At 43.1% G+C, this 144,179-nt stretch overlaps 2 protein-coding genes and 2 long non-coding RNA genes across 11 annotated transcripts in view; 2 read left to right on the top strand and 2 right to left on the bottom strand.

Moving 5' to 3' along the window:
- The window catches only part of LOC309333671, an 86,820-nt gene extending 84,907 nt beyond the window's left edge, over positions 1–1,913 (bottom strand). The window contains exon 1 of the long non-coding RNA XR_014152661.1: positions 1,830–1,913. This is a non-coding gene — a long non-coding RNA (uncharacterized lncRNA). The remainder of the gene's footprint in view (positions 1–1,829) is intronic.
- The window catches only part of CAPN6 (calpain 6), a 76,837-nt gene extending 65,435 nt beyond the window's left edge, over positions 1–11,402 (top strand). Inside the window, exons 13-14 of the mRNA XM_081846975.1 lie at positions 6,181–6,317; positions 8,891–11,402. Coding sequence (XP_081703101.1) covers positions 6,181–6,317; positions 8,891–9,073 — 320 coding nt within the window. The 3' untranslated portion in view covers positions 9,074–11,402. The remainder of the gene's footprint in view (positions 1–6,180; positions 6,318–8,890) is intronic.
- Positions 11,403–26,478: 15,076 nt separating this feature from the next.
- LOC309333661 lies at positions 26,479–28,566 on the top strand. The gene is made up of 2 exons (XR_014152652.1): positions 26,479–27,050; positions 27,110–28,566. It is a non-coding gene; the product is annotated as an uncharacterized lncRNA (long non-coding RNA).
- An 817-nt stretch (positions 28,567–29,383) lies between these two features.
- On the bottom strand, positions 29,384–112,450 carry PAK3 (p21 (RAC1) activated kinase 3). Of its 8 annotated transcripts, XM_081847109.1 has the most exons (20): positions 112,377–112,450; positions 112,190–112,264; positions 107,577–107,634; positions 105,167–105,298; positions 62,550–62,743; positions 56,609–56,709; positions 51,782–51,826; positions 50,484–50,637; positions 48,615–48,652; positions 46,887–47,018; positions 45,934–46,096; positions 43,396–43,518; positions 42,871–42,934; positions 41,499–41,547; positions 38,799–38,911; positions 37,950–38,067; positions 36,513–36,612; positions 34,331–34,527; positions 33,494–33,631; positions 29,384–31,468 (listed from the first exon to the last, which is right to left on the bottom strand). In XM_081847109.1, the coding sequence occupies exons 5-20, from the start codon at positions 62,719–62,721 to the stop codon at positions 31,379–31,381; spliced, it is 1,797 nt and encodes a 598-aa protein (XP_081703235.1). In that variant the 5' UTR covers positions 62,722–62,743; positions 105,167–105,298; positions 107,577–107,634; positions 112,190–112,264; positions 112,377–112,450; the 3' UTR covers positions 29,384–31,378. The 8 variants fall into 8 exon arrangements, with proteins under 8 accessions (XP_081703235.1, XP_081703234.1, XP_081703233.1 ...); XM_081847108.1 differs by lacking the exons at positions 105,167–105,298; positions 107,577–107,634; XM_081847107.1 differs by lacking the exon at positions 105,167–105,298 and having other exon boundaries at positions 112,190–112,430.
- Between the last annotated feature and the right edge of the window lie 31,729 nt (positions 112,451–144,179).

The raw sequence follows: 144,179 nt of genomic DNA, 5'->3' as shown, positions 1-144,179 counted from the left end.
TAACATGCCACAACTCCAGGCCCCCGGGTCACCCAATGTGTGTCATGGCTGAGTGGGGATTTGAACCCTGGTCTCTCCCAGGTCCTAGTCCAACACTTAAACTGCTGCACCACACTGGCTCTTAATGATAGGCAGGTGTAGGTTTGAGGCCCTGCATTCTCTCTCTCTCTCTCTCTCTCTCTCTCTCTCTCTCACACACACACACACCAGGAACCCAAATTAGTTTTGCTGAAAAGGCCAACCCTTCTCCTTTTTCCACATGATGCCACCAGAAGCTCATTCCCATCAAGTCCATGTGCTCGGAAAGAGTGTGATTTCACGCAGCATTTTAAATTTTAAATGTCAAAGGACAGCAGTGTTTGGCCAGAGCGCTTATAAATCCCCCTTAACAAGAGTTCTACCTACTCCTTGATGCTTTCAGGTTGTAAAATTTTAAAAAAAAATCCACTTCAGACCCAATGAGCCATAACATCCTCTAATCTAATCAATACTGAGCAATAAGACAAGACACTCCAGTGGCCAACTCGGTCAGGGTTTTATTTTCCCCTCTTCTTGTGCGAGGCCTGTTCAAAGTGTTTGTTCAAGAGGAAAATGATCAAGACAAGGAGATGCTTATGTCTGGCTGTCATTGAAAAGCCCTGTTGTGGAGACTTCCGGGTTGGCACCTCCGGCAATGGAGGAGTTCCTCCGATCGGGAGGAATTTGCTCCATGGAAATCAGGGTCTGACCGCCACGGCAAAGGCGGAGACCCACTAAAATCACAGGCGGGAGAAGCTTGTGAACGTGGGATTCTGCTGGCACCCTTTGCGTCTCCCCTGCTCGCGGGGAAACCTAGTTTTGGGGATCCGGAGCGACGTGGGGTGAGTGGCGCAGTGCTTCGAATTGACTGCTTTTTTCACGGAGGGAAGCCGCATTGCTGTTGCCGGAGAGCGCTGACTTTTTCCTGTGGACAATTTGACTCTAAACAACTACCTGTGAGTAGAACGGAAAATTGGATTTACAAACGTCTTAATTTGGTACCGAAATGGGAAGGTTTCAAACAGGAAGTACGCCTTCCCCTTTTATAAATAGATTGAAGCAAAGAAGCTGCAAGCTAAGGTCTTGGAAAGCCTTATGTAAAGGATTAAACTTCCATCGATTAAAATCATTAAACCCTGTCTGGACAAAATACAAAGACTTATTAGAAAATAAGACCCCAAGGTGGCTGTCACCCATGGAAGCTAAGGCTCTGAAAAGACCCAATATGGAGGTCAAATGGCTGAAATATTGGGAAATACTAGAAAAAAGATGGAGATAATTGGAGGCTACAGAGTTTGGAGAAACTAAAAGATAAAGTGCGAGATTGGTTACATTATGCTCAGATTAAAGAGGTTTTTAAATTGGATAAAAAGTTAGGTTTCCAGGTGGAAAAATCGAAGTTGGAAACAGAATTGTTAGAACCTAAGACTAAGGTACTCTCAAGAATGTATAACTTGCTGTTAAAATGGAACACACAGGATGAAACGGTTAAATCAGCTATGATAAAATGGGCACAGGACATTGGGTATAATATTATGTTTGCTGATTGGGAAAAGTTGTGGACCACCGGTATGAAATTTACGGCATGTAATGCCTTGAAAGAAAATATTATGAAAATGATATATAGGTGGTACATGACCCCAGTCAAGCTTGCAAAAATATACCATTTGCCTGATAATAAGTGCTGGAAATGTAAGGAAACCGAAGGAACGTTCTTTCACCTCTGGTGGACTTGCCCTAGGGTTAAGGCTTTCTTGGAAATGATATATAATGAGCTGAAAAGGTATTTAAGTATAACTTCCCTAAGAAACCAGAGACCTTCCTTTTGGGCATTGTTGGCCAGAGGGTGTTAAAGAAGGACAGAACTTTTTTCATGTATGCTACAACAGCAGCAAGGATACTTGTCGCCAAATATTGGAAAACTCAAGATTTGCCCACGCTGGAAGAATGGCAGATGCAACTGACGGACTATATGGAACTGGCAGAAATGACCGGCAGATTCCGAGACCTGGGAGAGGAAGCAGTGGAAGAGGATTGGAAGAAATTTAAGGACTATCTACAAAAACATTGTAAATTATATGAGTGCTAAGAAGGATGCGAGATTGAAAATAACACGGCTCCATTAAGCTAGTTGAAAAGAATATGAGAATAAGTGAATTCAAGAGAAAAATAAACTTTGAATAACTATCATGTTTAAATTGGGTATTCAAGATTTAGATAAAAGTATTCAAAGTTAGGGACATAATATTAGCAATCTATAGAATAAGTATGGAAACAAGGTGATAATTTGCTGGTTAAAATTGTATAATTTTGGAACGCAGGAGCGAGAGACGTGAGGAAGCCCAAAAAGCGAAGAAAATATGGTTACTATAAGATGTTAACTGTATTTCTGTTTTTTTTCTCCTTTTTGTTCTGTTTTCTGTTTATTCTGGTTTTTATTTTATTGTATTAAGAAAATCTTCAATAATTTTTTTTTAAAAAAATAAAATCATTAAACCCCCCTTGGAAGCAGGAGAAGAGGGGGGAAATTTTGGATCGGGTAAGCCTGCAGGAGAGAGTGATAAAAATTAAATTACCACTGCTCTGAACCTGGAAACGGGCTGCCAGTAGATTGACATTTTGGGAGAGTTCATTGACTGTGAATAAAACGTATGCTGACAGTTAGTTAAATAAGAGAAATATATTCTTTCCATTGCCCTCTTCTGCATTTAAAAAGGAGGAAAAGTAACTGAAAATTGAAACTAACTTTACTTTTGGAACTATGCTTGAAAGGATTGATACAAGTGGAGACTGTTTCCCTCTAGAGGGAGCTTTTGAAACTGTTACAAGAGTGGAGCTGGGGAATCTCCAGCTGCATGATAAGAACTGTGAGAATCAAGGATTGACCTTGGACCATTTAAGAATGTCGACAGGAGAAGCCTTAGTGACTGCATTATGCAAGATAAGCTATTCGTTGGAACAGCTTCACAAGAAGACGGATGTTATGGCTACTAAAATTGATAACTTGGGACAAAAAGTGATTAATTTGGGACAAAAAGTGAGCACCAATACAGAAATTATTCAGGATTTGCTACAGGAATCTACTTTAGCAGAACAAAATGTGGAGAAGGAGAAGGAGAAAGTTGCTGTTGTCGAACCTAAAGTAATACAAGTGGGAGCCTCAGCCTTACAGAGGCAAATTGAGGACTATAAGTTGAGGCCTTTTATGATTGAATCTAGAAAAAGTCAGATTTTGAGGATCGGAGCCCGGCCTGGACTGGAGAAGGAAAGCTGGAAAGATCCCTCCATGCAGGGATTAACTGACTTTTGGGACATGGACTTGGGTCAGGAGGAGACTGGAGTTTTGGGGGCCTTTGGATTTGGAGGAATCTTGAAACATGTCCTGAAATACTTCATGGATTTTAGCTTTAATTATGGAAATTTGGCTGACCTGTCAAGAAGGAACAAAAGTATCGTTAGGTCGGAGTTTCCCCGAGATCTGCTCTACAGCATCAAAGAATATGAAGAAGACCTGCAGAAGGGACTTGGAAAAGAGTTAAGAGCCTCGGAAATAAGATCTCCAGGTTGATGGACTGTATGGAGTTGACGGAAGTGACTGGCAGAGTCCGAGACTGGGGAGAGGAGATGGTGGAAGAAGATTGGAAAATTTAAAGTCTATATATAGAAATATTGTAAAATTAATGAGTGATAGAAAAATGTTGGAATGAAATTTTATGGCCTTAGTAGAAATGTTATAAGGAGTTAAGCTTAAATAAGTATACTAGTTTTAATGGAAATAAGATTAAAAATATGTTAAGACATTTATATGATAGAAAATAGAGAAAGATGGAAAGGAATTGCTGAAACAATTAATGGAAGTGGAATACAAAGAGGGAGGTGAGAGGAGGTCGATGAAACAAGGGAATGAAAGATAGAGTATGGAAAAGGTATGATGTATGCTTTTAAATTGTTTTTGTTTTGTTTTGTTTTGTTTATTGTGTTTAGTTTAATGTGTTAAGGTTGTGCTTTGTATTGTTTATATATTGTATTGTATTGTTTTTTCTCTTTTTTGTTTTCTTTCTCTTCTTTCTTTTTTGTAAGCTTTAAAAGTAATAAATATTATTTAAAAAAAAATAATGAAAAGCCCTGTTGTGGTGGTAGCATTCAAAGACACTGTCCAAGGTTAGTTTATGCATCTGCAATAACTGCCTTCTCGTGGGCTGAAGGTCGCATGGCTCCTGACTTAACAAAATGAACCTCTGCTTTTTAATGGTGTATGAGGCTCCTTTCATCTTGTTCCTGAAGACTAGGAATGGTAAGCTTCCTATAATTTCTGTTGAGCACCTTGTTATTTATTCATATCATTCATGAATTGCTCCCTATGAGGCACCTCAGAGCGATTTATGCATATGTAAAACACACACACACCAGTTAAAATAATTGCACATATAAAAATAACTTAAAAACAAAAAATAAATACAATACAATTAAAAACCGCAAAAACAATTATGTGTATTCAATCAAAGTCCAGTGCAATACGGATAGACAACAAATTCCACCTACAAGTCTTGTTGAAAGAGGAAAGTCTTCAACAAGCGCCTGTCAAATATTTAGCAGGAGTGTGAGTGTCACCACATTAAAGACCTAATTCCAATATTGTGATAAGATGGTATCTACTGGGTACCCTTGAGATGATCAGTTGACAAAGTGAGATGATCATTTGACAATGTATGGAATAGGGTGACTTTTTGGTGTCCTGTTCTCAAGTTGTATAAGGCTTTGTATTCCAGCACCTTGAACTTAGTCTAGTAGCTAATTGGCAACCCATGCAGTTATTTCAGCAGTGGAGTAATATGGTTGTGATATTCCTGTAAAGCCCTACATTGCTTCAGTCCAAACCATCTGAAAGACCGTATTCCCTCATTTGAACCTGCCCTAGTTTTGACATAATCAGAATATTGTAGGCGGAAGGAGTGTCTGGGTGAAAATTGGAAGGGAAAGGTCCGGGGAAATCTGGACATATGACAAGCGACGTTGGCCGTGTAGTTTTTGCTGCTTTTCCTTAAAAAATAGCTCAATGATGGGGACATAGGAGAGGGCCTCAGTACTGGCTGCTCCCAGACATTGCAGCTCTTTTCCTAGAGAAGTTAAACTGGCTCCCTCAATGTTGCCCTTCTGCCAGCAAGTGAAGACTTTCTTACTCCAACAGGATTTTGGGAACTGGCTGCTTTTAATGAAAGGGCTGGTGCCATGCTGTTCTTATTTGCATGGTTTTAATAGACTTTATATGTGTATATTAGTTTTACTTCTATAAATGTTTACCGTATTTTTCGCTCTATAAGACACACTTTTCCCCTCCTAAAAAGTAAGAGGAAATGTTTGTGCGTCTTATGGAGCGAATGCAGGCTGCGCAGCTATCCCTGAAGCCAGGAGAGCGAGAGGGATCGGTGCGCAGTTTCAATTCTGAAGAGGCGCTGCGCAGAGAGGGAAAGCTGCGCAGCGCCCCTTCAGCAAAGCAGGAGGAGAAATGGAGCCCCTTCTGTTTCTCCTCCTGCTTTGCTGGAGAGGCGCTGAGCAGAGAGGGAGAGAATATTTTTTTTCTTGTTCTCCTCCTCTAAAACTAGGTGCGTCTTATGGTCAGGTGCGTCTTATAGAGCAAAAAATACGGTAATTGCTTTTAAATTATTGGGTCCCCCCCCCCAATGCTTTTAGCCGCTCTCATTTTTATATGAAAGCTGCCTTAAGTCCTGTCAGGGGAAAACAGCAGGATATATAAATAAATATATAATGATATTAATAATGATATACCCACCCCAGTGAGCTGTCTAGCTGGCCTATTATTTCACCAGTTGCATCTTCTTGTACCGTGCATCTCAGGGCATTGTCTGAGGCCATGTGATGCAGCCACGTTGCTGAAACTAAGTCCATGCTTGGCTGGGAAAGTATGCTACCTTGAGTGTCATGATGGAAGGAAAGTGAATCTGAAACTGATTTAGGAGTTGCAGGGTGGTGCACAGGGAAAGAAGAGGGTGGGAAAGTTCCATTGTGCTAGCAAAAATGTTTAGGTGGCTAGTCCCTATGTTTCTTTGGTATATGGCTGAATTTGTATAGTGGCAAAGTGTCCATATTGCATTAAATGAATGATGGTGGTGATGAAAGTGGAACAACACTGTCTTTTCCCAGGAGCAAATCCCTACATTGTCATCAAGTGTGAGAATCAGAAAGTTCGTTCTCCTGTGCAGAAGAGCACCCTCAGTGCTATTTTCAATACACAAGCCATTTTCTACCAGAGGAACATTGCGAGCCCGATTGTTGTCCAGGTAAGAGAAATTATTACATTCCTACTTGTACCTGCTTTCTACTATTTTCTTTCCTTCTCCTTTTGTTTTCTTAAATTTCTATGGAACCCACAGCAGGGTAGCAGACATTAGATATTTTATTTTAAAGTATTTCTAAACTGCTTAAAAGTTTAAGCATTTCTGAACAGCGTACAATAGTACAAACCAACCTAAAACAATATAATAAAAACAGAACTCCTACAATACAGGTTCCAGTTTAATGGATCATGGAAAGCACAATAATACATCATTAGAGGTGATTCCCAAACAGCCTCCCACCCAGACACTAACCTGACCTAGACCTGTTTAGTTTCAGCAAGGTGATGATTGTATGAGCCTTCATACCAAATCTTGAGGCATGTGACCATAGCCTTAGATGTGTGGGACATTGTGCATGCATTTAATAGGGATTTTTCATTTAATTTTATTGATTTTTACATGTTATGTTCTTTTAACCTATCTTCCTCCAAGGGGTACGCTTTCCCCTACCATTGTTTTTCTCGTGTCAACAGTTTAAGCAAGACTGTTATGTACAGTACTAAGCTTGAATCTTAGAACAATAGGCAGGTAGGAGCCTAGAATACAACAACCTGATTGGCCTGCGGGAGCAGCCCAATCAGACCCCAGGAGGAAGTTTATCAACCTATTAGGCCGGTAGAATCCTAGAATGCAACAACTGATTGGCCTTCAGCAGGAGCCCAATAAGGCTCCAGGAGGGAAACATAATCAACCAATCAGACAGTACTCATTGTGTAAATAATGTATATAAAGCCTGAGTTCGGGGGGAAATTCAATCACTGTTCCTATGAGCTGAAATAAAGAGCATGAAATTACTACTCAACTTTGAGTATATTTCAAAGACTAAATTAAAACTGGTTCAATGTCACTTAGGCTATGTACACACTATAACTTAAAGCACATTTGAAGCAATCGCCCTCTGGGTAGTGCAGTTTATTAAGGGTTGCTGAGAACTGTAACTCTGTGAGAGGTGAACCACAGTGCCCAGAATTCTCTGAATGTGCTTTAAAAGCATAGTGTGTACACAGCCCAAGTGTGTTTTATGGGTATCCCCAGTCCAACAGAAGGCCAACATAGTTGATTTACTTACTTGTTACATTCACAGCCTAGTGTATATTACAAAAAATATGCTTTTGTAAAAGTGTGCTTAAACAGACCATTTTTTTAGTTGGGGGGGGGGATGAAAAAGCAGTTGCAAAACTTCATTCTAGAATGCCCTCCGTCCAAATGGTTTTCTGCTGTAAAGCTTGCCATAAACACTACCAGAGGCATTTAGTAACAACTCGGGGCAATTTTTCAATAGGAAACTGGAGTGTGGCTCTAATCTGGACTGGGACTCCCTAACTGCTTTTTCTTCAAATTACAAGTGGCCACCGTAGTACATTTTAACATAATAAAAAAGCAGGTATATTGTGATGGGTAAATTCTGGTTGTTATTTATTAATTTTTAGACCACTCAATGGCAAACAGCCTTCTAAACTGGTTACAAGTATAAAAGGCAATTATTAGAATATATATAACAAAATATTAATATAACACATACATATATAGTATATAACTTAAGCTATAAACATCCATAATTAAAATATGCAGTAAAGCAATCCCACTAAAACAACACAGCAAAGATACTACAGTTGTACTTTTGCGAACTATTTTTGGAAGCCGAACGTCCGACAGAGCTTCTACAGCTTCTGATTGGCTGCAGGAGCTTCCTGCACCCAATCAGAAGCCACGGAAGCCCTGTCGGACGTTCGGCTTCCAAAAATAGTTCGCAAATTGGAACAGTCACTTCTGGGTTTGCGGCGTTCGGGAGCCAAAATGTTTGAGAACAAAGCTGTTTGAAAACCAAGGTATGACTGAAGTAGATTTATATGTGATAGGAATGGCTGTATGAAACACATGCATTTTAAAAAGCCAGCGGAACTCCAGTGCAGATGGGGCCTTGTATACTCTGTATGTGTATATATGAAGAGAAGGTAAGTGAGAGGAAATCAGGATAACAAAGGATGCATGTGGTTAGATATACTAAACCTGCATTTTTACTTGGGCAAATCTGTCAGTAACAGTCTGCCAGTAGCAGCAATGGTGCTAGCGTGGAACGGAGAACAGGGGTGTGAAAATGTTTCCCCTTAAAGCATCTTTTCTGTGATTTTGGGGATGGCTTTCAGGGAGGTGAAAAACACACCACACATAGTTCCACGATCTGTATGTCTTTGTTAATTGGATCCTCTGCGGCTGTCATATAAGAGGGAAGACCACTTTGCTGCGGGAGGGAACCTCTGAACAGTTTCAAGCGCTTGCAGCCTGTAGCAGCACGTAGCTGTGTTGGGGACACATCTTTGCCATCTGTGCAACAGTGATACACAGAACCCACAGAGGTCAAGGCGAGGTTGAAAGAGGAGAGCTCTTCCAATTGAGGGCTTGTACAGATGACCTTTTGACCCTTTCCAATTGTGGGAAGGGGGAGGGGTGCATGGGGAGGAAAATGCCAGCCCATCTAGCAGCAATTATTTCTCATTTCCTTCCTATCTCTGTAGGTTTGGCACAGCGGGCTCCTTTGCGACAAGTTCATGGGACAAGTGCGCATCTCAGTATCACCCAATTACCCCAGAAGTCTTCAGAAGTTCCAGCTCCAGGACAGAGGGAGTCGCGAAGATTATGACATGCCAGGTCACATCACCATCAAGGTTGTTACTAGCGATGACCTCGTGGAGTTCTGAATTCTAAGGGCTGACAGGCAAGAGTTTCCAGTGAGCATCCGCAATGGGGATGGAGCGAGAGCCACTGATTTGCATCTTGGTGTGAAATGCTTTAAAATGCTTGGGGTGTTGTGTCTGGGTCCTACTTGGGCAACAACAAATGGCCAACAAAAGAGAAAGAAGCAGAGAGCAAATGTGCAGCCAAATATATCATTTGTCTTTCTCTTTCAACACACATACACACACATACAGTATATATCTCCAAACATATTTTCTATCACAGATAGCAGCTGCTTCCAGGCACTGGCTTCACTAGTGCAATTCACATGAAACCATTATAGCCTTGCAATGCATTTTAGCTGTTCTGCTAGAAAATAGCATTTCATCAGAACTTTGGGAGCTGCCTTATGCCAAGTATAGCTCAATATGGTCGACACTGACTAGCAGCAGCTCTCTGGGGTTTCAGACAGTGAGCTTCTTCCAGATGCTGGGGATTGGACCTGGGGCCTTCTGCATGCAGAGCAGATGCTCCACCACTGAGCTATGGTCCTTCCTAAACAGCACGGTTGAATATTGCTTCTAATAGTAAGAGTCCTTTTAGTTGCATTAAGTAAATGCCAAAGTATTTGCTAAATTTGACACAAGCAATGACAAATCCCAGCATGGGAAAATCAGAGTTCTGGGATGCGAAACACAAGCTTTGCCATTCCTAATACTCAGCTGTGGGGAATGTAGTTTAAAGGCTTGCATCTGTCCACATTGGGAAGGTATGCCTGCCTTCTATCTGAGCCAGCTGAATTGTATGACAGCTCTTTGGACAGAAAAATGAAAGGAATATGGATAGGATAGCTGTTTATTGTACTGAGCCTTTTTTGCACTGTTGCTTTTGTTTTCGATGCCTATCTGTTATCAGTTCAGAATACCATAACACACACATAACCGGCTGTTAAGAAACATAACATTATATATAATAAAACTGTAATCGTCATATCAAAAAATTGCAAAGCACAGTTCCTGGTGGCAATAACATATCATATTACTGTTAACCTTCTGTATGTTTTTATTGTCGTAAAGTCCAAAGATTGTCAAGTCCAACAATTACAATGTACAGTTCTTGTTGGCAATGCCATTTCATAGTGATGTCTTCCTTCTGCATAGTCCTAAGTCTTAAAAGTGTAACAAACAGAACCACTTAGTAACAATAAGGCAGCTGATGATAGACCAGTTCTCAGGATACACCCTTGTTTCACCCATTGGTTGGGCTTCTTCAGCAACAAGGTTTCCAGGAGATTTTTCAGTAGGTTTTTTCAGACGAAATAGTCCACAGGAACGCAGAAGTTGCCAGTCAGAGATGCTCTGTATGAATGATCATTGAAACTAAACTATATAGGAGCAATCCCTGCAACAGGGAAGGTGCAGGCAATTAGAATTAAATATTCTTAAAGAAACCTAATTGCAATGATACCCAACCGATACAAATCCAAAAAGTTAAGTATTCCACATCTTCATTTATATACTATTAAAACTTTATCAAACTTTTTCAATGAGGCTTAATCATCAATGGATCCCATCTGGCAAATGGTCATTGCGGTCTCCACTCCCTAATACTGATCATAAAAATATAAATTAATCTTAGGAGATTGTAACACCATTAATTACCTAAACACCTGTGTGTTACAAGAAAGGATACCTTCTTTGCAGTAATTCAGACAGCACAGGATATCTATAGAAGAAATAAGTAAAGTCAATCAAAGATATTCTAAGTAATAATCAATAGGTACAGGCAATTAGAATCTATCATTCTTAAAGGAACATAATCACAATAATATCCAACTAGTAGAGATCTAGTACATTAAGTTTTTTCCATCTTCATTAGTATTTCTTCATTTTTAAAAGATTTATCCAGTGTAAATTAATCATAAATAGATTCCACTTGCTAAATAGTCATTGCTGTCTCCACTGTTTATATTGCAATAATCAAACTATTAATATGTAACATCATTAATATCATTAATTACATTAATTACATCATTAATTACATAAATTATATCAATAGAAACAGCCATGGCAAATGACTAGGTCAACACACACCACAATTGTCTTGTTGCGTAAATCATGTTCAGAGTACCACAACACACACGTAACTGGCTGTAAAGAAACAACATATATAATAAAACTGTAATCATCATATCAAAAAGTTGCAAAGCACAGTTCCTGGTGGCAATAACATATCATATTACTGTTAACCTTCTGTACGTTTTTATTGTCATAAAGTCCAAAGATTGTCAAGTCCAACGATTATCTGTTATCAGTGGCAACATCTGAATAAAATGTATGCTTTTATTATTGAGTTGTGTCCAATGGTTGCATGAGTAAAAAATCGTTTGTACAACTCTCTCTTCCCCTCCTCCCACCTGCTCCTTCCAAAAAACACTCTCCAGAGGGTTGACCCTTCAAAGTGGGGGTTATGCAGATGGGCAGGGGGATAATCAGCTAGAGGAATCTTCTTGGCAGAAGTTCCACTTGCAGAAGATCACTCCATTTTATTTCAGGTTACTTTCTTGCTCCCTTCCACTTGTTGGAGCTGGGAATTCCCATTTCCAGCCCCACCCCTAATCCAAGCCACCAAACCTCCTTAGAAAAAAGTATTGCCCCATTCTAGAAGAGCACCATAAGATCAGCACATTTCCAGGCAAAGGTGCCTTTGACCCAGGCCCAGCCCACGAGTGTGGAAGCCTCCAGGGCCGGCCCAATGCCCAAATAAAGATCTACATCAGGATCTGCTGCACCTGGGGATTCTGCCATCCACGAGGCTTCACCTTGTCTCATGGTTGGGCCGGCCCCACCCCCCTCCCATCTCACCCTGCCACCTCCACTAATAGCAGATAAGCACTGCTACCAGCAGCACCAGTTTCCAGAGACATATCACGAGATCTCCCCTAAAACCAGGGTGGGGTCAGGGGAGCTCTCTTCCTCCTTCCCATTTTTCCTACCTCTCTCCTATAGCAGAGATGTTGCCTCCCACTTCTCTGGCTCAGATTAACATTTGAGATGGAGAACGAATTGAAATTGCACAATCAGGATACGGGTGTACTTTATGAACATGCCAAATTTGTATTCCAAACCAGGCAATTCAGAGATTTGCTGACATCGATTGTTAGCAGACCTTGCAGCTTGATGGAATTACCGTAGTTTGGAATAATCACTTGCAGTTCTTGGAGTTCAAATGCTTTATTCATGAAGAAACTACAGGATGAATAGTGAGGAGAGTGAGAAACAGAAGACATATTCTCTCAACAAGCTAGGGATGAATGATAAACAAAATGGCTCAGCTTATAGGGGTGGAGTTAACGTAGACAAAGAGGCTTACGAACAAGTGCGGCTAGATTGCTAGACAAACAGTGCCCTCGTGTGGTTTACAGTAACACATACATTAACTACAAACTCAAGAGAAGGAAATGTATTTGTTTTCCTCCAACGTGGGTATGCACAAGCTAGGGGAAAAGGGAACCCCCTGACCCTAAAGGACTTGCAATATAAATCTCAACAACAGCAGAGACACGAATGGGTGGGTAGTGGCAATGGTAATGATAGATGACTAATAGCAAGTGCATGTTCCTTAGTCTCATTTGTGGATGAGGACTAAACAGGTTAAGGATAACAGCTTCTCCAGAGCAGTCATCCTGATTTGTTTTGCACAAATTGTGCAGAATTTATAATATGCCCTCTGTTTATTGGGCATTTGCTCTGATTTGCTTGCAGGGGAATTATACACCTTTTTGTCAACCACTGGTTTATCACACGCTTTTTGGTGCATATCCTCATCATTTTCATAACTGCAAAAAGTCATTTTTTAAAAAGGGGTGTATCCTGGAGGCTCCTCATAGGTGCTGGCTCTCTGGGGCCCTGGGTGCCCGAGCACCCACAAAATGCCCCATGAAGGGGCTGGGCACCCACAAAATTTGGCACCAGGGTCATGCACGCTGCATGGCACCCACAACCCTAGACACCCACGGTCGCAGGGCCAAGCTGGTACTCCTGAGACTACTTATGGCTTCACAGCAAAGGTGGCCTTCACAGGATGTGAGAGGTGATGCTTGCCCTCTTTGGGAATTCTTTGAACAGTGTTGGAGTGTGGAGCAGGACCATGCTAATTAGCCCCACCCTATTATTGCACACCCCCCCCTTGCTATCTATACACACATCACCAATATCTGCAGCGAGGGAGGGCCTTTGAGCATATAGTTGTATATGTGAAGCAAGACAAGGATCCTTATGAACAGAAGAAAAGCCCTGCTGAATCAGACCAGTTCCCCATCTACTCCAGCATCCTGTTTTTCTCCAGTTTAGACAGAACCCCTTTTTTGAACTTGACCTGTGATGATTCAAAAGGTCAAATCTTCTTGGCTTAGCACCTGACATATAGCTGGTAGTCTGCATTTGGCTAAGCGGGTCTTGATTTTTGCATTTTTGCATTTTTTCAAACTGGGGCCTAACAAGCTGGTGGTGATTTGGGATTTTACTTTACTTTATTGAGCACTCGCCACCTCTGGAAGCACCCCCCCAACTTGACAATGAAAGTAAAATCCAATAAAGTGAGGGCACAGATTTAAATATTTGCATTAATTCTCTTCATATTCCTCAACATGCACTGAGAGCCAAATCACCTCTGATTCACCCTGTTTGGAGGCTCAAACCAGTAGATTAACTCTATTTTTGTCCTGATTGGCTTGTAAGTATTAATCTGAATTGACTTGCAGCTGACCTCCTGGTGCCTCTGCTGCTGGCTGCTCACTGGTGGTTTGCAAGTGCTGAGCTGAAGCTGCTGTTTGCATTCCTAACAACTTTGATCCAAAGGGGCCTCCTGACCCTGCAAAGTCTGCATGGATGGCAGAGTTCTCCCATCGCAGCACGTCAGCACAGCTATGGCGTGGGCTGCTTAAGTTCTGGGGATTTGCAGGATGCACATGTAAAGGTGTGCAAGGCTTCTTCTTCTTTTCCATTTCAGAATCCCATTCATTTTTGGTAGGGAAAAAAAAGAAAGAAGACTCGCTCACACTATGCATTTGAAGCACTCTTATACCACTTTAAGAGACACGGCTTCCCCCAAAGAATCCTGGGAACTGTAGTTTGTTAAAGGTGCTGATAGTTGTTGAGAGACTCTTAACAAAGCATAGTTCCCAAAATTCTTTGCTGATGACCTGCATGTCCTATTATTTGTAGGCTTGAATTTCCCGATTTTAATCCATGTTCTTTTTTCTTTGATTTTTAGGTTAGGCATTTCTTCATGATTCCAACCCCCCCCCCCGCCCCAATTCAAAATCAGAAGCAAACAGGCTGGACAGAGACTTTATTATTACTACTATTCCTTATTTATCAGTATTATATTTTTATCCAATCCACCTTTCCTCCAAGAAGCTCAAGGTGGCATTTGTGGGTCTCCTTTTCCCCCCATATTATCCTCTTGACAACCCTGTGAGGTAGGTTAGGCTGAGAGAGTGTGACTGGCTCAGGGTAACCCAGCGAGTGTCATGGTTGATTTTAACCCTGGTTTCCCAGGTCCTAGTCCATGGGTAGGCAACCTAAGGCCCGTGGGCTGGATGCGGCCCAATCGCCTTCTCAATCTGGCCTGCGGACGGTCCAGGAATCAGCATGTTTTTACAGAGTAGAATGTGTGCTTTTATTTAAAATGTATCTCTGGGCTATTTGTGGGGCATAGGAATTCATTCATTGTTTTTTTTCAAAATATAGTCCCGCCCCCCACAAGGTCTGAGGGACAGTGGACTGGCCCCCTGCTGAAAAAGTTTGCTGACCCCTGTCTAGTCCATTGAATACCCATCCACCTTATTCCATATCCTGGAAAAGAAATGTGGAAATTAATAAGCAGGGTGGGGAAAAATAACCTTTTCTTGTATAAGGAGTCTCTTGCTAGCAGTCCTGCATGGCAGCTTTAAGACCAGATCAGGCTGCAATCCTGTAGGCTACATGCATTGACAAAACGGCAATGTTTCCGTGCTCCCTGCTTGGTTGCAAAGGAGGAGGATGTGGAGAGAACCAGAATAGGTGGGAAAGAATGTAACTTTTCTCCCAGCCGAGAAGCAGAGACCACTTGCAAACCAAAGTTAATATGCTTTTCAGTTTAATTAAGTGCCAACTATTTTTAAAATTGCAATGCTCGTGCATTACAGGGAGAAAATCAGAACAACATGGCCACACCCATGTTCTTTTGCCATGCTCCTTGACATTGCAGCTGCAGCAGGTCTTGTGGGCAGCAGCCACCACTGTCAGAAATGCTCCAAGGCTTGATTTCCCCCTCCTTGGCGACGTGGGAACTACCGATACATCCCATTAAGGAATGCACGGGTGCAGTGACCAGATGTGACCACACTATGGCAATCCTGTTCTATAGTTCACTGTCCACCCAGCTGCCTGAACAACTGTATTTAAGGCCACGTCCAGGCTGCTTTTATTTTCAAATGGGATTCAGTCACATAATGGTAAACTAATAATTGCACTCACTTGATTGGGAAGCACTGTGCAACAAAAAAACCCTTTCCCAACAAAAAAGATAAGACTTTTGCAATAATGCATTGGGAAGCAAGGAAAAGCACCTCTTGCCACTACAAGATCAAGTCTCCTGCAAATGAGTCAGGATGAATGCTCAATAAACCAGTCATCTGGTAGCACTCAGCATTGTAATACTGAGATCCCTTGCGATATTTAGAAGACGCTAAAACTTTCTTTTATTCTCACTGGGCTGAGGGTGAAGGACTTGGAGAATATCGTTCAGGCCTTTATGGTTCAAGAGGAATCTTTGAGACTGAGCATCCCACTTCCAAACCAAACACATTAGCCCCCACACCCAGGGGCAAAGGAAGGCTAACCGACACCCAGTGTGGGGTGTTGGGGGCAGGGTAAACTGACCAGCGGTGTGTGGCCCGTACATAGCAGCGCTGTACAGTACATACGCTGCCAGGCTCTTTTCCGACAGCGCCACTCGAGTGCCGTGCGGACGGTGGTGGGATCTTCTGCTTGCGACAGCAGCGGCGGCAGAGGGATTCTCCACATGTGGCTGTGGCGGCATGATGGCAGTGGCGTGCGCTGCTGCACCCGGGGGTGGTGGGGCAAGCCTCCCGCAGGGTACCTTCTTGTCACCCCCTCAGAGATGGCACCCAAGGCGACTGCTCCCCTGCCCCCTTCCTCTACCACTGCCCACATCATACTAGGACTCAGGTTTGATTTCATGTTTCTCTGCCATAGCAGTTTCTCTCCCATGAAGCATCAAAACCAACGAATAGCAACAAAAAGAAATTATAAATGTATAAGTTAGGGTGTCAGGGGTGTGTTTTAGGCATTACTGGCACCATGACTGGCTAGTCACGCACCATTTTCTTACACACATACTGTTCTAGTAGTCATAGGAGTAGGATAGGAAGACACATGGCACCAACTCAGACCACAGGTCCATCTACTTCAGTATTAACTCCACCAGCCAGGAAGAACATTTTGACGGGAAAAGCTGTTCAACAGGGGAACGGACTCCTTCAGAAGGTGCTGGACACTCCTTCATTGGAGATGTTTAAGCAGAGCTTGAATGGACAACAGTCATGGATGCTTTAGCTGAAAATTCTGTATTGTAGGGGGTTGGAATAGGCAGGGTCCCTTCCAACTCTACAGTTCTAGGATTCTATGAACCTGGAGTTCATATGTTGTTGGACTACAACTTCCATCCTCTTCAACTATTGGCCCTGTTGGATGGGGCTAATGGGAATTGTAGTCCAGAGTTATTATTTTTCCAGCCCTGGCAGAGATGATGGAGATTGAGCATGTAAACATTTACCTGCAATGCATGTGTTCTGCCACTGAGTTATGGAACTCCTGCTCCCCCTCGCAAAAATATGGAAAATAGGAACATGCTGAATACCTTTATAGCTAAAATAGCGTAAATATGTGTACAGCTAGCTACTCCCATTGTCTACCAAAATTTGGCAGCATCTGCAACATCTTTTCATCGGCTTTTATAACTCACCTTTCCTCCAAGGATCTCAATGTAGCATACATGGCTGTTCCCCTCTCCAGTTTATCCTCACAACAACCCTGTGGGGTAGGTTAGGCTGAGATGGTGTCTGGCCCAAGGTCACCCAGTGAACTTCATGACCAAGTGGGGATTTGAACTCTGGTCTTTCAGGTCCTAATTCAGAACCCTAACTGCTACAAGACAGTGGCTCTCCACTACACCACAAGAATCTCAGACAGTAATCAGGATGCTTATAGACCAATTAAATGAGAGTGTTTGAGCTGTTCCACTTGGTACCAATTCACTTTGCTGGAAATCTTTGTGAACCTGATACAGGCCACTGTGCATGTTACATTAATGAAGGGTGGGGGGGACATCTCAGGCCCATGCATGACATTTGACCCTGTCGACGGGGTGAGCTCCCGTTGCTCAGCCCCAGCTCCTGCCAACCTAGCAGTTTGAAAGCACACCAAAGAGTGCAAGTAGATTAATAGGTACTGCTCTGGCGGGAAGGTAATGGTGTTTCCATGTGCTGCTCTGGTTTAGCCAGAAGCGGCTTAGTCATGCTGGCCACATGACCTGGAAAAACTGTCTGCGGAGCGGACAAACGCCAGCTCCCTCGGCCTGTAAAATGAGATGAGCGCCACAACCCCAGAGTTGTTCGCAACTGGACTTAACTGTCAGGGGTCCCTTTACCTTTAGCAAATCTTCAGGACTCTTTCCCAGGCCACACCCTCTCCTCTCAGGCCACACCTCTCACCAGCCCTGCTTCATGCTTAACTCAAGTGCTTTTGGCTAGTGAAAGTGTGCTTTTGAACTGTGAAAAGGCCACTCTTATGAGCTAGTTAGGCTGAGAGAGATTGATCCAGGTCATGCAATGAATTTATGGCGGAAGATGGGTCCAAACTCAGGTCTCTACAGTTCTAGTCCATCTCTCTGACTAATATACACTCCCTTTACCTGTGTGCTCATTTATGAAATGTTGAACAATATGCCACAGTGGCACCTTCAAACCTGGAACCACTCTTGACTCTCCCTCTTCCCCGCCCCTCTCTAACATGCAGCAGCAGACTCATATACGGAGGGGACACAGTCCATTGGTATTTAAATTTTTTATTTGCAATACTTTAGGTCCAAGTTTCAAACTGCAATTTTTATTTTTATTTTATTTTTACACTCAAGACACTGTCATGCACAATCCATAATTTCAATGTTCTATTGCTTCAACCACAATTGAAAATAACTTAAAATATTGGAAACGAGGGGGGAAAATCTTTATTTTCATTTTATTAAAAAATGGATGCTGATGTCAGAAAGCTGAATCCATGCCATCAGCACATTTACAAAGGAAAGAATGCTTTATTCTTTTCTTTTAAAAAAGTATATCTTAATCCAAAGTTACAGAAGAATTTCACTACACAATTTTTCTTTTTTCCTTTAAAGAAATAATATGTTTAAAATAAAATAAAAGAATGTACAGCAAAATGTTAAACAGTGGAAATGTAGGTTATTTTCTGTTCAATTTTTTTTTCTTTTGGAAACCCTGAAAATAAACCCCATAGGCAACACTTGTGTCACACACACACACAAAAGATCAATCCTGTCAAGCTTGCAATTTTCTTTTAACCTCAATTTGCCTAGCACAGATTTTCTTTTCTTTTATTTTTTGCAACCTCAACAGTACAGATCAGTCTGATCTAGCTAGGAATTTTTCATATACAGAAACAGACTTCCAACCTGGTACTTCACCATGGTTGGAGGAACTTAGCAGGTTGGTGCTACAGGCACAACTCCTCAGCCTGAGCCAACGGACAAGGTTATGTTGTGTTACTTTGAAGTCCCACCAATCAAATGTGCTGTCACTGGATTCAATAGCTCGTCCCCCATTCCACACCAAACACTGATTGGTGGGATTTCAGCCCTGCTGTTTGTTTGTTTTTTAAGGCTATACATACCTAGCCCTGGACTTACCACTCATATTGTATTAGATCGGAACCATCATATTTCTAGCATGCTTTGTCTAGGTGATAAACAAACAATCATAAGTGCTTGATTTTTGAGGGGAGGGAGGCTTTAATGAAATCTACAAGCCCCATCCCCTGACCCCCACTTCTTTTACCCATATTATGGCCGCCCTGTAAAATTCTAAAAACAGTAGCTAAGGGAACCATCACAAAAAGCATTTTCATTTACCCTCTTAGAGCCTGACTGAAGAGGTGCTTCACACATTATGGGTTCCCCACACAGAAATAATCCTTGCACATCGGGAAAGTGTGTTTCCTGACCATCTGCAGGCTGTCGTTTTGCTTCCAGACATATACTTATAGCCAAGTGTGCATGTTGCACATCACAAGTTTTAGTTTCCTACGTATTTTCCCCTCTACATCCATGGGGCTTTATCTCAGGAAAAACAGCCCAGATATGTGAAACAACACTGTAAAGTCATGGAGTCACCATTTTAGAATATAGGCACATAACAATCATGCCTGCGCGCGCGCTCTCTCTCTCTCTCTCTCTCTCTCTCTCTCTCTCTCTCACACACACACACACACACACACACCACAGCACAAATGTACTTGAATGGTACCTCACACAAATTACAGAGTCTTGAACCCCAAGTGACCTGTGAAGTATTTCCCCTTCTGAAATCCTCTTTCTTGCCCCTGGAGCTACTATCAGATATTTTAGTTGCTTACCTACCATCAGAATAATAATCTACTCCAGCTCCCAGATATGGGATTTGCAACATATATGGTGGTCACTGTTTGCCATCATTTCTAGTCTCATTTCACAAAAGTATCCATTCCATTCTCTACAGCTAAAATCAACCCTTATTATTCCACAAATGTGTCCTTTTGATTTCACTTTTCATTACTTAATGGTCAAAGCCACCATTGATTTTCACAGTGTTGGTAGAAGTGATGACTCAGATTCCTGTTTTGGCCTCAAACAGTGTGTGCAAGAAAGAGGTGGCCAGCCCTGCCCCTGAGACCTAAAATATATCTATACCACAAGCATAAACCAGTCTTACACCAATACATAACTGCCATTGCTTCCCCCACGGATGCTTGGAATTCACATTTGGTGTGGACATTGAAAATTATTCATTTGAGAGCAGTTCCAGACTCCCTCAGATTTTCCCAGCGTTCTTTGTTGAATTAGGATGCAAATATTAAACTTGGCTTAAACATGTAGCATAGACAATTAAACTTGACCCTGAACTCCTCAAGCAAATGTCCCATATATAAACTATGGTCACATCTACACCATGCATTTAAAGCATGACTTACCCCCCAAAGAATCCTGGGATCTGCACTTGTTAAGGGTGATTGGGATTGTAGCTCTGTGAGGGGTAAACTACAGTTCCCAGGATTCTTTGGGTGAAGCCATGTGCTTTATGTGTGCTTTAAATGTATGGTGTGAACATGACCTACAATATTCTGCTTTGGCCCATTTGCTTGGTCTTCAACTACTGTATCTTGGAATGTAGCATGACTTTGAAGAATTAGGCCTTCCTAACAGTCACTTCCATGCCTTATGCTACCACCTGGTAAAATCACTGCTAAGCTTGCTCAATCACAGCACCAATGGTTTGCCTCTAACTATAATAAATTCAGGCAAACCAAGCAGCAAATATTCTGTCATATAAGTCATGTTTTCATTTAAAAAGATCAGGCCAGTATAATTCTCCTCCGGCTTTCTATACAATGCCAGGATCATTTGCTTGGGAGAGATCTCAGCTCAGGGATTCTCAGAAACTACAAATGATGGTCTACCACAGAATTCTTGTGCACTTGAAAGATGGCAGTGATACCAAGCCACAGCTCAAAGGTGCAACTTTTAAAGCAGACAGTCCAAAGAAAAAGAAAAGAGTAAGCTTGACCATTGTGTTACAACTTGCTAGAAGGTATGACGTTAGCAGCCACTGAGGACTGGGGGAGGAAAGAAGAGAGGCCAAAGGGCAGAAGCAAATCAGCTTAGGAAAGGCAATAAAGGTGAAGAGTTTGTTCTTCACACAACCATCTTTGAAACTGGTCCACTGGCTGATGAAGACCTGAGAGCTACTCGGGGAATGTAAGAGGAGCTTCTCCTCACTCACATACCTTGTTAACAAAAGACCCTGACATCATATTACCTAGATGATTTGAATTAACTTAAAATAGTTTATTCTTTCCCCAAATGCAAAAACAAACAAGAAGTTGAAGACATTGGGTGGCATACAGTGTTGCGCTGAGCTAAAGTCACTAAGCGGTATACTTGTTCTGCCGGCGAAATGTTTTGAGTCTGTGGAGCATTGTTGCACAGCAGAATGCATAAGAAAGTTGCTGATAACTTCGTGGCACTATGGATTGCGCAATCTGTTGGCCAACGAGTTTTCGCAGCTGCTGTGTTGTGCAACATTAAAACTCATCCATCTGCCAGAAGAAGATCCCTTGCACCAGTGGACAGAGAGAGCTGGATGCAGACCATTGCCCCTTGCGGCATCCTTCAATGTTCACGCTCACAAATCTTGGGAAATTAAAAACACATAAGAGGCAAAGAGCTGCCTTGAGCATGGCTGTGGGTGGAATGTTCCCCTTTAATTTATCTGCTTTGAAAAAAGCCAGTTTACAATGCTTGAAAGTCCATTCTCTTTCTCAGCTGATTTCCAATGCCTTATTGCGCTTGGCCAGGTAGGCCTTGAATAAGACACAGAACACAGAACATCAGAAGCTCTAAATGTGGACCTTGCTGAAGAAGCAGAGGCAGTTGCATCTAGCACAAAGAGACACCACCAACAAGCAAGTTTAGTCATCCAGTAGTGTAGGATATTTTCCCCCTTACAAAAAGGCAAGTGCAAAGAAAACAGTCCTCTAGAAGTTGCAAGAGTAATTTTCTGTGAAATCACAGTGACTGTGTACCAATGAGTTTTATGCAGTCCATGTTTTCTTTGATGTCAGATTCTCCACCATGCAAAGGATTGCTGAACAGTAGGAAATGTCACAGACAATGATTAAGTTTAATTGGATTTAAGGAGTATAGAAAGTTGCACTGCACCAGGCCAGACCATTATTGCCCAGCTAGCCTGGTTTTGCTTTCTCTGACTAGCTCTTCCCAAATCCTTTGTGGCTAGAGATTCAACTTCCAGATTGAAATGTACCCACCCCCCTCTCTTACATCAACACCACAGCACAGTTCTTAATAAATTAAAGGTGGTCCTTCATGTCATTCATCAGGAGCAATAAGAAGATTTTGGCTTCAAGACCTCTGAAAATGTCAAGCTGGAGATTGGAAACTTGAGCAAAATACCAGGTTGGATTCTTATTAAGCATACATTGGCTGTTAAGCACAATCTTTTCTCCCACCTCTTGAATGGAATATGAATATCCCTGATCCAAACTCCTAAGAATGTGGTACTGCAAGAGAGGAGTTCTGCTCCTTTTAGTAAGCAACTTGCCCTCAACTGATTCCAGCACTAGTTGAGTACAAATACTAGTTCCATACAATAAGTAGTGGCCCAGACCGGGGTGTGGATCCCCAGCCACATTGGGGATGGATCCCCAGATGCATTTAGCTAGTTATATGGGACCCAGATGAAGATCTCAACACAGCTGGAAACGTGCAGCTACATTGGCTGGGAATGCAGTCCAGTAGCTTTCTACCTTCTGCAAATCTCCCTTGCTGGATTGGGGCAACTGTGCAAATCTATTGAGAATACCCAGCAAATAACAAAAATAGTTCAATGGCTTTAGAAGTTATTCATCAGATTTTTGTTGTTGTTGTTGTTGTTGCAAAAAGCAGTCTTTCTTGTGAACAACGCACTCCGCCCCCCAACCACACACACAGCAGAGTGTAGGCTAGATTCAAGAAGGAAGGATAAGAGCTATCATTTGATCTCTTCAGAATTTGGAATGTGTTGTACTCTGAAGGGAAACAAAAGAAAATGACTAGAGCAGAGGCTCAACCACTTGTCTTGGAGAAACCCAGTTTTATAGACAGGACAAACAAACACTTGAGATCACCTGTATACAATGAGAAGCAGCCAACCGGTAGCCAAAGGTGGAAAATAAACACGTACATATTTACAAGAACAGACCAACACAAACAGGATGATAAGACAACCACAGTCTGACATTACCACCCACTCCTTTGAGCCTGTTGAGGTCCCTCAGGCTTCTGCTCAGACATACGTAGGCGACTCAATAAGTCACAAAGAGGCTTCCCTCCTTTTGCCTTAAACAATCTGTTCTATGTTTGTCAGAGTTTCCCTGATTATACTGCTAGCATTTTCCTGTATCGGGACCCCTTGAGGTCAAGGATAGATAATGTGTCATTTCCCCATCCCCATACTGTATCATCACGGGGGAGACTGGGCTAATTAGCAATTGTACAATATTAGCTATGTCTGAGTGCCACATAAGTGTTTGTTGTTGGGTAATGGTTTGAGGTAATAAGAGCTAATGAGTAGTGGTGTCTCATTCCAGAATGGCTTCTTACAGGCTTGGCCTACACAAAAGAGCAGCTGAAGTGGTATAACTGCTCCTTGACTATGCCCCTTGACCCAAACACAGTGGTGCTGGCCTACCATATTTTGAGTAATACATGCTATCATCTGAACGATGGGGGTGGGGTGGGGTGGGAGAGGATGGTACTTTAAGGTGACAAGGGAGAAGTCCTTCTCTATCATTCCCAAATCTGTGGAACACCCTCCCACTGGACTGAGGCCAAACTTCTATGCTGTGAGTGTTTTTTTGATTTTTTTGAAGGCTATGGAGTCTTATCTGTTTCAGCAGGTCTTCCAGGCCTGATGTTTGTCAGCTGGGTGATGGTCTGATTTGATTACTTCCCCCCGCCCCAATTCTTTATGGTTTAAGTGTTGATTTGTAGCATTCAAAGTTTTAAAGCTGTGTACTGTTTTATACTATGCACTGCTTTTCACCTTTTGTTTTGACGTTAAGCAGTTTTGGATGGACATCAGTCCAGAAAAAGTGACCTGAAAATATTTTAAATTAATCAGATAATAATAATAATGTTTGAAGTCCAGAGTCTAAGTGTGTCACCTGCACATGGCTATGTTGTCACCATTAAAAATGGTAGAAAATTGATAGCAAAAAAATGAAGACACCACAGCCACCTTATGTAAATGAATAAATCACTCAAAGGTTCAGTGCCGCATGCTGTGACAGAGGGAATTTATGTGGAGGTCAGACTACTGTTCCCTATGAGGAGGGGCTAAAGTCTAAGGGCACAACCCACCCTAAAGGTCTCCTAGGCAACTTCCTTTGCAAAAGGGATATTGAACAGATCACATTTGCTTATGCGGGGCTTTCAGAGGTACATTTCACAGGTGCACAAGAAACTGCCTTATGCAGAGTCAGGCCATTGGTCCAGCTACCTCAGCAATGACTGGAAGCAGCTCTCCAGGGCTTCAAGCAATAGTCTTCCCCAGCTCAACATGGGAAATGTCAAGGATTGAACCTGGGACCTTCTGTGAGTATAGCAGATGCTCTACTACTCATCCATGACCCTTCCCTGTGGCTTGTGTCCACAGGACTTAATTTTTTAAAATAGATGCTAGCAAGAATTGTGATGTATCACTTAGGGCCAACCCAATGCAGGGTTTGGAGTGCTGTGGAGTGCTAGGATCAGGGAATGCATGATGATGAGTCAATGGATGAACTTGTGCCAACCAAACCACACAAGAGGCAAGGACCTTGTGCATCAACTAACTATTTGGTGTGGGAAATTTGAGGGGCTAATTTTAACCACTCTTCTCCCTTTTTCCCCCAGGAACAGCTGGATCCCAGTGTATTTTTCTTTTGTTTTTAAAAATGGGGCTACATACTTGTAGCCATGCCTGTTCTGAATGCAGCCTGCTGGATTAGGGAAAGAAGAGAGCTTGATCTGGACAGTTAGGGTAGCCACATGAATATCTCTTAAAAAGTAAAATGAAATTTTAGGCCTATGAATTGAAACAGCTGAAAAGTCTGTGCTAATGCTATTTTGCATGTGCAGGTAATATTGTTTGATTGGACAGTTTTGTTATCATCCACATTTAGGTGCATGAAGGAGAATGTAAAATAAATGGACGGGAAAATGAAACATATGCAAATGTATGCAAAGCATTTTCTTTTCAATATGGATAAGAAGGGGTGAAATGCACTTTGGAAAAAGGGGTATGTATGTCATATTACTCCTGAAGCTTGAATTACTGGATGTTAAGGAAGCCTGAACTGTGCCATGTCACTGAACATGCAACTGATGCCAATTTTAAATGAGCTGCCATCTTCCAAACCTCCTGGTTTGGAAAGCCTGAGCCCACTGTGAGCTAAGCCAGACACATTTGGACATTTAGGCTTGGCCTAATGATAGGTTTAAGGGACGCGGGTGGTGCTGTGGGTTAAACGACAGAGCCTAGGTCTTGCCAATCAGAAGCTCGGTGGTTCGAATCCCTGCGACGGGGTGAGCTCCCGTTGCTCGGTCCCTGCTCCTGCCAACCTAGCAGTTCGAAAGCACGTCAAAGTGCAAGTAGATAAATAGGTACCACTCCAGCGGGAAGGTAAATGGTGTTTCCGTGCGCTGCTCTGGTTCGCCAGAAGCAGCTTAGTCATGCTGGCCACATGACCCGGAAGCTGTACGCCAGCTCCCTCGGCCAATAAAGCGAGATGAGCACTGCAACCCCAGAGTCCGCGACTGGACCTAACATTCAGGAGTCCCTTTACCTTTACCTTTTAATGATAGGTTTGGCCTAGTGCCATTCCTTCCTGATGTAACTTCGGCACTTCCCTTCCCCTTCCAAACTTACAAAGCAGCTGAAATATTGAGGACAACAACCCGCAGTATTGCCTTGGCATCGTCTCAGATAGAAAAATTTATGGGATCTACATTTTGTGTGGATTCTGACATCCTAGTAGGAGTAATCAAGATCAATGGGAACTATTTCTTCAATGGGTTGTTGCACTTGCAATGTTACTGCAAAAGCTCACGGGAGTGCCCTACCTGCAAGGATCTATGGCTAACATGGGTCTTAGCATCTTCCATGGGACACAATGAGACCTTATATTGAAATGGAACTTAATATAGGCCCAAGTCAAATAGAGCCTAATTTATTTGCAATGACCCCATTCCAAATCAAACCTGGAGGTTGGGGGAATTGATCTATCATTGCTTGTAGGGCTTTGTGGGAACTCTAGGTGGCCGGGTCACCACATGAGAACATAAAAAGAGGCCTACTGTATCAGACCCCATTCTCACAGGGGCCAGCCATATGTCTATGGGAAGCCCACGAGCAGGACCCAAGTGCTCCAGTATTCTCCCCACCTATGATTCTTAGCAACTGGTACACTGCCCTCCCGCAACAGTGGAACTGGGTCACAGCCATCATGGCTTGTACTCATTTCTAGTGTGAATTTAACTAAGACCCCTTAAATTTGTTATTATATAATAAGCACATTCTGTAGTTTTAATTGTGAGCTGTGTCAAGTACATCCTCTTTGCTTGTACTGAATCTATCAATATTCAGTGTGCCCCAATGTGATGGCTATGTTATGCTTCCAAGGTTGGAAGCTGTAATGCTTCCCTGGAAACCAAAGGAGGAGTGCTTCTGTGCTTATAGGTATCCCACAGGCACCTGGTTGGCCATTGTGGGAACAGGACACTGGATGAGATGGACCACTGGCCTGATCCAGCAGGAACTCTCCTTATCTTCTTAACACTGAGTGTGACTCAACACTAAGTGTGACCCAATATTAGCTTCTTAAACACTGACCCATGACATTTTGCTGCATGAAGAAGACCAGATGGCAACCACCACCACTCATTCCATGTTCAAAGGCTGGGAGGTGAATTTTTATTCAGGATGGGCAATGGGATAGTGTGCTTGAGGGTAGCGGGCTCACTTAATGGACACAGAAAAGATTGCATGGTAAGCACACAGTTCTGCACTGTGCACTTCCAGCATCAGCTGCATGATGCAGCCGGCCCACTTTGTCTGCAGGTGCTGTAGCATGTGGCCAGCTGCAAAGAAGAGAAAGGCAGGCACCTGGTACTAAGGCCTGCAGGCCAAATTAGGCCAAGAAAGTCTCCCTGTTTTGTCCAGGTGATGCTCACCTGCCCTACACCAGATATCTTATTTGTCAGGTATGGGCTAGCTTAAGAGGTGGCAGGGCTCAAAGGGGATTTACAGGCATTGTCAAACAACTGATCAGCACAGCACTATGGAAAAACAAGCCACCTGGTGTTGTTGTGATGTCAGATGATTGGCAGGGGTTGACCCCACCCACCTGTCAGACTTGGCCCACGGGGTGTGGGGGAGATAAGGATCCGGTCCCTTCCCCCACTCCTGCTCTAAATCCAGTGGTATCAAAATATTTCATATTAGGAGGATTTAGATGTTGGTACACAAATATGAGCATGGAGAGTTTGCTTGTGGATGCACACACACACACACACCCACACACAACTTTTCATCCACAATGCATGGTATCTTCTAGACCCTCACAGTGGTGTGACCAGAATGTCCTCTATAGGTTACAGATTGTGGGAACTGAACTTTCCCTTCCTGGATCAACGATGGATTTGGTATTTCAAAAGTAACGCTGCCCTTTTGTTGGAGGCTCTGGGAACGGACCCAGTTGGAGAACCTGGCAGGTCAGTGGCAAAGGAAGGTTCTGGAAGGTTGTGGGTAGGAACCAGGGAATAATCTAGACCAATCTTCATCAACCTGATACTTCCTACTACCATCCACACTATCCCCCAGCCAACAGAACTATACAGGCTAGGGTGGGTAGGAGATGAAGTCACAGGTGGGAATTCAGTGTAGTGCTGTGTTAAAGTCCCTTAGTGGTGCACTGGTTGCCCTAGTGGAATGGCTGTTGTGATAGAGATGGTGCAGGAAGCCAGTATGGTTCTCGTGGCTGATTGCACAACATATTCCTGTAGCCCTGATCCCACCTTTTGCACAAGAAGCTTCTGCTAGCACAAATGTTGTGCTCGTTTCATATTGTGCAACCATTATTCTTGCCCTTAAGCTATTGCAACAGCCCTAGTGCTGGAGGCCAGAGAATATCGAACCTTTAACATTCTGGAGGATACCAGTTTGGCAGAGCCTGATCTAGAGAGTAATGTCACCACCAGGGAGGAATCTTGAAGATGAGGGATGGAGCCTGACAAAGACTGGAGCTCATGAGGTTATCAGACCTCAGCGCTAATTTGCTGGCAAAACAGTTTTTATTGGATAGATTAGTAAAATAGTGGGTGATTGACACTTTGGCCCATTTCCCAAATTACAGAGTGTCCTTAAGCAGCAATGCATCTTTCTACAGTCAAGTAAAATAAAAAATATATCTAGGTATCTAGGCAGATTTAAAATTAAAATTAAAATCTAGAAAGTTGCCACATTGTTTTCCAGAGGGACCCCCGATCCCCAATAGAGCAACATCTTAGCGTCAGCAGAAAGAGAGTTATCATAAAAAATGCAGCACTTCTTCAGCACAGTCCCCATGAAACAAAGACAGAAGGCGGCAGCCACTGTTGCTGCCACCAATGGGCAACATTAAGAACAGTTACAACACAGAGAGCGGCACTGAACTAGAATGGAGAATGGCTGAGATGGGATGAAATGCACCCAAAGATGGATACAGCATGTCAAATGGGGCACTTCCAAGAGATGATGACTGTCCCTGCCTCTGAAAAGCATAAACATCAAAAATTTAAACCTATTGCCCTCTTCCTCCTCCTTTTGTCTTCCTCCCTGGACTGCAAGCAATCTCCCGTCTGTACACACTCCCAGCAGCAGCAGGCTTAGCACTGCCCACAGCACTGTTATTAAAATAAGGAACAAGTGGAAGTAGCTCGCTGCACAGCCACTCTTGCTAACTTCCCAGCAGGTGGGTCACTGTTGCTGTTGCTCACTAGAAGGGAGAGATGGTGGGGAGGTCAGCATTGGCTCCACCAATGTGTTTGCACCATGCCGACTTCTCCACCGCCTCACTCTTCCCTCTCCTGGAAAACAACAGTGACCCACTTGCCAGTAGGCTAGAAAAGCAGCTTCACCCCCCCCCTCCCAGCAAGTCACTTCTGGCAGCAAGTAAGACTATCCACAGCCTGGGCAATTCCTGTACTTTTAAGAGCAGCTTGATGCACAGGAATCAGGAGGTGAAGCTTCTCAGAGCACAGAGACAAGTATGATTATCCATTGCTAATTTCAGCAGATTGAGCTGCTCTCAGAAATGCAGGGGTGGGGAGGAAAGGCAGTAAAATATCTGGCAACTCTAGAAATAAGGATTCCAAACCAACCTTTCTTTCTTTCTTTCTTTCTTTCTTTCTTTCTTTCTTTCTTTCTTTCTTTTTGAGAAAAGATAACTAGATCTGCCCAACTCAGGTTGGAGGAAACAGAAAAACTAATTGTTTAAACAAAAGCTAATATGCTGCTTTAACAAATATTCACAGTCAAAGCTAGACTGCAGGGAGTCTAGATGTTCAAGATTCAATCTTCTGCAATTCAGGTCACAGATCACAACAGGCTTGTGGGAAGAGAGAAGAAAGAAATCTTCCCACGAAGCTGTATACTGCTGCAGTTCCTGTTCTCTTAACTACTTATTTTCAGTCACATTTCCCATTCTGCATGGGCGGTAATGTTCAAGAAGGCCGAACCTTACAGTAGACACAACAGTCTAGTGGAATTCTTCATTATTATTAGCCCCTTTCCAAAGCCTATTCAATGGGATTGCTAGATATGCAGTCTGGTGGCTTTCAGTTTTCTAGGGGAAATGACAAATTCCATTAACAGCATCATAATGAGAATGGATTTCCCTTAGACTAGAGACAGGGAACCTGCAGTTGAGTTGAGTTGAGCTCCCACTCCCATCAAAAGAAGAGAAGAGGAAAAAGAGTTTGAATTTGATATCCCGCTTTATCACTACCTGAAGGAGTCTCAAAGCGGCTAACATTCTCCTTTCCCTTCCTCCCCCACAACAAACACTCTATGAGGTGAGTGGGGCTGAGAGACTTCAAAGAAGTGTGACTAGCCCAAAGTCACCCAGCAGCTGCATGTGGAGGAGCGGGGAATTGAACCTGGTTCACCAGATTACGAGTCTACCGCTCTTATCCACTACACCACACTTGCTCTCAGCAGCCTCATGCCCATTGTGATGAACATGACTGCTGGTCATGGATGGTGGGAGTTGTAGTCCGACAACATCTGGAGGCCCACAGATTCCCCATCTTCCTCCTAGATTCAATTACACTAACATTGTATGAGATTCTGTCCTTCAAGGCAGCACCATCATGGGTGGAGGTGATGGCCTGCCTTGTTGCTGTCCTGAAATCAAAGGGAATTTCTCCCAAGTTTGTGTGAGTGGTTAGCACTGGGGTGTTATCTTAAACTGGGGACAGCGAGTCCAGTTCCACCAATCTATGGAGCAGCTATGGAATAAGAAGCAGAAAGGTGGCCTTCTGTTTCAGTCCTTTGGAGAGGAGCTGCTCAGCATTATGGAGAAGCGAATGGACACCAGGCAGGAATGGTCCCACTGCCACATACTCACAACAGCAGTGTTACATAAATGTGGTTTATATGATTCTATTTGTCTGTTTTGCTTTGGGAAGGGAAAACTCACCAACACAAAAGCACCAATATTCATGACACCCTCGCCAGGCTGTCCAGGAATGCAATCGCTATCTGTATTCTGTATTTCGAAGCATAAACTCTCAGAGAGGATGCTGAGACTGACCTGCTTCTTGATTTAGTATTAATTTTTCTTTCTTTCTTTCTTGACCCTCAGGGCCCCTTATATTTCTATGGTTCTATTATTCTTTCTTTTTCTTTTGGTTAAATAAAGCAAGCTCCTTCATGATCCTCCTCATCTCATGACAAGCAAACAGACCAGTGGTTTGCAAACAGTTTGGGTCTCTCCCAACAACCAGGGTGAAAGAGGCCACAAATTCAGCCCCCCTTGCCCCACAAAAAAAAAAAATCAAAAACGGGGAGGGCAGGATGTTTGGGCTTATCACTTCTGCCTGGTTGAGTGCTGGTTGGGCTGTGCCATCGGTGCTCTGGAAACGGCCAAAAGAGCACAGAAGCTTCCAGTCCTGCCCCTCTCAATCAGGCTCCCATTCAGAAATAAATTGGGGAATTGTAGAGTGGGAAAAAGATACGTGATAGGTTTCTTTTCCAGGGGAAGGGGCAGAAGGCTGCTGCCTCCCTCCCTCCCCCCGTGGACTGTGAGAGTGTCGGTTTCTGCCTGCCCATCCTCCGGCAGAAGAGTCTGAGGCTCTACTTAGTATTTGTCCAGTCCTGCCGTAGAGGAATTGGGCACACACGGCTCAGCGCTCTAGCGACTACTGTTCTTTATGGCCTCCTTGGCTGCGATGATCAAGGGAGTCAGGCTGGAGAGCGGCTTGGCCAGTTTTAAAAACGGGTGCTGAAAGGAAGAAGAAAACTGTTATTTATCTGACAGGCGGACAGACAGATGGCTGGCTAGAAAAGCAAAATGTTGCAGTGCATCCTCTCTCCTAGGAGGAGTGCTCCTGTTCAGGGTTCTAGTCAGCAACTCCCTGAAAGCAGGACATTCTGCTCCTCTGCCATGCTATTTTCTTTTCTTTTCCAACAGTCACCACATTCCATCGTTACTGAGCATGCTCAGTCCCCACTGGGCTGTTTGGAATGGTTGTTGTGGTTGGGGGTGGTCCCCTTTGGGTTTTTTCTAAAAGTTTTTCTTTGTTTTTTGTCTGCAAACTTAATTATTTGTTTTTGTTTATGTATTGCTTGCTATGAAATATCTCAAAGCGATTTAGCAGTAAAAAGCATAGGCAATAAAAGCATATATAAAACCATTTCATTATACACACACACACACACACACACACATATTAAAAAAAAATTAAAACATTATCCACACCCAGCATACTGGCACTTAGTATAAACCAACTTCCTGTGTTCCTGGGTCAGAGCATTGGTCCATCAAGCTCAGTATTGTCTATTCTGCCTGGCAGCAGCTCTCCAGGGTTTCAGGCAGGCAGTCTCCACCAGGAGATGTCCGGGATTGAATCAGGGACCTTCTGCATGCAATGCAGGTGCTCTAATCATTGAGATACAGCCCTTCCCTTTTGTTTCTGAGTGGGTCAGTTTTGGCTAGAATCCTGATGGCACTGTGTTTGTTTTTCATGTAAGTGATACTTCCTGTTGCGCTTTATCCTGCAACCACTTGTGGACTTCAGTGGTCTGCACTTGTCTGGAAAAATTTCATCCTACCAGGCATCATCTACACATGTGATAACTGCCACTTCAATGCATGTGTGAGTGAGGCACTAGAAATCTAACACCGTAAGCAGAGCTTTCATATCACCCAGTGCATGCAACAGAACCAGCTACCATGTTTAAGATATTGAAGCTAATATACTTCCACATCTGTAATGGAGAGATGACAGTATTTTGCCACTCTGCCCAGCTAATACACCGAGAAGGGGTCTTGTTATCTGGGCAACCCAGGAACTCCATATACACTGTCCAGGCTTTCGCCCCGGAGAGGTCACTATCTGGTTTGAATTCACACCTGGAGGCACACTCCACTCTCTCTTAAGACAGACAGATGCCAACCACAACCACTTCCAAAGCCACTAGATGTTCATGCATGAGTGTAATTTCTGAATAGGGTGAATACACATAACACCCAGATGTTTATGCCCAGATAGCGTGGGTGATTGCCACTGATAAAACTGTATTTTATGCTCTTTCACTCTGTCAAATATAGGGGAGCAACAGGATATGGAGAGCAAGGGGCTCCTGAAAACTAGGATCCAGTAAACGAGTGTAGAATAACCAAACAATATGTGTGAACCAGCACTCAGTGTCATCTAGAACCTAAAACCTTACACACCCCTCCCCAAGGGCATGGCAACTGCTTAAGAACATAAGAGCTGGATCAGGCCAAAGGCCCATTTAGTTTAACATCCTGCTCTCATGGTGACCAGGCAGATGCCAATGCAAAGCCCAGTAGTAAAACCTGAGTGCAGCAGCACTCTCTCCACTTGTGGTTCCTGGCAACTGGTATTCAGACTGAGGCATACTGGCTCTGACAGTGGAGGTAAAACATAGCCATTGTGGTTGGTAGCCATGGATAGCCTGATGTCCCTTGAATTTACTGAATCCTTCTTTAAAGCCATCCAAGTTGGTGACTGTCACACTACATCTTGCGGGAACAAATCCCATAATTTTGGTAGTATCTCCACACTGCTCTCATAATGCATGAAACGTGGGTGTGGCATGTGGGAGGAGCAGAAATCATGCAGGAAGGCCCGTACCTCCAAGTCAGCACAACACCTTCACAGTGAATACAGAGCTGATGTGGGAACCCACATACAATCCAACTATTTTGACATTTCTGTAGGGGACAGAAAAGAAAACAGAATGTGCCCTTTAATGCTCTCTCCGTCCCATAACACATTACCTGCAAGAGCTCTTTCGCAGACCCTCGCCTGTCAACATCCATCTCCAGGCAGCGGTTCAGAAAGTCTCGGAAAACAGCAGAGAGTCTCTCGGGATTCTGGAGTTCTGGAGTCCCATTTGTAGCTATCAAATACAAGGCCTAAAGGGTAAAACGGTAAGTTGCATTGATTTATTTGAGGCTGCTTTTCTTGTTCCTTCCTTTAGGTATTTATTTGAGGATTTTTATCCCATCTTCCAATAAACTTGAAACATTTTTCTTTTGCAAAAAGAAAATGCAATGAATAAAAAGATATGGGCAATAGAAAACTTTCCATTCTTGAATGTGGATCTGAGCGCTACTGTGTAAGCATGATTACACAGTTCTCCAGATGTTGCAATGCAGTCAGTCTCAGTACACAAAAAATGCACACGCACACACACACACAAATTAGCATTTTACATAAAACGGACTTAAAAATGTGTATTTGTGGATGAATGCATAGGGAAATGTGTATTTTACGTAAAAAGTGCATTGAAATTTTGTAGTTCAAGTGCAGACTTTTTGTGCATTATTTCAACAACAATAAAAAAACCACCATGCAAAATGGAATTGAAGGAACCAAAGAATAACTTTCCAAAACCAGAAATGGAATGGAATTAGGCTGCCAACCTCCCTGAGAACAATCCACAATTGAGGTGATACAACTGAGATAGCTCCTTGTCTTTGTTGCCATCCACCTGGGACCTTGGATGCCTCCAGTGTGCAATCAGCCTGTGACGCTAATGTGAGTCCCAATGCAGTCTACAATTTAGGATGGTTTTTTAAAAAACAAAAAGCATACTGGACTTTTGATCTTACCCTGAGAGGATTTTCATTGAGATATGGAGGTTCTCCTTCCACCATTTCTATGGCCATGATCCCTAAAGACCAGATGTCCACTTTGGGCCCATATGCCTTTCTTGTCACCACTTCAGGAGCCATCCAGTAGGGGGTTCCCACCATTGTGCTCCGTTTACTCTGCTCGGGAGTGATCTGAGCACAGAAGCCGAAGTCAGCTGCAGCAAAGGAAAAGCAAAGACGATGGCTTACAGAAACGGTATGAAACCAGCAGAAGAAGCAGACGAAAGAGCAAGTGGGGAAGTTGGCATAAAGAGGAAGAGAGGCTGAAGAACACTGACAGACTGGAGAACAGAGAGGAAAACGATATGATAATTGTCAAACAAAGACAACATCCATACTGGAAAAAGAAGGATAAAGGAGAAACACAGCAAAAATTAAGCAAGGATAGCAAGGTGCATTTCAACAAGCGAAACCAGCAGATGAGAATCTCCAGCTCATAAGTCAAATGAGGCTTGGCAGGCTTCCTCCTTGGACCATGTCCCCCTAGATAGCTCAGTTGGTTAGAGCATGGTGTTGACAATGCCAAAGTTGCAGGTTCAATCGCCGTACGAGACAGCTGCATATCCCTGCATTGCAGGGAGTTGGACTCAATGATCCCCAGAGTCCCTCCCAACAATTCTATGATTCTATGATCAGCGGTTGCTGCAAACCCTTCTTCCTTTGCTTACCTTACACCGTTTGAAAGCACTGTGATTGACCACTGGGCAGCCCCACCCACCTTTCAAATTGGCCCACAGTAGTGGTTGGAGGAGATCTGGAGTTGCTCCAGTCCTTCCTAGAGATGCTGAGGAGTGAACCTGAGACCTTTTGCATGTGCTTTGCCACTGAGCTGTGCCCCCATTTTCACACATGGAACTCAAACTGATATCAATGGAATAGGTAAGCAGTGGTAAGCATTTCCCCCACTCAAATGGATGGGACCTTAAAAATGCTTAATCTCAGCTTCATCGTGCAGCATGCATCTCCACATAAAACTAGGAAAGTAAATGGGTAAGTAATAGCCGTGTACCACTGCTGATACTACAATCTCGGGTGACTACAGGAGATTGCATTATAACCTGGGTACAAATTAGCAAAGTGTCACCATCACAACATGGGAAATATCACTTTGGAGCCTCTTCTCCAGCATCCTTTTCCCCACAGTCTGATCCATCTTCTTATATTCTTAAGCATATCCAAGACACATAGGGTTTTAGTCCTACTTGAAGTAGATTCATTGAAATGAATGCACATTAATTTCAGTGGGTCTACTCTGAATAGGATTCTGCCCTGTTATGTACTGAGATAAGTCTTAAGTGCTTTTCCACCGCAATCTTAAAATGTTTAGGCCTGCGGCCATTTTTGGGGAGCCAAAAACAAAAAAGAAAAACCAAAATCCAAATTCATAAGGATTCAGAGAGCAGCAGCATAGAATACAGATTATTTGAAAATTATGAAAAGGAAGAAAACAACTGAGAAGCAAAAAGTGTTACTGGGAGCACCATACACATACACACACACGTACACATATTTCTCAACATAAGTGGGGTAGGACGAACTCTCTGACTCTTAGAATGTTTTAGAGAAGTTTTTCCCTAACACAATGAGAGAAGCACAGTCAAATATCTGTGCTGACAGTTAGGGATGGAGGAGAAAACCATCAGACCTGCATTTAAAGCAAAGCAACCTAATTTGCCAGTTCCCAGCCTTGTGTATCAAAAATGTAGCTATCAATGGGTTCACATGCTCTCCAAATTTTTGTGATGTGGTGTACTTTATTGGGAACTGCATGCGAAAGTGCACATTTTAAGAGAAGATGCAACATTAAGCATTCTAAACTGCATATCCTAGGTGCTTAAAACGTACATGCAATTCTAGCTGCTTTTTTAATTTTTGAAAAATACATAGGATGGAATGTGCATGTCACTGAGTACATGATCACCTACCTAAGTGGCTACACATGGATAATTATGTAGAGATGGAGAGTTAAGCATAACTGAAACTCCCTTTGATACCAAAACTGGCACCATTTCTCACCTGTTTTTGCACTATTTTGGGGGGGGGAGGGGGAGAAATATATACCACCACTTTACCCTGATAAAACACCACAATACCACACCACAATAACTACAGTGGCAAAAGCCTTACAGAGAATACCTACTGAGTTTGACAGATCCATCCATCCCAAGAAGAATGTTGTCACTCTTGATGTCTCTATGGATCACTTGGTTTGAATGCAAGAAATCCAGAGCTTGCAGGCACTGATATTTAGAAAATAATAAATAAGATACTTTTAAAAGAGCATGGTGCAAGTCAAGGATTATGGTCTGACTTATTAGGAAATGGAGGAGGTGAAGTATATTGCCGAATCATTTTTTGTTTTCATTTCTATAGGAATGGTAAGATGACAGAGTTTACGCTATGAAGAGAGCAACTTGCTACATGGGCACTCACACATTATTTCATTCCAAGGTAGCATATATGTGGCTTCCAGGTGGTCACTCACCCAGGTGTCAAGACCCATACCTGCTTAGCTTCAGCATGCAGGTGGCCTCTTGAAGCTTCAGACCATACCTTAGTACATTTAGCCCATTTCCCAGCACTGCCACCACTTCCTTCGCTGAATAGAGATCCACTCTTCAATGGCAAAATCGTTCTCCCTTCCCACAGGAAGTATCCAACAACTGTGGGCATATACTTTGGCAGTGGCATCTGCTCTGTCCCACCACGTTCATCAGGAAATTACAAACCATGGTTTTAAACTCCCCATAGTACCCTAGAGCAATGCTACTTTGGGTATAACTGGCTAGCTCCTCCTACCATTATCTAGCAGATATACTCATGCCAAAAGGTGGCAACAGCCTGGTTTGTATGTAAATATCTCAGCTTAAAAGATTGGGAAATGCATGGGATTTGTGCCTTCACGCTCCACTGCCCCTCTCCTCTTGGTATGCTGCAGTAAGAAGACTTCTGTTAAGCTATAGTCAAACCTGGAAACAATGGGTTGTTGGTCCAACATTTGCTCAGCTCAAGAGTAGGACCATGAACATGAATAACTTATAGCCACTCGTTTTAATAGGCTTACTCTGAGAAGAGCTAAGGTTGCACACAACAGTAGGGTTAAGAAGGTTCAGAGCAAGTCAAGGACCTTAAACCGTGGTTTGAAGGAAATGTAAAGTTCTCACTTGTTCCAAACCTTGTAACCATGGTTTCCTGGCTCAGATGTAATGGAAAGATATGGCTAAAGATTTCTGGAATTAACCACAGTGCCTTGGGAATGGAAGAGGGGAGGGACAATGCACATAGGCATAAGGATAGCCCCAGTGCTTTTTGTTTTGGTAACAAACAAATAAATGAAGTGTCGGTACTCAAATCTTGATAAAAGTGCCATAGGTCCAAGCACAAAATGGTTGTGATGGGCAGCAAAAAAACCAGAGGCAATGGCATTCCATACTGGTGACACTGTCACACACAAAAAGCACTGGATAGTATATATTTCAGCTTCATGAGCCAAGATATGTGCATCCAAAGCAGGCCAATGTATAAACATAACTGTTGGTTGAAGACCACCATGCTGTCACAGAATGAAATTACTTACCTCTCTACAGACAGCAGCTATCTGCCCTTCATCCATGCAGGTTTCTGTAACAACGTCAGTCAAAGAGCCACCAGCCAAGTACTCCATTACCACCCAAAGTTCATCACCAACAAGGTAACTGAGACATCAAATTCAAGAAGTCATTAGTAGATGAATATGGAAAAAAATATCAGTTCAATGTGGTCTGAATGCTGTGGTCCACAAACAACATTACACCAATAAACCAAAGAAACAGAAGGTATTGATGGGTACCAGACAGGAGGGAATGCTTCACCCTCCCCATGCTATTAACTTATTTTTCTTATGGTCTCCACCTCTCCCCTGGGGTTCTGGATGCATACTGGCCAAACTGCAGCAGAATAGCACCTGGAAATCTGCCTTCCCTCTCCACTTTGCAGCTGTTCAGCAGAGGCTCAGGCTGGCACCTGCTTCTAATGAGGCACTTGTGGCCTAACGGTTCCCACAAATGAACAGTTACACCCAAGAAGCTAGCAAGTATCCTTTCGTCACCAGTGATTTACTCATTTGCTGTCTTTCCACAAGGAACTGTGCCTAAGGTGGCTTACAGCAAACCTTCAAAACCAGTGGGGGCTGGTGCTCATTGGAACCAATAGGGAAGAGGACAGGGAGCACAAACAGTAGGCAGACCAAGAGCCAATGATAGGCAGAGCCAGTGTGACCTCCTAGACTGGTTGTAAGCAAAGCAATAGGTTGGGGCTGGCTGAGGACAGACCAAGCTTGATGGGTCAATGGCCCACTTGCCCTAGTGGTGCAGCCTCCACCACTGATGACATTTTTATCCAAAGCTTCCTAGCAACCATTATCAGACGGTCACTTGAAGGTACTTACCTATCTAAGTAGTTAACTATGTTGGAATTCTTATTTTCCCTCATGACCAGGATCTCATTGATTATTAATTCCTTTTTGGGTTGCTGCTGGAGATTCATTTGCTTTATAGCCACCTGAAATGACATTTTCATGAAACTTAATTTCTGTTTTTAAGTGAACCCTCCCCTTCAGAAAACAAACAATAAAAAAAAACATGCACAAAATAAGTGCAATAGACTGGAGGCAACTAGATAGGTAACCGATGAGAACAGCACCAAGTTAATTAAGAGGGCAAATTAGGTAATAACTATAATACTTAGCATTTGCATAGCACTTCCTGGTCTCCAAAGTGCTTGACATGCATAATTTAGTTGCAATTCTTGCAGCAACCCTGTAAGGTTAGCTGGCCTTGCTGCAAATGGTGGGGGAATCTAAAGTTACTTAGGAAGCTCATGGTAAAGGTGAGAATCAAATCAGGGATTTCATGGGTCACTATTACCATCTCTCAGACTTATTGGTTTAAAGAAGTTGTGGGGAACCTGTGGCCCTCCAGATGTTGCCAAAATGCAGCTCCCATCCTCCCCGGCCATTGGCTAAGCTTGCTGGAGCTGACAGGAGTTGTAGTTCAGCAACATCTGGATGGGCAAAGCTTTCCCACACCTGGTTTAATTCTAGGCCTGCCTCAAGTCACATACAACCCAGAGGACGGGGGGTGCTCTATATTTAGGTTATGTGAGTGAGGTGAGCCAAGCGCACTCTGCGCCCGCCACTTACCTCCCTGTACATTCTGTGCCAAGTTTTTTTTCCTCTTAGCCAAGCTGGTATTAAAGCTCAGCTGAGGAGAAAAGTATGGGGATGGTTTGCATGGAGATAATCTGTGAGTACGAGGAGGGATTCACACACGCCTCAGCTGTGAACTATCATTATAAATAGTGCACAGTAAATGTTGTTGAATATATCTAAGTTGCATCAGTTCTATGATGACAACAAGCAGATTCACATTCTTAGGAAACAGCTATGTTAAGTGCTAACACACTTTGCTTCAGAAACCAGTATGCACAGTAAATGGGTTGCTCTGACAGAAGGAGACTTGCCCTGGGAGGAAGACTCTTTCCATAGGAGGGAAGAAGCCCTTGGATACTACCCAATGGATAAAATGTACAGGAGGTGAAGAATTTTCTGCTGTATGGTGTGAATATTCGATTGTGGTCACAATCAATAGGGTCAAAAAGGGAATTTTAAAAAAGCAAACACACCCAATGCTATCCATAAAATGCTGGGTAAAACAGTGTCTCAGCTGCACTCCTGGGGGTTCCATCTCTTTTTGAAATCACTGGCAATTGAGAGTCCACTATATATCTAGAGGTATCCTGCTCAACTTTATCTAGTGTTCCAGCACTGATAATTGTCAATGCAATGTATATCTTGCTGATATCAACAGCCAAACTTGCATGAGTGTTAATGGATCTTGATTGCCCCTTAACCTCTCTTTCTTTCCAAGCTTGAAAACCCCGATCTTTCTACTGGGCTTCACCATAATTGTAAAAAAAAAGGTGCAAACATTAAGCTGACAACTCAACATTAGTCAAACTCAAAGAAGTTCAGAGGCCTCCCCATTCAGTGCTTTGTATGGGTCACACTTCGGTCGACATGCAGAATGGTACCGAGCGTGACACAAGTGACTCATAATTGCATAGCTTAAGGTTAGGCCTTTGACCTTCAGTTTGATTCCCCCTCCCTTAGCTTTAACTCTTGAGGTCAACTAACCTCCGTGTTACCTAAATACAAATCCCAGATATTTAACCGCGATCCTTCTTTAATTAATATTTATAGCAAACTTTGGAAATCAAAGAGTCTGTCCAAGTGTTAAGAATAATTAGCATCACTGGAACTAATATGTATAGAATCTCCATTATGAGACCACCCAGCACCTAAAAAGATAGGAGGGTATTGTATTAACTATGACAGGCTTAGCAGCTGGATTTTAGCACCTGCTTCTACAGCAAATGAGCACTGAGGGCAAGTCACATCGACTGCTGCAAATACATATAGTCACAACCAACAGACTGTGTGCCATCACAGAGGTTGCCAGATCCATTATGTCTTCTGCCACAGCCACCATAATCCATAAGACCCATCAAGCTTAAGAACAGGTGATAAGTCCCAGCTGGATCAGGGTAAAGGCCCAACTCATCCAGCATCGTGTTTTCACAGTTGCTAACCAGGTGCCAACCAGGTGCCTATGGGATGCCTGCAGGTAGGACCCAAGAACAGCTGTGGTCTCCATACTCATGATCCCAAAAAGTGGTATTCAGAGCCATACCACCTCCGCTGCATTACCCCCATACACAGGTTTTGGGAAGCAGTTTTTCCTAACACAACACATTTATGTACGTTATTTTCCACTAATATATGCATTTTTGTACACATTGCTTGCCTGTAGTTCACATTGCTCAGCATTGCAAAATTCAGACTGTGAATATTTCAAAGGGTGCCTACACTTCAGTTCATATACTGTTTCAGAAAGTGTGAATTAGGTAAGTTTGCCTTTAAATGTGATCTGAACCCAATTTCTCCCCCATTCTTACTTACAAGTGATGCAGTTCTGCATCAGAGGCAGGCAATAACCCAAAAGTGTGTACAAGTGTATTACAAGCGGTATGAGAAAACTGGGCAGAATTTTAAAAGCAGAGAAGAAACAGACACCAACATTGCACATACCTCCTGCCCTGTGGCAACGTCTATCGCTGTATAAACTGTACCTGAAGCTCTACAAGAAAATAGAATGTGTCGTCAAGATATGTGGAGGTGCCAAACAGGAAGAACATGAATAAAAATGAGCACATACTTATGCCTGCTGGTCACTGCTACAAAGTGTGTTGCCCAGTTTTAGAAAAGATTCTGTCAATTAAGTAGCTGGTGAGTTATTAGATGTTTAACACTGACATGCACTGAACAGTCTTTCTACAATGCCAGAATGTTGTTTGGAACTGTGGATATTAATTAGCAAGCAAAATTATTTTAAGAGCATTTCACTTTTTTCTCCCACAGCCTGGATCCCTCGGTTTAATGCAGTGTTTCCATTGGATATGCCATTCATCATTTCAATGTTAATGCTAATGTGTTTTCTGTGACTAATAGGGAAGTTTAATCCAATTTGTTTACATTTTTTAAAAAACCTGTTTACTCATGGTTGTCAGTGCAGAACCAAAGTTCAAGTGCAGAGGATTTTGATTTGAGCATTTTATTTAGATAACCTTCTACCTGCTTATATCCAGATGTCATTCTTCAGGCTACAGAAATAGGTCTGGCAGGTGTCAGAAGTATTTTGAGATTGAATATGAAACTACAGTTTGGTTCTCACACAATGCTAAATGCTGATTTATTAAACTATGGTTTGTCAAGCCATGAGTTAGCATTACATGTGAACCCTGCCCAGAGGCCCAATATGGGTTGTTTACTGTCAACAAACCACAATCTGAAACTATGGTTTGATGTTGACTTATGAACCTTGATTTCTTTCAACTATAGCATGGAATTACATTAAAAAACAGCACCCTTCCTTAACCATGGTTTGCTTGTACCCCATCACAAATGCTCAAACTATAAATGCTCACCAAACTTAATGAACGGCTGGGGGCAGGGGACCTAATTTTGAAGAAAGAAGCCACCCCTTCTTTGATTGTCTGGGGGCTAACTTGTATTAACTTGTGGTTTGTTGAACAAGCCTTGGCTTAAACAAACCTTGGGTTAGTGTTATTTGCAAACAAGTCCAGTTTCTGTGTGATAAAATAACACATATAAATAAAATTTTATTCTGCAATAAAATATATTTGTCATGATGCACACAACAGCAATATTTTATCTTTCCCATACTGTGGAATACTCAAAGATGTTGAGGTGAGATCTGAACCAGGGAATTACTGATGGTTGCTCACATTGGTAGCTCCAGGTGTGAAGACGAGGCAACCAAATTGTAGTCCCTGCCTTATGGAAAATATGCCAGTGATAACTTGTATAACCAAACATACATGAATAAATGGGCAGAAATACTATAATCAAAACTGAGCCCCTGTGCCTTGGCAATACTTACCCCTGGCCAATTTTTTCAAACCTTGTATATTTCTTTTTCGGGTCTCCAACACTTACAATGCTTCCTGAAAAAAAACAAAGGAAGGTCATCATCACTGGAAGATAATACATTTTAAGTGAGAGCGAAGAAAAAGAAAAGGATAATATCATGTGAAGTGAGCTTATATTTTCAGCTGAGGTTGTGTTTAGTCCTGTGGGAGAGACACTGGGGTGGGTGGGTGGGCAAAATTCACCAGACATTTCCATAGGAGGGCCTAAGGTTCCCTGTATTTTTAACTGACTGGGGCTGGTCAGAGTTGTATGTTTAAAAAGTTCAGAGGGCACCAGATTGTGAAAGTGTAGTATAGAAGTATTTTTCAAAAGGAGTTAGCAGAATCTGAAAGAAGATTATCTATGACCACTTTAATTTCAAGGGGGGAGAGGAGCCTATCTGTGTACAAGGAGAAAAGAAGTTAGGTAATCTCCAAGCAACGGAACTGGAAAAGGGAAACCCTTCAGATCAGGAAGATAATGAGAGATTCTGAACCCTTTTTCAACTGTTGAATCAGATGAATCAACTTGGGTTTGGTGTCTTCATGCAAACTGCGCTTCTGGGGGCTGGACAAGTTGACCCTCGGGGTCCCTTCCAACTCTACACTTCTATGAAATTCTGTGAGAAGAACAAAATAAGAGCAAAAATGTGAGAACATATGATTTCTAGCAAGACAGACAAAAGGTGCATATATTCCCCCTCCCAAAGCAGGATACAGGGGTCAGCTTTCTATAATGGGGGTGATTCAAAATACAAATAATCTTTGCTAGACCTAATAGCACTGCATCTTCTTTGCATTCTAAAACTGCAAGGGAAGAAAATGGATAGATGCAAAAATGTACCAAGCATTGCTTTTAAAACCACTTAAAAACGAGCCATTGACAGGTGAAGACATATGTCATAACACTGAAAATGACCTTGGCCATGATATTTAGGTGCTTTCAAAAGTAGAAATAAATTGTTATATATGCTTTGAAAATTTTCTTTTGTTGTTGTTGCTTTCTTCTTTTTTCTTTCTCTGTAATTTTTGAAACTTCTAATAAATATCATTTAAAAAACAAAAACAAAAGTAGAAATAAAAAACTGCCTGAATATTGCAGTAGACAGGGAAGGACAGCAGGTGGCAAGTTAAGGAACCATGGGAGTTACAACATGACGGGCTATGCTGAAGGAAAATTCAGTGTGAAGGGAGAAGAAAGATGCTGAGATCCAAACTCCCGCAGAGAATATGCAATACTCTGATACAGAGAATATGCAAAACCCAAATACTCTGTGATTCGTTACTAGAGTTGGGCATGTAACAAGCAGAATATTCTGTTGCATTCACAAGGGGGAAAGGCCAGGCAGCTAATAATTATAACTGGTAAGCTCTAAAGCTTCATACAGGTGGGGGTAACAAAGTTGGGTAGCGCTATTTCCCCCTTCCACCCATCCTTTCATGCTATTATTGATATCACCCATCCCAACTAATGTGCCAGTTCAGTAGTGAATAGACTTTGCACACACCTGTCCTCTTCTGGTTCTGTGCAACAGCCCAAAGGGCAAGACTACAAGGACAGCTTCTAGCACCCTACTTTTTCCCAACAAGGACCATAGCTCAGTGGCAGAGCAGCCGCTTTGCACCCATGAGGTCCCAGGTTTAACCCTTGGCAGCATCTCCAGGTAGGGCTAGAAAATACTCCTGCCCAAGCTGCTGCCAGTTAGTGTAAGCAATACTGAGCTAGATGGGATAATAGTTTTACTTCACATAAGATTCCTGTGTTCCCAGGAGTTGTGGGTAAGCAGAGGCCTCTTGAGCTTGTGCCTTCAGGAGTCCACTGCTTCAATGCTCAGATCCCCTTTGGAGAGCCAGAGGGTATTGGTACAATACGCTGCATGGCAAGGTAGAATAAAGCCTTATACAGTGGTACCTGTAGTTATGAACTTAATTCGTTCCAGAGGTCCATTCTTAACCTGAAACTGTTCTTAACTAGAGACGCTCTTTCGCTAGTGGGGCCTCTTGCTGCCGTTGCGCTGCTTGGCACACAATTTTCGTTCTCATCCTGGAGCAAAGTTCTCAACTCGAGGTAACTCTTCCAGGTTAGCGGAGTTTGTAACCTGAAGCATTTGTAACCTGAGGCGTTTGTAACTCGAGGTACCACTGTATGTGCTACTGGTATCTATTTATTTTTTCCTAAGAAATAAAGAAGAGTCAATCTCATTTAGAGATCAAACAAAGCTGTGTGGCATCTTTCTGAAGGTGGATGGAGGTCAGTCCTGAAGATATTAAAGAAGGAAGAAAATTAGGGGGGTGGGATGCACCACCTGGGTTCCAAACATAAAGCTTTGTTAATTAATTCTTAATTATTTTCCTAATTAGCTCTCAGTCGTACAGACAAATGCAATACATCATGTTTCAGAAGACTGTTTGAAATTCCATTGGATTTTCAATCTGCAGCTCAAAGTTGGCTGGAAGGCAACTACTCAGACACCTTAATCAGGCATACATTACATTCTTAAGGAGGAGAGGAAAAAAGCAGACAATCATGAAACAACCAAAAATCAATCAAGGAAGGAAAGGCTTGGAGATGTGGGGCAGGCAGGCAATTGTTGCTGTGCCTCATTAATAATGCTCATCCATAAGAGTTGTCGTCTCATGAGAGATCTCATGTAAAAATAGCTTGCTTGCAACTCTTGGCTTCAATGAGAGTGGCCATTAGCATTTGGAATCAGAAACCTGGGAGACTCATTCAGATTATCTAGTCTGGTGGATGAGAAGAACAGAACAACTGTGCTTGATTTGACCCAAAAACCACCCAATCAAGCATCCTGTCTTAGACAGCAGCCACCTAGATATCTTTGGGAGAATAGCAAGGAGGTCATGATATCAATAGTCCTCTCTCTAGATATATGTCCTCCCACTAGCTGGTACTTTGAGGTAGACTGCATGGTGGGTCCACTTGGTTATTATGGCTAGGTATCCATTGATAGATTTCTCCTTGATAAATTTGTGGTCAAGTATCAATAGTGTGCAAGCAAGGGCGAAACACTCACTTAATTTCTCTAGGATCTCCTCATCAGTCATCTTGGATTTTTTCCGCTGCCGATCTGTATTTCTATACAAGGTGTTTGAGTTGGAATTCTCAGGCTGAGGGGTTGTAGGTTCCTTCACTGGGGCTGGAGCCGCAACAGGTTCAATGACAGAACGTGTGTAAATCTGAAAGAAACAATGGCAGGAAATACCTTAATTTCATTGTGAACTTGGGGAAATTGAACAACAATGAATTGCCAATGAGCTACATACAAGGAAACACTTTAATTGTCTCCTGTGCTTTCACAAATATTATATTGCTTTCTCTCTAAAGGTTTAATTTAAGCTCCTGACAGGCAGATAATGGATTTCAAGACTTCCATTACACTGTTCAATTTACACATTACACCCTGAACCAAGAGCTCTGCTATGCCTTTTCACACAATGCAGAAAAGCTTGGGATTAAGTGATAAATCTCAGAGCAGAGCTACCTGACTGCCATAGTTTCCTACAAATGAAAATCCTAAGACTGGGTACTAAACTCAAAGTTGTTCCTTCAAAATGAATTTTCCTCCATGGCTCGTAATAGCTACTGGCTTTGCCATAGGCAGTGTGTGCTCTGAGCAAAACCAGACAAAAAGCTAGCACAGAGGCAATCTAATTTCTGTGCCAAGAGGGGTTAAATCTGGAAATTTGCACAGAGAGACTTCTCTGGGGATTGTTTAAAAAAAGCTGTTTCGGGCTACCCGGCTAACAAAATTTCACCAGACCACACTTTGTGTGTCTCTGCAGCCATAAGGGCTAGACATTCATGGAAAGCAGAGATTCCCAAAAGCTCGCATTCTGCATCACCATCAGATTCTGTGCCCCTTCGCGATCCCCAACCCTATGCATTCCTGCTGAACAAGGGCAAATACGCAGACGTATGGTCCTACCATACAGACAACAATTCAAACTAAAACTGTTAGCAGCTCACTGATTTTGTATGCTCTGGTCGTGGGGCAATAACAGGTGGTGGCTCATTGTCATCATCATCATCATCTTCTTCCTCATCCTCCTCTTCGGAAACTGGGGGAGCCAGTGGAGGTTCTGATGCAGTCTTTGTGCTCTGTATGTGCAAAAGATGTATTCATAAAATGAGGCTTCAGCTGTTTACGGGATTACTATCAGAACATGAGGAGGTCTGGCTGTAGGACAAGGGCCGGGGGTCTATGGTCTGCAGGCCTAATTAGGTCCACCAGGTAACCCACTTGGCCTGTGAGGCCTACCTGCCCTATACCTGAAATCACACATGACATTAGGTGTGGAGCAGGAAAAAAACATGGCTACACCAAAAGGGAGTTTGCAGTGATCTGACTTTTTGGGAATGTATTTGTCCCATGAGCAGAAGTGGCTTGCTGGGTGGGGAAGAACTGCAACGCTTAGTTTCCCAAGTGGGTTGTTATTACGTACCAGGAGTGCTGTATTGGCTCCATTGGTGTCTTTGTACCACACCAACTTCACCACCACCTCGCCTCTCTCCCTCTTGGTAAGCAACAACAACTCACCTGCCGGGAAGCTACCCAGTGACTCCACGCCACCTGGGAAGCCACTTCTGCCTGCCCATGATCTCATTTAGAGCATTCTGACAGAGCTTTAAAATTCTCCTGGTAGAGCCACATCTGCAAAAACAGGCCTGCTCAAGAAGCCATTTGAGTTCTTTATGGCTTCATCACTGTCATTTTCCCTTTACAGTCAAAGATGGCATACTTATTTTAAAAAAGCAAAACAATGGCAAAGGGAAAAAGGAATTCTCATTTCATGAGATGCTTGTAGAATTCATTACAGGGAAGTCATTTTGGCCAGCCACTTGTTCTCATAGAGACCATGCAATGAACACTATTTCTCTCTTTTTAAATCGTCTTTTATTGATTTTCATACAATTTAATAAATTTAATTCAGTTTCAATACAATATTCCTTAGCATCTTGACTTCCCATCCTTACTTCCATGATGTTTCTGTTTAAATCTTTTATTTACTGCTTTAAATGCAATACTTTTTTTCTAAAAGATATATTGTACATTACATTCCTTTATCATTCTCATTCCTTTGCTTATATTTCAAGTCCTGCCTACAATTTCATTTGGCTATACTGTTTTCTCAGATAATCCGAAAAGGGTCTCTACTCTTCTGCCAGCAATTCCATACTATTTCTCGACTGCCCATTGCATGGCCTCTGTTGTGTAATTGAGTCCATAATATTACGTATCTCAGCATTAAAAAGAATAAGAAGAGGAAAGGAAAGTCCTACTTCAACTATTCAGAATGGAAAATAAGACATTCATACTGAGAACTCAGGAATTGATAGGGATTGCTTTAATTGTACTTTTGGGGGTTTTGCTGTGATTCAATTTTCATTAAATACACACTGCTATTTCAAGCATTCCTATAAGCAAAAAGACATAAGAAAAGCCTGACTGCTGGATCAGTTCAAATGGGGACCATCTATTCCAACATCCTGTTCTTGCAGTGGCCAGCCAGAAGCCTCTATGGAAAACCTGTAAGTGGGACATGAGCACAACGGCACTCCCCTAATATTTTTGATTCCCAGAAACTGGTATTCAGAGCCAGCTGCAAATCACATCAAGCCAAAAATCTCAGCAGAGACACTATTCCCCCCCCAAATGGAATTAGTTCACATTCAACAGCAGGTTCTTATACTCACCGAAGGATGGGCTGCGATATATCCATGGGCACTTTTATCTGAAACGTGCAACAACAAAAGTTCTCAATAGCTTCATTGATCCTAAATGGCTACAGGGCAGTTAGGAGATGACACATGTGTGGCAATGTTGGACAGGGTCAAACCCTCCCCTATACTACTCATTTGCTTCCAATCACGACCTCCCATGCTGCTGTTTAGTTTTAAAAAGGAAAAGGAAATCAAAAGCCTGTTGAGATCTCTTCTGCATAACCACCCCTTTTCCCCCCCCTCTTGCTTCTGTTTTGTGTGTGCATGTGTTGTCTACTCTGGGTCAATGAGGGGATGGTATACACATGAAGATGACTGATGGTTGGTTAAAGATCCTGTGTGAAAGGCTAGGAAGGGAAGATTTCCCAGGGTGGAAGGCTGGGAGAAGAAAGGGAAGCTCTCAGGTGAGAGCTGGGTGGGCCCACCCCTTTCTGCGTGGAGCAAGGGTTAAGAGCTATGTTTGAGGGAGGGCTTCGCATTTTCTCTTTCTCTTTCTGTTTTTATTTTCATTTAGATTAGTTTGTTTTTTATTGTGTTGTATTATGAAAAAGCCTCAATATAATTATACCCCCCCCCCCAAAATTATTATTAAGTGTTCTTAGAGGTTAGGCATAGCAGTGAGCCTCAGTGGGGTTCTTCCAAAAGGAAGTAAGAAGAAGGATGTACAGCAGGAGTCATCAATCTTTTCAGACCTAAGGACATCACCATTCCATGTCACTTCCCTCTCCCAGATCATGAAAAAGCAGGCAGAACACAGGCTTCACTTTTCCGAAGGATCCGGGGGAAAGCAATTGCCTGTAGAATAAATTCTAGCCTTGAAAAGCACAGAGAGCTGAAAAAGGAAGTGCAAAAGAGTGTCATGCTTCCAACTTCCTGCTTCAGCTCTATGTACTTTCTGGAGGAGAAAAATGCAACCATTATCACCTTCTCAGGACCAAGGGGACAGTATGTGTGCTCAGAGGCTTTGTGGGCAGCGAAAGAAGACCTCAAAGGCACCACTGCACCTACAAGTGCTACACTGGTGATCCCTGGGATACACCCTAGGGTTCTGTCTTGGAGTTAGGCTTCAAAACTGTATTAAGACTTCTCTAGTGGCGCACTCAGCTCCCTGGGCCAAAGTCCCTCAAGGCAACCAGGTGGAGCCATGTGCTGTGCTGTGCTGTACGGTCTTTCTACACTGTCTTCCCTCTTGGTTCACTGCCCCTCAAAGCTGTTAACACCTTGCTCCCTTTTTGCAGCCCACTTTGCTCCCCCCCCTCCAGCTCTTCTCCCCATTTCTCTCCTGTTTCGTCCTGTTGTGTGTCTCTGAGTCCCTCCCCCCCATCACCAATGGTCATCTCAAGTACAGTTTCATTGTGCTCCCTCTTTCCATGCTTTCCCTGAGGCACTCTTCACCTACCACGAGGGCATACACACTATCCCCCTCCTATGTCCTTGTCCTGTGTGTGCCACACCAACCTTCCCAAACTGATCTGAAGAGACCTTCTAAGTGAATTTGGACTGTGGTTTGTCTTAACTAACTATGGTTTACTGAAACAAACCGAAAACAAACTGTAGTTTATGAAGCTAGCTTGTTTTAATAAACCATACTGAAGTTTAACCATGGTTTACAATTCAGGCACAACACTAATGAGGTTAATGGGAAACTGAATGGAAAGTCCAAGAGGCATGGGAAGGAGGAAGCACATGAGCCTGAGTCTCACACAAGAAAAATAGCATAGCTGAGATTTATATCCATATAAGGCCTGTGGGTCATTCTTCCCTTATCTAGTCTTTTTTATTTTTAAACTTTTTATTTTTTATGTTCTGATGGTGTCTTCTCCGCCATCATTGGCTCCTTACCTCCGGATGTAAAGCTCATATATTTCTGGTTGTTTACTGTCTCTTTGGAATCATAGAATTTGAGGACATCCAGAACAGCTTGAGGGTTCTTCTTCTGTTCCAGTTTTGTTATATTGGAGGTCTGCAGCAGCCTAGCCCACTGCTCCGGAATCCCCTGTGAAGAGCAAGTGGAAAGGATGACGATTCAGGGCATTTCATCAGCGTTTATATTCTGCCAGCACAGTTCCTTACCAAGAATCCCACGCTACCTGTAATATTACATTTGGAGCCTTTGATTGATGCCCAAGAGTTTAAAAAGCTAGACACTTTACAGCAGGTGCAATCATTCTCTCATCCTCTATTAAAACAAAGAGCTAAAACCTGGATCCAACTTAAAAAAAAACCAAAAAGTTATGACTGTGACAGGAAAAAAAGGTGCATGAAGCTCATCGTTAATTCAACTCTTGCTGATCCATGGACCAATGGCGGCAAAGCTTATCTCATTTCCCTGGCGCTTCAGGACAGAAAACGAAACACTACTCTACACTGGAGGACAACACCGGGTGCTTTAGGAAATTTACACTGGATAGCTCATGCATAACAAGATAAATGCTTTCTACTCAGACGATAAAAGCAGACGCTACCGAGACCAAAGCTACCTCCTGACGCCTTAACTGCCCACTCAAGGACATTTTCCCTACTTCAAAGGAGGAGCTGCAATTTGGAATCAAAATGGTGGTGCGAAGTTATATAAGGTAGCTGGGACTTAAAATGCACCCTCTTTCCCCACTCCTTCCCTCTACTGTGTAATGTTATCTATTATTATTATTATTATTATTATTATTATTATTATTATTATTAATAATAATACTGCAGGAATTAGGAGCAGTGGCTGCATCCACCAAAGTACAAAATCTTATAAGTTTGTATTGAGGTATTTTGATTTCCGAGAAAGTTGTCTTGGAACATCCAGTATAATTTCCTAAATTCAAGGAGCGACCATCTCCCCCACCCCTTAGCAGCACAATTAACATTGAAGCAGTAACTCACTTGAAGTGCATCAAAGCATCCCTTTATTTTGCCACCCCAGCTTACAGCTAACATTCTAACAAAACTGGGGTTTTTCCCCCCTTCCTCCTACGAGGTTCTCTGCAAAAATGAGATGTGACATGGGCCTTTGGAGTTTGGGGTTAACGATGAAAAAGTTGGAATAAGCCAAGCAACGAAATCTACTGCACACACACGGAACCTGCCGCTGCAGTGCTATGACATCTCAAAGAAGCACTTGGATGCAAGCTTCTTTTGGGCCTGTGACGCACCTCTGGAAACTTCCCTGTGCACATCTGTGAGCCATAGAGATCTGGCTGCAATGGACGTAAATAAAGAAAGAAAAGAAAGTTAAAACAGAATGTGGGACAACTCAGACGGTGGGAAAGAGGTGAAATCCAATGGGTCAGAATGGGGCAGGGAAGGTCAAGGTTGTGTGTGTGAGGGTAACCCAGTCTAAAACGAGGGAAGTAGCAAACCAAGTAGTAGTCATTGACAGGCTACAGGAAGACAGACTATGAAAAACAGAAGGGGAGGAGGAAATAAATCACAATTAAGTCCAAAGTTTGGAAGCAGCAATTCCCCATTTTAACCAGGTTGTGGCATGTTTGCTCACTCACTGGAAAAATCATACTGCCAAGTGACTGGATCAAATATTCAGTATTAAAACAGTTGTGGCGGGTACATAGAGCCTTCTTCTAAGAATTCTTTCATGTTTAAACCCACCTTGGTAATTCTGAAAGGTCTCCATGTAACATTTACAATGCAATCCCATGCAAGCTTGTTTAAAAGTAAGGGTCAGCAAGTCCAGTGGGGTTTACATCCCATTGACAGTGCAATCCTAACCATGTCTACTCAGAAATAAGCCTTACTGAATTCAGTGGGGCTTACTCACAGGCAAGCAGGGTTAGAATTTCAGCCTAAAGTTGTTCAGGACTCATCTGACTTTAGGAATTATTAAAAACTGTTTTTCAAAAATAGCCAGGGTACGAATGGACACAAATGCTGCAGATGGAAAAATCAACCAATTCTGGATTTTTGTTTTTTGTTTTGTTTTTGGAGTCTGCAAACAGGGTCAAACCAAATTATGCCAAACATAATGCCAGAGAGAAAACTCTTGGCAACATACATATATGCCACATATATATATATATATATATATATATATATATATATATATGCCACTTGACTTTATGCAACCTAAATCCATCATTTCCTTTTGTTTTGAAATGGGAACCTTTATGAGTTTGAGTTGCAGCCAGTTTCCCTTCTAGATGGGGAATGCAGATCTGTCTTATTAAAAGGCATGCTTTGCAGAATTCTCATTCAAAAATAGTGGAAAACAAAATTTCCCCACCTTATTAGGGCACCAACTTTTCCACCAAACTATCTATAGGCCTCAGAAGCATGCTTCTTTTGCCTAATCATTTTCAGTCATTGAATTTAGTGCTCTGTGTCCCAATTTCTGCTACTTGTGGTGGCTCCAAGCGAAACAAAATGGGAATTCGGACATGCATTTGTGACAATCAGCATCATGTCATTGGATGCTAATGACTGAAAGCCAGACTTCAAAGCCCATGCAGCAGGTATCCCCAGCTGTGATTTTGGATGCAGCAATGAGTAACAGGGAATCCATCCAGAACACTGGCTGGCATTATGTGTTGGAGTAATACTGTGCACGCTGCACATTGCGCATGGCACATAACCAACAGATCAGGCACGGCAGCTACTGCAATCTTCTAAAATGAAGAAGGAACATTTGTGCAGGTTTTGAACAATCCCCTGACACTTCCAAACTTTTGAGAGATAGAGAAAAAAATGTGAACACTGTGGAAATACTTTTGTTAAGAGGCTTGGTGATGCGGCAGAACCCTTGTCACAATATACTTACCAACATATAAAGGAAATAAGGAAAAGCTCAAGATGTCACAGACCCATAGCTAATTAACTGAACCAGCTGTGGTTATGGAGCTAAGAAGATCTGGTTCTTCAGGAAACAGAAATTCCCATGTGATTCCAAGGATACTTATGTTCCCTTGCTGTGCAAACTGATCACCAAGATGAACTAGCTTGATGATTACCATAACTTGGTGTTAACAGTCAGGTGCAGCAACTATGACTCCTGAGGGCTACTACCCTCAATAAACAATTTTGTATCAAAAACCTCAACCTCTTCCTCTCTCTCTCTCTCTCTCTCTCTCTCTCTCTCTCTCTCTCTCTCTGTTAAAATAAATCTTAATTTCAGGGAATCTTACAAGAAAGAGCAGGGAACTAAAACAGACACAATTTAATGCATTAATGCTGTATCATGAAAGCTACTCTTGTTGCTGGATCCCACACTGTCACTCTGGTAAAATTCAGACTGAAGAATCATGGGATGGAAAAGCACATGGGGAACAATCCATAAAAGTAGAAGACCACCCTGGGGGCTGGCAATGCTGACTCTGTTCCTTTCCATGTGATCCATCTACCCTACTTGATTTCTTCATCTAAATGTTAACCATAACACCATGGAATCAAGCCACAAGGAAATGCGTTCTCCAATATCATACTTACGATTTATATGTTAGGGTCTGAGATCTATATCCCTTAGTGCAGCCTTGCCCAACCTGGTGCCTTCCAAGGTTTTAGACTACATCTCCCATCAGGCCCGACCAGCACAGCCATATTGGCCGGGGCTGATGGGAGCTGTGGTCCAAAACATCTCAAGTTAGGGAAGGTTGCTTTAGGGCATCAGAAACTAATAGTTTCATTTCTCCTAGTCAAGTGAGAAAGAAAATAAATGCATGAAGGAAGAGAATAATCACTCAGTTATGAGGATAAGTAGCTGAAGAAAGCATTGCAACTCCTCATGTTTCTAGAATACCTACTCACAAAGAATATTTTCAATCACTAAAATTGATTGATTTTGACATGGATAAAATGGGTATTTCCCAAATCCAGTGACTCTTGAAACACATCTGATGTGTGGTTTATTAAAATCTCTTGAAAGATAGATTAATTATATGGGGGGGATTTATTATATGGGAGGAGGGGGTTGGTCATCTACAAAGATCAGGCATTAAATCTAGGGATGGCTGGATCAATCTATTTCTGTTCCATATCAATTTCACACATGTTTATTCATAACCCATCTCCGCCCTGCTTATTCATTAATCTGTGATTTTTTTTAAAAAAAGACACAAATATTCAACATAAAATATATATTATTACAAAATATGTATTTTGCATCAATATATGTATCTCTGAACAAATTTTATGCTAAAATTCACCTTTGTAACGTGTTTTGTTTTGCTTGTTGGTTTGCTTTCTGATGGAAAAACTATGTCACAGATTTTGGAAAAGTGCAAAACCAGAAGGATAAGTAGTTGTAATCTACACATCAATCCTTTTGATGAGGATGAAGTCAGCTCACATCGGAATTCACAGAAATCAAATTCCTCAAGCACTCGTCATTAAATCCTTATCAAGTATCTTTCTTGGGATGTTCAAGAAATGTGCAAGAATGAAGTGAAGCTCCATCCCAGCTACAATTAAACGATCTCTGGGCTCCCGTGTCCTTCTCAAGTGCTTTAGGCGAAGGGCGAAAAGCCAGAGAATCAATGGGTACAACTGCAGCCCACTATCCCAGCCCATGATTTAAACAACCCCACAATGCTATTTTGAGTGTTAGCAGAATTCTTTCCTTCTGTGGGGAAGAATGATTGATTAGCGGACAGCAAGGGAAGGCATACTTAAGAGGTAAGGGAAGCACGTGGGGAAAGGGGAAATAATCCTACTCTGGAGAGCCATTATAAGGAGAGGATTGTGATGGCACCAAATCCTCTTCTAGCTCCATATATGAGTTTTTAAGCTCACATCTTGTTTATCAGAACACCTGGAAAGCAATTACCGGGAGAACATGCCGCAGTGCAGCATAGAAGGGACAGGCATAGGTGTAAGCCTGGCTCAGTGCCATACAGAGGTCTATAGGCCTTTCTGCTCATGTCCAGAAATACCACAAACTCTTCTCTACCTGCACCATGTTTGGCCAGCATTTTTAAATTGGCAATCTATGTCATATGCCACAGTTAGGTGGCAAAATGTTAACCAGGGTGCTAGTCTGCATGAAATATGTGGTTTCTTATACCAGCTCTTATAGAGTTGGATAAAACCTAGAGGCTGTCTGTTGAGATCACAGGTCTGTGCTTAAAAGAGTAGTTATTTATTCCTAAAGTGCTATGGAACTCCTTGCCCACTGACATTGGGCTGGTGCCCTCATTAGGGACACCTGCTGAAAAGCTTTGTTTCTACAAGCCAACCCAGTTATATAACTTAGTTACCTATATGTGTTGTGAAAATTGGTTTCTGGGTTTTATCTGTGTTTTATTTGCATAACTGCATTTATAGCCCACTTGGAGAGCTCCTCGATCAACTGGTTTATAAATCTTCTAAATAAATAAAACTATCCTACAGAATATATCCATAGAGCATCTTCAGCTCTTTCCCCAGAGTTTCCATAGTTTGCAGTCTATAACAAGCAACCCATGGAGTGGGGAGAATTAAGCAACAATTGTTTCCAGTAGAATACTCAAAAGTACACAAGTGTCACTCAAGGAAATCTAGCTACCTTCCTCCTGTGTGGGCAAGGGGATAGCCTAAGCAGACATTACTTGCGTGTACAGCAAATGTGCACAGGAGGGGAGGGGGATCGTGCTTGGCAGCCCCCCAATTTCTGTCTGCATCTAGCATAATGTCAGCATAGAGCAGGGGTGGGGAACCTGTGGCCCTCTGGATGCTGCTGGGGCTCCCAATTCTCAACAGGCCCAACAAAGCATAACCAATGGTCATGGATCATGGGAGTTGAAGCCCAGCAACATTTGGAGGGTTGTAGGTTTCCCATCACTAGAGCTCATTTGCATCCAAAGTAAGATGTGTGTGAGCTCTGTGAGTGTGATCAGCAACCCTTGCAAGGTTGGCAGGTGTGATTCCACCACCTCCCGTACACATGTTCACTCTGCACGCAAGTGAGGTCTGCACAGAACAAATGGCTGCAAAGAAAGCCAATTTAGCCAAGGAAGTTTGCAATGAAGCAAACAGAGGACAAAAAGATGACTTACTGTGAATTCCCCAGTGACTGCATCAAACCCCACATGGATCGTGTGCTCGAAGTCTGAAGGGAGAGAGATTTCAGGACGTTCTTTCTCCTTCTTCTTATTGGCTAGAAGTAAAATGTTAACAAGCACTTATTTTCCTGCATAATTATTTTTTATGCATTTTACAGTCAGGCTTATTCAAAGCAAGATATGGAAAGTAGGAGGATAGAATTTAATCCAGAAGGACCCTTGACTGCAAAATCCAGGCTGGATAATGAAACAGCACCATAACAGTGCAATTCTATTCATGTTTGTTCATAATTAAGTCCTAGGGGGCTTGCTTTGGTAAATGTCCACAAAAATGCAACTTTACAGAACACTGCTCCTGTAAGCTAACGGCATGTGCATTACTTGATAATGTATCATTTAAACCCAAAAGGTATGAACAGCCTCCATGGGGTTGTCAGGGACGATTGTCAGGAATATATCACACGAAGTAAGCAAAGATAACTCTTTGTTAGAAGAAACAAGGTCAGCTCAAGAGTGCCAGGTCTAATGAGCACAGCAATTCTTCTTGGTAAAACTTGCCCCTATGAGGCAGTTGTGGAGGCTGAAGGTCCCCACCTTTTCCACAACTGCCTAAATCTCCTCCCCCAGGTCCTTCCAAAGCACCTGTGCACCTCTCTCTGCTCTTCCTGCTTCATACCTCCTCTGGTCCTGGGAGACAAGAAGGGGGAGACACCCTGGCTTCTTCACCAGCCTAACTCATCCCTGGCTCTTGGCCTCCCTCTGCTCCTGCTTCCACCTTTGCTTCTGAGTCTGGACTTCTCTCTGCCACAGGCTCTTCCTGCTCTCTAAACCCTGTTACCTCTTCAACTTCCAACACCTCTCAAACTTCTCCCTCTGACCCTTTTTCATCATCATCCCACCACCAACCTCTGGGCTCTGAGCTTTCTATCCTTGAGGGTTTCCCTGTCGGCTTCCCCCCCTGGTGCCTCCGTGTCCAGCCAATCCATGACAAACTGGAAATAGTCCTGTGCATCAGTTCAGGACTAGAAAACCCATGACCTTCCAAGTGTCATTGAACTTCACCTTCCACCACCTTCCTGTTTCACAGTGGCTGGTGGGAACTGGAGTCCAACAACACTGGTGTGTGGGGGTGTGCATAGGTTCCCCATCTCTGCATTTAGTGGATCAAGTTGTTAGGCAATATGATACAAAGAAATATCGGTTTTGCCAATAAGCAAATTTAACCAATAGCTTAGTTGAGCAGTTGACTAAAGCTTGTATTGATAGACATCTCTTTAATTCCTTTGCAGCCTTTTTGTTGCATAAAAGAGTGAATGAAATGTAGACTTCACTGAGGCACAATTGTTAAGGACTTCAGACAAAGCCCTCATGCAATCAGGGTGATGCAGAGAGTGGTTAATATACCTTTATACAACAGGGTGGAACCCACCACCTTTAAAGAAGTAGAGATGTACCCACTCCTCATAAGCCCTCCCTAGGCAGCCTTGCAGCATCTAATTCCTTCAGGTAGAAAGAAAGTAAACACAAAGGCATGGAAATGTATCCAATGATAGTCTTGCTCAGAAGAGAACCATGAAATTAACCAACATGGCTAACTTAGGTCCATTAATTTCAATGGGTCTATTCTAAGTAGAACTTAGTTGGATACCACTCATGCCTTATGCAGACAACTCCCAATTTATGCAGTGGTTACCTTTGAAGGCACTGTGCATTTAAGTGAAATCACATATATTTGAAACATCATTGAGAAAGCCTGTAAACACCCTGTTCCACCCCACCCCCACCCCATTCCACCCCTTTTTGTGACATTTTTGGGTCACTGCCAGGTTCGGAGTGATGTGCGTATGAATGTATGTAAATGGGGAGTTGCCTGTACAGAATCAGACCATTGGTCCACCTAATCCTGAGCTGCTAATGCTGAATGGCAGCTAGTCTCCAACATTTCAGACAGGAATCCTTCCCAGCCTTACCTGGAAATACCAAGGATTGATCTTTTTCATATAAAGCAGCTCTACAGCTGAGCTACGGCTCTTTCTCCTTAACTGTTGTGATATTCATTTAAAAAAACCTGCTGGACGATGGGAAACAACTCAGTGGCAGAACCCAAGGATTCATGTGCAAAAGGTACCAGATTCAATCCCTAACAACTCCAGGTAGGGTTGGAATAGATTCCTGTGAAAATCTGAAGAGCTGCAACCAATAGCCATTGTCAACAAGACCGAGCTAAGTGGACTCTGTTTAAGGCAGCTTCCTCAGGGCTAGATCCAGACTTAGTTATGCTTCATGAGTAGTTCCCAAACCTTTTCAGCCCCTCACTTTGGTTCCATAAACTCATCCCCAGTGACCCCAGCCCTACCTTATAAAAAGCAATATTCATAATAGCAGTTTGCACAACCCATTAAAGAAGATAATAACCCAGTAACATTCAAAACAGTAACAATTAATTGCACATTTATTCAAAATCCAATGGAAACTACTTAGTTGAATTAACTCAACAAAACTGAGTTTTATCCAAGGATACCAGCTTTTCAAAGTATGATAGTTATTTATACACAGAGACATCCAGGTCACCCCTCTTCTCACCTGGGAGGGTGATACCACCCACCTAAGTTCCTGGCGTGTTGCTGCCAATCAGAACAGACAATATCCAAGAATAAATGGCCTGACAGTTTGAATCCGTGTACGGCAGATACAAATGTCTCCAGGAGCAATCTGGAATGCTCACATGTAATCAAAAACACTGTGCATGAACTAATCCCAAACGTTACATTCATCCTTATTAATTTAATTGCTAAACCCTTACTAAACAATTATCTGGCTACAATTTCTGCCCAGGATTCCAACCTTCACACTTATATTAATTGATAAATGGTTTTCCTGCAGCAGTTGTTAGAGCCAGCAACAATATACCATCTCAGCATGCGAGAGCAACTCCTTCCAGGCCCCACGCTTCTCTCCAGTCTCCTAGCCCTTTTTAAGATCTATAATGTGTTCACACTTTAATTTTCAGCTAAGAGATGGCCTGCAACAAGTTGTCCTATCTTTTCAGTTTGCATCACTCTGAACAGCAGATAAGAAAACGGTCTTGGCCTCTCATTACACTCTCACCACTGTGGCAGAAAGTACCGTATTTTTCGCTCCATAAGCGATGGGGAAAGCAAGAAAAAAAATATTCTGCGCAGAGCATATAAGCGGCTCTCACTTTTTTTGCTTTAAACCTTTCCGTCCCTCCTCCCGCTTCGCTGAGAAGCCATCAGAGCAAGCTGTGCAGCTCTCGCTGAAGCCAGCAGGGGAAGAGCGATAGCTGCGCAGCGCCTCTTCTGCTGGCTTCCCAGCAAAGCGGGATGAGGGACAAATGGGAGCCCTTACAAGGGAGCGCTGAGCAGAGCCTGGCAGCGGCTCTTGCTGGCTTTTCTGGGAGGTGTGGGAAGGGACAGTGGGCAGCTCATCAGTCCCTTCTCCCACCTCGCGGAAAAGCCCCCAAGAGCCGCACACACGCTCCACGCGGCTTTTTAAAGGGAGCGCTGAGCAGAGCCTGGCAGCGGCTCTTGCTGGCTTTTCTGGGAGGTGTGGGAAGGGACAGAGGGCAGCCTGTCAGTCCCTTCCCCCACTCCCAGAAAAGCCCCCAAGAGCCATGCTCCTTTTAAAGAGCCACGCGGAGCGTGTGTGCGGCTCTTGGGGGTTTTTCCTGAGGAGGGAGAAGGGCAGCCCATCTGTGACGGGCTGCCCTTCTCCCTCCTTGGGGAAAAGCCCCCAAAAGCCACACACACACTCCACACAGCTCTTTAAAGGGAGCGCTGAGCAGAGCCTCCCGCCTGCATTTGCTCCATAAGACGCACACACATTTCCCCTTACTTTTTATGAGGGAAAAAGTGCGTCTTATGGAGCGAAAAATACGGTAGGTTTAAAGGGTCATCGAGTAAAGTTTAAAAGAAGAGTCAAATCTATATAAATGGGTGATGAAATGTTGTTACAAAATATAATAACAATAATAACAATAATAAATTTTATTTATACCCCGCCCTCCCCGGGCTCAGTGCGGCTAACACCAATAAAATAAAAAATAAAATCACAGTAAAAACATAATGGGGGGGGGGGGACAATTTAAAATACAGGTTAAAATGCAATTTAAAATGCAGCCTCATTTTAAAAGTAGCCGATAAATCAAGACCATAAGGGGAGGGAAACATAAGGGTCAGACTGAGTCCAAACCAAAGGCCAGGCAGAACAGCCCTGTCTTGCAGGCCCTGCAGAAAGATGTCAAGTCCTGCAGGGCACTAGTCTCTTGTGACAGAGCGTTCTACCAAGTCCGGGCCAGTACTGAAAAGGCCCTGGCCCTTGTTGAGACCAATCTAACCACTTTGCAACCTGGGACCTCCAAAATGTTGTCATTTGGGGACCTTAAGGTCATCCGCGGGGCATACTAGGAAAGGGAACTGGCCACTGCTTCCCTTTAAATATCAATTAAGTGCTCATGCTTCAGTAAGGGAAACCGGCACACACCTCTTCTCAATTGAGGCTCCCTCTGCACTACACTTTAAAGCAGTATCACCCCACATTCAACAGCCATTGCTTCCCCAAAGAATCCTGAGAACTGTAGTTTGTTAAACTGCTGAGGGTCATTAGAAGACCACTTACAGAGCTACAATTCCCAAAATGGTTTAACAATCAACCCAGCTTCCTCAGGAAATCTAAGAACTGTAGGCCTGTGAACGGAATAGAGGCCTCATCCTGCAAGTGTCCTTCCTTCATCAAACTATGGAGAGGGAGCCAAACTTATGAGGGGAGACTGTAGAGGGAGCCAAACTCATGAAGAAAGACTCAGTAGAAAAACATATACTTTGCATACAGAAGGTTCCATGTTCAAATGCCAGAATTTCCAGCTAAAAAGATTCCAGACAATAGGAAAGCAGCCTTTCTCAACCTGTGGGTCCCAGATGTTGTTGAACTACAACCAGTGGCGTAGCGTGGGGGGTGCAGGGGGCCCGGCCGCACCGGGCGCAACATCTGGGGGTTAGGGAAATCCACGGGTTAGGGGGCGCAAATCCATGGGTTAGGGGGCGCAAATTACTTGCCTTGCCCCGGGTGCTGATAACCCACGCTACGCCACTGACTACAACTCCCATCACGCCTAGCTAGCAAGGCTAGAGCCCAGGGATGATGGGAGTTGTAGTCCAACAACATCTGGGGACCCACAGGTTGAGAACCGCTGCAGTAGAGGCACTTCCCCTAAAGAGCAAACATTGCAAGCATAAAAAGACCAACATGCCTGTCCCACAGGGTTGTTGTGGGGGTGAAGAAGGTAGGGGAGAAGCCATGAGGGCCTCCTTGAGCTCCATGGAGGAAAGGTGGGTATAAATAATAATTAAACCAATAAATTAATTAAAACAACAGTAACTCAAAACATCAGTACAATACAACAAACCACAGAGGAAAAGCATAGCCAAGATATTACTAAAAGCCTGTTGCACTTCAGAGAAGAGCAGATTCCAATAGCTGAATACAACAACTGAGAAAACCCTCGCCTTGCATTGCAGCAGGTTGAGCTAGGTGACCCCTTGGTTTCTTCCAAATCTACAATTCTGTGATCTAGCCTGGGCTTTCCTATATCCCACCATAGCCAACACCCTATTTTCTGATGGCAAGAAGGATTTCACTGCAAAGATAGTTACTATGAGCCATCAGCTCCTTATGTGCTCAGTTCCAAGAAACCCAGACCCCTTCTTCTAACTCTAAATTTGCATGCACCAAACAATTCCAGCAAAAATTAAACAGCACCTCTTTCCAAACAATGGCATTAGAGACCCATAAGTCTCTGGCAATTTTAATTGCCCTTTTTATTAAGAAGCAATGTAGCTGAACAATCAAGAAAAGCAGACATGAAACCAACAGAATAGGAGAGGGCTGGAAGCCCTTTGCATTGCTGATACATTACTTTTGTCCCCTCCTGGAAAGATGGAACGGAGCCGAGCTTTCTTGTTCTTCTCTTCTGGAGCCATGGGGAGAGGTTTGGAGCCGTGGTTCACTGCTGAAGAATCGCGGTTGTTGCTGTTCATTCTCAGTGGAGGGGCTGGAGGTTTCTCTTCAGCATCCAGACTATTTGACATCTTCAGCAGCCCTCACAACCTCCTGGTAAGACAGGAAGAAAGAGGTTCTGGTGGTGAGAGCAAGAAGGTTAAGTCCCAGAGTAGGGCCAGGAAAAACAAAAAAGTTGGAAGAAGCCTTGAGAAATCTGATTTTAATCCTACACCAGGTACCCAATGCCACACCACTGACAAACCCAACTGCAACCGTTCTGAGCAGCAGAACTCTGCAGATGAGGCAGTAACTGCAAGCGCTTTCTCTTCTTCTGGCGGCTCAAGTAGGGAAACAAGAATCATTATCAGCTTTCAAGGACACATTCCAGCCAAAGCGAAGCACTCAGTTCAATTCAATATGAGCTTATTATTCTCGCCAAAGGTCATGAGGAACGCAGAGCAATATTACCACAAAAACATGGATCATACATGGATGTTGGCTCATATTTTGGATGTATGGTTGCAAATTAAACCTCCGAATCATCACAGCAATTTATAGATATTTTAGCTAACTTCTTTTTCCTGATTCTTTTTCTTTTCCCTTTCCCTCCTTCTTTCTTCTTTTTTCAGCCAGTGCATAGAAGGCCACTCTGAATGTGACAAAGTTATTATTGAAACTCAAAAGAAACTGCACTGTTTCTGCCAGGGTGTACCTGCTTGCTTGTGTGAACAGATTTCAGAAAGCGATCTCTGGGATCTCTATATAAATAGTCTAAAACATCTCAACACACTGTTTTCCAGAGTTGGTTATCACCAAATTCCATATAGCACCGCACAGCACAACACTCAATACATAGCAGCAATTGTTAAAATATACTTTAACTAAGTGCAGTCTGCTCTTGCCTTAATCGTTAGCCACTCGAATTCTGTATGAAGAAGAAGTTGTGATATTCCTGATGGTAGAGAGCATAAGCTTCTGAACAAAATTATTCTGCACAGTTTCCAAAACTTTAATCAGAGACTGAGATTTCAAAACCATAGAGCATTTGAGCAAGCACTTTTCTACCTTTAGGGCAGGTTCCAATCAGCTGTCCTCCCTTGTTGTAACAGAACTTTATCAATGCCCCTATGGTCTTCTGTGTTTTGACTTTCACTGTCTCTGTATGAAACTTCCAAGAGAGTGTTTTGAGTACACCCAGACCTAGGGGCAACTACAGTGGTACCTCAGGTTACATACACTTCAGGTTACATACGCTTCAGGTTACAGACTCTGCTAATCCAGAAATAGTGCTTCAGGTTAAGAACTTTGCTTCAGGATGAGAACAGAAATCGTGCTCCGGCGGCACAGCAGCAGCAGGAGGCCCCATGAACTAAAGTGGAGCTTCAGGTTAAGAACAGTTTCAGGTTAAGAACGGACCTCTGGAAGGAATTAAGTACTTAACCTGAGGTACCACTGTATAGAAAAGCAAACTATGATACCTTTAGCTCTCCTTTTAATATATCACAACTGACTAGAAAACATCTAGAAACATTCTTTCCTGGAACCTGTCAGGTTGGGAATAATAAGATAGATAAGGAGGCTGAAGACAGCAAAGGTAAGAGAGGGGAGGGGAGGAGTGGGTGAGAAGGTGGGCAAGGAAGGGGTCACTGGCAGGGAGGGGGTGGGGTGTGCCCGGAATTTTTCCTCACAAAAGGTTGGGAGGGTTTCAACTAAGGCTGAGCTCCACCTGCAATCTCTGCTGAGCAGCACATGAGGTCCCAAGGGGTTACAGGTGCTCACTCAGGGCCGTGTTTCCACTGAGAACCCCAACATGACAGAGGCGGTAGTGCCTTTTAAGAAATTACACATATTTACTCTTCAGTTTAGATGAAACGGGTGCAGACCTTACAGCACTGTGAACTAAAGCTTGTTCCTCACAGCAGCCCAGCACTGCAGGCAAAGCCGCCCTAAAGCACCACCACCCCTTTGTTCCTGCTTCCCAGCCAGCTCTGACAGCTGCAGCCCTTTCTTGTTCCCAGAAACCCCTGCTCCAAACAACAACTCCCCATCCATCTGCTATTCCAAGCCTAGTTTTAAAAGGAACACTTTTCTTGTGAGCACAGCCTGCCCCTTCCGCTTTTTTCAATCCTAAACCCACGGTAAGCATGGCAACTCTTTTGCGCAGGCCCTGTGATTTATCTGGGATAGGTCATCAACACCTTTTGTCACGGTAACATCCTTCATCACAGGTGAGGCCTTGGCCTGGAACAGAAGCTTAGCTTGTATTTTCTTCCCTACAATACTCCAAATATTATCGACATACTACCCTATATTATTTTCTGCTAATCAGTAACAGACTTTGGTATCCTTGCTATAACAATATGCCTAGGAGAGACTTGGTCTCAAGTTTTGTCACAAACACCTTGCTGCCACCTTTCAGCCAGCCAGCTGTTCAGAAATCTTAAAACGGCTGAAGAAGTGGGGGCTTGACTTCATTTATGTCACTTGAATTGACAGGGAGAGTTTGGAGAGCAAATTTTGGGATTCAAAATATATTTTGCCACATCAAAACAAAACTGAAGTAAGAACCTTACTCTTCTGTAGAAACACCTACTTTCCCCCTACTAATAATCTGTCACTGACCACCATGATTTGGTCATATTTAACATTCCTACTGGAACAGATCAATCATAAATTCCCCCCAGCATTTACACTGTGTGGGATAGGCTTTGACTTCGAATATATATTTCTAACCTTTCATTTTTACTTTGGGCAAGAAATATAATGCACAGAGCCTGAAATTGTTGGAATTTGTATTCCAACATGTTTTATACATCCTTCACGGGAGTCCTGAAGCCATTTCTAAGAGTCAGTACAGTGGTACCTTGGGTTACATACACTTCAGGTTACATACGCTTCAGGTTACAGACTCCCCTAACTCAGAAATAGTACCTCGGGTTAAGAACTTTGCATCAGGATGAGAAGCCCCATTAGCTAAAGTGGTGCTTCAGGTTAAGAACAGTTTCAGGTTAAGAACAGACCCCCGGAACAAATTAAGTACGTAACCAGAGGTACCACTGTATACTTAATTTAAACAAATAGGGATAGCTCAGTCAATAGAGCATGAGGCTCTTAATCTCAAGATTGTGGGTTCAAGCCCATGTTGGGGGGAAAGATTCCTGCTTTGCTGGGGCTTGGATTAAACAACCCTAGTGGTCCTTTCCAAATCTACAATTCTATGATTCTATGAAATATGGTTGAAGTGATATTGATCACATTGTAGTGTCTCCATTATTTACTTTTGTGAACACTTTTGAAGTGTCAGAACGAATAGAAAGCAACCGCTTTCCAATATCAGTGACCCTAGGTCCTCTAATAGAATGCATACCTAAAACCGAATCAGCAAGAGTCAACAAAGAAAGAAATGGTGTGAAAAATGGTCTCACAGATTGAGCAGCAATATTCATGAGACACTATATAGTAATAATCTGAGGAGTTTGTGTCAATATTCATGAGACACTATATAGTAATAATCTGAGGAGTTTGTGTCAACCTTTTTTGAACAAACCTCCAAATCTTGTTGCTGTCTTCTTCTCACAGAACTCAAGTTCTATTTGATAACTTCTATAATTAATAACTACACACAATCAACACACCTTGGCTGGTTTGATGGTCAGTGCAAAGTGGTTAAGAACGTTCTGACTAAGACTAATTAGGGATTCTCAGAAAAATCCATCAGAGGAATCCATGGAAAGTTTCACCAAATGTAGGCTGGAATATAAGAATCTGTCCAGAAACAAGAAATATACTGAATATACAAGCTGTATATATGAAAATCAAGTGGCAGGAATTGGGACTAGCAGTAACAGAACAGAGAGAAGACAAATTCTGGGAACTGGTGGCCCAGGGCTTGAATGAAATGATATCATCACAGCAAGCCTCAATTCCTGCTTCTGAGTGGGTTAAATATTTATCCAATATATTTGGTGGTCAATTTGGACAATCACATGTACCAGCAGCATGTAAGGATTTTGCATGTGTAGCAGCGCCAGTGATGGGGTGCACCCAGGGAAGAGTCACAAGGCCCAGGTTGAGAGATTTGGAGAGTCACATCCAGAACTAGTTTTGCCCTTATGCAGTCACATTAAACACAGATCTCAGTATGATTTTAATTATGCCAAAGGTTTCAGTAATTAGACATTCTGGAGATAATTATCCAATAATAGAGATTTCAGCCAGTGCCTTCTTGTTTTACCCTTTAAATGCCTGGTTAAAACTTTTCTGTGCAACTAAGCTTATGCAGGCAATTAAATGAAACATATTTCTGTGATAATTAGTTGATGATCTCTGGTTTTATTTTATTTTTAATTGTTTGTTTTTATTGTACATAGATATTGTTGTAAACCACTTTGATATTTTTTATGCTATGGAGGGATATAAATATTTTTATGAATAGAAATGATTCACTTGGCCATCAGGCTCACTGGGTCAGCCTAACTAGGTTGTTGAGAGGATAAAATGGGGAGGAAGAGAACCATGTACACCTTGTGCTCCTTGGAGGAAAGGAGAGATATAAGTGCAACGAACAAGCAAGCAAAGAGATAATTGCATAACCCTATGATCCCCAAGAAGCAAACCACACACCACACACAACATTCAGGCAGAAACAATCTTCACTGATGTGAAAATTCTCTCCACCGTAACCCACCCCAAGCTTGCAGGTCATATTAACCCTTGGAAGAGGTGTGGGAAACTTTTGACCCCTCCCTACGTTGCTGAACTGCAGTTCCCACCAGCCCCAGCCATTAGCAATGCTTGCTCAGCCTGATGGGAGTTGTAGTTCAACAGCCTAAAGGGCCAAAGTTTCCTCACTCCTACCTTATAATAACTTCTCTCCCACTCTCAAAAGTTTAGTAAATAAAATCTAATGGCCTACCAGGAGAGGGAGGGAGGCTTTCTCAACAAGGGCCACATTCCCTTTTGGTCAAGCCCCCTGGGGCCGCATGCCAATGGTTGGCAAGGTCAGGGGCAAAAGTAAGTAGAGCAACAGATGCAAGTCTTACCATTATACAGTAGGCCACATACCAGCCATGGAAAATTCAGATGTTTCTACATGCACCTCTCCATCCAGGTGAAACAAGAAGCATTATTACAGATCAAGTATACAGTGCTGCCAGGTAAAATTACTCATGGAGGGTGAGGAGAAAGGCTGGTGGGGGTGGCCTGGCTTTGGGGGTGAGGAATGTCAAGGAGCAGATGGAGAGGTCTGAAGGGACACATTTGGCGCCTGGTTCTGAGGGTCCCTACTCCTGAACCAGAGCAATTAACAGATCAATAAACTCAGTGGTTCACTAAGAATACATAGTCAACAGCTTGATGCTAACATTCAATAGAGGTAGACAGCAATCCTGTCTAAGATTTCTCTGCTGCATCCACCTACAAGTTTCTCTTCACAGAACATCTTTGGTTTCTCTTTGTTTTATGAGGTAGTGGTGCCATTTCTGGAAGGGGAAGGGGCTAAGAGTAGGGATGAGGGAGAGTTTTTTTAAATCCATTCCACACCAATATTTAGAAAGTCAATGCAAGGTTTAATTTGTTTTCAGTTTATTGTTATAAATAATCTCAAATTATTGTTGATAAAACAATTAACTTATCAGAAATAAATTTATCTTTTTTTGTAAACAGCTTTGAGGTTTATTTTTAAATCAAGCAATGTATAAATTTTATGAAATAAAATAAATAAAAAATAAGCCTGGTGCTCCACATCTCACAAATAGGAACAGAACAGCTGGCTTTTGCACGTCTCCAGATTTTGCAATGCATTTTCAGTGTGCAAACCATGTATAATATGGTGCATATTCTAGCCTTTCCCAACATGGTGACTCCAGATATTTCTGGTCTACAGGTCTCAAAATACCTGACCACTGGTCATGCTGGTTGGGACTGGTGGAAGTTGTAGTCCAAAACATCTAACCAAGGGTTTGATAGGTTTAGCTGGCCAGTCAAAGCTGTTCCTGGGTACAGCTGCTGTCACATGTCAACAGCTTCTAGGAGCCACAGATGAGAGCTGAGTGCAAGCTGGGGACCAAAGGTGGACAAACTACCCCAGGAAGAGCATGACATTTCCCCCAGCAGAGGTACTACCCCTCCCCTAACAGCCCCCCCCCCCATTATAATAGCCTTGTAACAATTGCAGTTTTCAAATGAGATGTCTTCAGACCTGGCATACAATATATAGCTTTGTGACCCACAAAAATATTCATACTTTCCTCAAAGAACATTAGCTGAGCTATGTGGTAATGGCCAGGGTAATCTCATTAGTGTCCTTGTATCTTTCGACCACCTATAAAACCATTTCAATCCGCCAAAGAGAGCATTCACCCTCTGAAATCATTGGTATTAAGAGATCACCAAACCCTCACAATGTGCTTTTTACATGCTGTGAAAAGAAAAGAGATCCCATGGGCCACATAGTGAGCAACTCAGTATTTGTAGACAACATGAGGCAAAGGATCTGGCACATTGTTTGATACGCTGCCCACTTTAGAAAGTGAGATATATTCACCCTAAATATCCTGATTGAAATACCAGTTTTGAAGAAGCCCAGAAATTTAGAAAGAGAAATTAATCTAAGATATCCTGATGAAATTCATATATGTACCATATTTTTCGCTCTATAGGACGCACCCAACCATAGAACGCACCTTGTTTTAGAGGGGGAGAACAAGGGGAAAAAATTCTCTCCCGCTGTGCGCAGCGCCCCTTCAGCGAAGCGGCAGGAGAAACGGAGCCCCTTCCATTTCTCCTCCCGCTTCACTGAAGGGGCACTGCGCAGAGAGGGAAAGCTGAGCAGCACCTCTCCAGCAAAGCAAAGCCAGGAGAGCAAGAGGGATCTGTGTGCACTGACCCCCCTTGCTTGCCAGGCTTCAGGGATAGCCGCCTGAAGCCTCCGGAGCACAGCGGAAGTTCCCACTGTGCTCAGGAGGCCTCGGGTTCCTTTCACTGAAACCAGGAGAGACTTGGCTTCAGCGAAAGCAACACAAAGCCTCCAGAGCGCAGCGGGCATTCCCACTGCGCTCCGGAGGCTTCAGGCGGCTATCCCTGAAGCTTAGAGAGCGAGAGGGTCGGTGCGCACTGACCCCTCTCGCTCTCCAGGCTTCAGCGAAAGCAACGCGAAGCCTCCGGAGCATGGCGGGAGCGCTCCCACTGCGCTTTGGAGGCTTCGCGTTGCTATCGCTGAAGCCAAGGAGCCTGCATTTGCTCCATAGGACGCACACACATTTCCCCTTAATTTTGGGAGGGGGAAAAGTGCGTCTTATAGAGCGAAAAATATGGTCTTTAATGTATACATCTATGTCTGCCAGGAAATAGCACATTTCTAATGTGCTAATAATATAATGACCTAATAATATAAAGAGAATTTAAAGAGGCCCAGATATGTGCAATTTCCTTTAGTTATAGATGTGTACATAGCACAGATCCACACTTCCTCTTGTTCCGCTGCTTTCCCCTGGGGGAAACCGCTCTTTGGTGCTCAATTGGAGAAAATGGCAATTTGGGTTTTTCCTGGATTGCCAGTTGCTCTGATCTATTTGTTAAAGAGCAGGTTTTCCCTTGGAAAGGAGTGGGGCAAGGGGGAAACCACTCGGACCCATGCTAAGAATGTGCGGGTCAAGTGGAAACCCTGCCAGACCCGTGCTTCCTAGGCATGGCACATGCAAAGGTATGGATGAACCCATACAGAACAGTTCAATTTGCTAAAGTTACTGGAAGTCTTAGATGAAAAGGGATATATAGCTCTTCTTCTTTTGGATATGATTATATATAATTTTGGTCCTTTTAAAATCACTTTAGTCTTTATAGAAATCTTTGCCACTTGAGGAAATGGGGACGACCTTTCATCAATGCAATAAACTATCTGATTGCCTATGGAACATTTCAGTAGCTCCCAGTGAGCGAGCAAGTCAACTGTATGGGTTACTGTTTCCATTTGTAAACAAAGTCAGTTTGCTAAACTAGCCCTCCCAGGGGATTTTAGTCTACAAAGACCTCTATTAATGGTTTCTGGCCCAATTTGCCTATGATGTCATTGTTTCCCAAGGTCTTGAAAGGAGCGCTCTTATTTTATTTTGCAAAGATGCTTCAAGCTCTGTGTCAGAACCAATACAAAGTGCCATTCTTCCTTTGAAACCAAGACAAGATAATCTAAAATGCTTAACATTTAGGCTTCAATCCTGCACCCACTTACCTAGCAGTAAGTTTCGTAGAATTCAGAGGGGCTTACTTCTGAACAGACATGTGAAATATTGTGTTAGAAACTTCTTACAAATTTTGCAGAGGTGAAGGGAGAAAAGGACCAAGAAAGTTGGGGGCAAATAAGCTGTGATCACGTAAGAGAGCTTCCATGGTAAGAGACAGCATACTATGAATACTGGTGAAAGGGAAAGTTGTTCTCCATGTATATCTCGAAGGGTTTCTGTTGGAATAAGAATGCTGGATCAGTCGGACTTTGGTAGGAATTGCTCCAGTGTAGAAAGGAGTGGAAGAATCTCCCACAGAATATACCACTCTATGCCATTCAATACTTCAAGCTTCACTCACATTTACTGCATTATCCCTGCTTTCCTAAGAAAAGTATTTGCACCCATTCACTCCCCCCCGACTTCTTTCTCCTTGAGAAATGACCCTGAACAATTGCTCTGACCTAGCAAGAGCCTTCTTATGTTATCAGTTTGGCTCCTGTCTCTCTGTGTTAAGTCTTAAGAATGTACCGTATTTTTCGCTCTATAAGACGCACTTTTCCCCTCCTAAAAAGTAACGGGAAAAGTAAGGGGAAATGTGTGCGCACCGATCCCTCTTGCTCTCCAGGCTTCACTTGGCTGGAGAGGCACTGCACAGCTTTCCCTCTCTGCGCAGCGCCCCTTCAGCGAAGCGGGAGGAGAAATGGAGCCCCTTCCATTTCTCCTCCCGCTTTGCTGGAGAGGCGCTGAGCAGAGAGGGAGAGAATTTTTTTTTTCTTGTTCTCCTCCTCTAAAACTAGGTGCGTCTTATGGTTGGGTGCGTCTTATGGAACACAAATTATGGTAAGTAGAGGCCTGCTGGATCAGGACAAAGGCCCATCTAAGTCTAGCATCCTGTTCTCACAATGGCCAACCAGATGCCTGTGGGAAATCCACAAGCAGGACCCGAGCACTAGAGCACTCTCCTCACCTGCAACCCCCAGGAACCAGTATGCAGATGCAGTGGAGGTGGAGCGTGGCCATCATAGCTAGTTGATTCTGCTTTCCCCACCTATTGCTTTTTTTTTTTTTTTTTTACTTGTTTTGGGTTTCAAAGACTACTGTATTTAAGGCAGAGATGCAACACACCAGCAGCTACAAGGGACCTTTCCCAAGTCTTCAGGCAGCTCTATTTATTTTTGGCAATTGTTCATCTTTACAGTGGCCCCTCTCCTGTACTTTAGAACATCAAGCTAGCATGCAGAAATCTGTTTTTACCACCATTTTCAATCTTTCACCAAGAAGAGTTCCAGGTGCTCCATATCTGTGTCTCAGGATGCTGTTAGAGGCTGAGAAGCAGGACTTGCCAAACTAAAAAGGCAAGCCTGCTTTGTTGTGGTAAATTAAGAAAGTCAGCACAACCTCGAGTTTCCTTGATTTCAACAGTTTTGACGTCAATATTAACAATTAAAGCTGTTGGCTTGTTAAGAATCTGGGGCTATTGCCCCTTATTGCAGTAACACATGCTAGCAGGCAAACTGTTGTGCTTCTGCCTGCATACCATATTCATGCCAAAGGAAATAAACTAGAAGAAGAAATAATTGTTAATCATCTATACAGACAGTGAATGTAGTTATCTGTGTTCCAGTCCTTAGACAGTCAAAACAGCACCACCCACACAAAAGATTGAGATGCGAACGGGACAAAGGGTACCCAAAGACTTGCAAAAATACAGAAATATTCCCTGGGAAAGAATCCTAAACATGTGTGGGGAGAGAAAAACAGCTTAATGCAGACTGAGCATGCTCAGTGGCCACAGAATTGGCTATTGGTGGCAAGAGACACCCAGGAAGACAGCATAGCTGGCTGGCTGGCAGGCTGGCACCCCGCAAACCAGAGCACTTCATGCTGCAACGTTTTGTTGAAGGTCCCACTTGTTAGTTACAAAGACCCATCAATAAACTTCCTTGACATTTGTAAGACAATCTTTTGGCTAAGAGTGGGATGAAAGTGCTTCAGACCAAATAAACCAAATAAATAAAGGTTGACCAAGTAATGACAAAAAGAAAGGTCCCTGTCCCCAAGGAGATTACATTCTGCAATTCACAATAGGGCAGGCAATAGAGAGAGAGAGAGAAGATAGAGGGAGGTTAGCTCCACATACATAGGCTTGTCAATGACTTGACAAGGCTTATCACTGGTTCCCTCTTTGGGTTCATCCACACTTCCACTTGCCCCATGTTTTCTTCTGCTTGCCCTCTGATTTCTAGTTATGGGTCCAAGAGGCTCTTTATTTACCCTGGGGGAACCTACTGATTATCGCCAAATTGTAACAAATGCCAATTGAGTTTTCTGTGGAACACCATTTGTTCTGATTCAGCAGTAAACTAAAGTTAGACTTTATGTTTGTAAGAAAAGAGTCCTTTAATTCTTTCTGCTCTGTGATGCTTTAAATGCTACCAGCAGAAACAAAACAAATTCCTTCCAGTAGCACCTTAAAGACCAACTAAGTCAGTTCTTGGTATGAGCTTTCGTGTGCATGCACACTTCTTCAGATATCTGAAGAAGTGTGCATGCACACGAAAGCTCATACCAAGAACTGACTTAGTTGGTCTTTAAGGTGCTACTGGAAGGAATTTGTTTTGTTTTGACTATGGCAGACCAACACGGCTACCTATCTGTACCAGCAGAAAGACAGACAACTGCACAATTACCACAATGCTCCTCTGCATGTTGGGATTTGTAGTCCTAGTTTACGAAGAACCTCATTCTGCGATGGCAGCTTATGCAACTCAGATGAATCAAAGTCTTTTGCTTTGGATATTTCTCTCTGTAAAGTTTACACGAGTGCGATGTTTTGATGTTCTTTATATTGTCAGCCTTTGGAGTTGCACATGTAACAGTTTAGGCACTTCTAGGTGCAGTGGTGCCTCGCAAGATGAAAAGAATCCGTTCCGCAAGTCTCTTTGTCTTGCGGTTTCTTCGTCTTGCGAAGCAACCCTATTAGCGGCTTAGCGGCTTAGCGGCTATTAGCGGCTTAGCGGCTTAGAAAAAGGGGGGGGAGCGAAAAAACTCGCAAGACTTGCAAGAGGTTTTTGTCTTGCGAAGCAAGCCCATAGGGAAATTCGTCTTGCGAAGCACCTCGAAAAACGGAAAACCCCCATGAATGTGAAGGAACTTTTTATCACCTTTGGTGGACCTGCCCGAAGATTAAGGCCTACTGGGAAATGATCTATAATGAAATTAAGAAAATCCTTAAGTGGACATTTGTAAAGAAACCAGAGGCCTTTCTCTTGGGCATGGTAGGCCAAACGGTTCCAAAGAAAGATAGAACGTTTTTTATGTACGCAACAACAGCAGCAAGAATTCTTTTGGCAAAGTATTGGAAGACTAAAGAACTACCTACTCTGGAAGAATGGCAGACCAAGGTGACTGAATTTATGGGACTGGCAGAGATGACCGGCAGAATCCGTGACCAGAGGAGAGAGACAGTGGAAGAGGACTGGAAAAAATTCAAAATTTACCTTAAAAATTGTTGTAAAATTACGGAATGTTAAGATGTCAAGGGATTGGATACAAAGAATTACAGCTAAAAAAAATTGAAATTTATAAAAAAATTTTTAAAGAGAATTAAATATAAAAAGGGATGAAGAATTGCTAAAAAATTTTAAAATAAGGGTGCAGTGAAGGGGAGGTTTGGGGAAGTCGTGTTATGTTTGTTTGTTTTTTGTTTATGTTGTAAAACCAATAAAAATTATTTAAAAAAAAAAAAAAGAAAAGAAAAACGGAAAACCCTTTCGTCTAGCGGGTTTTTCGTCTTGCGAGGCATTCGTCTTGCGGGGCACCACTGTATTTTGTTATTTCTATATATACAGTATATATTCTTGTTCTTTCATTATTGTTAAACTACTTGTGCTTTATGAATGTGCAACTTGGTTTGACACATCTTTTTTGTTTAAAATGATGAAATAATAACAACAAAATGTAATATAATATGGATGATCATGTCTGAACGAATTAAAGACTTTCAGTGTGTCAGGGAACTACACTGCCCATTGATCCCCAGTGTGTGTGCAACAAATATACATTCAAATCCAATTAAGAAACTATACCCGTGTATAGAGTGATTGCCTGAGCAGGAAGAAAGGCTGCATCAAGTAGCCAAACTGCTGATGTCTCATGTGCCAACTAGACTCTGTGTGTAGAGCATAAATGTCTGCAGGGAGAAATCCTTTGTGCAAATGGCTGTAGGTGCAGAAAACTCATTCCCTGAAAATGTTCATGCCATATACATGTTCACTAGAAGGTGGTGTTAGTTGCCACCCATGACATTAGCAGTATGGGTCTTACATATGTGTAGGACTGCTTCCAGACTGTCACTGTTTCCATGTGGGATTCAATCACATACAGTGGTACCTCGGGTTACAGACGCTTCAGGTTACAGACTCCGTAACCTATAAATAGTACCTCAGGTTAAGAACTTTGCTTCAGGATTAGAACAGAAATTGTGCTCCGGTGGCACGAGGCCCATTAGCTAAAGTGGTGCTTCAGATTAAGAACAGTTTCAGGTCAAGAATGAACCTCCAGAAAGAATTGAGTTCTTCACCCAATGTACCACTGTACTGACAAATCTGAGTTGAGCAATTATGGTAGCTTATGAGTTCTTGCAGGGACACAGATGGTGCTGTGGGTTAAACCACAGAGCCTAGGGCTTGCCGATCAGAAGGTCGGCAGTTTGAATTCCCGCGACGGGGTGAGCTCCCGTTGCTCGGTCCCTGCTCCTGTCAACCTAGCTGTTTGAAAGCATGTCAAAGTGCAAGTAGATAAATAGGTGCCACTCCGGCGGGAAGGTAAACAGCGTTTCCGTGCGCTGCTCTGGTTCGCCAGAAGCGGCTTAGTCATGCTAGCTACATGACCGGAAGCTGTACGCCGGCTCCCTCAGCCAATAAACTGCAACCCCAGAGTCGGTCACAACTGGACCTAATGGTCAGGGGTCCCTTTACCTTTACCTATGAGTTCTTGCAGAGCAAACCAGCTTCCCAAAAGGATCAGCCTTTTTTAGAAAAAGGGGGGGAAAGAACAGTGATGGGAAAAAGTGATAGAAGATTTGGGCTAACACTTGCTTTGATGCAACATCATCTAACTTCCCGGCAAACAAATCACATAACAGGTCAAAGTAACCTGAATAGGCTTAAAGCTGCTTACATTCTTCAGATGAAAACAGGTACTTGGTCCTCCACTGATTTAGAAGCTATTGTGTTTACAAAAAGCTTCCTAAGTCTTTCTGTACTTTTACATGAATTGCAATCAGCAGGTTATTTGGAATTAGTAAACAGTCCCATTTTGGTTTCCCTCACACATCTTTGTATGCCCATTTAAAAAAGTATTTTCCCTCTAATATGTTCACTGTTATATGCATTTTTATGCCCACTTTGCCCCAGTGTGTGCATTATTGAACACATTACTTAGCTGGAGAACTACGCTGAGAATTTGTGAGAAGTGTGAAAGAGTGGTTGTTTTTCTGCTTACATGTTGTTTCAGAAACTGTGAATTGAGTAAATTTGCCTTTAAATGCTTGAAATATACCAGGTTCTCTTTGAATTAATTTTGCATTGCACTCAGGCACAGAGCTTTGGAACTATCGCTTTACTTTGGACAATAAAAGTTGCTCATCAAGTTTGCTTCTGTGTGTGCAAGTGATGTGCAGTGGCTCCATTTGGGTTATGTTTATTTGTCTGAAAAACACAGGTCACCCTCAAGTGAGCCACAGGACATTTAATCATGGACATAAATGTTCAGAGCATTACATGCACTGTGCAGTCCAGACACATAAGAGCCACCACATAACAAAACATGCAATCATCAAATAATTACGGCGTCTCATGGGTCAAATTGACTCAGAATACCACAAATTCATGGTTTGTAAGTACATCAGGATATGGCAATTGTTTGGACCTTGCTGCATCTTCTTATCTTCTGGGTGGCTCCTCCAAAAAAAGTTCAGTTTTGTATGTAGTTTATTTACCCCGGCCTGCCAGAAGAAAGTACAGTGGTACCTCGGGTTAAGAACTTAATTCGTTCTGGAGGTCCGTTCTTAACCTGAAACTGTTCTTAACCTGAGGTACCACTTTAGCCAATGGGGCCTCCCACTCCCTTTCTTATACTAACAACCATGCTTAGGCCCATTATAAGAGGCCGAGGCATCACCAAGAAGCTGGGCTGGCTTTCTGAACAACTGGATTCTACGTGAGGTTTTAGCCCTTGCTGGATCAAGGACCCCATAGATGGTTATAAGAGGCCGAGGCATCATGCATACTCTCCCCAACTCGCAACACTATCATTCTCCTGATCCTTTAACAAACCTATGGTTTCACTGTTTGAATTGCTGTGATATATGTTTTTAGTCATCTGGCTTTATTGTCTCTGCTGAAATCTTTAGGCTGCAAGCTGTTCTTTAGAATATTGTTAAGTTATGATATTGTTATTTGAACTGCACTCTGTCGTTCTAGGCTTGTGAGTCAACCAGAGAACTACACTGTCATATAAATATAGTGAATAATAAAACAAAAACGCTGCAGCAGTTTCTTCTTAATTTTCACATAATGCTCTCAGAACATAAAACAAGTCCACTATCCAAGGCCAATCCATTACAGTGGTACCTCGGGTTACATACGCTTCAGGTTACAGACTCCACTAACCCAGAAATAGTACCTCAGGTTAAGAACTTTGCTTCAGGATGAGAATAGAAATCGTGCTCCGGCGGCACGGCAGCAGCAGGAGGCCCCATTAGCTAAAGTGGTGCTTCAGGCTAAGAACAGTTTCAGGTTAAGTATGGACCTCTGGAACGAATCAAGTACTTAACCTGAGGTACCACTGTACAGTTTATACACTGAGGCAAAGGGCAAGATGGCAACCTCTCCTCCATTCTACATACCAAAGCCAACTGCACTGGCAGTTAAGGTGTGTGTGTGGGGGGGGGGTACTTATTCATTCAGCACATAGTTAAACCTTGGAACTCACTCCCACAGGATGACCACCAACCTAGCAGAATTTAAAAGAAGATTAGACAAATTCATGGAGCAGAGGGATAATGGTGGCTAATAGCCATGATGGCTTTGCTCTGCCTTCACAGTTAGATGCAGCAATCCTTCCTAATATCAGTTTCAGGAAACCACGTGAGGGGAAAGTGCTTTAGGGCTCGAATCCTGCTTGCAGGTTTCCCATAGGCAAGCGTTCAGCCACTGTGAGAACAGAATGCTGGACTGGGTGCGCCACTGACCTTATTCAGCAAGACATTTCTTAAGTTCTTACATGATGCTATATGAAGATCAAGAGGGTAAGCCACTGATAGCCCTCTCTTCCGTGAATTTGCATAACCCTCTTTTAAAGTCATCCAGGTTGGTTTCTATCACTGCTTTCCGTGGGAGCAAGTTCCACATTTTAACTACGTGCTGCATGAAGAACTCCTTTTTTCTATCCTGAATCTTCCAACATTCACCTTCATTGGATGCCCAAGAGTTATTTCTTTATGAGAGAGGGAGAAAAACCTTTCTCTACCTACTTTCTCAAAGCCATACATAATTTTATAAACATAACTCATCTTCATTCTTTGGCCCAAACAACACTTACTAGATTCACACTTTTTGAAAGAATATGCAAAATTCCCATGCCCTGAATTTTGTGATGTGGTTCTCCAGCCAAGTTATATGTACGTAAATGCATGCACCAGGGCAATCTGCATGACACACAGGCTCTTGGTCCGCCTCCTGGTGACCCAGCACCCAGTGAGAGCTGTTGAGTCCAGCAGCCAATCAGAAAGGAAAGAGTGGAATTAAGATGAGATGCAGTTTAAAGGTTTGATAGGGACTTTCTCTCTGGGTGGGCAGCTGGGGCCTCTGGCTATCTGAGTAGACTCAGAAAGGGAATATCTGTCAGTGGGGACAGATAGTGAATTGAGTCTCAGTTAGAGGTAGGGATTGCCTGTGGACAGACAAGGTTTTGACCATCTGAGCTGGGTTAGCTTGGCAGGGTTGATGGTTAAGAACACACATATTTTACTTACTTACTTACTTAATGCTTATGTCTCTCTGTATCATAAATATATATCACAGCAATACAAAACATAAAACCAAACAATAAAATACTAAGATGTTAAAAACAAGGAAAACGCAAAAAGAAATTAAAAACAAACTTTAACAGACCATTGTGGGGGATGCATTTTTATTGCCTTCATAGGCCTGATGGAATAGAAAGGTTTTCAGCAGGCATTCAAAAGTTTGCACAGAAGGTGCCTGCTGAATCTCTGTTGGCAGAGTATTCCACAGGACTGGGCCAATGGCACTGAAGACTTGGCTTCTCATTATTATCAAACGAGCCTCACCAACTCAGTGAATGACCAAAGTCGCTCTTGCAGATGATTACAGTGATTGAGCTGGTATATAAGGATTCAGACGCAAGTTGTTCAGGCCTTTGTAAATCAATACAGTAACTTTGAACCTAGCTTGGCACCAGTGCAGCTTTTTAAACTCTGGTGTTGCATGTTCTCAATAAGAAGCTCCCATCAGCAATGTGTCTGCAGCATTCTGCACTGGGAGGAGCTTCCAAACCATTACAGGTGGGGAAAGTCTACTTGGATGAAGAGTGCCATTTAAAAAGTTTCTCTGTAAAGAGTTTGTGCTTTGACCTAAGTTTTGTGCCTCATGTGTGAAACCATTAAGCATTAAACCCCCATAGGATGCTATTAAATACACATACAGATTTGTCCTACAATTGCTCCCTTGTACTTTGAACCTCTGGGTGGGGAGTGAGTGGACATTGGGCAGCCTTCACAGAAATATAATACCTTGCTGCTGTCTAATTATAGACCTCCCCTGGATGCAAGGGAAGTTTATCTATTAACACACCCAGACTATTTGTCACATAACCCAGTCCCAATCTTCAATGGGGGTGTCTGCCACAATGTGTGCGTTTTTTAAAAAAGGTGACATGTACCTGTATTAGTGGGAGTAACACAAAAACCACAATGAACTAGGGAGACTTGTTGGCAAAAAACATGTATGTTAGTCCAGACTCACCCCCCCCCCAATAATGTAATGAGCATAAATTCACACTAAAATGCTGACAATTTTTCATTAGGGTTGTTGTTGATGTTGTTGTTGTTGTTACAGATTGTGCTGGAAACATGTAGAACTGAATTTAAGAAGGGGAGAATGACAAACCTAAGAGAACTGAAATTGACACTTTAGATGGGATTCTAATATCTAATAGCTTCCACTGGGCTCACCTTCCATCCTTTTGGAAAGTCTGTAGCTGGCTATAAGTTACACTCCTATTCCTGTGCCTGTTCTCCCTGGCATAATGTGTTTGGGGAAATCTAGGCCAGCCGTCTGCCTCCCAGCCCTCAAAATGTCTAGAAAATAGATTTGTTAATGCTTAGAACTCAGTAGCTCAAGCAAGTATGAGCTCAGTCCCCAGTGCATGGGGTGGAGAGTTCTTTAGCAATATTTTATTTCAGCTCAAACATTCTGATATCAAAATAATAAAACCCATTTAATCGGTTGCACTGCATCGCCTCTGGCTGCCAGGCTGCCACACCTACACTGAAACTTAAACACTCTGTTGTGCTATACGTTGTCTGTCAATAAATTGTTTTGTTTTATAGGAGAAAGTGAGGCACTTTCTAGGGGGAAAGAAATACAATTATTAATGTTCAAGTATTAATAATTAAGTGTCCATGTGGAGTGGCGGCAGTGCATTGCTACTCACTTTTGTCATTTTTTGCAAAATACATAACTGGGAATTCTTTGACAGTGCAGTGATTGATAGACCCTATTCGGCATGGCTTCCTAACAATGTGGAGCAGAGTCAACTCCAAGAAGAGGAGAAAAAGTGTGTGTGTGTGTGTGTGTGTGTGTGAAGGAAGCATATTCTTCTTCTTTGGCGATCACTCGTAGCCAAGTAAGATTGTCTTCCATAAACACAGTTTTAACAATGAGTCCATAAGTGACTGTGGAGGCCAATTATGGATCCACATGAGGCATAATAGAGCCTGAGCAGTCCTCTCAATTTCTTGGCTATAGTTGATATTATAGATAGAGAGCCAGTGTGATTAGAGTGCTGGGCTGTGAGCCCGGAGGCCACGGTTTGAATCCCCACTCAGTCATGAGGCTCACTGGGTGACCATGGGCCAGTCACTGCCTCTCTCAGCCTAACCTACCTCACAGGAACGTTGTGAGTATAAAACAAGGAGGGGGAGAACAACATATACCACCTTGTGCTCCTCAGAGAAACAGATGGTATATAAATAAATAAATAAATAAATAAATAAATAAATAAATAAATAATTTATAAACAGACATTCATTATCAAATTAATGGGTGGATTACACCCATTCTTTCATTCTTATAGGGAGTGTGATGTGATGACTCACCCCTTCTGTGATGACAATTTCAGGGTTCCCTGTTAAAAGGGGTTGCATGAAGGGAATCACTAGCCATACGCTGAAAGGTTGTCAGTTAACTTCCTAAGTTGCACGGAGGGGGGGCTGTGTAAACATGTGTTTTACAGTGCCCCCTCTGATCTGATTAACCCTGCTGTGCCTCATTCCCCTGGCTGGGTGGTTGAGAGGAATACACGCCCAAAGCCTAAGCCAAGGTTTCCTACATCTGAAACTGTTAATAAAGTTGTGGCCATTTTAAATCCCATAACAAGCTGTCATGTGTGATTCATTGCTTTCAACTGTCTCGCGGAGGGGCGGGGGTCTCCGCCTGGGCATGCAAATGGGTGGGGCCCCTCCTCCCTCCTCCGGCTTTTAGAATGACAAAGTTGAAGTTGGAGAGTTTGCTGCGATATTGCTTAGAACAGTGGTTCCCAAGTAAGGGTCCAGGGACCCCTGGGGGTCTGTGGAACTCACCCAGGGGGTCCGCGGCCCCATCCCTTGCCTCCCGCCCAACTAAATTTTTGTCATTTTTGCATGGCAATATCACAAATTTTATGGTCTTTTTTTTAGCGCTGTGTGATTTCTCAATATATCGGCCAAAATCGGTTTTGAAATGACACCACAGTAACAATTTTGACTCGGCAATATGCAGCAATATATCGCTCCTGTTGCGAGGGGGAGCACAGCAGCCAATTTCAAGGCACTCACCGATATGGCACGATGATCTCAGCCAATAGCACTGCTGATCTGATCTGCCTTTGCTCATGCTGAGGGAGACCAGGGCAGCCGATAATGCCGCAGCCTTCCCTTATGGTGATGGAAAACAGGGCAGCTAATTGCAAGGCACTGCCTCCCCCTCACACTGACAGACAATAGGGCAACTGATCGCCCTCCCTTCAAGGCACCGTGGCACTACCCTCCCCTGGCACTGAGGAGGAGCAGCTTTTCTCAGGAAAGCTGCAGCCACAGTGGACATGCATATTTGCTGGCTGCCACCACTGGCTGCCCCAATGATGGCGGCTTAATGATGGCAGCACCCTCCATCCCCATCCCCTCCCACTCAAACCTTTTGATGGAGGTGACTCCGCTTCCTCCCCTCTGCATCCAATCTCCATGACTGCTGCTTCCCTCATCCCTACGCCTGATCTCCAATTTCAGATATCATGATATATCGGAATATCGTTATGTCTAGCTACTGATGTACAGTGGTACCTCGGGCTACAGATGCTTCAAGTTACAGACGCTTCAGGTTACAGACTCCGCTAACCCAGAAATAGTACCTCAGGTTAAGAACTTTGCTTCAGGGTGAGAACAGAAATCACGTGGTGGTGGGAGGCCCCATAAGCTAAAGTGGTACCTCAGGTTAAGAACAGTTTCAGGTTAAGAAGAGACCGCCGGAACAAATTAAGTTCTTAACCAGAGGTATCACTGTATCATGATGTTGAAAACTAGCTCAGTCCTGGTCTGTTTTTCAGTAGACCTAAAATTGCTTTGCAGAGGTAACTACCACAGAGTTTTCCAAATTTTCAAAAGTAGGAGGTCCGTGGCTTGGCTTTTGAAAAATAATGGGTCCTCGGCAATTAGCTAATTGGGAACCACTGACCTAGAGGAAAAAGCTGCAGGTTGGAAAGGCAAAGAGTGGGCCATGGCTCATTTGTGCTTGAATCCAAGGCTGTGTCTATGGGAGAAGCAAGACCCTTTTGGGGTGTTGATGCTGTGAACCCCTCCATCGTAGGCCACACCACAAGTCTCTGCTGTGCCTCATTCCCAAAAGGAAACACGAACCCTGGGTAAGCACCTGGAACCCATGGAATCTCCCACCACTCAGAGATTGCGGCAGCGTGCAACAACATTGTGCTTTGACTGAACCTTTCCTGCATGAACCCAGTTGCAGGCAAACAAAATTGCCACCTGACCACTGGTGCACAAAGCCATCTGGTTGATCAACACATTATTTTGCCAACACAAAGGAAAGCAAGGTAGTTTCCTATTACCTCCATCCAGCCTAATAACTGGAAAGGGGCTTTGGCCAGAGGCTATGAAATTACATCAGTTGCATTTTCTTGATGTAGTTTAGAAGCAATTGCTTTGGGTTTCACTGTGACCCAAACCTCTTCAACTAGTGTCGCTTATATCAGCTCTGAATGAGATGCCATGATGTTACATGAGAAGGGGTATAGAAAGAATACCGCATTTTCCCGTGTATAAGGCGATGCTTTTTGCTAAAAAAATTAGGCAAAAATTGGGTGCCATCTTATACCCGGAAAGTGAATGCAGATGGGGGACGTGTGATTAATGGCAGCAACATGCAGGAGATTGGCAGTGGTGACTGGGCGGGTGATTGGTGGCTGCAGCAAGGCCTACTGGCGATTGGCTGTGGCTGCAGCAAGGCCTACTGGCGATTGGCTGTGGCTGCAGCAATTGGGCAGGTGACTGGCGGCTGTGGAGAAGCGGGCAGGCGATTGGCAGCTGTGGCAAGTGGGTGGGTGGGCTGTTGATGGCGGTGAACAGGCAGACAACTGGCGGCAAGGTGTGCGATCAGCAGTGGCTTTGGCAAGCAATCAGCAGTGGCGGGCAGGCGGGTGAGCAATTGGCGGAAGTGACCTCCTCCACCCTCCAAAAAAGCTAAACAACTTAATTCCTTTATTTTGGGTTAAAAAAATAGGGGTTGTCTTATACATGGGGGTGTCTTATACAGTGGTACCTCAGGTTACATACGCTTCAGGTTACATACGCTTCAGGTTACAGACTCCGCTAACCCAGAAATATTACCTCAGGTTAAGAAGTTTGCTTCAGGACGGGAACAGAAATCGTGCAGCGGCAGCGTGGCAGCAGCAGGAGGCCCCATTAGCTAGAGTGGTACCTCAGGTTAAGAACAGTTTCAGGTTAAGAACAGACCTCCAGAACGAATTAAGTACTTAACCCGAGGTACCACTGTACATGGAAAAATATGGCAGGTCCTCGCAGAAAAATAAAAGATGCAGGTTAGGAGACATAAATCCTATTTGCTTTACGAGACAGCATTTGCAAAACATTTGAAAATGTGGTCCCCTAACCCTGTGGAGGTTACCATTAGAGATGAAACAAAATTTCAGGACCTTACCATTGTAAATGGCCTATTGACTATGCATTGGCCTTGCCTTCTTTTTCAGCCCCATTTTTACCATACCATTCAAGTGAGAGCCTTTGCAGTTCAGTGAATGGATAATCTGCTACCTGTGTGCTTCCAACAAAGGTTTAACCTGACAGAGTCTTGCAAAGATGTAATTTCATCTCCAGGATCCCATGAATCTCTCTTTGCAAAGACTTTAGCAACACGACCCCTGAGTATGTCTCTTGCCCTTCAAATCCCCTGCAGGAGATGCATGATCTTTAAAAAACAACAACATGCAAAATACACACACACAGTCCTAGCCTGGCTCATAAAGCATTGATCAAAATTCAGGATGAAGGGAGACAAAAAGAACAAAAATGAAGTAGAGGATGACTGCATCAGGATAAAAATAACCTTGTCAAGGAAGGGAAGACAGAAGAAGATTTCTTCTATGGCAGTTGGAGTTGTAGAAACATTATTGGTTTTTGCAGAACAGGTCGAAATAGTGTACATTTAGTTATGCTGGAGGAGAGATGTAAAACACTTGTCAAGCAAACTGCAGAAAGAAACAGGTTTCATCCAATATTAGGCTGCACACAGCCTCTTTCCAAGCACAACAAAACTACAAAACCTAATGAGTTGAAGCTTTAGAATATTTCCATACCAAAACATGAGGTCAGGCCAGGGGCTGATCTACTATGAAACCAATAAAGCTTAAGTTTCAGGGGCCCTAATCCTGAAGGGGCCCCAGAAGCAGCTTTCATCCACATTGCTTAATTTTTTCAGAGTTGACCCAATTTGAGTCACACAACTGAAATTGGTTATTTTTTCTTGTGTATATTTCGACAAACCCAAAGTATGAGAGTCGGTAGAACAGATGTTGTAAAGGTGTGATGGTCTGTTGTGGAACAACCCCCTTGCAGAAGATAGCAGTGGTCACCAGACCTCATTGCTGGTTACAAAGGGGGCCCCATGGCAGTTCAAGCTTCTAGGCCCCAGGCTATGATCTGGGCACTGGAAGAAAGAGGAGTGTAGGGGGGAGAGTGCACTGCCCCCAGCAGTGCGATCCCGGTGGGGTGCCATTGTGCCTGCCCCCTCGCCTGCGCTGAAGGCAATGGAAGCTTCTTGATCTTTAATGGTGACGTACCCAGATCCAGTGGTGGAGCTTCATGCTATGGCACCGGGGGGTGGAGAGCAGGTGGGGGTGGGGCTGGCGTACGTCCCGGGGCAGGGCCCCGCCCCCGTCTGCTCTCCGCCCCCCAGTGTCGGAGCATGAAGCTCCGCCACTAGATCTGGGTACATCACCATTAAAGATCAAGAAGCTTCCATTGCCTTCAGCCCTACCACAAAGCACCCTTGGGTAGCAGATATAGGGTGCCCTTAAGAGTGGTAGAATTAGACGCAGGCCAAACTGACAACATGATCAAGTTGGCCATGCATCTTACTTTAAGGAGGTGAGTCCTCCATTTGAAGGGCTGTTTGGGGACCATCCTCTGTTGGAAGGAGTCCTCTATCTGGAGAGATATCTGATCCAAATCCAATTTAAAGATAAAAGAAGGTGCTGGAAAAAAATCTAACGATGGGGGAAAAAGATAGTTTTCAAAGAGAAACCGGTTTGGAAATTGCAAAAAGAGTAAAATATCTGGGGGTGAATTTAACATCTAAGAATGTGAACTTATTTAAAGATAATTATGAGAAATGTTGGTTGGAAGTGAAGAAAGATTTCGATATATGGTCTAGGCTGAGACTTTCCTTGTTAGGCCGAATTGCTGTTATCAAGATGAATGTATTGCCAAGATTGTTATTTTTGTTCCAGACATTGCAAATTTTAGACAAGATGGACTGTTTCAAGAAGTGGCAGAAAGATATATCTAAATTTGTCTGGCAGGGCAAAAAACCCAGAATAAAATTTAAGATTTTGACTGATGCAAAGGATAGAGGGGGCTTTGCCCTGCCGGACTTAAAACTTTACTATGAAGCAGCAGCTTTTTGCTGGCTGAAACCATGGCTACTTCTTGAGAATACAGATATTCTGGATCTGGAAGGTTATGATAACAACTTTGGTTGGCATGCATATTTATGGTATGACAAGGTAAAGGTACATAAAAACTTTAAAAACCATATTGTCAGGAAAGCACTGTATAATGTATGGAACCGATATAAAGATTTGTTAGAGAGTAAAACCCCCAGGTGGTTGTCACCAATGGAAGCCAAGGCGGTAAAAAGATTGAACATGGATTCAGACTGGCCAAAATATTGTGAAATTATAGAATATGATGGTGAAAAGTTGAAACTACAGAGTTTTGAGAAATTGAAACCTAAAGTCCGAGACTGGTTACATTATTACCAGATTAATGAGACCTTTAAGCAGGACAGGAAACTAGGATTCCAGACGGAGAGGTCAAAGTTAGAAACAGAATTGCTAGAACCCAATACTAAGAATTTGTCTAGAATGTATAATTTGCTGCTAAAATGGAACACACAGGATGAAACGGTTAAATCAGCCATGATTAAGTGGGCACAAGATATTGGTCATGATATTATGTTTGCTGACTGGGAGCAGTTATGGACCACAGGTATTAAATTCACGGCATGTAGTGCCTTAAAAGAGAATATAATGAAAATGATCTATAGGTGGTACATGACCCCAGTCAAGCTTGCAAAGATATATCACTTGCCCAATAACAACTGTTGGAAGTGTAATGAATGTGAAGGAACTTTTTATCATCTTTGGTGGACCTGCCCGAAGATTAAGGCCTACTGGGAAATGATCTATAATGAAATTAAGAAAATCCTTAAGTGGACATTTGTAAAGAAACCGGAGGCTTTTCTCTTGGGCATGGTAGGCCAAATGGTTCCAAAGAAAGATAGAACATTTTTTATGTACGCAACAACAGCAGCAAGAATTCTTTTGGCAAAGTATTGGAAGACTAAAGAACTACCTACTCTGGAAGAATGGCAGACCAAGGTGACTGAATTTATGGGACTGGCAGAGATGACCGGCAGAATCCGTGACCAGAGGAGAGAGACAGTGGAAGAAGACTGGAAAAAATTCAAAATTTATCTTAAAAATTGTTGTAAAATTTCGGAATGTTAAGATGTCAAGGGATTGGATATAAAGAATTACAGCTGTAAAAATTGAAATTTAAATTTTTTTAGAGAGAATTAAATATAAAAAGGGATGAAGGATTGCTAAAAAATTTTAAAACAAGAATGCAGTGAAGGGGAGGTTTGGGGAAGTCGTGTTATGTTTGTTTGTTTTTTGTTTATGTTGTAAAATTAATAAAAATTATTTTAAAAAAAAAAGATTAAAGAACCCTAAGAAAGGAGAACAGCGGGGGCTTTCCATAGGCTGTTATTTGGTTGGTCAGGATACTTAAGAACAAAGGACGCTGCCTCATGCTGAAGCAGACCTTCGGTTCATCAAGTTCGGTACTGTCTTGCATTCATTCATTCATTCATTCATTCAATCAATCAATCAAATTGTCTTACACTGACTGTCAGTGGTTCTCTAGGATTTCAGAAAAGGATATTCCCAGCCCTACCGGGAGATGCCAGGGACTGAACCTGAGCCCTTCAGCAAAGCAGATGTTGTACCATGGAGCTTTAGCTCTTAAATTCTTAAGTTGCTTATCCACAGTTAGCACCTGGAGAAGAGACTTGATTGGCACACAGGTGGTCCCAATCTTTCCCAGTATGGTGAGATGCATTGTATTTCTTTTTAAATTAAAGCAATTCTTTCTAGATTTGAATCTGTACATGCAAATTAGCATGTGAATATTTTATGCAAATCCATGTCCTCTTTTGTTCTTTGTTTTCACAGGAGGCAACACATATGCAAATATATGCCTAAACTTAATGCACTTGTGCAAGCCCCAGTGAGATGAGCAACCATACCCTTGCACAGTTTCAGTTCATCCCAATGGGTCTAAGATTTTTGGTGGGTCATTCTCATATGATCAAGCCAACAGCATCTTGCACTTATTCAAAATGGGCCAACTCATAGATCTGGTGACCTCAGCATGATAGCCTTCAGGGGAGCACCAATGAGCAGCCAATTTGGTTGGCATTTATGGAGGTACTGATTGTGTGACCTGGTAGCCCTATGCAGGAGTGGTGGAGAAAAGACCACTGCAATCTGCATGATTCCAACAGCAATGCAACTCAGAATAGTTAGGTCTTTCCTAAGGGCATGCAGAAAGGTACCATGGGTTACCATAATTTCTAATGCTACTCTTTCTCTCCCTATACCCATAAGTAGCACCAGGGTAACCTAAGAATGGTTTTGCATTTTTATTTTTTAAAAAATAATTTTTATTGAATGATTTTATGTTACAAAAAACAATACAACCATACTACCACTAAATATAATTGCGAAATAAAAATTACATACATCAATATTTAGTTTGTTATTTGTTATTTACAGTCTTATTTCCTCCCAAACATTCCATACAAAAACACACATATGTACAGACACACACACACACACACACACACGATAATAATGAAAGTAAATATTCCCCCCCCTTTTTATCTCACAAAATCTTTTCTTCAACTTTGACTTCCTGTCAAGTCCCTTTGCATAAATTTTATCTTACAATCAAATGTACACAATACAATAAACCTTTCTATATAAATTTTCCAATACATTCTGAAAACATAACACATCCTTAATTGTTGTCCACCTCCTTTTAGTTCCTTTATCACTCGAATGCTAGCATGGAGTCAAAACTATTATTGCATTTTTGAACATATCTTCTATAACCATCCCATTTTTCCGCAAATTTTTGCTTTGAGTTTCCTCTGAGTTTGCTAGTCAATTGAGCCGTCTCCACCAATTCCTGTAATTTGATTTGCCAATCTGTTATTTTTGGAGCCTCGTTATCTTTCCATCCCTTGGCCACAAGTATTCGAGCCACTGTGGTTGCACACAAGAATACCTCTCTTAGATTTTTTGGGATCTCTTTATCTAAAATACTTAATAGAAATGCCTCTGGTTTTTTAGTAAAAGTTATCCCCATCATCTTTTTTAATTCATCGTATATTCCCCCCCCCCCCAAAAAAAATTCTTAATCTTTTCACACGTCCACCACATGTGGATCATGTCACCATTATTTCCTCCACATCTCCAACAAGCATTCGCCAGATTTTTATACATTCTTGATAATCTGGAAGGAGTGAGGTACCACCTATGAGCCATTTTCATCATGTTCTCTCTTATATTATAGCTGGCTGTAAATTTCAAATTTACATTCCATAAGTTTTCCCAATTTTTTAACATAATTGGATGGCCCATATCTTGGGCCCACTTTATCAGTGAAGCCTTAACCTCCTCATCCATTACTTCATAGTCTAAAAGAAGTCTATACATTTTTGCAATTACCTTGGTTTTACTATTCAGTAGTTCTCTTTCAAATCTTGAAGGCTCCTTTTCAAAACCTGTCTGCTTATCCTGTCTGAACACTTCATTCACCTGGAAGTAATCTAGCCAACTAGAAAAGTGATCTTATATTTTCTCATAACCTCAATATTAGTTGACCCTCCTCCTACCTTAATATTGTGTTATACGTTATCCAGTTCTCTTTGATGTTGTTGTTTTTAACAGCGATTGCTTCTAGTGGAAAGTTCCATCTTGGGGTTTTCTGTTCCAAACATCTTTTGTATTTCCCCCCATACTTTATATATAGCATTTCTTATTATATGATTTGTTCCTGCATTTTTAAGGGCATCTTGACTCTAAAATTTCAATTTTCCACTGTGATTGTGCCTTCTTTACTTTTTCTAAAAATAAATTAAAAGAAAACCAACAATCCCATTTCTTTTAGTTACACAACATTAAAAGGTAATACAGATGAAAGCGTTCTGGTTGAAAATCCATTTATTTCTGAAACATTCATTTCTCATTCTTTGCAGCTGGAGCCCTGGTGGAACAGCTTGTACAGGTCAGAAGAAGGTACAAGGAGGTGGGGCGGGGGAGTTAGGCTCATTTCCTTTGTATGGCCCTCTTGTGCATTCCATTCAATCTATGAAACCTTTCTCCATATGCCCCCACCATGTGAAATTCAAAGGATATCCACTTGCAGCAAAGTATTTTTGGCTATGGCACCAATCTTACAAAATGTCACCCTCACCTCTCAGGGAGGCATAAATACTTGGTTCTTCTGGAACGGCCATGAGCCTGGTGGATTTGATGCATTCTTGCCTTTCTGTGAGATAGATCTTTGCTCCCCTACCCCTTACCTGGTTCTTTTGGACGGTGGGTGCTTTAGTCCCTATTGTTTTTGTAACGTGCAATTTTAAGCAGAATGCGAGTGTTCCTCGTTCGCTTTGTATTTCTGTTTGTTTGAAATTCCTTGCTACGAGCTGCTTAATGCTTATTTTGTTTATTTGTTCATTTTTAGAAAAGTAGGACAGATGTCTCTAAAACCAACCTCAAAAGCTTGCTGGGAGGATAAGAAGGGTAGAAGGAGGACAACAGCATATGCCACCCTGAGCTCCTTGGGGGAAAGGATACAATAAAAATGTAGTAAAATAAATAAAGAGATTGCTTTTATTTTAAAGGAGGATATACTAAGAGATCTTGCTTTCACATACAGTACAATGCAGGAGAAGTTACTGGAGAATGAGTACAGCATATGTATGGACTTCATGACCAACTACTATGTCTTTTCTGTGGAATCAAGGAAGAATTTGAAAGTTTTCACATCCAAAGTGCTAGAGATGTAAAGAGGTTTTATAATATGTGGTGGACTTGTAAAAGGGTAAAAGAGTATTGGGATATGATATATAATGAATTGGGAAAAAAATGTTTGAAAGTACTTTTCCAAAAAAAAACCAGAGTCCTTCTTGTTGGGGATAATTCAAAGGAAACTTCTTCCCAGGTGTAAAAAAACCAACTATTTACGTATGCTACTACCACGGCCCGTGTTTTGTTAGCTCAAAAATTAAAATGAGCAAGGTCCCAACCAAAGAGGAATGGCAATTTAAACTGATGGAATATGTGGAGCTTGCAGACTTAACTTACAGAATAAGAGAACCAGAAGAATGTACGTTTAAAGAAGACTGGGAAATGTTTACTGAATATATAAGTGAAAATTGTGTTTATTTAAAAACGTTGGTAGCATTAAGATAAATTCAACAGTGTAAATAAGTTTTGATGGACGTGTCAAAGGATTACTGAATGGTTTAGTTCATGGGAAATATGTAGGGATATATGGTATGCAAAATGAACCACAGAAGGAGAAGACGGGAAGTCATTGATTCAAGGTTGTTTAAATGAATATTTTGAAATGTAATTTAGAAAATTTAATAAAAATTGTTATTAAAAAAAAGTTTTCACATGGGTTTTTGACCAAGCACAGATTTCTATGCCACCTAAACCTGAAAAATTGTGGCCAGTCATAAATATTGGTTTGTTTGAAGCAATCCAACTTCAAACCATGGGTTTGGAGATAGCACTAAACTCTAATTGAAATGGCAAGTAAAAGCTTCTGATCGCCTTCCAGCAGCAGGGGTGGAAGAGGAGAGCGGAGAGTAAAACATGCAGAGCTAAGAGAAGGCTAGGATCATTCCCATCATTACAAACTAGCCTTCCCCAACATGGTTCCTCCAGATAATTTGGACTGCAGCTCCCATCAGCCACAGCCAGCATGGCCAATAGTCAGGCATGATGGGAGTCGCAGTCCAGCAATACTTGGGGGGCACCATGTTGGGGAAGATTCTCCCATAAGCCACAGTTTATTGCAGTGTCCCAATACAGCTGTTAAGTTTGGCATGGCTCTTCTATTTTGAAATGAGGTGAAAACCTCAGCTGCAATAAACCATTCTTTGCTAAACATCATTGGACCTTGTTCAGGACAAATAATACAACAGTATTTGTCCAATACTGACTGCTTGTAGTAGGCTTTCTTCACCCTGCATGTTAATAACTGAGAACTGCCTGCCTAATTCTGGTGATTAAAACTTGTTATTTAGAATCATAGAATCATAGAGTTGGAAGAGACCACAAGGGCCATCGAGTCCAACCCCCTGCCAAGCAGGAAACACCATCAGAGCACTCCTGACATATGGTTGTCAAGCCTCTGCTTAAAGACCTCCAAAGAAGGAGACTCCACCACACTCCTTGGCAGCAAATTCCACTGTCGAACAGCTCTTACTGTCAGGAAGTTCTTCCTAATGTTTAGGTGGAATCTGCTTTCTTGTAGTTTGGAACCATTGCTCCGTGTCCGCTTCTCTGGAGCAGCAGAAAACAACCTTTCTCCCTCCTCTATGTGACATCCTTTTATATATTTGAACATGGCTATCATATCACCCCTTAACCTCCTCTTCTCCAGGCTAAACATGCCCAGCTCCCTTAGCCGTTCCTCATAAGGCATCGTTTCCAGGCCTTTGACCATTTTGGTTGCTTCCGGAATTCTGTCAGAAAGAGATGGCTAAATTATGTTTAAATAAGGTGTGTGTTTTTTAATAAAAAGAAAAAACAACCCATTGCTTTTAGGTACCTGGACACAGTGCTTTATTTGGTTATATCCAGGCCAATCTATTCATGTTTAGGTCCCATTGAAATCAAAGTTAGTGATTACAGGCTTTTCATGCTGATTTAAATAAGAATAAGCCTGACTCCTTTTGTCTGGATCTAGTGCATTAATTAGATTGGATTAATTAGCGCAAACAACCACCACACCAATGCAGCTTTAGAATAAAATTGAAATATCAGATTAATTTGGAAATGGGATGGTAATGAATTTAAGAATGCATGTGAAATTGGCAGGACCAGAAACAGACCAATTTGTCCATCCCTATTCAGTGTCAGACTTCTTCTGAGCATGGAGCTTCCATTTAGCAGTCATAAGAAGAGTCTGGCTGCTGGATCAGCCCAGTGGCCCATCTTTTCCTCCAGTGTCCAACCAGGTGCCCTGATGGGAAGCCTACAAGCAGGTTTTGAGTGCAATAACACTCTCCCCATCTGAGGTATCAAGCAACTGATACTCAGAGACATGCTGAATGTCTGAATTGCTGTCTGCAAATGTGACCTGAAGGCTAGCAGCGTAAACATCAACCTTGTTAGACTGCATTACCTGGAGACAGGCAGCTGAGTTGTGCATCCATAGCAGTGACCAGAGGAATGACCAAATGACCACTGGGAGGAGCACAGGCAAAAGAAATGCCCTGTGCATCTGCAGCAGCACAACTGGACGCCTTCATCTGCCCCAGCTGCAACAAAACATGTCTCTCCAGCATCAGTCTCACAGCAGGTGCTGCAACCTTCCAATAGCTTGACCTCACCCGCCAAAGGCGTACTCCTTCATTGTCTCCAGAGACAGACGGATGCCCACAACAACACCTTTGTCTCTGACAGTGGAGGTGAAATACAGCCATTGTTGCTTTTAGGCACTGAAAGCCCTATCCTCCATAAAATTGCACTGTAAAGTACTGTATTTACGTGAATCTAATGCGCCATCGAATCTAATGCACACCTCAGTTTTCAAAACCTCGGAACCAAAAAAGTATTTGCTGGCAAATGTAAATGCGCCATCAAATCTAATGCACACCCTAATTTTTGCAACACAATTTGGCCAAAAAAGGTGTGCATTACATTTGAGTAAATGCAGTTTATCTTCACATCATACAGTCCTCTATTGTTCTCAGCAAATAAATGCTAATAGGGTGGGGGTGGGGAGATGAACGCTTAGAAAATCAGCATTCTCTTTCCACACCATTATCTTTCTTTTTCTTTTTTGGTGGGTGTGTTACCATGTCTGGGACATAATGCTCTCCAAGCTCTCAAGTATGAGCAGAAAAGAGACGTGGTTCCAAACTGAGAAAATTGCTGTCTCTTTCTCACTCTAGTTCAGCCTCATTACCATAGCAACAGACAGCTTGAACACCTGATCAGGTCACCGTAACCAAGTCTCCTTTGCTGCATATCTTCAAGGATGTACTGTGCCTCCTTGCTAGCATTACTCATTTGTACATTTGTTTTCCCCAGGGACAGCCCAAGACATTTTGGCACATGAGACAAACCACAAAATGACACCCCCTCCCCACCAGGGAAGAAGGGATGAGAGGATCCACCACACATTAGGAACAGGCGGTGGGGTAGGTGGGTAAAGTTCTGCATTGGGGTCTGCTGCCCCTGTGGTGGCCACCTTCATATTGCCTCATGGGTGGGCTAGCTCTGACCCCCCCCCCCCCCGCATTCAGAATGTTCTATTAGACAAGGAATCAAGGCAGGGATAGGGAAAGCCCTACTGTTAGGTAAGGTGAGACAATCAGCTCAAGGAGCAGATGCTCAGGGGCAACAATAGCAAGAGCCCTTCCCTACCTGAGCCATTGCCCTTGGTTGCCACATGATCTCTCTCTGGGTCCCCCCAATCTGATCTGTTGCCTCAGCTGCGATGGAAGATACTACCCAGTCACCAGTACTGAATCAAGATTCAACTTCCAAAAATGTTATGAAGTTAACAGAGGACTGGGGAAATGTGAAGAATTAAAAGAAACTAAAGCTGACAGATTTATCCATCCATAGCAAACAGGATTGCACCCGTAACCTGTCATCAAAGCCTTGATCTAGGATAGATCTATTTGTGAAACCTTTGATCAATTGCAGAACTGCCACTGATACAAATCAAGAACCCAACCTGTACCGTAACAAGGTTGGTCCTGTCCAAATCACAACGTGATGTCAAAGGTCTTGTCAAGCTGAAGTCCTTGGCATCGCCCCTAATCCGAATACCCTAATATAACTAAGTTTCAGTATGCACCACTAAAAAGAATAGTAACATGTTCTTCCCTTGTTTACCCTGTCTTCTTGACTCTTCCATTCCTTCCAATATTATCAAAATTATTAAAATAATATTAAATCATGTAATCATTTCTTTTCAATATGGAAAACTCTCTCTCTCTCTCTCTCTCTCTCTCTCTCTCTCTCTCTCTCTCTCACACACACACACACACACACACACACACAAATATGGCAGATGGCAAGCCAGATTTTCATCTTACAGAGGTTTAGTAAGGGCAGCTGGCCAGGCAGAATGGTTTCATGACAGCACCTGCTTCTCCCTAGCTAGCATATTAAAGCAAGTTCAGAAACCCAATACTTCTGGTGGTGGTGGTGAAAAATGTGAACCCAACAACTGTTGCTGATTGGGCATTAGCAGCCAGTGAAGTTTTGTAAAGCAACTTCTGGGTAGGAGTAGCCTAATGAGTAGAGCACTTACTGTTCCACAGCTGTTCTTATCCACCCAGACTTAAATATAAGAACATAAGAAGAGCCTTCTGGAACAGGCCAATGGCCCATCTACTCAAGAATCCTGTTCTCGCATTGGGCAACGAAATGCCTATGGGATATCCACTGGTTGTTCAATTATGATATATACTTAAATAAGGTAAATTTATCTTTTGTGCACACAAATGCAATGTCCCAGGAGACCCACTTGAACTTGTGAGGTTCTGTTTGGTGGAGGGGAAGCACAGACTTGGGAGGAGCAAAGGCCAGTGACGGCACTAACCTAAGCAAAATGTCTGGACCAGGAGGCTGTGTGTGCTTTCCTAATTGGATGAACCTGCCCACCCCACACCCACCTGTTGAGTATGTGATTGACTCCTTGGCTGATCATGTGAAAGTGTGGCTGTGTGTCATGCCTGCCTATATGTCCCCTGTCCTTCTGTGCTGGCAGCAACAGCTCCACGCACTGGCTTCGTCCCTGTCTGGTCACACCTGTAATCTCGGCAGTACTTTTAAAAAGGAACTGAAGAGTTCCCACAAAGGCATGCAGAGAATACTGTGCAAGCTGAATTCACTTCGCTACTGAGCCCAGAGCACCAAAGGTTTTGGCCTGGTTTTGGCATCAAGTTTGAAAATAAAGATATTCACAGCTATCCATACCCAGGACATTCCCCATATCAAGTAGTTCATAGCCTTTATCAAGCCCATCACTTGCCATTCCTGGTGACACTGGTGTTCAAGTCCCAGCCAATCAGGGATGGGGAACTTGCAGCACTCCAGATGTTGCTAGACTAGATTTAGTTACTTGGTTAAGTTTATTAAATTTATGAATTGCCTCTCACAACAGAAAGTCCTAAAGCAATTTCAAGAAGGAAATACAGTGAGACTAGTAAAAATAAATACACAACCATATTAAAAACATAATCAGGGTAAAAACATCCAGTCACTGAGGCAGCCCGTGGGAATACATGGGAAAACAAAAATGTATTGCCTGGCACTGAAACAAAGACAAATTGGATGCTAAGTGCAGCATAGCATTCCATAGATGTGGAGCTCCTGCATAAATGGTGGACACCACTCTCTAACCCAGGGGCAGGCAACCTAAGGTCCGGGGGCCAGATGTGGCCCAATCACCCTCTCAATCCGGCCCACGGGCTGTCCGGGATTCAGAATGTTTTTACCTGAGTAGAACGTGGTGCTTTTATTTAAAATGCATCTCTGGGTTATTTGTGGGGCATAGGAATTTGTTCATCCCCCCCCCAAAAAAAAAACCAACAGTCTGGCCCACCACATGGTCTGAGGGACAGTGGACCGGCCCACAGCTGAAAAAGTTTGCTGACCCCGGCTATAACCTTCCTTAGAGGAGGCATGTATGACAATCTTATGGAGCAGGCAATTTAATATGGGGAAAGGCAATCCATTACCTATAGGGGTCGCAAACTATACAATGCTTAAGAGCAAAACTGGTATTTTGAATCGGCCTCAGAGACAAGCTAGCCGACAGCTCAGTCAGACGGGGACCCATGCTATATATTCATGCCTTCTTCTCTGAGTTGACAAGTGAGCTGCTGTGTTCAGCACTAGCTGTAGTTACTGAATGGTCTTCAAAGGCTGCCCCACATACAATGCATTGCAGTGGTCTAACCACCATCCCTGACCACTGGGGTCCAACGACGTTTGGATGGTCACAAGTTCCCCATCCCTGGTACAGATGTCCTTGTAACAGCCCTCAGGAGCACCTGATCACTAGGAAGAGTGACAGCAGATCAGGAAGTGGGCTAGTGGTCAGGAGGGGCAGCCTGATCTCATTATTTCTGAATGAAGATGAAAGTCAGAGCAGCTTTCATGGAAGAGTACTTCAGCATGTCTATCTGAGAGTGGACTAGTGTGTGTGCAGTAGCCATGGGGAAAGCAATGTGTGTCGGCTCCCAGACCTTCTCAAATTGCTGGTGTCCATCTACTGGTTAAATCAATTATTGAACACAGTCAATGACTTATTAACAGAGATATCACAGAAGTCATTAATAAGAAAATCAAACATTGCTGTTAACATCCACATTTTAATCCTTTGAAACAGCACAGAATAAATCTATGCACATTATCAGCAATGTTTGATTTTGTTTACGGTGAATTCCAACTTGTGATCTCTCTATTAATAAATGGTGGACTGTATTCAATCATTGATCGCTCTTTTGTTTGGTGCTACAAGTTTGTAAATTAGACAAGTGTCTCTATGCTTTTCGGCTCTCCCACTGCTGTGTGCAGCATTTAGCTTTCATTGTTTATGGAAAACTGGTGTCTCCAGTGACGGCATATGAAAACTTCTACTTCCCTAAGTGGAAGCTGGGGAGTGCTGTACAGATGTAACTAATTTGGGGTGGAGGAGAGAGAGATGAATTATCTGGTCCAGGAATCAGAAGAAAGTTTGGTGCACAAAGAGGGGAAGGGAAGAACTCAGCAGCCATTTTAAGTGAGTGAACATTGAATGCACGGGGTGTGGGCAGGATCTTGGGGAACCTCTGGCCCTCCAGATGCTGCTGTGCTACAACATGCATCATTCCTGAATATTGGCCATGTTGACTGGGGATGATGGAAGGTGTAGTCCAAAATAAGGGGACGGCACTAAGTTGAGGAACATGTTTACTGAAATAAAATAGAACTCGTGTTCCTCCAGACAGAGCCAGCTCAGCTATTAGGCAGGGTGAGATCCCTGCTTCAAGTGGAAGAAGTTCCCCATCAGGTATGCCTATGGGTGCCCTGCCTGCCCTGCCACCTCCACCATTGGCACAGAAGCGGCACCACACTCAGTGCAAATTTTGGGCAAGATCATGCCCCAAATTGGCACAATCTTGCCCAAAATTGGGGCTATTGGTGGTATTGCTTCTCCGTCAGTGGCAGATGCAGCAGAGCAGGCAGGAGCAGGTAGGTGGTGATGGCAGCGGCAGGGCAAAGCAGCACTTCCTGTTTTGTACTACCCCTGCCTCCCGGTGTTGCTGAACTACAAGTTGCACCATTTCTAACTAATGGCAGTATTGACACAGGTGGACAGGAACTGGAATACAACAACATCAGGAGGCACACAGGTTCCTCACCCCTGTTCTACAGTGTGCTAAGATGCTGGCTATATAGCTGGTGTGATGGCCTGGGATTCCGATTCAGAGGCTGAACCAGAGGAATCCCAGCCTGCACAGGAGTCCCCGCCTCCAGGGCCGGCTGAACTGGGGCAAGGCCTAGATTCTGAGGAGCCTGCACCTGTGTCAGATCCTCAGGAGCAGGCACCAGGTGAAACCCTTCTGGCCCCAGAGGTGCTTGAGGACTCAAGTGGCTACAGGTGAGCCTCCTCCGGGGCCCAGTAACCCTTCGGCCTCTCCTGAACTACAGAGGCTTAGGGCAGAGAGGCGAAGGGAACTGGTTGCTCCCAGGAGGAGTGCTCGCCTTAAGGCCAGAGGAGGCGGGGCTCCTGGGGACCGGGACCGCCCCTGGCCTTAGAAGAAGATAAAGGTCAGTCAGCCCGGTCCCAGGTTGCGGGAGCAACGTCGTTGTTGGCTTCAGATCTTCCAGTGTTCCTGTTCCCTGCCCGGCCTCCTGCTCCTGACCTTTCAGCGTTCCTGTTCCCTGCCCGGCCTCCTGCTCCTGACCTTCCAGCGTTCCTGTTCCCTGCCCGGCCTCCTGCTTCTGACCTTCCAGCGTTCCTGTTCCCGCCCGGCTCCCAGTTTCGGACCTCGCCTCTCATCTTGTGAACTCTGACTATGATCACGGTACCTTTCCCCCGGGGCCAGCACAGCTGGGTAAGAAGCAGCTTATCGAGGCAATAATAGACTCTTCCATAGGCATATCAGTGAGGCAGGACCAGTGGCCCGCAGCAAGCTAACTCACAGTCCAGTTATGCAACAGCTCTACTTGAAGAAAAACAGCAACCTGTGAGTACTGGGGTAATTCGCAGGGGAACTGCTGTGAACAGTAAGAAAAGCAGGTAACCAAGGGGGTAGAAAATTGGTTTAATGTTGATCAGTCAAGAACCATATGACTGTCATGCATTACACTCAGGTTTGCCTGTCTTAGGAACAGACACTCCTACTGGCACATGAATATTTTAACAACTGGAATGCTGCCTGCATGCTCATCTGATCCTTTAATGAACAGGCATTAGGTATGCCTCAGGCTAACATACTGGTTAAATCTTATAGATGTGGCCACAATTCGTTACGCTGATTATCGGTGAGGCCCATAGTTCTGTTGGCTTTCTCTCTGGGCTATCAGGAGTACAATTTGGGAACAATCTGATCTATGCTGGGTGTATGTGTGCGAAAGCATGCACAATTGTTGCTGTTGGTTTATTTACTTAGCTTGTAAATAGCTTGTTTCTGACGCAAGAAGTTGTCTGAAACCATTGCCAACATAACAACTGACTGCGCTGAATCAAACCAAGGGACCATCTACTCCAGCACACTATTCCCAGAAGTGGCACTACCTAGCTGTTTTTTTGGTAGTCACATCACAGCAAAATGGAGACAGCCACTTCCTATTGCTTGGCCCTAGCATAAGATGATCACAAGTGTACTGCCTCTGAATTTAGTGGATGCACTGACCCATCATTGCTGTTGACAGTCATTAAGCAACATGTAATATGCAAGCAAGCCAGTCCCAAGACTAAATATCCAAGCATGTGACCTAAAGTAAACCAGTCAAGTTACTCTGAGTTTCTAAGGCAGGAGTGGGCTGCCAGATCCAGCCAACCACCTACCTGCCAATCAACTGATGGCACAATGGTGTCATATTTAATTTTGCTCACCTGGTTTGAAATCAAACCACACAAGCAGAGGCACTTTGCATGCCCCAACAACCATGATAGTGATTGCAAAAGCAAACCCCATGGGAGCTGCATTTTTACCTGCCCCACACCTGACAATATATACGATGTCAGTTATAAGGTAGGGGGGGCTTGGCCAAAATGGCCTTGCGAGTAAAATGAGGAGGCCAGGTGAGCCTAATGAGGCCCATGAGTTGGAGGTTCCCCATCACTGGTCTAAAGTTTTTTGCTGGACCTTCTTTATAGTTCTTCAGATGGTGGAGAAACATCTACAGAAGGTAGCAGTTGGTGGTCCAGCATGGCCTATTACTAATATTATTAATTACATCAAATCAAAACTTTATTGTGGTCCAAAGACACACAAAACAATTTCAAAACTAGATACAGTTAAAACGACCAGACAGACAGATGGAAGAAACCAAGGCAGTCATTTTGTTTTATCTAGGGCATAATGATCTTTGTTTCTTATAATCTCTGAAAGATTAATTACATTGATTAGTCCATTTTTTGCCCTGAGCATCCCAAAAGAACTTAGGCTAAAAAGCAATGAATAACAACCAAGTAAAAAAACACACCAAACACCCCCTGAAAAACATAGTTGTGCAAGTAAAAGGCAGGACTAACAGATCCTACAGTGACACACTTCAAATTATGGGCCAAAAGCCTGAGACAAGACTTTGTTGGCACTTAAAGACATATAAAAGAAGGCACCATGCTTGTCTCCCTGGGGAGAGCATTCCACAGACAATAATGGTCAGGGATAGGATGGTGGGAGATGAAGACCTACAACATCTCAAGAGCATCATGTTGGCTCCCTGCTGGGAGAAAACAGGCCCTCCCTTCAGCTCCAAATACCTGCAGGGACCTGAGACTTCCAAAGTTCTAATCACCTTACACTGTATCCAGAACAAAATTCTAAGAGCCAAAATGATACACCTTGGCACAGTATTTGAAGTTTAAAACAGGACCCTTTATTTGATATATGAATATCTAGAAAGATATCCCCCAAGCCACTGCTGGCTATTGCCAATTGTGGCTTATAGGGCAAGAGGCAGAGAAACCAAGAGTAGGTGGAGTCAGAGCAAATGACAGGCACAGCCATTTAATTTAAGTTTTGTCCCCATCTTCCTCCCTGCTGAGTTCTTAAAGAGACACACTGAGCTAAGGAGGCGGAAGGTGACAGGCAGGAACACTCTCTGGACTGGATGTAAGTAATAAGGGGCAGGAGGGGGGGGGACTGGGTGAGGGCACACCCACGTCCACAGGTTTGCTTACTTAAAATCAAAAAGTTTTGCTTGCTTAATGAAATCATTATTGTGAGGTTTCCATTAATGTCTTCTACACTTCTTGTAGCAGATTAGCACAGATGCCATAAAGCTCTGCTGTTGATTAGACAAAGTTGGGATCTTCCCCACTATCTGCTTAATTGTTAACAGAAGGTATTAGAGGAAAACCATCAATGGTACCATGTTCTTTGTGTGTGGGATGGGTCCAAGATACTTTGCTACCTGAGGCAAAAGATAAGGTGGTGTCCCTCTGCATTCCGCAAACAAAAGCTAACACACTGGCAGCTCGATCTTACCTCAGTGTTGGCAATGGGAGAGCATCCTCCACTACGCTTGGGGGCAGCAGATCAGCTTAGGGAGTTCTGCGGAAGCCATGTAGGACCCTGCTCTGTCTACTCCCCGCCCCTAAAAATATTCCATATAAAGCATCTCTTCTACTGTGCCTAATGGCAGGGCCAGCCCTATCTGTGTGTGAAAGGATAAAATGAAAAGGATATCAAGCTAAAGAGAAGAGTTGTTGCCTTCCTAATGGCACTAGCTAAGGCACAAGCTTGTTTTTATATATTTATTAAGACAAATATAAAAGACAACTGGAGAATCCTGGCTGTTTCCATCATTTTTATTTGATTTGTCATAGTTCATAAAAACAAAACAGGAAGCTGGTACAGTTAGGCTGGACTTATTATTATTTCATTTGCTGGGTTGACTGCCAGTCTTTTAATTGTTTTTTTATTGATTTATGCTTAATTAAGTTAATGTTATTTCTCATCTCATTTGTTATTAAATGCTCATCTTCCTTGCTTCGTATTGTAACAACCGGTGGTTGTAAGAAATAAATCTAAACTGATCTGATAACTGTATAAATAAAGGCCAAACTATATGTTACATAGGATATTTGGGATTGGCACTGATGTCTTTGTTTTCACTTAAGGGTAGCTGTGGAAAATTCCAAACAGATCTGCAAAACTAGTGGTGGGCATGTCACATGCCTTCCCCCCAATCCTTGCTTGGGGGCAAATTGAAATACCTTTGTAGCTCAGAAATATCTACCAATCTAACACAGAACAGAACAGCCATCCAGTTCTGACAATTGTACAAATTACAAGTGGGGTAGAAAAGGCAGCCATCAGTAATGTTTCCAAAATTCTCACCTGAAGGCCTCCCTGGAGACTAGACTTCCAAATTACCCAGTCCTGTTTCTAAACTGAGATTGACATATTCAGAATTGTTCATTGTTCCTTTAAAAATAAAAATAAATCCAAATTTTGTACAAAACACTCTGCATGCACAGTTTGACATAGCTTTCCATTCAGTCATGACATTTACCACCTCTCCATCACCAATGCACACAGATGCATTGGCAAAGCACACATACACAAAAACCCCAAGTATGATGTTGTACCAAGATTCTTTCATGTGTTTTGTCACATGTGCAGCAGTGCATATGTGCACCAATGAAACACTGCATGAAATGTGTGATTACTTTGTGATTGCTTTTTTTCGCTGGCCCAGTTTACGTTGAACACTAAGCCAAACTATGGCTTAGGGAGAACAAACCGGAGTACATACAAATCACTCCTCCCTGAATCTGATACTGCCATGCTGCCCAGAACTAAGCCATAATTTGTCTTATTTATTTGACTTAATCCAAACCCTATTTCCTGATATGTCTTGCTCTGAATAAACCATGAGTTGCAATTACCAAGATTTAATATTAGTTTGCTGCTTGGGGTTTGTTTGGGGGAGACAAAATATGAGCTTGCATTCCCGTGTTGCGTTAGCCAAACCAATGGCAGCATGAGAGAAGCAGGACCAAAGGACGAGCAGAGTAGCCACAATATTCACTCTGGATATCTGCACACTTGCTCCTTCCCATTAAACTATGGTTTGGCTTAGTGCTATGTGCAAACCAGACCATAGTTTCATAAATGCATATGTGGATATCATTAATGTGAAGGTGAGGAGATGTGAATGAACAGAAGGAAGTGAAAGCTGCAGCAATGGTGCAAACTTCATTTCCATAATTAATTCTTGAAACTCATCTACTTAATCTAGAATTCAAAAAGGCTGGCATGCAGGGGAGAATCAACCAGAGGCATGGGAAGAAATGGAAGTGGGAAAACCTCCTCTCTCAACAAGTCATGCTAATTTGATGTTTAGGTCAAAAGAGGTATGAATCATGCACTGTTTATAAACCCAAGCTGCCCAGGCTATTCATTTTTTAAAAAAGACAACAACAAAGCTGATTCTAACACCTGTACTTGTGATTCTATGCCCTGCATAATTTCCTTGCCACCTGCAATTCTGTGCATTTCCCATGCTTACTCATTGAGTAGAAGAAGTTGGATAAGGAAGACAGGCACAAAAAGGAGGAGAAGAAGTAGAGGACAGGCTCAGACAAAAGCAATAGTAATAACACAAGTGAGACCTTCAGGTTTCCATTCCTCAACTTCATTCCACTGGCTAGAGTGTCAGACCAGGATCCAAGAAACCAGGGTTTGAATCCCCACTCAACCATGAACAAAGCTCACTGGGTGACCTTGGGCCAGTCACCATCTCTCAGGCGAACCTACCTCACAGGGTTGTGGTTAAATGAGGAAGAGGGGAGAACCATGTACACCAGCTTGAGCTCCATGGACGAAAATGGTGGGATATAAATGCAATAATAAATAATAATAAATACATTAGCCATTTTCACACATGCACTCAAAGACATGAAAGGGGAGAGTGGCATCAGATTTGTTCTCACTGTTCCTGATGTTCACATGCCCATTAAAAGTGCGGAAACACAGCCGACACCCTTGCCAGCTGCATGTGTGTCTGTGACAGGGGACCATGCAAAATGCGAACTGAGACTACAGATGTGAATTGGCTCCGCTTTAATAGTTGGCTGAAGGCACCTGATCCCTTTTTAAAGCTGACCCGATTCTACTTTTCCCACCTTCTCACAACATTTATGAACACCAAAGGTACACCAAAATTCAATAGCTGCGTAGGCTTCAGAGATCAAGTGTCAGACATGCAAACATAATATGACACCCAGAATAGAACCCCAGTGTTTCATTTCTGTGAAATTCCTGGAAGCCTGACCAGTGAGTATACACATCAGGGTGCCTTTTGCTGTGGCAAGAAAACAGATGGCAAATAAGGAAGATCACTGCAGAGCACAGCGGGAAATAGAAATGGGGAGAGAGAGAGAAAACAACAGTGCAGGATCTGGGCTGGGGGCAGCATCAATGTCAGAACCCAGACACAACAAAGGCATTTGTGACTAGGAAAAGCTGCAGCCAAGGAAGTCCAATCTGTTCACGTCTCCCCTGTACTTCAATGGTCACAATGAGGGAGCTTTGAGGCACCACACACGCCAGACAGCTGACTCTCATGCAAGTAGAACAAGAGAGTAGCATCTCCAAGGGAAGAGGCACAGCTCAGTGCATGGGCGTAACCAGGATTTATGGGGGGGGGGCAGGACACCCACCTGTCATCATCCGCTGTCTGGCTCTGTCTAGCAGATTCTGAATGAAGTGTCTCAACAACTGCTGTTTTAAATTACTCTCTTTTGACCCCAAGTACTCAGAAAAATCTGTCAAAATCTTCAGTCATTTGAAAACTAGGAAGTTAAATGAAAAAGTTAACACTAAGGAGTACCTTTCATGCAGTTAATAAGTATATTTTGCAAAACTACAAGGAACATGCCTTTTTCATCTTATTTTTTTAAAAAAGAAATCTAAATTAAATAAAATGTTTATGGATTTGCTGGAAATCTTTTTAGCACATCCATCTCAAATTCTTCCTTTTTCCCCAATGCAGCTTTTCTGTGCACACTCAGTAAGAATAGGCCATTGAGAGACTCCCCTGTCATCACCGGCCTTAGACAAGTCTTTACTCTCCACAAGGTACTACTGAATGTCTACTCTATGGCACAAGTGGTGCATGGCTGAGCAAGAGAAATGAGCAGAGCCTTGAGGTAAGGTATTGCTCAGTTGGGTTGCCAGTTGCATTGCTAGAATGTGACACAACATTATCCAGGTGACCTCACCAAGCATTTCAATTTCAAATATTCTGGTTACTTCTGCTGTTAGTTAAGTATTTTTATTTATTTACTTGATTGGTGGGCAGATGCCTCCTGCCCCCCTGGCTACACCCATGGATCATTGGTAGATCATGTGTTTTGCATGCAGAAGATCTCTGCCATCACCAGTTAAAAAACTGATAGCAGGCAATGCAGAAGACCTCTGCTTCAGAACCTGGTGAACTGCTGCCAGCCATTATAGACAACACTAGGCTAGATGGTATAAGGCAGTCTCATTTGCTAGCCCCTAAACCTCTTGGGCATGGGCGGTCAGTTGAATTATGCATGAAAAATATTGTTAGGTTCTGCTGATGTCATAAAAGCCCTCAAGGGGTAATATATCCCTCCAGGCACAGGCACCAGGGAAAGCCTATGATGGTTATGGACTTTTTAAGGATAAAGGTAAAGGTAAAGGGACCCCTGACCATTAAGTCCAGTCGCGGACAACTCTGGGGTTGCGGCGCTCATCTCACTTTACTGGCCGAGGGAGCCGGCGTTTTGTCCGCAGACAGCTTCTGAGTCATGTGGCCAGCATGACTAAGCTGCTTCTGGCGAACCAGAGCAGCGCATGGAAACGCCGTTTACCTTCCCGCCAGAGTGGTACCTATTTATCTACTTGCACTTTGATGTGCTTTCAAACTGCTAGGTGGGCAGGACTGGGACTGAACAACAGGAGCTCACCCCATCATGAGGATTCGAACTGCCGACCTTCCAATCAGCAAGCCCTAGGCTCAGTGATTTAGACCACAGCGCCACCCGCATTGCTGAAATCCAAAGTTCTCCCAGCCCAGGTGTTGGAGAGGGTCCTTGGCTCAGTGGTATGGTATATGCTTCTATTCCCAGTTCAATCTTGGCCATCTGCAGTTAGAAGGATCAAGGAGATGACACAAAATTCCTCTTCTAAGATTGTCCCTGGATTTTCTCTGCAGCCAACCAGGACAAGCAATGCTGTGCACACTGAATCCCATTTGACTATAATACTTCACTTGCTTGAGATTCCTAGCCTTCACAAAGAGCTCCCAGGATTCCTTTGTTGCAGCCAAGCAGGGAAACAGAAGATGACGAGAGCCTCAGCAGGATCAAGAAAGAAGTACTGCATTGACCAGTGATGCAGATTTTCTGGGGGGGAAATTGAATTGGAAAAACTGCTTTAAAAACCTTCCTATCAGAAAAAATTGCACTGGGTGATTTGCATCAGAAAATGTTCTGACCCCTAGAGTGATCTATTTTAGCATATTTATCTTACTTATTAAAAACAACACCACCCCAATAAACCTATATTTGCCAAAGCCCACGTGTTGGACTACAACTCTCATCAGACCCAGCCAGCTAGTGGGAATTGTAGTCCAAAGTATCTGGAGAGCACCTGGTACATTTAAGGGCGGAGGGAACAGAGGCACTGAAAACTGTTGACACACAAATGCAGGTTGACAACCTAAAGAACGGTGCATGGTATATTCATTGCAAGTAATGAACTTATGAAAAGGAAAATTTTCTTCAGAGAAATAAAGCGCTGGGAAAATCTCCATCCCCTCATCACTTGCCCCGATAGACTGAGGGTGAGCATTGGAATCTGTTTCTGTTGGAAGTAGCAAAGGAGGTTGGAGCAACATAAGTAAAGTCAGTCGCAGACAAGGCTCTGAGCCAAAGCCTCAGACCCAGGGGGACTGGATACAGTAAACAGAACCAGGCAGGTAAATGGCTAAGCAGTAAGGATGGGCAAACATGTCTCTTTCAGGGCATGAACACATTAATGTGGTTGTTACCTCCTGCTATTTTTCAAGTCACACTTTATGTTGCCGGACACATTATTCACCTGATTTGTTTCTCGTGCCTGCAGTCCTCACACAGCTGTTATTCAGTGAAGCCATCACCTGTGCATATACAAACCTCAGCTTAATGAGAGATTACATTTTCAAACTGGATGGAAGCTGGTTTGAGGGAAAGCACATGAAACAGCAGTATTTCTCATGAAGCTACAGAATACAGATGGATTGTGACAGTGAGTATGGGAGGGGGCAGGCAAGCCCCGCCCTGCATAATCAATCACATGACAGGGCACATCGACATCATTTGAGGGCTTGTCCCCCTCAAATATTTTATTGGGTGAGAAGCAAAGGGATCTCAACATCTAGGAGTTGGCTTCCAAGGATTGTGACTAATGCTATGCATTTTGGGCTTCAAACACCAGTTGTGGAAGTGCACTGGAGCCAGAGTAAATGGGATTGTGTACCCAGCCTCAGTTTCCCTGTTTCTCATTCTTCCAGTGTTGGCCACATTCACACTCTTAAAGCATTATGATGCCACTTTAAATACTCATGGCTTCCTCCCAAAGAATGCTGGAAGCTGTAATTTGCTAAGGGTGCTGAGAGTTGTTATAAGACCCCTGTTTTCTTCCCAGTGGTTTCCTTCTCAGACTGATTTCACAATTAATCCTTCTTCATGGGGAACTCTGGAAATTGTAGCTCTAGGGGTGGAAAAGAGGTTTCTTAAGAACTCTCAGCACTCTTAACAAAAACTATAGTTCCCAGGATTCTTTTTGGTAATATAGCTTTTTTAATGGATGGTATGAATGTGGCCCTTGTTCAGTTCTTTACATTTCTATATCAGTTAGTGGAGTGTTTTTCTTTAAGGCCTCATGAAAATTCAGCATCATTTCAGGGCAAATTTCTCCTAACAGATCAGATTCTGGTATGTAGTTTTGACTGATATACTTTTTTTGTTTTTTTGGAAAGCAAAATAGCCACCTCATAAAAAGTTAAGTAATTAATGTGTGAAGAGCAAACGTTCATAGAACTGTAGACTAATATGCATATTTAAGTTCTGGACTTAAGCAGTAGCTCAGGAAGCGCAAATCAATTAAGTTCACTTAATTGTGGAATGAACAATATCTTTAAGGATCTCTAGCAGCAAAAAATACATAGCATAAAAACAAAAGCAACATTTAAAAGCCCTGGCAAAACAGAAACTTCAACAGACCATGAACTTCTCTAGGAAAAGAACTCCAGAGATGCGAGGTCAAACCAGAAAGTGTCCTGTCTCTGGTCACCACCTGCCTTTCTTCAGCTGGATTGGGACCACATAGCAAGAATTTGTAAAGCACACGGTTTTACCCAAAGACTTATAGGAACTGTGGCTCTGTGAGGAGGAAGCTGGAGATCCCAGGATTCTTGGGGGTCGCCATGACTGTTAAAGTGGTATAAATATGCTTTGAATGTATGGTGTGGATCAGCAGGTTCATGTAGAAGCAGGTGGTCCCTTTAGAATATATATAAAATGCCACTACCACTGAAAACCAAAAACCCAACAGCAAATTGTAACTTCAGACATGGATAAATAACAGCACTCAATTACTGCTGTTCTGCTTTAAGCTGCAAGTGATGTGGCGACTCTGGGTTGTGTCCAATACTATTCCTACTTAAAGACCCATTGAAATTATGGACATGCCTTCTTTCTGATGCAGCTTGATTCTAAAGTTAGTAATTAATGCAGAGCTGGGATGGCTTAATACCAAGAGAAAAGGTTTCCCTGTAGCCTCCGTTATGAAGAAATTCACCCAAAGAAGGTGCAACAGAATTTGTCAGTCACCTGAAACAGGCACTGTCTGATGATACCCCACCATTATTGCTGCAACTATGCAAAGGGAACTGTCCACCCAAACTTAAGAGGAACTGTCCATCCTCGTTATTGGGCATTTGTCAGTCATATTCCATTCACAGGCCTCAAACTATCCAAATATTCACTTTCTAGAGATGGCAGCAAATGGTTGGACTACCTGAGGTCTGCAATGGCCGAAGTAGACAATCTGAATTGCAGAGTTCTTGCAATTACATAGTTCCTGCCTTTCATATCCTTTCATAAATAATAATAATAGCAGTGTGTGTCAGGGTCATTATTTTTGTTTGTTATTACGAGATGCATTTTTCTGTTTTTATGTTGTAAACCACCCTGTGATCTTCCAATGAAGGGCAGAACAGAAATTTAATAAATAAAATTGCCAGTCCCTGCAAAGTTGGTGTGCTCTTAGAACGGACAGCCTACCTTGCAACCAAGCTAGAACTAGAACCAGACCTGACAATCAACGATTCACACCTTGCAACTTACATGCTGAGCTCCGTAGCTGTAGAAGGTATACTACGGTCCTCTCCACTTCTGCGGAGCTCCTTCAGAACCTTATGTATACACAGATCAACCTTCCCCAGGTTCCAACACACTGCTCTTTCCTTTGTTTTTCTTTCAGTGCCTCATCGCACTACATGGTTAAACTATGGTAAATGTAATAGTGGCCGCCAACATGGATGGCCTTAAAGGAGGATTGGGAAATTCATGGAGGAGACAGCTGTCAATGGCTACTAGCCATGATGGTTATGCTGTGCCTTCATACTAGTGCCTGGGAATCACAAGTGCAGAAAGAACTGTTGTGCTTGGACCCTGCTTATAGGCTTCACATAGTCATCTGATTGGTCATTGTAGGAACAGGATACTGAGCAAGATTTGGCCTGATCCACCAGGATGCTTTCTTATACCACTATTTCACTCAACCTCTCACTGCACACCACCCTTCCACCTTGTTCCTTTCTCTATGAACATCACCAACTGACTTCCTTCCTCTTTTCCCTCCTCTCTCAAGCTTCCCATTTCCCACTCAGGCAGCTCTCCTGCCTCCCCCTGCCCATCTTCCTCACTGGCATAGCAAACCCATCTTCCTCCTTAGCATCAATCTGCCACCCATGATCCCTCTCCTTTCTCCCAGCCCTCCCCTCCCCTCTCCCACCAGCTGTGCCTCTGGAAAATCTAGAAATAAACTGCAGAATGTTAATTTATGAATCAAGGAGGAGTCATGGGGGACCACTTGATTTCATTCCCCACCAGGGCCCAGCATTTTCTATTATCTTCCCCTACAGCAGATAGCTGCTTCACCCACCCCTCAGACTTTCTCCCTCTGCCTACCCCCCCTGCTGCCACCACTGTAACAGCCAGCCATATTGACACCATCCCCGCATCCCCCCACTTCCCCACCCCAGTGAAAGATTCAAACAATCAGATCTATGTCTGGTCTTTGACCTGCTGAACCGAAACCTCACTCGACCTTGGCAGCCCTGCCTAGGGGTGCAAAATTTTGACAAGCTCCAAACCCCAAAAATTATGATCAACAAGAAATGCAGTGTAAAACATACCAAACCCCAAAATTATTTCCTCAGTATTAAAAAAAGAAGTGATACACATCTTGACAAAAGGAAGAGGCATCCCCAGGCACATGAAAGGTGTTGAAAACCATACATGAAGACAAAATGCCAGTGCCCAAAGAGTCCCATCCCAGTTAGAGACACTGAAAATAAACCTCTTGACCATGAACCCCCTTTTATTTTTAGTAGAGAGAGGGGAGATAGGGGCCATTTTAAATGGATAACAAGATCAGCATTCAGCTGCTGAGGCCCACTGAGTCACACATGCTTAACAATACTAGAGACAATCCCATTTTTGCACCTCTGCTTTTTAAAATCATTTTCACCATCATCTTCTTATTGCTGCTTAACAAAGATGCACTCATCGTCTTCCATTCTGGTGCCCAAATACAAACAGATCCTAAAACCTGACATGAAACAGAAGGAGCAAAGAGAGCAGTAGGGAGTAGGATAGTGCATGGTGACAGTTCCTTACTTGGATAACGTAGCCATACATACAGGTCTGGGACAAAGGGAGGAAGCCTAGCAAAAGAAACACCAGCATTTCAAGATCACAGACTAATGCCTTATGGGAGAACATCCTTACATTGTATTAGCCCCCAAAGCCCCCTTTCAAAACAAAAGAAAATACAGAAATGGCTTGAATGCATTGACCAGGAAAACACACACACAGAGAGAGACAGACAGACGGTACTACAATAAGGCCACGTCTCTCTCGTGCATCTGAATAACAACCAGAGCTTGTATTGTTCCCTTTCGATGGGAAGCCCATCAAGGCAGCTCCTGCCGCTGACATCCGTGTTGACACTTCAGTCAGCGGCAAGAACAGATTTCTGCATTTGCAAAATGCAAGCCCCCCTTCCCATTTTCCCTCCATCCCCTCAAGAGTTAAACTGCTATAAGATGTCAGTCTCCAGATTTTCTGACACTGCTGTTATTTTTTTTTAAAAAAAAAACATTTACAAATCAGAGAGGAAGGGGGCAGGGAGATGCAAGATGCTTTGAAGACAAGGAACAAGACCCCTCCACCAAAGCAAGGTTTACGCACCACTATAAAACGAAAAACAAAGCATGCATTTTCTGGGATCCTCTTTCTCCTGCAGCGGAGACAGAGAAGCTCCTTGATTGCAAAAGCAGAAGAATGCGTGGCTCAGGTGTCAATTGCAAACGGAAGGTCCACAGGCCAGCCCTGTTCCCAGTGTAACAGCAGCAAAGGGGAAAATGAGGTTGGGGGAAGCATTACCTGCAGTCTGCCCTGTCATGCTGTATCCAGACTGTCGGCCTCTTAGGGTCTGGTATTGTCATCGAAAGCAATACCCTTTGCAGGAAAAAAAGAAAGAATGGGGAGTGGGTGAGGAGGGAAAGGAAGGCACACTCCTGGCTTAGTCCATTAAAAGGCTTCCCTTTCTCCCCATAGAGCAGCTTCTGACCTCCAATCCTAACATTAGTAGCTTGGATGCTTCACTGCCTCAGTGCTGTTCCCTAGCACATGTCGTCACCAGGCTCCTGCCGCCCTGGTTGGCTGAGAGGGAGCAGATAATAATACTACTAATAGCACTGGCAGGGCAGGGGAAGACAAATCTTATGTTTCAGAGACAAGCAGCTGTGGGAATCTGAGGCGGGCGGCCTCATTCAGAAACTTGAATCCAGCCCCCGCGCCAGTGGCCTTTGACCTTTTCCCTCCGCTGGCTTTAGATTAAAGCCTATGCAAACTTTTAAAATGTTGTGCTTACCCAAGCACATTCCTTATGACTATATGAATGGAAAGGGTATTATATTATTATTATTATTATCATCATCAGGTGGGTCCTGATTATTTCAGGATCCAGAGCAGCAGCAGCAGCAGCAACAACAACAAAAACTGCCCTCTTAGAGCAACTCACACTCAGGGTCATAAAATAATTTTAAAACACACAATTTAAACAAGTGGCAACATTAAACACACTCTAGTCTAGCCAGGCATGTCTCACAAACCAAAGTTAATAATATGGCATGGTTCAAAATAAAGAACAGCACTCATTTAAAAACTAGCCTAGCATCTTTGTGTATGAGAACTTGATTTAAAAAAAAAAAAAGAAGTCTTAAAGGCCTGTTGGAAAGCAGATAACAACAAAATATTCTTAATCCAAAGATTTCCAAAGAAGCCCTAATAGAAATAGACTGAAATAGAGAAGCAGAATTTTTTTAATTTTTTTTTACACACGCACACGCACAAATTAATTGCACTTCAGGACTGCTGCTCACACATGTTATTGGCTTGCAACTCTGACAACACAAATGGGTTTCTTAAAAGCTAACTTTTAAAAAACTATGGTAAGATAGCAAAACTGCTGGTTGCTTTTTATTATTATTATTAATAGGGGGGAAGGAGCCAGTATTTCTTGGCTGCCTAGCTTTGCTCAAAGCAAGAGAATAGATAACTGTAACAAACATTTAAAGGCTGACATATTGGGGTCGTTAAAGAGACAAATTACATGTGTTAATCTCATGTGCTGCTTGAGGAAGCCACCTCACTTGGCTGAATGGTAAAGCTGGGTTAGCATCCACCAGAAAGTAAAGAAAGGAAGGCAAAAGCCAAAGGGAGGGATTCCTGCAACCAAGTTACCATCACTAACAAGGCCCTCACATGCATAGTTTCCTGATTTGTATGCTATGTCTATGAGCAATGTGTCAGGAGTAACATGTTTACATGTGATGAAGTTACAGGTAGCTACACTATTACCTTCAGCCAAGTTGAGGACCCATCCCAGCCAAAAAGGATGGTTTCTCCCATACTAAGAAAAATTACACACTTTTACTTTAGAACATCCAAAATCTTGTCATCATATTCATTTTTCATTAATTGCATGATCTGGCAGAAAGCACAAAAGAAATCCAACTAAGCATTGTACTGTTTGTTGGCTTTGAGTCCTGTCCCCCGTCCAATAAAATATGATCATTCTGATGTCACTGCAAGAAATGGTGCTCTGAGATTTCCAAGTCTGTTTCCTTGGTATTATCACTGGAAATAGATTAAATCACATACAGATACTCTACAGGGGAAATAATTGGGCACTTCCACAACAATGTACAGTGGTACCTCGGGATGAAAACGGGATCCGTTCTGGGGCCCCATTCACATCCTGAACGGAACGTAAGACACAACGGCGTGTGGGCACATGCGCAGGTCGCATTTTGCCGCTTCTGCACATGATGTCATTTTGAGCATCTGCGAATGTGCGAGCGGCAAAACCCGGAAGTAACACGCTCCGTTACTTCCAGCTTGCCATGGAGCACAACTCGAATGCACTCAACCTGAAGAACATTCAACTCGAGGTATGACTGTACATACTACAGCTCCTCCATGGAAATTTCATGGCTGACTGTAGCTCACTGTAGCCGAGTATGGAATGACAACATTGTATGATGTGCTCTGGTTCCTATCCAACTTTCTGTCTGGGCAGGGCCAGATAGCCCATGAGGCAAGTTGAGGCAACTGCCTCGGGTGGCAGGTTCAACAGGGGCAGCAGATCCCAACAGAGAGCTTTATTCTTGTTCCTGATGTCAGATCTTCACTCACCCCTTCCATCCTTGGTGGGAAAGAGACACCAGTTTGTAGTTCACGCAGGTGCTAACGTGTCTTGGGGTAGCCCTGTGTTTGGGTCTCCTGCATGGTGAGGCAATCCCTCACTGGCTTTGGTGGAAAGAGCTCCTCAGCATCTCACATTAAACCTAACTACCTGCCTAGTGGACAAAAGAGAGTCAGTGTGGTATAGTGGTTAGAATGATGGACTGGAACCTGGGACACTAGGGTTCAAATCCCCACTAAGCCATAACCCTCACTAGGTGACCTTGGGCCAGTCACTGCCTCTCAGCTTAACCTACTTCACAGCATTTTCATGTGGATATAGTGGGGAGGGAGAGAAACTACCTTGAGCCGCTTGGAGGATGTAAATCTAATAATAAGTAAATGAAAGGTTTTTAAATTTTGGTTGCCCAGTTTCACTTAAAGGGGGATTCAAAGTTTGAGTTGGGGAAATAGTCAGCCATCACAGCTTGATCTAGAGTCAACCACATGCAGGAGTACACAAAAAAGAAATGAGATGTTGGAGGTGGAAAACTGGAAGCCTAAGGAGGAATCTGCCTGTCAATCAAAATATTCCAAAATAGCTGTTCATTAGTTTCCAGAAGGCATCGTTTGACAGCTCATGGCATTAAGAGATCCCTTCTGTTGTTTAATTTTACACAGGCTGCTCATGAATAGCAACATTCTCTGATAAACAGTCTCCCCATTACCCCCTGAGCAGTTAGCTGTGAGCCCCAAGAAGGAAGTGGGACTTTGTGATATCAGCTGGGTTAAAGATTATGACATCAGAGCAGGCAAGATATTGGGTCTGGGTGCAAATGCTGGGTGTGAATGCTGTTATGAGCAGACTAGCTCACAATGAGAATGAGTCTTGTGAGAGAAACAGAAAGCAGTCAGATGGAGAGATGGTGAGAATTCAGGGGGGAGACATCACTCAGAGCCCAACAGCCAAACAAGCCCTGTCATTGTGTTAACATCAGCTTTCATCAAAATGTGAACATCAGGGAAAGTGCTTGCCATTCTCAAAATAACTAAGAAGATAATTTCAAAGAGATAGATGAAAGTTGCACTGTGCATTGAAAGTTTGCCCTGCAACAATGAGGATTAGAAACTTTGCTCTTTTATCAATACTTTGGATTTCAATTCACATCAGTCCCAGACAGCAGAGCCATATGAAGGTGGAGTTTATGGAACCACAGCCATGCTGTCTAGGGCTGATGGGAGCTGGGAGTCTGAGACATCTGGAGGGTACTAGATTGGCCTGGCCTGTTCATGTTTAAAACAGGAGATAAGGATTTACTTATTATTTAATTCTTCACAACAAAAAGGGTGTGGGAGTGAGGGGAGATACACCCTCTCTGTGCCCCATGCTTTCTACAGCAGTCAGTTGTTTGAAACACTTTCCTCTTGAGTCAGCATTTTTCTCTCCACTGTTCTTTTTGCAGGGCTGGCTCAAGACATTTTGCTGCCTGAGGCAGAACTGCAAATGGTGCCTCTGACACACACACACACACACACACAGAGAGAGAGAGAGAGAGAGAGAGAGAGAGAGAGATCAGAAGTCAAGGGCAGAGTACCCAAGATAGTAAACCTGAGGCAAAGGATCTCAGCAGCATTTTTCATCATCATAATCTGTTTATTTCTATACCACCTTTTGGCCAAGACCCCCAAAGCTGTGAACTAATTAATACAAGAGAAAATATAATAGCATTGTCTCAGGGGACAATGGAGGAGTGTGCCTTTGGAGGTGAGGTTAAACTGTTGGAAGTTACAGTGGCTGCTGTGGCTGTAGAGACCAATACTAGGAGACACAGGTGAGAGCTGGGTACACGGTGGAGACCAAAGGTGGACAGGAGCATGTCATGCCCCCCACCAGAAGTGCTACTCCTCCCCTAGCATCCCATACACCCCAAAGGTGGAATATTATTGTAATAAACTGTAAAAAATAAATTGTGAGCCTGAGGGCAGGACCTATTTCATTACTGAACTTTGCAACCTGCTCTGTGAGCCTTGAATTTTTTTAGGGTGTGGGTGGGAGGTGGAGGTGGTTGAAGATAAGGGTTTTAAAAAGATCATCCAAATAGATAACTAAGTAAGCAGTTCTCTCCCTGACACCCGAGGAGATTTGTTGCCATCAGGACCGACAGTGCTGGGGTCAATAGACTAGTTAAATATAATGCTCATAATATGGAAAAAGTTCAAAATATCAAAAAAAGATCAAATATAGAAAATCTTATTTTAAAAACACAGTGGAATAACAGAATATGAATTCTACTAACATAATGTTATGGAATTGCATCTTGCCTTTTAAATATTATTGCAATATTTTATTCATTGGTTTTTAAAAACGTGTGGTGCATAAACTGGGTAGTGAAGGTACCATTGCTCAGTGGTAGAATATATGCTTTGCACACAGAAGGTTGCATGTTAAATTCTAGAACCCCTTCAGATCACAACTGATGGGTAAGACTTCCACCTAAGACTCTGGAGAGCTATATTTCCCTGTTAGACCAGTTTGTACTGAGCTAGAGATGGAACAGTGGTCTACCCTGCTGTAAGGCAACTTCATAAGCTCCTGTTGCAATGATCTGGTTTCAGCAACATCTGAATTTCTTTACACAAAACGCCTCCCCACTTTTTCTCTCACCACCACCACCCCACTTAAATCCGAGACAGTACACTTTACTTCCACGCAATTCTGACCCATCAGCTATTTAAATAGCTCACAACAGCAACACCACAAGGCTATTTTTGCCCTTGCTATTTGTCACGGCTGGGACGTTTCAAGAGGGAGAGCATCAAAAAGAGAGCAAGAAGCGCAAGGGAAACTCAAAATTAAAGTTTTTGGACCACTTCGACTATGATGTCATGGTTTCCCAGCCACACTCTGATTGGCCAGCGTGGCTTGAGCATCTGCTGAGAGCTAAGGGCTGGTTAGCTGCCGGAGGTTCAGACCTTTCAGAGCAGGTTTGGATCAGGGCTGGTTGTCCTGACAACCTGGGGAGTGTCAGCAGCTCCTCCTGGTAACCAAATAACGAAGCCGCTGTCATCCCCTCTCAATTCCCCCCAAATGGACGAGATCTTTCATCAGAAGAGATCATTCGTATTGTCTGAATAGGAAACGCTTGCTTGCTTGCTTGCTTGCTTGCTTGCTTGCTTGCTTGCTCGCGGACAACGCACGCAGCCCCTGCTTAGTGCTGGGTAGATCAGGAAACACCTAACAACAGATAACTATGGAAACCCGTGTCGGGCAGCCTGACAGCTTTGCGTGTGTATTAGGGATGCTCATCTGAGGGAGATCCTCTGACTCTTTTGGAAATTCCAAGCACAAGACAGGGATTCCTCAGTACCGATCCAAGCTACCTGTGTATGGTCCTCTCCTGCCACCATCACTACCACCACCGGCAATAAAATAAATAAAATAAAATAAAATAAAATATTTTTTTATGGTTAGTAAAAACCAACCTCTTCAGTGGTATTTGTCTCAGACCAGAGACTGGTGAAAGCAGGGAATGGTGGTTAGGGAAAAGAAAAACCTCTAAAGGCTTTGATGGGGTTTTCCAGTTCTCGTAACCATTTGTTGTTTGAATGTAGTTAGCAGGACTGGATTGTGTATTTTTCAGTTATGCTGATTAGACCTTGGACTTTTTTAAAAAGAAAAAGGAAAATATAAGACACATTAAGGAAATTGTCAGAAAGCAGGACCAAAATGAATAGTACACGATTAATTAGTTAATAGAAACATATGTTTTTGATGTCCCTACTTATCATATTTAATGTTCCTGGAAAATCACCCTGGCCCTGGAAAACTACTGTCCCTATTTCTGCATAGGGTGAGGAACATTGCTAAAATTTTGGTATTTGGAGTTGCTTGATTTGTTGTTCTTCCCGGTCCACCTCCTTCCCCATGAGCTCTAGAATGGCGTGGATGCAACTGCACTCTAATGCATATGCACTTCAGTGCATGCAGATGAACTTTAAGGCTTGATGCTGCGTGCATCCTGCAGCTGCTGAGAAATACTGTTACGTGTCACCCCAATGTCTAAGTGGTGTGAAATTCCAGAGGTTCCAGGTGCTAGCCCAAGGTTCAGTTTCCTTGGAATGAAGGACAATGTGATGTCTTTGTGACATATGGTTTAGTCATACCTTGGGTTACAGACGCTTCAGGTTGCGTTTTTTTGGGTTGCGGACTGCCAAAACCCGGAAGTACTGGAATGGGTTACTTCTGGGTTTCGGTGGCTGCGCATGCGCAGAAGCGCTAAATCATACTTTGTGCATGCGCAGAAGACCTAATCGCAACCCACGCATGCGCAGACGTGTCTCTGCGGTTGCAGACGCTGCGGGCTGCGAACATGCATCCCACACGGATCATGTTCGCAACCCGAGCGTCCACTGTATTTGCACACATAAGATGGAGGGGCTCACAACGTTAACTCCCCAGATGGTATTGCTTTCCCCAAAGTCACAGCAGAGGATTCCAGCAGAAATCAAGCATGTCTCTCACTCTCAGGCCTCTGCCTGCTTTTAGCTCAGTTCTCACACAACTTTACTCCCTCTTGCTTTTGTCTTTCTCACTACTAGCCAGGTGAGGTATTTGCTCTCTGGCACAGAGCAACCTCCTTTATTATACTAACAACCATACTTAGGTGACAACTAAGCCCCTTGCCTGGCTAATTCAACAATGGAATCCTCCTTTAGATTTTACGGTAACCCTTGCTGGATTTAAAACTCCAAAAATTAGAAGGGACTCAGGCATCATACTGATTAGCCCCCGCCCCCAACTCAGAATAATATTTTAAACTCCTGACAACATATTGTCATAACCCTGGTGCTTAGTAGTGACCTGGACACAGACTCGGAGACTATGGGGCTTGTGGTGCCAACAGAAGCAACTGAACTAGTGAGTCCAGTATGTCGGAAATCTAGAGGACTGGGATGCCAGAGACTGCTGAGCTTATCCCCAAATACAGGGGCTGCATACCTGCCTCCAAGAACCTCGCACTACCCAGGTCAATGGGCTCCACACATGAATCTCTGGCCATGCAGATACAATAGAATGCTAGGACCGCAGAGATTCTAGATGTCAGTGTATAAATGGCTTTAGTGTGGTCCCAGGTGTATGTTATTTTCTGCCTCCACTGCTTGATGAAGTATAATTCTGAATACCAGTTGCTGAGACTTATGAGTGGGAAGAGTGCTGTTGCACTCAGGTCCCGCTTGCACTGACTGGCCACTGTGAGAAATGGATGTTGGACAAGATGGGCCTTTGGCCTGATCCAGTACGGGTCTTCTTATGATCCTATGTTGCTGGAGCAGGTTGCCCAGTAGGAACTTGCCTTCCTCCACCAAACCCCAGAGGTTCCTCCACAGGACCAGAACAGGATATATATTCTAGAGCAATATGGGGAAGGGCTGTGGCTCATTGGTTGAAGGGCAGCATAGGCATTGCATGCAGAAACAGGCATTGCATGTTTTATCCCTGGGGGTTTTCAGTTAGGACTGGGAAGGACTTGTGCCTGAACCTCCCGGCAATCCCATATATGTTTACTCAGAAGGAGGCCCCATTAAATTCAATGCCAGGTGAATTTAAGTGAGCATAGCATTGCAATTTGCCATACATGCTTGCCTGCCCCTCCCCATTTCAGACTATGGTCATCTGGCCCTTGTTTTGGCAGCTCAACTATATTTCAAAGTAAAAGGACAAAGGTAAAGGGACCCCTGACTGTTAGGTCCAGTTGTGACCAACTCTGGGGTTGTGGCGCTCATCTCGCTTTATGGGCCGAGGGAGCCGACGTACAGCTTCCGGGTCATGGGGCCTGCATGACTAAGCCACTTCTGGCAAACCAGAGCAGCACACGGAGATGCCGTTTACCTTCTCACCAGAGCAGTACCTATTTATCTACTTGCACTGTCATGCTTTTGAACTGCTAGGTTCGTAGGAGCAGGGACCGAGCAATGGGAGCTCACCCCGTCGCGCAGATTCGAACCGCCAACCTTCTGATCGGCAAGTCCTAGGCTCTGTGGTTTAACCCACAGCGCCACCCGCGTCCCTATTTCAAAGTAATGACATGTAAATATGAATATTAACACATTTCAATTACGGTAAGCACCAGCCCATTCTGACTGTGTTTAATGGACATCTGAATATACTGCTATTATACTTTAAGTGTCTCCTGAATGCCAGTTAACTAATTTAATACTTTATCACTAACCAATAATAAGTTAGTGTAGGTGTTTTTCCCACCCACCCAGCCACAGCACAGTTGTGGAAGGCGGACATACCGTAGTTCAATTTTCATTTGAGACAGGAAGAGATGAGGTTGTCGCCTCTTTTCAAAAAGCTAGTCCTCAGGACTTTGCTTCTTTAGCAAACATAAATAAAATAAAACAAATGCAACATTTAAAAAAAAAAAACAGAAGAAGGGCTGCCATCATTCTGGGTCCATGGGCACATTTGCAAACAGAAGGGACAATAATGGACATCTCACACACAGAGATCTGCAAACAAGCATGTACCACAAGTTGGCCCCTGGAAGGTTGCTCAGAAGCCTCTCAGTCTAAAAAAGATTTCCCCATCCCTTAGCCTGCCTGAGCTGGGCTCTCTTTGAGTTCTTATTACGCCAAGGCTGGGTTGGCAGGACCTCAGCTAAGCTTGGAGTGGAGCAGTATCTCTGTTTCTGCCAATTTGCCACTCTAATCTGGCTAATGAATGGGCAGCTTTAGGCCAAGAGGGTCACCCAGAGAATCACATCTGTCTTGGTTACTGTAACCTCATCTCACTTTGCTAACAACATCCAAATGGCTCTCTTTGCCAAGTTGCGACATTTGAGTGGGTTACTGGCAGGTGTAGGTTCTCCCTGTGAATGGTTGATAGGCAGATGGCTCCCATTGTGAGAAAGTCCTTCATCTGAATTAAAGGTGAGAGTGTAATCCAGAAGGGCATTCGGGTATCCAAATCTTCTGACCTGCATGCTACAGTACCTCTTCTCTGCTTGAACCCACACAACCTTACAGATCTTCCCCTCCATCACTGAACCCATGATGCATAAGCAATGCCAGTATTCATGTCTGCTCTTTCGGCAACATCCTTAACCCAGAAGCCCTTATCTCAAATCCCAGATAGGCAGGGGCAATTTGAAGACTCTCTGTACGTGTTCAAAGACACTCTATTCATATTCACTTGTCAGAGGGCAAGCTGCTGCCATTTAAAACTAGTTTTACATGGAGGCCAACATCAGAAAGCTAGTGAGAGATGAAGAGTGATGGGAAGCCATTCCTTTCTTCTGGCTATGGTTCTCAACCTGAGGAACTCCAGCCCCTAACCCTATGCTTGCTCAAAATACCATACAAAATGGCAGCAGGGTTCTAGCAGACAAGAAGGACTTCAGATAGATGTGGCAAATGGTGGTAAGTTTGATTTGGTCCTACTGACAATTTAACTGAGCATCACTGGCTTGGGTAGATCATGCAGAACTGCAGAGCAGCCCCTCTGCCAGTTGCTCTAAATTATCAGGAATATGCAAGCAGCTGGAAAGCACGGAATGGCAGAGTGGGAGAGAAAAAGGCAGATATCACTTTTGAGCTTCACAAAACGACCATATAAAACAGAAGCATGAGACCATTAAACCTAGGGACTAAAATTCCCTACCTGCACCAGTGAACAAGAACCACCTAGTCCAGTGGTTCCACATGGACCACTTGAAAATTGCCAATGGGCTTGGTGGGCCACTTAATGATTTTTCTGTCTGTTGTAGGAATTGTAATGCACTGTGCTAGATGCTGTGCTGTATGGTTTTAAATTGCATTTAAATTGCTTCTTTTATTTATTTTATAATATATATGTATGTATGCTCTTGTATTGCAATTTGCGTACCTGGAATTCAAATTGTAATACAATGAAATGAAATAAACGAAATAAGAAATATATATTGAATTAAAAATCAATATGAATATTTAATGTCACATGTTGTGGACCACCAGAATTAAGCTCACCGACCACTGGTGGTCCACAGATCACAGTGTTGGAACTCCTTATATACATAGTTGCTCTAGACAGAAATGTAAAGCAGTGACAAGGGAACAAGAGAGACTGCGTAGGAAAGGATGCATTAGTCATTTTCGCTGACAAATCAAACCTACAAGATCCAGCTAGTTTTCTAGTTGCCGGAGCAGGCTGATTACCATATGATCAACCATCGGCATGTTCTAGGACACGTTTCTTCAACCTTGGCCCCCCATATATCGTTATACTACAACTCCCATCATCCTTAGTCATTGCCTTAGAAGATAGCTAGGGATGAGGGTAGTTGTAGTCCAACAATATCTGAGCACCCAAAGTTGAATGACACTGATTCAGAGTAGCAAAAAAGGACAAAGAGACCATATTGTGACATTGAACTAATTTATAAATAGGTAGGGTCCAGCTTTACACATTTCTGTGTTGACATATATATTATAAAAGGTATTGATATGAAATACTGTAATAGATTGTTTTAACCATTCAGTGACCACTGTTCCTCTCTCTATGGTCCTATTTACTGGAGTGTCAAAGGCAGCAGTAAATATTTGAGCTTGCTTGAGTAACAGGCTCCAGCAGTGGAAAACAAGGAGCACTACAAAATTCTCCATGGGTGTACCCAGGGAGGTGCAGGTCCCCCTCCCTAAGTCAAGTAAATAAATAAGAGTAGTTACAGATAGGTAGCTGTGTTGGTCTGCCATAGTCAAAACAAAACAAATTCCTTCCAGTAGCACCTTAAAGACCAACTAAGTCAGTTCTTGGTATGAGCTTTCGTGTGCATGCACACTTCTTCAGATAAATAAGAGTAGTTAATTAACTGACCAACTGCATCACAGATAACTTGGTTCTGCCCCCACCCCCCATAAAGCCTGCCCCACTAAAATAAATTCTGGCTACGCCCAAGGGACTCTCTGTGTTAAAAGGAATAAAAATCACATGCCAAGTTGAGTTCAAATCAGTCCCAAGAAAAAGCTACATCCTAAATCTTGGGGAAAGGATAAGCAGCTTCCTTGGAAAATGGAACGGACTGCCAGAATCCCCTACCCCCACGTTTCCTCCTCCATTGGTAGCTCTGGGAGAAGAAGCTGCTAAGTGATTTCTCAACTTGATGTAGTATTCTGAAGTGCTGGCCACCCAGTCCCTTTGCTGGAGAGGTTTGCTTGTACATTTTGTTCACATCTTTAATTGTGTCACACAGCAATATTGATGCCTTCCAGAGCTTGCTCCGTTCCTGCAAACTCATGGTCCCCTGAAGATTCTCAGAGGCTTTCCCAAGCTGTACAAAGTATGTTTTCATTGCAAAGGGATAAAAATGATTGGACTGCTTTGACAGGTATCAACTGCCAAGCACCTTGCAGCCAGACTCCCAGCTGGAAGGGAAATGCTTTAAGGCTGCCAGCTCACCAACTAACCTTGCCCGTCAATGCCTCAAGCACAACGTACACCCCAGACAGTAACTGAGCCCTTGTATTTATGAGTTTATGATTTATGCTATGGCACTAAATGTACCCTCTGGTTAACAGAGTGACACAATCGAAAAAAGCGCAGAGATCCCTGCCTCAGGGAGCTGATAGACCTCTGTTGACTGGGACTTTTAACACAAAAGCAAGTTAAGAAGCTGTGAAATTGTTTCTCACCCACTATGTTTCAAGTCACCTGATGCATATTACCCGTTTGGTTTCCCTGCACCTGCAACTCCCTAGGCTCCAGTACATAGAGGCAGCCCAGCTTCTAAATACCAGTTGCAGGAGACTACAGAAGGGGAGAGTGCTCTTGTGCTAGGGCTTTGACTGCAAGTTTCGCAAAGGCATCTGGGAGACAACTTGAGAAGAGGTTCCTGGACTAGATGGGCTGTTGGTCTGATCCAGCAGGACTCTTCTCATGTTCAGGCTACACGGTTCTGTGCACACAGCCTGCGGCATCATAACATGTTTTGGAAATGGGTGCTCCCAAAAACTAATCCACAATATCAAGTCAATGGGTTTGCCAAAGGGCCCCTTTTCATCTTCAGTGTATGTGGTAGTGGTTTGTTCCAACATGGTCCTTTTCCCATGCCTCCTGGGAACATTAGAAGCCCTCAGATTCCATGCCATATGGCATAACTGCCTCTCCATGCCAGCATCACTCTCCTGCAAAACTGGAGCAACACTTGCCTTGGAAAGGAGCTGCTCTGTTATTGCAGTGCAAAAGGTGGGGAACCTCAGTGTTTGGGACAAATGCACCCTCCAAGTTCTCTATCTGGCCCTTGGGAGTCTCTTCAAACTACCTCCCTAGGCCTCACCCACTCCTGCTGGCCCTGTTTTGAACCTACCTTGATTGATTTTGCCTGGCTGGAATGTGTCCTTGAACTCTGATGATGCATCTTGCTTGCCTGGCTGCAGACCCTCCAAGTGTCCTTATTTTCCAGGGACAGTCCCAGGTTTATAGGAGCCGTCCCAGTTTCTGCTTTGACCCTTGAAAGTCCTGTTTTTCCTTACAACGCCCCTATTTTCATTGGATAAATGATAGAGGATGTGGAGATATGGAGATATGGAGATATGCAACCCCCAAGCCAAGGAGATAAGTAACTATACAACTTTAAGAAGACTTCTGAAGGCAGCCCTGTATGGGGAGGTTTTTAATGCGTGATGTTTTATTATGTTTTATATATGTTGGAAGCCACCCAGAGTGGCTGGGGAACCTAGTCAGATGGGCGAGGTATTAGTAGTAGTAGTCGTAGTAGTCGTAGGATTGAATTGAACAGCCCCATTTTCATCTGAGAAATGTTGGAGGGTATGACAGAGAGAGAGATGTGTGTGTGTAGAAACTAGTCTACAGTACAAAAGGGGGAAAAATACGTTCATTGTTATGCCCACTTTTGCCTTTGGTCCTGCCCATTACTGCTATGTGGCCCGAAGAAGGCTGCCCAAGACGGAATGAGACCCTCAGGCTGAAAAAGATTCGTAACCCCTGTTAGGTTTTCAAATGTTGCATGTAGCAAAATCTATGAAAATAATTATAACAACTGATCAGGCCATTGATAAAACCCAACACTACCTCATACTTTTTAAAAAATTGATCACAAGGTATGGTGCTTGGCCAAGGAGCCAGTGGACAAAACACAGGTGGCAGAAGCATTAGGAGAGGAAAACAACGCATAAGCGTGTTTATATGCCAGTGCTCAAAGCCTCCTGGCCAAAATGGCGAATATGCAGTGTGTGTGACTTATTATATAAGAACATAGATATTGTGGGCACATTAGAAACACAGCAGAATGGCCTGGAGACCTTTTGGAGAGTATTGAAAGAGTTGGGTAACCTGGTGAAGAGACAGTTAAGTGGTGACATGATACTTAAATATTTGAAGAGCCAGTCACACAGCTGATGGGGCACTTTTTGCTTGTTTGTTCCAGAGCAGCCTTTTGGCTCTGCCAGGCCACCCCCTCCTTTAGTGCTTTTGCCTGGCTGGAACATGTCCTTGAACTGTGAAAATGCCTCTGGAAGAAGATTGGAAAGACGTATGGTTTTGTGCACAAAGCTCTGACTTTGAGCAGCTGGAATGTAACCCAAGACACAAATGTAAATGGTCACATCCATTGCTTTCATTAATTTTGCATCTGGCCCTGCCAACCACTTGTATGCGGCCTCTGGAAGGTTGCCCAAGAGGTCATGGGGCCTTTGGGCTAAAAAAATGTCCCCTGCCTCACTGCATGGGGAAGGTAGGGATGGACTCAGGATGGGTGAGCAGAAGGCTGTTCGTTCCAAAAATGAGTTGCATCCCTTTGAGCATTCAGCTCAAAACATAAAAAGCTTTGTGGATGGGGTGTGAGAGAACAGGGGCAATAAAAGTTTGGAACACTGCCATATGTGGGGGGGTTGGCACCATTAGTCACTGATTATTATTATTATTTTAAAAAACTATTCTTATAAACAAGCTGTCATTCTTTAAATTGACCCCACCATGACTATAAACCCTGTTCCACTTTGTTCTTCCTAAGCAAAATATGAAAGTTTCATGCCCCCTTAATTAGGACTCTAGAGGCCAAATCTTCCATGATTTTAATTCCCTTGCAGATGAATCCTTAAGGAGCAAGGATCCTGTTTTGTTTTTGTTTTTTGTTCATTTAAAATGGGTAATGAATGAGGTCATAAAGTTCCATAAAATCCCAGCTGGACATTCCTGATTTATAATGCCACGGCCGTTTCAAGCAGGATCTCAGTGCCAGTTTCTTCAGCTCACATTCACTGGAAGCCGTGTATCAACAGATCCTTTCAAAATATTGCTTAGTGACTGTCTTGAAGATTAGATATTATTCATGCCTACCTGCAGCATAACTAGGTCCTGGCAAAAGAAGCTTCTGCTTGAACCTAGCACAACATATTAGGCAAGGAAATGAGATAGCTCAGTCACTAGAGCATGAGACTCTTATTCTCAGAGTTGTGGGTTCAAGCCCCATGTTGGGTGAAAGATTCCTGCATTGCAGGGAGTTGGACTAGATGACCCTTGTGGTCCCTTCCAGCTCTACAACCCTATGATTCTAAGAAATATAATATTTCTTTTGTTCAAGGGATTAGTCAGGCATAGGCAGAGTAGCCCTCCTGCTGCATCTCACTGGCCTTCTGCCTGCAGTCAAACACAGCGAAGCAAACTTAGGCTGTTACACCATGCATTTAAAGCACCCCCCCCCAAAAAAGGGAACTGTGGCCTATTAAGGGTGCTGGGGGTTATAGTTCAGTGAGTGGTAAACTACAGTTCCCAGGATTTGGGCAAGCTTTTTATATATGGTGCACACACAGACTTAACCACCAAATTCTGTTTGGGCGTGAAGGGGGTGGGGGTGGGGGAACAGAGGCAGCAACACATAGCTGTCATTTTGCTGATAAACAAATACACCCTGGTCATTAAGTAATTGGAATATTAGCAGCTGTATCCTGTGGGAAGAGCATGCACCAGCCATGCTAGAGCAGCAAGCTAGCTTAGGGGCTGCAGGGCAGACCACATGGCACAACTCTCTAGCCACAGAATTTGCCACCTGAAGCAGCTGCCTCCCTTTGTGTCATGAGGATGTGGCTCCAAAGGAACAACCAGGAACTTAAACGTTTTCCTTTGCAAACAAGGCTCATTGACAGTGCTGATAACTATCCATTGGGAACTCCTTAGTAGAGCTGAGGAAGCTCAGGACTTTGCAAGCATGGACAATCAGCTGATCATAAAGCCCTGCAATTCACAAGCACCAATGATCATGGCAGCATGTGGAAGGGCACCAGCAGCTGAATGACAGTGCATGCAAAGCCTGCTACCTTTGACTGCAGCAGTTTGATTTCAAAGGAAAACAGATCACCTGACATCACTATGACATTGCATAGAGGCTCCACACAGCAGTCAGAGTTGGCCACAGGAGTGGAGGAGGTCCTGGATTCCATTCCTCACCCCTGATCTGCAGAGTCATTCCTAAATTGCCCCTGGTGCCCCCTCTATGCAGAGGGGTGAAGAACCAGGATATTGCCCTCCCCACACAGGTAGAAATGACTAATTACAAAACTGCTGCCTACAAAGCAAAACCTCCTGACCTGATGGATCAAGCAAGCCACATGGTATGTGGCTGGAGATGGAAGCTAAATGCTTATGGAAGCTAAATGTTGAAAACGGAGGAGCAACTCTAGGCATTAAGACCTCTGGGAAACAGACATCTCACAAAACCATGCAGCTGGTCACCTGTGAAGGGCTGCTAGGGATTGTCCCACATCTGCTGGAGGTAAAATGTTTACTTTGGCTGTATTCTGCTAATTCTGCAGTGTGACGTGGCTATTCCCCTTGATGCTGCTTGTAGCTGTTCTATGGTAGTTTTGACTTTCACTGTGAAACTTTCTCTTTTGTTGGGGGGGGGCACTGAAATCTCCAAGAAAAAGCTCAGCCTTCCATATGTTTTCATGCATGCTGATCACTATTTCCCCACTTTACACATCCCAGTTGCCTGGCAACTAAGCCATTGGCCCTTGCCAGTTCATTGCCTACTAGCACTGCCTGGCAAGACAAGCACCCTGATTAAGCTCTAGTTGCACCTTGTTATGTACCATGACTTGTGGCAGAAGGTGGCTGTGGATGTGCATTTGGGTGCAAGATCTGAATGTACACCACAGTATAAAACTAATGCTATGGGATGTATGGCATCTGCATGCAGATGTTTTCCATCCACATGGCTACACCTTCACATTGGGATATCTATTCCCATCCCTCTCCTGATCCAACTATAGCTTCACTTGATTGGTACAAAGGAAGCAGGGCTGGCCCAAAACATTTTGCTGCCTGAGGCAAAGAACCAGTTAGAACATCTTCCCCCATTCCATATACAGATGCTGATTAGACTGGTAGTTGGATGTTACTTCAACACTGGCAATGGGATAGCTTCTTCTACAGCACCAGAGAGCAGCAGGCGAGTCCAGGAGAATGTTGCCTCCCCCCACCCCAAGCATCTGCCACCTGAGGCACTTGCCTTATTGCATCTAATGGTAGGGCCAGTTCCAGTTCTGAAAATCAATATGTGCATTACAGGCAAGGCCAGCCTATAAGGTTCTTAAGTGGGTGGTTACTGACCAACTTCAAGCACTCTTAGATGAGACTGATTTTATAGATCAGTTTCAGTCATGGTTCAGGCCAGGTTTTGGCACTGAAACCGCCTTGGTCACTCTGTATGGTGTCCAATGTCAGGAAAAGGACAAGAAAGTGTGTGCTCATTGAATCTTCTTAATCTTTGGCAGCTTTTGATACCATTGATCATAGCATTATTCTGGGGAAACTGTGAGAATAGGGTGCATTGTTTTGTGATGTTTCCACTGCAACTTGGATTGTCATCTGCAGGAAGTTGTGCTTGGGAGATGCTGCTGTGTCCCATAGAACCTCCAATGTGAAGTTCCACAAGGATTGGTTTTATCTCCATGTTGTTTAACATCTACATGAAACTGCTGAGTGGGGTCATCAAGAGTTTTGAAGTGCATTGTCATCAATATGCTGACGACACACAGCTCTACTTATCCTTTACAGCTCAGTCAACTGTGGCAGTGGATAAGCTGGATCAGTGCCTGGCCTTGGTAATGGACTCAATAAGAGTCAGCAAACTGAAGCTCAATCCAGATAAGACAGATACCGTTAGTGGGTTGTTCCGCTGCCTGGGCGAGTGGAATACATCCAACTTTGGTTGGGGTTACACTCCCCTTGAAGGAACAGGTACACAGCATGGGGGTACTCTTGGCTCTCACACTATCATTGGTGGCAAAGGTGGTTTCAGTGGCATGGAGTGCCTTCTACCAGCTTGGCCTGATGGCTAAGCTACAACCCTATCTAGATGGTGATAGCCAGGCTCCAGTTGTCTATGCTGGGTAACCAGCTTAGACTACTGAAATGCATTGTATATGGGAGAGTCTCTGAAGAATGTGGCATGAACATTTAACTCCAGTTCCAACTTATTGCTTCTGGGCCTAATTCAATGTGTTGACCTTTGAAACCTTATAAAGCTTAGAATCCCTATACTTTAAAGGACCATCTCCCCATATGAAACTATCGGGGCCCATCATCTGAGGACCTTTTCTGCAAGGAAGTTCAGAGGATAGTGATAAGAAAGCAGTCCTTTGCAGAAGCTCCCCATTTATGGGATGATGCCATTAGTACAAAGTCACTCCTGGACTCTCTTACAGGGAAGCAATGTGCAAACTGAGAAGTCTAAACCTAAACCTTTATTTCATAATGGCCTCCTTAGCAACAACTATTTTAGAAGGTTACAACGGAACATGATTCCCACCACCCAGATTTCTCCGCTATATTCCCTCAGTGGTTATGAGCATGGCTGAGGATGGCAATCTCATTAATGCCATTTACAAACCTTGACTCCTGTTTTCACTTCTCAATAGTATGTATCCTTGCGCCCCTCCCTGGCATTGTTGCAGTGATATTTCCTGGTGCATGTTGCTGCAAAATGCACTTTTCCATCAATTTATTTTGCTGGAGCCCATCTTATTGAAGGAAACAACAAAAACAAAAACAAAATTGGAATGTTTTTGTGTACAAAACGGTGCAAGGAAGTCACTTTTTAAAGGTAGGCTTGACATATGTCAGGAAAATTCCTGACATGTCCTGGTTTTCAGATGCAAAAATGGTGTTGGGGAATTTTGCCGAATTGGCAAACTGTCAGAGAAAACCCGGATGTATGGCAATGTGATGAAAAAAGCAGCAGAAACAGCTCCAAAAGCTAAAATAACTATTCTGTCGGGAAGGTTTTACTTTTTGAAATAAGGCAACCCAATTAAAGAGAGAAGTTGACACCGCCTCTACAAAGTTAGTATCTGGACAGCAGACCGAGTGGAAACTCAGTCTTGGTGAGACGTATAGCACTTCTGTATAAATTATACCAAGTATTTCCAAATGTATGCATATATTTAGCATCTGCAGATTTTATGCAAATCTCTGTCTCTGGTGACATACATTGCTCTTCTCGTTTGACAATGCATTTGTGGCTGCTTGTTTAGCATCACTCTTTTTGCCCTTCCGAGGGATAACCTTTTCCTCCACCCTGATAAAAATCCCCCAAAAGAAAAATGGCCAAATCCCAAACTAATCCCTTGCTTCCTACTTCCATAATTACTGTATCTCTTAAACATGAGAGCAGGCAGGCAGGCGTCTTTTTGTAGTATCACTTGCTATCACTGCTCACTTGGAAACAGTAATTCATTGGTTTGCATTTTTATTTCTTTATTTTTTTGCTGTTACCTTTTCAGTTCATGGATGGTCTTTGCCAAGCACTTACGCAACTTAGCAGTGAACCTTCCTGTTCGCTGGAGTACCCAGTTTGGCACAGGGATCTTTTGAACACAGCAGATGCAATTCTGCCCTCGGGTAACACTAAACATTCTGGATCTGTCCTGTGTTCAATCCAAGGGCAGGTTCCTGTTATCCTTCTCAGCATTTCTCCCCTGGTCACCTCTCATCAAGTAATGGCTAGTAACTGGAAGTGGCATCATGGCATTCTGAATGCTCTCTATTTCAGCATCTTGACTTTTATCCATCATTTTTAAGTTTTAGGATTTTGTAAAATGTCATGGCAATTAAGTAAAGAGATAGACAGAGAGAGATGTTCTCTTTTTAGCCATTATACTTTAATTTTTTTGTCCTTCACAGTTTATTTGTTATAGTTATAGCAAGGAACATACATAAAACACCCACCCACACAACTGGTCATAAGACAAACACAAGACAAAATGTTACCCAGTGCCATAAAACCAACAATCGAAAAAGAAAAGCAGTCATTGACTCCTTAATTATTATTTCCCAAACAGATGAACCCAATAACAATGATATGTATTTTTTTTCTGATAAAGAGGGAAATGGTGAGAGATGCATTCAGCCAAATTAACAACACAAGAAATTGTGCAAATAAGGGGTTTGCTTGAACTGCCATGTACATTGAAAGAACATGCATGTTGAAAAAGAGGCATGAGGTCTTACACCAAATACATACCAGAGACATGTTTGGGAATTATGTGAACCGGTCCTATGTGCTTTACAGCTCAGCAGGGCCCAGGCACGGGACGCGGGTGGCGCTGTGGGTTAAACCACAGAGCCTAGGGCTTGCCGATCAGAAGGTCGGCGGTTCGAATCCCCGCGACGGGGTGAGCTCCCGTTGCTCAGTCCCTGCTCCTGCCAACCTAGCAGTTCGAAAGCACGTCAAAGTGCAAGTAGATAAATAGGTACCGCTCCGGCGGGAAGGTAAATGGCGTTTCCGTGCACTGCTCTGGTTCACCAGAAGTGGCTTAGTCATGCTGGCCACATGACCCGGAAACTGTACGCCGGCTCCCTCGGCCAATAAAGCGAGATGAGCGCCGCAACCCCAGAGTCGTCCATGACTGGACCTAATGGTCAGGGGTCCCTTTACCTTTACTTTTAGGGTCCAGGCACACATAAGAACATTATTTGTTTGTTTCGTTTATATGCCACCTTCCCAACCGCCAAGGGTTCAAGGCGGCTTATGTGGTTCTCCCCTCATTTAATCATCACAATGACTCTCAAACAATGCAGCTTTTTTTAACAGGGGAATTGCTCCATCCTCTTGATCATTTTGGTCCTTTTGACACATTTGTCACTGCAGTGAGGTTCAAACGACATGTTAATCAGAAGATCATTAACAGGCTCTCCCAATGTTGCTCGCTCTCTCCCGCTCTCTCTCTCTCTCTCTCTCCATATATGTTAACCAAAATGCAGTTATATGGGGGTTTCAAAAGTATTTTGGGGTGGGTTATTAGCCCTTTCCACTACACCATGGTGAGATACCACACAGTGGAAGTTTCTCCTAGTACCAGTCACCACATGGAAGCAGATAGTTTACTATTACAAAAGATAAGGCTAAGTAAAGACTCAGTAACTTCACTGGTTCTCAATAAGGGTTGCCATATTTGTTTAACAAAAAACAGGACATCACAGAAGATCCCAAAATTGTGGAGCTTTTTTTTTTTTTTTTTTTTTTTAAGGAAACCACCAAAATTGACTTGCCTAAGATCCAGAATAAAGTGCTACCTTTCAGAAATTCCGATGATCTAGTTTTGACATTGCAACAGCCAGAAGCCAGTACAAAAAGAGTTTTGGAATTAATTGAAATATTTGGTCAAGTAGCAGGTTTCAAATTAAATAAGCATAAGACAAAGGTGTTGGAAAAAAATCTAACGATGGGGGAAAAAGATAGTTTCCAAAGAGAAACCGGTTTGGAAATTGCAAAAAGAGTAAAATATCTGGGGGTGAATTTAACATCTAAGAATGTGAACTTATTCAAAGATAATTATGAGAAATGTTGGTTGGAAGTGAAGAAAGATTTCGATATATGGTCTAGGCTGAGACTTTCCTTGTTAGGTCGAATTGCTGTAATTAAGATGAATGTACTGCCGAGATTGTTATTTTTGTTCCAGACATTGCAAATTTTAGACAAGATGGACTGTTTCAAGAAGTGGCAGAAAGATATATCTAAATTTGTCTGGCAGGGCAAAAAACCCAGAATAAAATTTAAGATTTTGACTGATGCAAAGGATAGAGGGGGCTTTGCCCTGCCGGACTTAAGACTTTACTATGAAGCAGCAGCTTTTTGCTGGCTGAAACAATGGCTACTTCTTGAGAATACAGATATTCTGGATCTGGAAGGTTACGATAACAACTTTGGTTGGCATGCATATTTATGGTATGACAAGGTAAAGGTTCATAGAAACTTTAAAAACCATATTGTCAGGAAAGCACTGTATAATGTATGGAATCGATATAAAGATTTGTTGGAGAGTAAAACCCCCAGGTGGTTGTCACCAATGGAAGCCAAGGCGGTAAAAAGACTGAACATGGATTCAGACTGGCCAAAATATTGTGAAATTATAGAATATGATGGTGAAAAGTTGAAACTACAGAGCTTTGAGAAATTGAAACCTAAAGTCCGAGACTGGTTACATTATTACCAGATTAATGAGACCTTTAAGCAGGACAGGAAACTAGGATTCCAGAAGGAGAGGTCAAAGTTAGAAATAGAATTGTTAGAACCCAATACTAAGAATTTGTCTAGAATGTATAATTTGCTGCTAAAATGGAACACACAGGATGAAACGGTTAAATCAGCCATGATTAAGTGGGCACAAGATATTGGTCATGATATTATGTTTGCTGACTGGGAGCAGTTATGGACCACAGGTATTAAATTTACGGCGTGTAGTGCCCTAAAAGAGAATATAATGAAAATGATCTATAGGTGGTACATGACCCCAGTCAAGCTTGCAAAGATATATCATTTGCCCAATAACAACTGTTGGAAGTGTAATGAATGCGAAGGAACTTTTTATCATCTTTGGTGGACCTGCCCGAAGATTAAGGCCTACTGGGAAATGATCTATAATGAAATTAAGAAAATCCTTAAGTGGACATTTGCAAAGAAACCGGAGGCTTTTCTCTTGGGCATGGTAGGCCAAATGGTTCCAAAGAAAGATAGAACATTTTTTATGTACGCAACAACAGCAGCAAGAATTCTTTTGGCAAAGTATTGGAAGACTAAAGAATTACCTACTCTGGAAGAATGGCAGACCAAGGTGACTGAATTTATGGGACTGGCAGAGATGACCGGCAGAATTCGTGACCAGAGGAGAGAGACAGTGGAAGAAGACTGGAAAAAATTCAAAATCTATCTTTAAAATTGTTGTAAAATTTCGGAATGTTAAGATGTCAAGGGATTGGATATAAAGAATTACAGCTGTAAAAACTTAAGCTTAAGAAAATTTTAAAGAGAATTAAATATAAAAATGGATGAAGGATTGCTAAAAAATTTTAAAACAAGAATGCAGTGAAGGGGAGGTATGGGGAAGTCGTGTTATGTTTGTTTGTTTTTTGTTTATGTTGTAAAATTAATAAAAATTATTTTTTAAAAAAAAAACAAAACAGAAATTCCCCCCAGATGTCAATTCTGCCTTTGAAATCCCAGTAATGTCCGAGAAAATCTAGGCATATGACAGCCCTATCTCAATGTCACTCTGCCAACTGCAGCCAGACAAGAAAAATGAGATGGGTCCACGTATTCCACATGCCTCACATTTTCCCCCTGGGAGGTTTTGTGGATTGGGGTCAGAAGGGTGAGGCAAATAAATGGGCAGTGGGGACACCAGTCAGAAGGGGCCCACTGAAGAGATCTTTCCCACAGACCCTCCAAAACCTGGATCCAACCATGGATTCACAGCCATGGATCTTCTACTTCTAACTTTGGCCTAAAGACCAAGGCCAAAACATAGCAAGCAAAGAAGGACTCCTCTTTGTGAATGTTTTTCTCCTTGTAAAACCCACCAGGGATTATGTTCTCTGTTTTCTGCATACAGCTGGAAAGGTCTGCCTGGCTAAGTCTGGCAGGCAAGGAGAGGTTGACCTGACTCCTCAGCCCTAAAAAGGACAACAGCAGAGATGAGAGCCTCCAAGCCAGGCCTCCTGTGGCAGGCAGAGGCACAAATGATTCTGGAGAATTAATATGTAATCTGCACCTCAAGGAGGGCCAGAGGATAATGAGCAGAACAAGCATCAAAAAAATCTGTGTTTGGCTCCCTGCTGTTGCATATTTGTTGGAAGATTAACTGCATTTGCTCGAGTCAGAACTGTCTGATGGAATAACTCAGCCCAGTTTCAGCCTATTTTCCTCAATCCCCATTTGTACTCTTTTCGAATAAATCCAATGATGCTGTTTATTCTGCAGCTATCCACGGGCCCTGGTGCAATGGAGTGCACACAGACAGCAGTTAGGGCTCCAAACCTATAGTCCTGTGGTTGGGGGGAATCCAGTAAATCATGCCAATCATCTGTTCTCAGAGGGAGCAGGAAGAACTAAACTCAGCCATCCCTGATGTGCATTCACTGCTTTTCTAATCACACTCCATGGAGCCCTGACAGCTAGATTAGAGAAAGTACCCCATAGGCAGCATTTGCTTGCAAAGGTTCCTTGTGAATATGCTCCCTTGAGAGCCAGTGTGGTGTGCTGTTTAGGGTTCTGGATAGGCTTGCCAGGTCAGGAGCATTCCAGACCCTGAGATTTAAGGGCCCAAACTTGAGACCTGGGAGTGGCCCCAGATGATGTAATGGGGGCAGGCCCTGGAGATGGAGGTTAATTGGCAGAAGGGAGAGGAGGGCCAACTCCCCAGCTGCCCACCAAGAGTGTCTATTCCAGGGGTCAGTAAACTTTTTCTGCAGGGGGGCAGTCCCTCAGACCTTGTGGTGGGCCAGACTATATTTTGGGAAGAAAATGATTATGAATTCCTATGCCCCACAAATAACCCAGAGGTGCATTTTAAATAAAAGCACACATGCTACTCATGTAAAAACACACTGATTCCTGGACTGTCCATGGGCCGGGTTTAGAAGGTGATTGGGCCGGATCTGGCCCCCGAGCCTTAGTTTGCCTACCATGGTCTGTTTTATAATTTGCAGCAAGCTTCTATCAGGCTGAAACTTGCAATCTGCATACACAGTTTGGAGGGGACCAGGAAAACCTGGAGACTTCAGGTCAGACATGGTGGTCTAATAGCCCTGGTGCTGCACTAGAATCTGGGTTCAAATCCCCAATCAGCCATGAAGCTCATTATGTAACTTTGGGCTAGTCGCTGCCTCTCAGCCTAACCTACCTCACAAAGCTATTGTGAGGATTAAACAGGGAGAGGAGGACCCATGTACAGCGGTTAGAGCTCCTTGGACAAAAGTGGGATATAAACACCAATCATAAGGCACTATTTCCTCCCCCACCCCAAAAATTATTAAAATTGCAAAATATAAAAACAGATGAAATATAAAAATGAACAGGAACAAACACAATACACTATCCAAAGCAAAAAAAAAGAAGTGGTTGTCTGCCCACAAACTCTAGCACTACAATGGACACAAGAGTTGGCAATAATTTTACATCTTTATTATAAAAATTAATAGCACTTTTAGCATCTGTTGTTCCAAGCCAGCAATCAATAATGCACAGGAATTGTGCCCCTATTGTTGGATCATGCAGGTTGTGAGAGGGTACCGCCTACTATCAAATTTCTCAAACATCTGCTTCCCGGACTTAACTTTGCTGTTGTGCCCAATCTCCAGATTTTGGTTATAAAACACTACTGAAAGCATGAAGAACATCAAAAATTTAAAACCACAGAAACAACTTAAGACTAATTTAGGAAAGTGTAATGTTGTTGGGGCTTGCTTCACTTAGGAGAGGAGAGTTCCAAATGACCGGTGCCACAACTCCAAGTCACAGCCTGCTTTATCCTGGGGACTTGCAGCACTAGCAGCAGATCTTCATCCACTGATCTAAGTGTCCAAAATGGAATATTTAAGAACAGGTTAAGAACAGCTTCAGGTTAAGAATGGACCTCCTTAACAAATTAAGTTCTTATCCAGAGGTACCACTGTACTGCCATACATCACCTTTAAACTCCCTAAATTTGGGAGCTAGCCACACCCGTGCAATGCTCATGACACAGTGAATGGAGGGCTGCTCAATAAATCCATAACCTTCCCAGAAACAACTGGGTGCATTATGATGGGTGGGGTGCCTAAGAACGTTAAGAACAGCCTTGTTTGATCCCGTTCAGGTTTCCCACAGGCACCAGTTTGGCTTTTCTATTGATACCATTGGTCTCTCAGGACCTGAGTTTGGGTCATTGCTGGATTCTGTAGTCATGATGTAGTGACTAAAATGCCATGAGCCTGACTGTTAGAATCCCCAGTTCAATGCGCGCGTGCACACACACACACACACACATGCCCCCAGCAACTTCCCCAGATAAACAGATGGCAAGCTGCTTTTAAGGAGGCAGGACTCAGTGCATCCCTGGGGTCACCATCATGGCATCCCTGGGTGAAATAGAGAAATAGCCTTGAGAAATAGCCAATGGAAGCCTCTGAGTCACCTGCCCACCTTGCTTCTTTCATCTCTCAGAATTCCAAGGGTACCCATGGTGGTGTACATGGTGTGGGTCTGTAGAAGGACGGCTGATCACTTCCTTTTACAGAGGCAGCTGGAGCTGCATCCAATAAAGCTCAGATGGCCAAATCAGTCCCTGTGGCTCCTTCTGCAAGTTCAATAGGGCAGGGCTGGCATGCAGTTCCTGACACACCATTTTTACATCCCGGATTTCTCTTTGGACCATTTGTGATGCTCTCTCAAAGATGCTAACTGAAGAAGTCACTCGCTCTCAAACCTTCGGCATGCCTTGCAGATAATGCCACATGGAACTGTGCCTGCAATTTGCAGAAATGAAGTCTGCGTAGGAAAATACTCCTCATCTCTTTGGCACAGAGGATGCTTCCAGCAAACCTATCTACTGAGAAAAAGCTCACGGTGACATAAATGGCAACTCAGGCAGTAGATGCTGACAGCGGAAGGAACCACGTCCACCCTGATTACAATTTTCATACCTTTTAAGCGTCCTCTTCAGAGATTAACATCTCATAGGCAGCCATTTGGTCTTCCTCAACTTGAGTTTTAGAAGGTGAAATTATTTCTGATGTTCCAGCCCTCTGCATCCTTGTAGATTATTTCACTCCTCTTGAAAGCTGAAGCCTTCACTGCTGTGCCTTTATAAATCTATATTGGGCATTAACATCACAACCCAGAGCTCAGAGTTTTTTCCTCTCCTCTGGCTTTACTATTCAGGTGGAATTTGTTCTATCTGCAACAGTGGAGCTATGGGAGGAAGTACTGGTAGTCAAAACCCTGGCTTTTAAATTGTTGGGGCATTTGGAAGGGGAGGAGGGAATTACACCACCCTGGGAGTAAATCAGGACAGATTGACAATATGTTGGTAATGATCACCAAATTTACTAAGGTTTTGCTAAGGATTCAGACATACCTTTTATTTTGCATTCATGATTATTTGGGCTCATGGTGGTATCAGGATGGTTATATGCAATCCTGCCTTCAGTACTGTTTGCACCTGGAAAAGTTCTGGGGTGGTCATACTGCTTTGTTTCCAATCACTGCATGACTCATAATTCCCTGCCAAAAATCTGTAACTTTTTGTACAATAAATGTTCCAATTTTGGGGGGTCTTTCTTTTGTTTAAACAGTCAGGACTTCCCTTGAACAATCCCGGGGCCTGTGGTTAGTTAGATGAGCTGCTAGGAGCACCAATTCCCATAGTGGTTTGATAATCCCTCTTCCTAGGGAAGTGTGGAGATTGTAGTTCCCTGAGGGGTTCCCTAACAACTCTCAGCATCCTTAATGAACTACAGCACCCATAATTCTTTGGGGGAAGCCATGACTGTTTGATGTGGTGTCCTAGCACTTTTAATGTATGGCCTGAATGTGGCTGAATCCCTTCCTAGTCTTATTGTATCTTTTTAGAAATGATTTAGAAATGGTCCACCAGGCAGAAAGGCTATCAGTTTAACCACCAATGTCTTGAACATTACTCAAAGGCAGAAATTATTCTTTGAAAGGTCATTTAAAGAATCCTACCCCCTTACCCAGATGTATACAACAGGAAAACATCACTGCAGAACCTCAACAGCAAATGAGAAATAAATTCCATGAACCTATTTGGAGTTTTAAAAGGTAAGCAGTGAGTTAAAACACACAGCCTCAACTAAACCTAATATAGTAACGGTGTCATGGCCTCAGCATCTTGGGTCATAGATCATTTAATTGTGGTGTTCTGCTCAACAAGGGTTGCCAATGGATAATTTTCATGTAGGGTTAAAACCATCCAGCTCATTTTGTCTGCATACCTTTCAGGGCCAGGCAGAAGAGATCTGAGCTAACAGACAAGATACCTGAGATCAATGCCTGAGACAGGCACTTCTTCATTAGTAAGAAGTCTTACTCTGGGTCTCCAAGGATGAAGGATGCTCTTCCCCAGACCATGTTAGGAGCCTGAACAGCTAAACGCTTTGCCAAAGAAGATGCAGAGAAGAAACACTTCCAGTCTTTGCCCATGGCTCATGATGCCAACTATCCTATTCATCTCCACCCCATCAGGTCCAGAGAAAGCAGCAGGAGACATCAAAGTCCCACTGGAGTACACGTGGGACTGAAGCAAAGCAGAAGCAAAGCATTCATCCTATTAATTCCCCTCCCCTTAAAAAGTGAATATATCTCTACCCACAATTCAAAACAAAACAGTAAGGCCTCTTTACAAAATTCTCAGCTTTGTGAACCAACCTCAGTATTGGTATAAAATATGCAGTTCATGTTTATCTCTCTCCAGAAGGTCTACATAATTACAGACAATAGTAATTGACTTTAAATAAAGTTAAGCATTTTTTGAAGTTAATTCAGAAAACAACACCACTACAGTAGAGCAATCCATTTTCAATAGGAAACATACTTATTTACCAACACTTTATGTTGACCAGCATTATTCTAATTTTGGATATAATTTAAGGATCCTTCCCCTTAGGTACTCCTACTGCAACATAAGTAGATAAATACATTTAAATCACAGTCGCATGAAATATCTCAAAAATTACTACAGTAGTGTCCACATTACCAGCATAATACTATAAAGACCCCGTATGGTTTTTTAGCAACTTATATGAAATAGCATACCCTTCCACACCTGAAATATGCAGCTAACAATTTACACAAGAGAGCATCTTCAGCACATCAACCTGCCCATTCCTTGAGAAAGACCAACCAGGCCCTTCTGCACATGTGCATCTTGCATCAACCATAGAATCATCAAATTGTAGAATTAGAAGGTCCAATTACCCCAAAGGGTAATCTAGTTCAACTCCCTGCAATGCAGAGCAAGGATTTTCTCTGTCTTGCACTTGGCCACAGGAATCCCCTCCTGCCTCAAATGTGACAGCTACCACCCTTAAGTGTGTTTTTGGTGTCTGTCTAAGACCATCACCTGTTTGTTGATTTCAATAACTAGTGTTTAGTAATAGGTTTTAAAATATATTTTATTCTGTAGTTTGTTGCATTGTTTTGAATTACCGCACACATCCCCACCCACCCACACCCACCATTTCCACTCCCCATTTTATCACCGCAACAACCCTGCAAGGTAGGTTAAGCTGATAGTTACTAGTCTAAGGCCACCCAACAAGCTTAATGCCTAGCTGGAGATTTGAACTCTGGTATCCCAGGTAGTAGCCAATACTCTAACCATTACACAACTCTGTCTATCTATCTATCCTGACTTCAAGCCTTGCTATGCTGGGCTTGGCTTGGATATTCCCTGCTACAAAGGAAAATGGGTCTCCTGACATCGTAGTGACATAAGGTGATTGACGAGTGGGCATACCCTGCCCACCTATCAAAATGGTGGAGGAACCCGGTTTCCTTCACCTGAAGCATACAAAGCCAACACTGGACTATATTCCAAAGTTCACAGGAGCACAGGAAACCGTCTTATACTGAGGAATATTGATCCATCCAGCTTATTACTGACTGACAGCAGCTCTCCAACATTTCGAATGGGAGGCATTCCCAGCTCTACTTGGAGATGGTGGAAATTGAACCAATGACCTGAATACACAACAGATTCTCAAACCACTGAGTAGCATTCCTTAATGGCCCTTAATTTTTTTATAAGTTGCTGGCAGACTAAGCCGCTAAGCATGTTTACTCAGAAGAAAGTCTCACAGGCTTTGATAGAACCTGCTCCCTAATAAGCATGCCCAAGGTTGCAGTTGTAGTCTCGCCCCTAGCTCCCACTGTGCGCTGACCAAGGTGCTGAATCCAGATTTCCCATCGCAAGTTCGGTACTCAACCCCATTGCCTGCAAGGCCAGCCTGCTGAGCACGGCAGAATCCACCCCCAGTGGGAACTGCAAGAACAGTACAGTAGTTCTCAAGCTAGACCGTTCTGAATTAAAGCTTGCACGGAAGGGAAATGAGCCAAGTGACCTCCCACCTTGCAGTCACTTGGTTCATTACAGCACTGTTGCTGAGTGTACGATATCTGAAGTTTAGTGCCTTCTGTTCACTAGATGGGCTTTACATTCTGCTGTCTTGAGTCATGGAACCTTTAGAGTTGGACGGGATCTGCAGGATCATATAGTTTAGCCCCCTGCAGTGCAGGAATATACTGCTGTCCCACAGGGGATCAAACCTGCAACTTGGTCTGTGACCGTAATAAAGTTCATTCATTCAAACCTGCAACCTTGATGTTATTAGCACAACACTCTAACTAACCCCTCTGATTCAGTGAGAAGTAGGTACAGGAAAGAGTTATAAAAATGACCCCATGGATGCTTTCCAGCTGTGTGGGTGGAAAGCTTTTCTAGGAAGGACGTTTCCGAGCAAAAGCTGCTATTTTATTTTATTGTTATTCAGTACACGTTATCCTACCTCCCACCAAGGTGCTCAGGGTAGCATCAGGTTTCTCTCCCCTCAACTCCTTTTAATTCTCACATAATTCCCATCGTGAGAGAAAAAGCAATGTGATTGCATGTCCTTTGATGCTAATCCTAGGAGAAATAGGATATGTACGGAGGTGTGAGAGTGACTCACATGGTGCCTCCCTTATGGCTGTCCTTTTATTCTCCCAACCCTCTTTTAAAAAGTAAAATAAAATAAATGATTTTAATATCTTAAACCAAAACTACTGTTTATGTGTTGTGATTTTTTATTAACAGTCATGTGATTTTATTCTTCTCTGTGCTGGAAATGCTTAGACTTTGTGTTGTTTTATCATACCATATTTAATTGTATTCTGAGCCTGGCTTCAGCCGGGGAGGGTGGAATATAAATATTATTATTATTATTATTATTATTATTATTATTATTATTATGTCATTTTGTTTTTAGGGTGGAGTGTTAGGGAAGGGGTAGTACTTCTGGTAGGGAATACACTGAGCTCCTTTTGCAGTAGTTTGTCCACCTTTGGTCCTCATCCTGCACTCAGCTCTCATCCGTGGCTCCTGGAAGCTGTCAGCATGCAACAGCAGCCACAGCCCAGTAATGGCTTCTACTGGCCAGCTAAACTAGTTGAAAATAGCCAATGCATCTCAAACCCTCAGTGAGTTAGGGTCTTCCCCTGCATACAGACAGGCTCTGGTGGATTGAGTGGACAAAACCAATAGTGGGTACAGTGGTCAAGAAGGCAGTTTCTGCCCAGGCAGAGGGAAGTGAGGGGCAGGTGGGGCTCGTCAACCTGGGAAGGTAGCCCATCTAGGGGAAGGAATCCTAAACCTCCACTGCCTTGTGGGATTTCTTTCAAGAAAAGGAAAGGCTCAGGAGTAAACACTACAGAAATCTGGAGTGGAATCCCTAAGATCGCTGGTGCCTGGTAGAAGTATCAAGCTTGTGTTTCACCCTCACCAGTTTGCCTTCTATGAAATGAGTGCTGCAGTAGTAAATTATGTGATTGACCACACTCCAACAGCACCCATTTTCTGGCCAGCCATGCCCTCACAGTCACCATTTTGTGAATCTGCCCAAAACACTTTTCCAATACCAAAGAGATTGGGGACCCCAGATGGATTAGGCTAAGACAGAAAAGGCAATTCAAGCGTGAGGAGGAAGCAGAGAACCTATTTCACCAAATTTCCCATGTTCCCCACTATTTCCCAGGAGCACTAGCTACTACAAGCAAATATGTTATTTAACTACCTAACAGTAAATGTTGCCACAATGTGTGGCCAAAGTATTTTCAGTAGCTATTTGTAGTCGACTTGGGTTCAAATGTTGGCTCACTTGTGAACTCTTATGAACTTCACATCATGATAATTGCCTCGCAGGGTTTGTGTGTGTCTGCGTGTGTGTGTAAAGTTAAAAATATTAGAATATTAAAAATGCTAAAGAACAGAAGCAAATGCAATTGCTTCCTGCCTCTCAATTGTCTTCCAGCATAATAAGCTTCTAGCCTTTGTAAATATGCCAAATAAAAAGGGATTATTTGCCTACAATTATCCTGGCTTTCTGGCTGCAAAATGTCCTTCTTCGCAACAAATTTGATTTCATTTCTGCAAATTTATTCAGCGGCTTAATTTCAGCCCTGTTTATCTAACCTTATTTTGCAGATTCCGTGCTGCAATCCTATGGATGGTAAGCCAGGCAAGACCTCTCTCCAGTTCAGCAGACATGGAGTTGATTAGCACTCTACATGACTCAGTGGATGACCTTTGCTTGCATTTAATTCATCAGCAATGCTCATTTGAATGCATCCAAAATGCCACGTCGAAAACTACAGCT

Source organism: Podarcis erhardii (genome assembly GCF_964252035.2).
Source record: "Podarcis erhardii genome assembly, chromosome: Z".
Taxonomy (NCBI): Eukaryota; Metazoa; Chordata; class Lepidosauria; order Squamata; family Lacertidae; genus Podarcis; species Podarcis erhardii.
Note: the sequence above shows the minus strand (reverse complement) of the source record. Positions and strands in the feature narration are given on the sequence as shown.

Excerpts from the sequence above, each read along its gene's own strand:
- PAK3 (XM_081847109.1), bottom strand. The coding sequence starts at position 62,721 with ATGTCAAATAGTCTGGATGCTGAAGAGAAACCTCCAGCCCCTCCACTG. Across the intron at positions 56,710-62,549 it reads CTTTCCAGGAGGGGACAAAA|CCAATAAGAAGAAGGAGAAA; the intron begins GTAATGTATCAG and ends TTTTACTTCTAG. Across the intron at positions 42,935-43,395 it reads GATTCAACAGTTGAAAAAGG|GAAGCATTGTAAGTGTTGGA; the intron begins GTTCAGAATCTC and ends GTTTTTTTTCAG.